The sequence below is a fragment of the Rhinoderma darwinii genome, chromosome 2 (genome assembly GCF_050947455.1).
Source record: "Rhinoderma darwinii isolate aRhiDar2 chromosome 2, aRhiDar2.hap1, whole genome shotgun sequence".
Taxonomy (NCBI): domain Eukaryota; kingdom Metazoa; phylum Chordata; class Amphibia; order Anura; family Rhinodermatidae; genus Rhinoderma; species Rhinoderma darwinii.
In genome coordinates, this window is record NC_134688.1 from 345,736,091 (window position 1) to 345,880,269 (window position 144,179).

The following is a 144,179-nucleotide window of genomic DNA, read 5'->3' on the forward strand; positions in this document are numbered from 1 at the left end:
AGACGCCTTGCTAGTAAACTTTGTGTAGTGTTTACAGTTGAAAAAACCTTATTAACATATTATTTAAAAAAAAAAAATGGTGAGGAAGTGTACTTTGCTCTGTAAGCCGTTTTGCTTACTATGATAATGAACACGTACACTTTGGAAAGTACCTGAAACATTAGTTTGTTTGTGATCGGCTGACAGTACACTATGAGATTTTTCCTTTGTATGAGCAGTTATGAGTTAATAATTGTTAGATATTTGGCAGTGCCAAAAGATAAGTTAAAATCAGCATAAGGCTGGGTTCACACAGACTTTTTTGGGTCAGATTTTGCTCTGCCTGCACGCCGATTTTCGCAGCGTTTTTCGCCCTTGGCCATTGAGCGCCGCGGGCAAAAAACTCAGTGACATACGTTTTCTCTGCCTCCCATTGATGTCAATGGGAGGTCAGAGGCGTAACCACCCGAAGATAGGGCATGTCCCTTCTTTTTCCAGAGAGCCGGTTTTTCCGCTCGTGGGAAAAAAATGCCTCCGCCTCCCATTGAAATCAATGGGAGGCATTTTCGTAAATTTTTTGGCGCGTTTTCTGACACGGTTTCCGTGTCAAAGAACGTGTTAAAAAAACTCTGTGTGAACTGGCCCTAAGACAGATTATTTTACTTTTTTTCAAAGCACAATACAAATAGAGTAATAGTGTAAATAAGTATTTTGCCATTTTGTAATCCGTATACAGTATGTAAACCATAAATGTGCAGGAAAGATGGGTGCGTATAAATAGCACATCAAAGGCATTCTCTTAGCCTACACTCTCGATATAGGGCAACTGTACATGAAATCTCTGCCAAGTCCAAGGGAGTGTACCAATAAAGCTAACTTTATATGATATGGGTAGCGTTTGAAGACACTGTACCTGGACGACTTAAATTCTCTCTATCGAATTTTGCATTATTTTAAGATGGGAAAGGTACAGTGCTTGGGCTTAAAATAAGAATGTAAAATAATACTCAATGGGAGAACGTTAGCCATGTTAATATGCCTGTTTTCTGGCAAAGAAATGTTGCAAACAGATCAAAAGTCGCAAAATTTGCATCTTTTGGGCAGTATCCTCCACTTTCGACCCCTTTTGAAAATGTAGGCGGAGCTTAGTGGAAGGGGCGTGCCCACTTCGGCCCGACATATTTACTATAATTTACACCAGAAACTGGCAACTTGCGAAAATTATAGCAAAGATCTACGACAGCTCCAGGTTGGCATAGATTTTATTTAGTGTCGCATGGACAACTGAAAATGCAAAACATTTATTAAGAGTCATTTGCCTCTTAATAAATTTGTTGCATCTTACTCTAGCTTGTTAGAACTAAAACTGGCACAATCTTGATACATCTTCCCCAATAAGTCTATAGGATTAAGCAATTTACATTTTCCTAGATTACATATTCGTTTTATAAGCGCTGGCAGTAGATTTACTTTAATGACCTTGATCTCCTCATTGGTGGCTGAAAGATTAACCACACTATATGTAAATGTGTACATGTAATCCCTTTTGCTATTTTTTACTGACCAAGAGGGTTCACATGATGGCCCTTTCTGACCTCTCAGACTCTTTCAAAACTGAATAGGACATTGGGGTACACTTTGCTGTGTCTGGTGACAGACGATCTTTAAAGGAAATCTGTCACCAGACAAACCCCTTTAATATAGTGCATCTATGAGATACTCAACGTAATGTGCTTCAGGTGCCATGCAAAAGCGTGCTATACTAATTATGGTGTGTGCTCAGGCCTGATTGGCAAATGAAAATAGTTTTGTCTGCGACTCGACTAAGCACACAAGTGGTATGGCCGCAATCACATGATGCCTCTCGTTGAAAAAATATTGGCATATGGTGCACACTTCTGGATGACTCCCCTAACCGTTGTTTGGGGCACTATTCAGCATGTTCAATAGCTCTTGCTAAAGCAGAAAACCATGGCCATCTTATAGATTCTCTTTGGCAAGCAGATACCGTGGTCATGTTAAAAATAATTCAGTGCAGTCTATGCTGAAGACTAAAAGAAACACAACAAAAAAAGTATTTCTGTGACATTTTTATTCTTTATTTTTATTATTTTTTCCTTATGTTAGCATATAACTGCATATAACACATTCACTGCACATATCCATAATTCAATGGCAATTAACACAAGTTTTCTTAATTATTATCTTCATATGTATACACTTGGCTCTGCTCTCAGTTCATAGGAAATAATAGAAGTTGCATGCAGCACCAGCCATAGGCATCATGCACACAAGCGTATTTGTCATTCATATCACAAGGATATTCAATACGATGTTACTGCATTTCAATGGGGCAGATGTGTCCACCCTTAACTTGTTTCTAAAGCCGACAAATCCCGAAATGTGTGACACAAAATGTTAAACAAGCAGGTAAAAAAACCATAAACCTCCGACAGATGCCATTCTTGAGCCATCCATTGCCCATTGACTCCCATGTTAAAAAAACCATAGCTTTAATGTATTTGTTTTTACTGGATAGCTGTGACGAATGTGTCTGACAGATGACATCCAACAGCCATTTGTTATCCTATGTTAATAGGTTTTTTACTAGAAGGTGCGAGATTGTATTGAAATGGTATCATGACAAATTGTATAACAACGCAATTCAAGAAAAGTTAATGGTGGGCACATCTGTACAATGGTGGAAACACATGCTGAGTCCACATTAAAAAAAAAATTCAGTATGCTCCATCATGTTTTCAGTACATGTTTTCAGTATTTTGGGCTGTATTTGGTCAGTATTTTGCATCAGTATTTGGAAGTATTTGGAAGCCAAATCCTGCAGTGGTACCTAATGAGAAAAAAAGTATAATGGAAAGATTTGTACCTCTTCCATGTTTTGGACCCACTCGTGGTTTTGGCTTCGTAATACTGATGCCAAATACTGACCAAAAACTGCCGTGTGAAAGTATCCTTAGTGAAATATCTCAAGGGGAAACAGCAATGACATATTCATCAGAGTCATATGTGTCTTGCGTTTGCAGTTTCTCCTCTGATGCATGTTTCTCTTTAGGTGACCTCAGAAACCTAAACTAAATAATTGTGGAATTAATCAGCATATAAATACATGTTTTTAATATGCAGAGAAAGCTAATTTTACAATTGAACATTTGTGTCTCGAATATGCAAACTCTTGACTGTATCACAATATTTGGAGGGATATTCTGTTTCATTGTCATTTTTATTTATTCATTTCTAGAATTGGAAACAATACAATTTTGTAATTTATATGTAATTAAAATTCTGCTCACATAATTTATTTTTACTAGTGTAGTCGACTCCAGTCTCTGCACAGTATAATGGATTAGTCCTAAGTAATCCACCCATAGGATGGATTCCTGCCTCTCTGGATTATTTGCCTTAATTGCTTAATTCATCTCACCCTTTTGGCATACTATATAAATCTGGCCAGGCTATTAAGCTTCCTGCCTCAAGTCTAGTTCCTTTCTGACTCTCTCTACAAAATGTTGCTGTCATTTGTGTACCGAACTTGCATTTTTTCCTGACCACGTCTCTGCCTCACGCGGTAACCTGTTGCTGCTCATCTGTGTACCGATCCTGGGCTGTTACTGGGCTACTCTTGCTATTATCACCCTCCTACATGATCTAGAATCTTAATCTGCTATAAACCTTAGCAGACTAGTCTGGCTCACATGTGGAATCCCCTGGAACAAGTCCTTTGACAACTATGAAGCAACAAATTGCTGAACTACAAGCATTTGGAGCTACTTATCAAAAAAAAAAATGTTCTCAGCTGCAAAATCGATTGGGAGAGCAACAAAGAGAGATGATTTAATTACAAAGACAACTTTCGTATGTGCGTGGCTCACTCAGCCACAGTCTCAAGTTTACACGCCATTACCCATTGGCGTAACAAACCCCCTGCAACCCTGACCGGAGGGTTAGGGGACCGAATCCCCCTCACGCTTGCTACATTAGTCCCTGGCAATGGTCTGCACCGTGGCACATACAAGGTCCTGACGCTGGCAGCACACAACGTCCATCTCTAAGGTTCAGCGGTTTTTCATACTGTTGACCTGATCTACAGGATAGGTCATCAGTATATGATCGGTGGGGGTGTAACACCCAGACCCCATACCGATCAGCTTTTGGGGATGCTTCCAGGCCTTGGATGTTATGCAGTGGCTTGTGTCAGAAGCAGAAGGCTTCCGTACACTGTATTGCGGCCGTGCTGGGTTATTGCAGCTCTGCTCCTATTCACTATGAAACACTGCCCTGTGCTCGGACAACCTCTTTAATTATGCTACATATATTTTTCAAATTTACTAGTGAAAAGAAAAATGTATTGCTTACAATTAATCTTCTGACAGATGAAGCTCCAGTGTTGGCTTCTCTTTATGTAGAAAAGGATAGTAATCTTCTGAATGTTTTGGATGACTGTATCACTGCTATGAATCAAGTTTTAGATGATCCTAATTGTTATGCCACAGCTGAAGTTAGACTGCATAATCTGCGGCAAGGAAGGTGCTCAGTTCCGGAATGCACAGAAGAGCTGCTGGGTAACTGATACCACAGGGAAGCTAGCGGCTCAGAAGAGCCAATTTCAGAGAGGGCTTTCAAAGCAAGTGAAGGATGTACTTTCCAAAGTGATAACCCCAGAAAAGTTGGAGAACTTAATGCAATTGTGCATTCAAATTGATCAGAGACTTAATGAAAAACGAAAGACTATACTGTGGGTATTTGGAGATAATCCTGCCTTCTCCTTCGATCAATCAAGTCAGAATACTCAGAAAGATACTGAATCTATATCTGAACCAATTTGACTTTATGTTATTCATAAACAACAGCAGAAAAAGAGAGGCGACCTACAGAAAATATTTGCCTTTATTGAAGTGTACTATGCTGTTTATTGCTCAAATTAGATCCGTAGGACAATCGCTGTCAAAGATGTAATAGAAAATGGAGACGATCTGTTGGATTAAAAAATACTATAGGACGAAGACAAGTTGCTGGCACCAGAGAATCTTATTTTATAGTGCCAATACACATATGCACTAAAACACATGAGATTTCTTGTTCTGATATATTTGACCCCTATCATCATGGCCTTTTTCTCATGAAATTAAGCATCTTCAAGTTCTCATCATGCCTGATCATCAAGAAGTTATTCATTTCCAACTGTTTCTTCTCCAAAGTTTTCAGTGATTTGGGGAATTCCTTGGCTTTTTACTCACAAACTATTCATCAGTTGGGAAACACGTTGTATACATTTTCCATCTGAGTACTGTCAGCTAAATTGTCTGCCTAAACTTTTTCAATACTTGAGAATATCAATATCTGAACTTGCTGTTAACCCCTTAATACCGAAGGTATTTTAAACCTTAATGACCGAGCAATTTTGTAGGTTTTTCCATCGTCACATTCAAAGATCTATAACTTTTTTATTTTTGTGTCGACAGAGCTGTATAAGGACTTTTTTTTTTTTGCGGGACAAGTTGTATTTTATAATAGCACCATTTTGGGATACATATAATTTATTGATTAACTTTTTAATAACTTTTTTAAAAACAGAAATTTCGTCATTTTTTTGCGTCTTAATTTTACGCCGTTTACCGTGTGGTATAAATAACATAATAACTTTATTCAGCGGGTCGTTACAATTGTGGCGATATCAAATTTATATTGATTTTTTTTATGTTTTCCTACTTTTACACAGTAACAACACATTTTTTTCAAAATTATTTGCTTTTGTGTCGCCATATTTTAAGAGCCATAACTTATTTATTTTTTGACCGATGCAGCTGTATGAGGGCTTTTTTTTTTTGCAGGACGATTTGTAGTTTTTATTGGTACCATTTTGGAGTAGATGCGACTGTTTGATCAGTTTTTGTCAAATACTTTTGAAGGCAGGATGAATAGAAAACAGCAATTCTGGCGTTGTTTTTTATTATATTTTTTACGCCGTTCACCGTGCAGGTTAAATAATGTAATTATTTTATGGTTGAGTTCGTTACGGACGCGGCGATACCAAATATGAGTAACTTTTAACTTTTTTTTCATTATAAAGTATTTTGTAAGGGGAAAAAGTGGGTATTTATTTTTTATTCTTTTACTTGGGACATTTATTTATTTCAAACTTTATTTAACTTTTTTTTACTTATTTTAGTCCCACTGGGGGACTTTACAGTGCAAACTTTTTGATCGCTATTATAATACACGCGGGGATGCCAGTGGGATGAGAGAGGGAGACCCCTCCCTCTAAAATCACTCAGATGCGGCGCTCGCTATTGAATGCCGCATCTGAGGGGTTAAATAAGATCGGAGAACACTGCTAGTGGTCTCCAATCGTTGTCCTGAAGCCCGAGGCTGTTAGCAACAGCATGGGCTTCAGGAGATCACCGGATGATGCGGGGAAAAATCTTCTGAAGTGCCGACGTGAAAAGGCGGCGCTTCAGAAGAACTACCCTGAATGGCCGACGTAAAAAAAACTATACGCCGGTCGTTAAGGGGTTAAAGATTAATTACCATCACAATACAAAGAATTTCAGGATGTCTGTGATAAAAAGAATGCAGATAAGCTACCTCCACATGGTTAATGATTGCCCAATAGAACTGTTACCCATAGCTACATAACCCTTTGGTCGAATCTACTTTCTTTCGGAAACAGAACTGAAAGCCCTTAAGGAATATTTGGATGAAAATTTGAATACAGGCTTTATCTTTCCATCTACATGTCCTGCGGGAGCACCCTTGTTCTTTGTTGATAAGAAATATTTAACCTTACGTCCCTGCATTGATTATAGGGAGCAAAAAAACGAACAGTTAAAAACCGATATCCTCTGGGGGCGTGGCTAGCCGGAGAACTGAGCAGACGTGCTTTCATGAGCTCCGCATCTAAAAAAAAGAATCTAATAACATCACAGCCTTTAAATCTATTTTTTGAAAGCTGAACCGGTGTGGTAGTGCAAAGAGATTCTCTGCAGCTGGTCAATCATCGCTGGATTCTTTGCAGACAAGTTTAATACCATTGTGGCCTAGACCATGCTCAGACCACGCGCTACACCAATGGGGACAGCTGCCACGCAGGCTCAGAAACATCATCAAAGGTGAGCGGCGTACCAATCAAGAGATTAAATCTCTCCCCAGTCATATTTCAACAAAAGGTTAAGGCGTAAACTATAACGCAGCCTGTTCGATTTCTACCGCATGTAAGGGCAGACCCGCGCCCCCCCCCTCTTAGATCTCTGAGACACTAACGTTTACAGACGCCCTGTTTATGCGATGGGGAAGCACTGTTGAGGTGTAACACAGAGAGTCACCGACCCCACTGACATACCAAAGGATCAAAGACACCGTCCGAACTGAGTCCTTATTCACTTGGCTAGGAACGGCACTCATACTAACATACCTAAATAACATGCCAAAAGTATGCAAACATTGCACGGAGAGCATCAGTCACCTTCCCCAGATACTAAACGGTAGGACATACCATTGAGAAGACATAAAAGGAAGCGAGGCAGCACATCCAAAAAAGTGGGAATTTATTCACCCAATGCAGAACACTGTGGGTGCGGAAGCCATAATGTAATTCCCATTACAGTCCAATATTGTTCTGTGCAAAGTGATAGGACCGATGGCAATAGACAAAAACAAAAATGTCACAGCACCAGAAAAAATGCTGCAAAGTGTACATGTCACAAAATAGGACTGGGTAAAAAGTCCCTATGAGTACACACAAAAAAAAAGAAGCGTGGCAGCACATCCAAAAAAGTGGGAATTTAATATTGGGCTGTAGTGGGCTTACGCACCCCCAGTGTTCTGCATTGGGTGAATAAATTCCCACTTTTTTTTGGGATGTGCTGCCTCGCTACTTTTTTTGTGTGTACTCATAAGGACTTTGAACCCAGTCCCATTTTGAGGCATCCACTCTTTGCTTCATTTTCATTGAAAATAACTTTGGGAAAGGGAAGAAACCAAACCCTTACTAGGCCTCAAAAAAGGGGACTGAATTTTGTCCTATACTGGAAAATGAACACGGCGTCCAGAACGCTATTTATGCAGTAAATGCTTTCTTTTACAGCAAGATAAAATAACAGCCTTGCAGAGTGCCCTCACCAGAGAAATAAAGGTCTACATTTTACTGTGAAATAAGAGGTAACTCTCCTTTGTAAAAGGAGCCACCTTGTTTTTTCCTCATTATACAAGTGCTTAGTGCTTTTAATTAAATCTCTATGGTCTCAGAACAACTAATTACCTTTCTACAGAACTGTGAATTTAAACAAGAAAGAGCATAGTTCAAAAATTCCTGGACTCTCTGTGGTCTTCTGATTAACTTCTAATCTGAGTATTCAACCTAAAAAGGAAATTTACTACTAGACCTATCAGCACAAAAGGTCCGTCCTACAAATTTAGAGAATATCATTTATACTCAGTAGTAGTTCAGAACATGTATTAACCCCTTCCCGCTCAGCTCAGTACTATTACATTGTGCTGAGCGCATCGTTCGCGCTCAGTTCAGTAATAGTACTGACCTGAGTTAACACGGCGCCATCTTTCCCCGGCACATGTTTGAGCTGTGATACCTGCTGTTTCCGACAGCAGGCTATCACAGCTCAGTGTGCAGGGACCGATCGCGGTGGTCCCCGCCGATTAACCCCTTAGAAGCCGCGTTCAATAGCGATCGCGGCTTCTTAGGGGTTAAGCCACAATCGAAGGCCCGCTACACGATAGCAGCCCGCGATGGCTGCTATGGCAACCAGAGTACTAATAATGGACTCTGGCTACGCCATCAACGGAAGCCTAGTGGGTCCTGACAAAGTCAGGACCCACTATGCTTGCTGTCAGCGAATAGCTGACAGCTCTAATACACTGCACTACGCGTGTAATAGAATAGTGATCAGGGCCTCCTGCCCTCAAGTTCCCTAGTGGGACAAAGTAAAAAAAAGTGTAAAAAAGTTAAAAAAAGTTGTGTAAAAATAAGAAAATAAAAGTTTTAAAAGTGATAAAAGTACAAATCCCCGTTTTTCCCTCATCAGTCCTTTATTATTAATAAAAATATATAAATAAACAAATAAACTATACATAATTGGTATCGCCGCATCCGTAACGGCCTGAACTACAAAGCGATGTAAAAGAAAATAATAATAAACCGTACTAGAATCACAATTGTTTGGTCACTTCATCTGCCAAAAAATTGAATAAAAAGAGATCAAAAAGTGGCATGTACCTAAAAATGGTACTGATCGAAACTACAGTTCGTTACGCAAAAAATAAGTCCTTGCACGGCTTTCCTGATGGAAAAATAAAACAGTTATGGCTCTTAGAATAAGGTAACACAAAAAGTAAATGATTTTTTACAAAATGTATTTTATTGTGCAAACGCCATAAGACATAAAAAAACTATACACATCTGGTATTGCCGTAATCGTATCGCCCACAGAATAAAGTGAATATTTCATTTATAGCGCATGGTGATCGCTGTAAAAAAAAAATAGAATAAGAAACAATAGTAAAATTGCTGTTTTTTAGTCACCACGCCTCTTAAAAATAGAATAAAAACTGATCAAAAAGTCGCGTGCACCCCATGAAAACTACAATGAATTCCTCAAGGGGTCTAGTTTTCAAAATAGGGTCACTTTTGGGGGTTTTCCCACTGTTTTGGCACCACATGGTGTTTTGGCACCACCATGGTGCCTAATAAATTAAATTAATTAAATTTCACCTCTACTTTGCTCTAAATTCCTGTGAAACACCTAAAGGGTTAATACATTTTCTAAATGCTGTTGTGAATACTTTGAGGGGTCTAGTTTCTAAAATGGGGTGTTTGATAGGGGTTTCTAATATATAGGCCCCTCAAAGCAACTTCAGAACTAAACTGGAACCTAAAAAATAAATAAAAATGAGGCAATACTTCACTTCTTACATTATACGGATAATGAGCAGTGCCCACCCCGAGATGACCCCAGTTTTGACCGTTTGTATAAATGGAGACCCCTATTAGTAGACCATTTCAGTGCCCGGTTTTCCCAAGCATACACCCCCGAGAATAGTATTTCTATTGATGAGTGCTTGGTACATTTTAAAGGGAGGCTTCAATTCCGCCAGTACCTGCCGAGTAAGAGGGCAAAGTATGGCGTGAAGATGTATAAGCTGTGCGAGGGGGTATCAGGGTAAACCTACAAATTTAGGATATATGAAGGGAAGGACACCAGTATTCAGCCCCCAGAATGCCCCCCTTTACTGGGAGTTAATACAAAAATTGTGTGGGATTTTGTGCACCCACTGCTGGACCAGGGTTACCACCTCTACCTGGATAATTTTTATACCAGTGTCCCACTCTTCAACTGCCTCGCTTCCAGAAGTCCTGCGGCATGCGGCACTGCTAGAAGAAATCTGAGAAGCCTCCCTAAGACTCTGCTTGGGCAAACAAGAAGTGGTGAGAGCTGGGCACAATCCAGCAGCAATATATTGTGTGTCAAGTACAAGACAAGAGAGATGTCCCACCAGTATCTATGTACCTGTATGAGGTACCAGAACAGAGACCCCCAAACCAGACTGCATCCTGGACTACAGTAGGTACATGGGAGGGGTGGACTTGTCAGATCAAGTCCTGAAGCCCTACAGTACTTCTGGAAGCGAGGCCACACGCATCGTACCAGGGCAACACTTTCCAGGAGAAGTTCCCCAAACTGGCAAGAAGGGAAAAAGTCAAAAGAGCTGCAAAGTCTGCTATAAGAGGGGGATAAGGAAGGACAAAATATACCAATGTGACACATGTCCCGAAAAACCAGAGCTCTGTATGAAAGTGTTTTAAAATTTATCATCCATCCCTTTATTTTTAATTTACCACAGTTTTACTTACCCTGATGCACTCCGCACAGCTTACCCCTCCTCATATTTCCCCTCTGAGCCCTACCTCAGGGGCTTCTGCGTACATGACTTAGCACCAGAAAAGCTCCAGTAGGCCAAATGGTGGTCCTTTCCTTCTGAGCCCTGCCGTGTGCCCAGGCAGCTAATAACAGCCACATGTAGGGTATTGCCATACCCGGGAGAACCCACATTACAGTTTATGGGGTGTATGTCTCCGGTGGCACATGCTGGGCACAATATATCGGAAACTGACATGGCATATATATATATAGAAAAATTGCAACTCTCACTCTGCACCATCTGTTGCGCATTATCTTTTACACAGTACCTGTGGGGTCAAAATGCTCACTACACCTCTAGATGAATTCCTTAAGGGGTGTCGTTTTTAAAACGGGGTTCACTTCTCAGGGGTTTCAACTGTACTGGTACCTCAAGGGCTTCTGCACACATGACTTAGCACCAGAAAATCCCCAGTAGGCCACATGGTGGTCCTTTCCTTCTGAGCCCTCCCATGGGCCAAAACGGCAGTTTATCACCACAAATAGGGTATTGCCGCACTCAGGACAAATTGGGCAACAAATTGGGGTATTTTATTCCTTGTGAAAATAAGAAATTTTGAGCCAAAACAACATCTTATTGGAAAAAAGTTGTTTTTTTTGTAATTCACAGCCCAATTCAAATAAGTTCTGTGAAAAAACTGTGGGGTCTAAATGGTCACAACACCCATAAATGAATTCCTTGAGGGGTGTAGTTTCCAAAATGGGGTCACTTCTGGTGGGTTTCCATTCCTTTGATACCTCTGGGGCTCTGCAAATGCGACATGGCACCCGAAAACCAATCCAGCTAAATCTGGACTCCTAAGAACACATAGCGCTGTTTTATGCGGGTTTCTAATACATAGGCCCCTCAAAGCCCCTTCAGAACTGAACAGGTACCTTAAAAAAAAGGCTTTTGAAATTTTCTTAAAAATATGAGAAATTGCAGTTTATGTTCTTAGCCTTGTATCGTCCAAGAAAAATAAAATAATGCTCAAAAAACTATGCCAATCTAAAGTAGACTTATGTGAAATGTGAACTAGTAACTATTTTGGGTGGTATAACCATCTGTTTTACAAGCAGATGCATTTAAATTCAGAAAAATTTTATTTTTTCAAATTTTTCTCTACATTTTGCAATTTTTCACAAATGAACACTGAATATATCGACCAAATTTTACTACTAACATAAAGCCCAATGCCTCACGAGACAACAGTCTCAGAATCGCTTGCATAGGTTTAAGCATTCCGACGTTATTACCACATAAAGTGAAATATGTCCGATTTAAAAAATGGGCTCTGAGCCTTAAGGCCCAAACTAGGCTGCAACCTTAAGGGGTTAGTATGGGAACCCTAAATGTCCTATTTACATAATACAGTTCTTCCAGCAAGTTATATAAGAAAGGGATCATAATGGGCAAACCCAAAAAAAACTCAATCGATGAACAAGTCAAAAACAGCAAAACCACAAAAAAAGGTAAAGAAAAAAAATGTAAAGAAATGGAAATTACCAGCCTATGGGGAAAATCAAAGCTCGATTTCAAGAGTTGATCCTAAGAAAGATAAATCTAAGGATAATTTTGCAACTTCATGTTGGTCAGACAGTGAAGAAGAAGACCTAGCCAGGGGCGTAGCTAGAGGCTCATGGGCCCCGATGCAAAAATTCTTACTGGGCCCCCCCCTCCCCCGCAAACTTCTCATGGCCGACGGTCCACTTTCAGCTGCATCGCTGGGTCTCCTAAATGACCCAACAATGCAGCACTAGCAGCCGGGGGCGTCACTAAGGCTGGGTTCACACACACTATTTACGGATGTAATTAGGGCGTTTTAGCATTGAATTACGTCCGAAAATGCGGCTCAAAAGCGTCGGCAAACATCTGCCCATTCATTTGAATGGGTCTTACGATGTTCTGTGCCGACGGTCATTTTTTTTTACGCGTCGCTGTCAAAAGGCGGCGCGTAAAAAAGTGCCTGTCACTTCTTCAGACGTAAATGGAGCCGTTTTCCATGGACTCCATGGAAAACCAGCTTCAGTTACTTCCGTAATGGACGCAGCAAAAGACGCCTCCACATGCCATTACGGCTGAAATTACGGTGCTGTTTTCTCCTGAAAACAGCACAGTAATTTCAGCCGTAACGGACGCTGCCGTGTGAACATACCCTCAGGGCTTAAAATGTCCGGGAAATAGCCCCAATACATATGTGTCCGCCCCCAAAAAAAGTGTGTATATGAGACAGCATAGCATATCTATAGCACTACGACCCTATAAACTATGGATAGGATTAGATACAGTGGCTGAGCAGACAGTATCACACATGATAGCATTAGATACAGTGGCTCAGAAGGCAGTATCACACATGATAGGATTAGATACACAGCTCAGCAGACAGTATCACACATGATAGGATTAGATACAGTGGCCCAGCAGACAGTATCACACATGATAGGATTAGATACAGTGGCTCAGCAGACAGTACCACACATGATAGGATTAGATACAGTGGCTCAGCAGACAGTACCACACATGATAGGATTAGATACAGTGGCTCAGCAGACAGTATCACACATGATAGGATTAGATACAGTGGCTCAGCAGACAGTACCACACATGATAGGATTAGATACAGTGGCTCAGCAGACAGTATCACACATGATAGGATTAGATACAGTGGCTCAGCAGACAGTATCACACATGATCGGATTAGATATAGGGCCCAGCAGACAGTATCATACATGATTGGATTAGATACACAGCTCAGCAGACTGTATCACACATGATAGGATTAGATACAGGGCCCAGCTCGCTGACATTGCGGCTCCAGCGCTGGACCCAGGATAGGTAAGAATAATAATTTTGCTTCTTTATGTGTTACTGATTATTTTTGTGTTTGTGTTTTTTTTACAGGTTCGGTTGTTGGACTTCGGATTTGAGGACTTCAATGACGGCGTTTTTTTTATTCTCAATAAAATGGTTAATGAGGGTTGTGTTTTTTTATTTCAATAAAATATTTTTTCTATGTGCTTGTATCTTTTTAAACTTTATTACTACCGCCTTAGTAATGGCCGCTGGCTGATTGACAACCTCCATTACTAGGCTTAATGTCAGCCGGTGCAGAGGCTACACTAACCCCCATTATTACCCCGGTACCCACCGCCACCAGGGGTACTGGGAAGAGCCGGGTACAAACCAGTACCCGACCATCTGTAGTGACGGGCAGGCACCGGGGTGGCCGCAGGCTGGTAGTATTAGGCTGGGGAAGGCCAAAAACAGTGGCCCTCCCACCCTTGTAATGCTGCCTGCTGCTGCTGTGTTGTATCTGGCTGGTTATGAAAATTGGGGGGGACCCGACATCATTCTTTCCAATTATTTTTTTTTAAATGACGTGGGGTCCCCCCCATTTTCATAACCAGCCAGATACAATAAAGCAGCAACAGCCTAGCATTACCAGGATGGGAAGGGCCACTGTTTTCGACCTTTCCCCTCCTGATAATACCAGCCTGCGGCCACCCCAGTGGCCAACCATCACTACAGATGGTCAAGTACTGGATGGTACCCGGCTCTTCCCAGCACCCCTGGTGGTGGTGGGTAACGGGGTAATAATGGGGGTTAGTGTTAGCCTCTGTACCTGCTAACACTAAGCCCCGCCTTAGCAATGGATGCTGTCAATCAGCCGGCGGCCATTACTAAGGCGGTAGTAATATAGTTTAAAAAAAAAACACAAAGACATAGAAAAAATATTTTATTGAAATAAAAAAAAAACCACACAGTCCTCATTAACCATTTTATTAATAAAAAAAAAAGCTGTCATCGAAGTAGTCCTGGAATCCGCCGTAGTCCAACGACCGAACCTGTAAGAAAACACACAAAAAATGATTAGTAACACATGTGTTAGGGTATGTGCACACACACTAATTACGTCCGTAATTGACGGACGTATTTCGGCCGCAAGTACTGGACCAAACACAGTGCAGGGAGCCGGGCTCCTAGCATCATACTTATGTACGACGCTAGGAGTCCCTGCCTCGCTGCCGGACAACTGTCCCGTACTGAAAACATGTTTACAGTATTGGACATTTGTCCTGCAGCGAGCCAGGGACTCTTAGCATCGTACATAACTATAATGCTAGCAGCCCGGCTCCCTGCACTGTGTTCGGTCCGGTACTTGCGGCCGAAATACGTCCGTCAATTACGGACGTAATTAGTGTGTGTGCACATACCCTAAGGCTTAGATACAGGGCCCATGTGTGATACTGTCTGTGGGACCCTGTAACTAAGCCTACCACAAGGTAGGCTTAGATACAGGGTCCAGCAGACAGTAATCTTATACAGTATAAGATTAGTGTGTGCTGGGGCCCTGTATCTAAACCTACAGTGTGGTAGGCTTAGATACAGGGCCCAGCAGACAGGATCACGCATGGGCCATGTATCTAAGCCTACCATGTGATTGGCTTAGATACAGGGCCCAGCAGACAGGATCACACAATCTGTGATCCTGTCTCATGGGCCCCCTAAGCCTGATACATCGTAGGCTTAGGGGTTGTGCAGTCCCTAAACATTGATGGCCTATCCACAGGATAGGCCATCAATAGCTGATGTGTCGCCCGGGACCCGCAAATCAGCTGTTTTGAAGGGGCCGCAGCACTCGTACGAGAGCTGCTTCCCCTTCATTTCACTACTCGCTCACACTGTGAATCGCCGACACCGATTCACAGTGTGACCGGAATGAAGTGACAGGAATGAAGGGGAGCAGCTCTCGTACGAGTGCTGCGGCCCCTTCAAAACAGCTGATTGGCGGGTCCCGGGAGTCAGACCCCGCCAGTCAGGGCTAACCTTACCTTCCTCTTCGGCCGCGGCGGGAGTTCTGTAGTCTCGATGCTGTGCGCGGCGGCATAGCACTGTGACGTCATGCGCTGCGCACAGCGCTTGACGTCAGGACCTCCGCTGCGATCCGGAACCAGGAAGGTAAGTAAAGTATGTTACTATAGTAACAGGGGCCCGCGGCCCGAGTTACTATAGTAACTTTTTATTGATGTGGTGCGGGGGGCCGTGGGCCCCCCTGGCTTCGGGGCCCGGTCGCAATTGCGACCGCTGCGACCCCTATAGCTACGCCAGTGGACCTAGCAATACAAGATTCCTCTGATCTCAAGGACTATATTAAAGAGGCTCTGTCACCACATTATAAGTGCCCTACCTCGTACATAAAGGGATTGTCACTGTAATGAAGATAACAACAGTGTTTTTTATTTTGAAAAACAATAAATTTTGAGCAAGTTATGCACAATTTTAGATTTATGCTAATTTGTTTCTTAATAGAGAACTGGGCGTGTTTTTACTTTTTTACCAACTGGGCGTTGTGGAGAGAAGTGTATGACGCTAACCAATCAGTGACCAATCAGCATCATACACTTCTCTCCATTAATTTTTAGCAGTGCTCACAACACAGCGTGATCTCGCGAGATCACGCTGTGCAGTCACATACTCCCATATTAACTTTACTGAAGTGTCTTGGGAGTGGATAGACATCACCTCCAGCCAGGACGCGATATCTATTCATCACTCCTGACACTTCGGTAAAGTTTCTGTGAATGACAGCACACGTGATCTCGCGAGATCTCATTATGTAGGAGATAGGGCACTTATAATGTGGTGACAGAGCCTCTTTAAAGCTCTTCCTACAACGGCCTGTACCTGGAGCTTATTTAAAGAATTTACCCAGACAGTAAAAGAAGAAATATCAGAAATGAGGAATGATGTTAAACAAGCCTTTACCAGAATCCAATCCCTAGAGTATATCTGCACCCGAGTTATCTCTAATGTTGAAAGAATGTCTGAGATACTCATGGACAAGCAAAACAAAATGTTTTTGGAAAGACTACATATAGATGACCTTGAAAATATATCTAGAAGAAATAACCTGAGAATAAGATGTATACCTGATAAATAAATTCCTAATGTACTCACTCAAATATTCAACTAACTTCTGGGGAAAGAAGAAAGCCATGATATAAGTCTCAAAAGAGCACACAGACTGTTCTTGCCCAAATCTGTCGGCCCAGAAAAACCTAGAGACATTCTATGCTGCACACAAAAATTTAAAATGAAAGAAGAAATACTACTGAAAGCAAGATACGCTAAGAGAATTGAATATGAAGAAATTAAAGCAAAACTCTTATTTATCAAGACCTCTCTAAACTGACTTTGGAACTGAGAGGCCAACTATAAACTTTGAGTAAAACATTGAGAGAGAGGGAGAAGTATCCCCTACAGGTGGATGTTTTCCTTTGGACTTGAAATAACTTGACACAACAAAACAATGACCGTTAAAACGCTAGATGACCTGGACTTTGTCCTTAGCTAATTGGATTTATGTCATCTACAAATTCCAGATTGGACCAGTCCAAAAGAACAACTCAACTTTCCACAACTTCTAAAACATGACAATTGGGAAACAACTAACCCAAAGAAAACTAAAAAGATGAAAAAGACAAAGGCATCAATATTTTCAATAAGAGACTTCAAATACTGCAGTTTTTAGAAAAGGAACGAGTAGACTTTGCATTATTACAGGAAACCCATTTTAAAAAAAGACTACACTATATTAACAACAAATAAGGCTTATAGAAAGTGGTATAATTCATCTACACCTCATAAAAGATCTAAAGGGGTTGCCATTATTATCATCAAAAGGGTTCCTTTCACTTACAAAGATGTAGTTATAGATATTGAAGATAGATAGTTTTTTTTTTGAAGGGAATTATCTTTGGTAGAATATTCACGTTTGCAAATTGCGCCCAACACTAATCAGGAAAAAAATTTCAAGCAAATATTACTAAAACTTGAGAAATTCAATGAGGGCGATTTAATCGCAGGTGGTGACTTTAATACAGCACTTCAACCCTCATTAGACACTCTTTGCAGAGTTTCATTTAGTTGATGTATGGAGAACTCGATACCCTTCTACCAGAGATTATTCATTCTATTCAACCGTTCATAAAAAGTACTCTAGAATAGACTATTTGCTTATTTCTCATCCCCCTTATCAATGCTATAACACAGGTGAAATATGGTTCAATTACACAATCGGACCATGCTCCACTTATGTTAAAACTTTCAATCTCAAAAAAACAGAGCATCAATTATGTATCTACTTGTAAAACAGATAGTAATACCACACAAAATTGTTGCTAATTAACATCCCCCATATGTCTACTTTATATTTGCATCCTTTTTTGAAAATTATTTAATTTTTCTAGGACATTACAAGGCTTAGAACTTTAGCAGCAATTTATGACATTTTCAAGAAAATTTCAAAAGGCTATTTTTCAAGGACCCGTTCCGTTCTGAAGTGGCTTTGAGGGCCTTATGTACTAGATAGACCCCATAAATCACCCCATTTTAAAAACTGCACCCCTCAAAGTATTCAAAACAGCATTCAGAAAGTGCTTTAACCATTTAGGCGTCTCACAGGAATTAAAGCAATGTAGAGGTGAAATTTACAAATTATTTTTTTTTTGCCGCAATTCATTTGTAATAAAAAAAAATCTGTAACACAGAAGGTTTTATCAGAGAAACGCAACACAATATTTATTGCCCAGATTCTGCAGTTTTTAGAAATATCCCACATGTGGCTCTAGTGTGGTAATGGACTGAAGCACAGGTTTCAAAAGTAAAGGATCACCGAGAGTATTTTAGGACATCCTTTTTTTTAAGAATATATTTTAGGCACCATGTCAGGTTTGAAGAGGTCTTGTGGTGCCAAAACAGTGGAAACGCCCCAAAAGTGACATGGTTTTGGAAACTACACACCTCAAGGCATTTATCTAGGGGTATAGTTAGCATCTTTACCCCACAGTTCTTTTGCTATATTTATTGGAGTTTGTCTGTGAAAAGGAAACTTTTTTATTTTTTCTCCACCGGAGCTGTGCGAGGGCTTATTTGTTCCGTTACAATCTGTAGTTTTCATTGGTACAATTTTAGGGTACATCACTTTTTATTTGATTTTTTTGGCAAGCAAAGTAACAAAAAAACAGAGTTCACCATGCGCCATAAATTAGATTTTACTTGATTCTGCGGCTCGATACGATTATGGCGATACCATATGTATATAGGTTTTTTTATGTTTTGTAGCGTTTGCACAATAAAATCACTTTTCTATAAAATAATTTATTATTTGTGTAAGCATATTATGAGAGCCATAACTTTTTTATTTTTCAGTCAAAAAAGCTGTGTAAGGGCTTGTTTTTTGTGGGATGGGTTGTAGTTTTTATTGGTACTGTTTTGGGTTACATGCGACTTTTTGATCACTTTTTATTCTATATTTTGGGAGGGGTGATGATCAAAAAAATAGTGATGCTGGCATTATTTTTTTATTTTTTTTGCGGTGTTCACCGTGCGGGAAAAATAATATTATAGTTTTATAGTTTGGGTCGTTACGAACGCGGTGATACCAAGTATGTGTACTTTCTTTAACATTTTCATTTTTTTCCTATAATAAAAGTCTTATTATAGGAAAAAAATCATTTTTTGTTTTTACACTTTTCTGAAACATTTTTATTAATTTTTTTTTTTACTTTTAGACCTGCAGCACTGATAGCTGCTATAATACAGTACACTACCTAGGTAGTAACTTCTCAATGACCAAACATTGACTAAAAAAACCGAAGCGATTAATAAACTACTAGACAAAATAACACTTCCTTACATCTCAGAAGCTCAGAGTCAAACGCTAACTTTACCCATCTCAAAACAAGAAATAGACAACACTATTAATACTAGCCCAAAAGGCAAGAGCCCGGGACCTGATGGGTTTTGTATGTCATACTATAAAATATTTAGTGAAACTCTATCTTCCTTCCTAACACAATACTTCAACACAATAGACTTACACAACCTTTTCTGTAAAGAGTCCTTAACTGCACACATCACCTTAATTCCTAAAGAAGAGAAAGACCACACTATTTGTGGAAATTACAGACCCATCTCTTTAAGGGTATGTTCACACGCACTAATTACGGACGTAATTCGGGCGTTTTTGCCCCGAATTACGTCCGAAAATAGCGCCTCAATAGCGCTGACAAACATCTGCCCATTGAAAGCATTGACTCCAATGAATAGCAGCGCCAATTACGTCCGTAATGGACGCGGCGTCCAAGCGCCTGCACATGCCGTTACGGCTGAAATTATGGGGATATTTTCAGGCTGAAACATCCCCGTAATTTCAGCCGTTACGGACGCCCTCGTGTGAACATACCCTAATAAATAATCACATCAAACCATTTGCAAAAACAACAGCTAATAGATTTACAAATTTCGTACCAAACATAATTATCCTAGAACAAGTAGGCTTGACACCAGGTAGAGAAGCAAAAGAAATAGTCAGAATTCTGAATGTAATTCAAGTCGCACAGATTATAAAAATATCCCTCTAGCTCTACTCACCGCCGACGCCGAAAAGGCTTTCGATAGATTAGACTGGCTTTTTATCAAACTGACACTACAGAAATTTGGGCTACTACTAATGTTTGTAGATAAAATTATGGCTCTATATAAAAATCCATCTGCAAAAATCAAAATAAATGCTGAGTTTTTTGCATAATTTTGAAATAAAAAATGGTACAAGACAGAGTTATTGTAACGTCTATGGCCATGGTCCGTCGTTCTGCCGTTAACCTCGACGGCCGTGGCCATGGACATCTTACCTCCCTGCAGCGTCGTCCCACTGTGAGGTGTCGACACTCACTTCCGGACTTCGAGTGTCTCCAGCGGGCGCGCCCGCGCGTGCACTGTCTTAAAGGGCCAGTGCGCGCATTTTGCAGGAAGTCTACAAATCTAGCCCAGGATGCCCTGGGCTATAAAAAGGGTTCTGCCCTCTTACCCCTTGCCAGAGCATTGTTTGTTCCCCTTAGTTTGTCGTGCTTATGGTCTCCCAGTGTCTTCCAGATTCCCAGTGTACCTTGTTCCTGTATCCCTTATCCTGTTTCCGTGCTACCCAGATCTAGTGCTGTTTCCGTGCTGTGCTACAGTCTCGCTTGATTTGCTACGCTTCTCCCGACGTCTTCCCGCCGCCTGGTCCTGGATGTGCCTGCCTCGTTACTGCCTACGATTGCCTCAGGTACCCTCGCTGAACTATTTGAACTCTGTACTTACCAGTTTGGCCAACTGCCATCCCGCTACGCGGTACGGCCCAGTGGGTCCACACCCCGCATCGTGACAGTACGCTCTGGCCATGGACTCTGCTGGTCAATTCAAGGGCTTGGCACCCTCCCAAGCCATGCAAGCGGACCTGCTGGATCTCCGAGCTAGGCAGGATCAGCTCCTTGTGGCAGTGGACTCTATGGCGCAGCAGCTAGGGACGCTAGTTGCTTGTCTTCCTGCCTCTATGCAAGTCCTTCAAGCCGATCCTCCTGTTGCTCCTCCTGGCAGTTCCTGTCCGGATCCTCGGTTCTCGCTGCCATTGCCCTCTCAGTTCGATGGAGACGCCAGTGTTTGTCGGGGGTTTCTGAACCAATGCCACATTCATTTTACCCTGCACTCTCAAGCATTTCCGTCGGACGGAGCCAAGATCGCATTCATCATATCCCTCCTGACTGGCAAGGCCCTGGCATGGACTAATCCTATCTGGGAACGTCAGGGACCCGAGACCCAAGATTTCCAGGGGTTCATGCGAATATTTCGAACTGTTTTTGAGGAGTCTGGGCAAGTCTCATCGGCAGCCACTGCCATCTTCAACATTCGCCAAGAGGACACCTCTGTGGGCGAGTATACGATCCAGTTCCGGACTCTGGCAGGAGAGCTATCCTGGAACAATGAAGCCTTGGTGGCATCCTATTGGCATGGCCTGTCGTCCGAGATCAAGGATGAACTGGCCGCTCGAGACCTGCCTCCTGCCTTGGACGACTTGATTCTGCTTGCCACTCGGGTAGACATAAGGCTGAGGGAGAGATATCACGAGATTCGTCAGGAGCGTCGGCGCCCTAGACTGGCGTCCAACTTTCAGCAACCCCTCTTGCCTGCTTTTATTGCTTTGCCGAGGTCCCGATGCAAGTAGACCGCAGGCGCACCTCTAGACTTTGCTTATATTGCGGCCTCGCTGGCCATTTTGTGCATCTGTGTCCTCACAAGCCAAAAAACCCCAGCGCCTAGGTTTGGTTGGAGAGACAACCCTGGGCGTCAACACATTGAATCAAGAACTCTCTTCCAAACTATTCATTCCCGTAACCATCATTGCTGGCGAGAGGTCCCATCCGGTCTCTGTCTATCTGGACTCCGGCTCTGCAGCCAACTTCATCTGCCAGGACCTTGTGGATCTCCTTCTGTTGCCTACTATCCCTCTTGAAAGGCCGTTGATCGTTGCCTCGGTGGATGGACTGCCATTGCCTGACCCAGTTGTGTCCGTAACCAAGCCGTTGAGACTACAAGTAGGAGCCCTTCATGCTGAACTCATCTCCCTGTTCGTCCTGTCCAAGGCCGTCAACCCCGTGCTGCTGGGTTTGCCTTGGCTCCGTCTGCATGCCCCGTCCTGGATTGGAACTCTGGAGAGGTCCTCCAGTGGGGTCCGAAGTGTCTTGACCGCTGTCTGGGCCATATCCAGTCGCCACAGCCTGCCCCTCTTCAGTCTTTGACAGGGTTGCCTTCTTGTTTCTCCATGTTCTCCGATGTCTTCAACAAAAAGGAGGCTGAGACCTTGCCGCTACATCAGGCATATGACTGTCCGATCGACCTGGTTCCTAAATTGTCTCCTCCTCATGGCAGAGTGTACCCTCTCTCCTTGCCAGAGACCCAGTCCATGTCAGCCTACATTAAGGAGAACTTGGAGAAGGGTCCTTCTTTGTTAAAAAAAAAGATGGATCGTTACGACCTTGCATTGACTACCGAGGCCTAAACCAGATAACGGTGAAGAACAGGTACCCTCTGACTTTGATTTTTGAACTGTTTGATCGCATACGGGGGGGGCGAATTTTTTTTCTAAACTGGACCTGCGGGGTGCCTACAATCTGATTCGGATTCGTCGAGCTGATGAATGGAAGACTGCTTTTAATACTCATGATGGGCACTACGAATACTTAGTTATGCCCTTCGGCCTGTGTAACGCCCCGCAGTATTTTAAGAATTTGTCAATGACATTTTTCGTCATCTCCTTTATGTTTGTGTTGTGGTGTATCTCAATGACATTTTGATTTTTTCCCCAGATCCAGTAACTGATCTAAGTCATGTCCGCCAGGTGTTGCTCCGTCTAAGAGAGAATCGCCTTTATGCCAAGTTGGAGAAATATGTATTTGAGAAGAAGTCTCTATCCTTCCTGGGCTATATTATCTCCGATCAGGGCCTCAAGATGGACCCCCAGAAGGTAAAGGCTGTTCTGGAGTGGCAACGCCCCCGAGGCTTAAGAGCCATACAACGCTTCCTAGGATTCGCCAACTTCTACCGACTGTTCATCTCCAACTTCTCATCTTTGACTGCTCCTATCTCCACCCTCACTAAGAAGGGTAGGAATGCCAAGATGTGGACTCCGGAGGCTGAGGCCACATTTGAATCCTTAAAAAAAGCCTTCACGTCTGCCTCCATTCTGCACCATCCTGATGTATCCCTACAGTTTTCATTAGAGGTGGACGCTTCCTCGGTTGGTGCTGGTGCACTGTTGTTCCAGAGAGGATCGAAAGGCAAGGCTGTGGTATGTGGCTACTATTCTAAGCGGTTTTCTTCCGCAGAGCGCAATTACTCGATTGGGGACCGGGAGTTACTGGCCATCAAGTTGGCTATGCTGGAGTGGAGACATCTACTGGAGGGCGCGGTTCATCCTATCAAGATCTTCACGGATCACAAGAATTTGACCTACCTACAGACGGCCCAGCGGTTGAATCCTCGTCAAGCCAGGTGGTCGTTGTTCTTTGCTCGGTTCCGGTTTGAACTCCCCTACCGACCGGCCGACAAGAATGTGAGTGCCGACGCCTTGTCCAGATATTTTGAAACTGAGGACGCCATGGAATCCCCACAGAATATCATTGACCCATCCTGCATCTTTTCTGTGAATCCCCTGCAAGTTAGAGACATTCCTCCGGGTAGGACTTTTGTACGTCTGGCTGACCGGGGAAGAATTCTTAGCTGGGGTCACAGTTCTAAGCTGGCAGGTCACGCGGGTGCTCGTAAGACCCAAGATCTAATCACCCGTCAGTTCTGGTGGCCTACGCTACCCAAAGACGTTATGGACTTTGTCTCCTCATGCACGGTATGCGCAGCAAATAAAATTGCTCACTCCAGACCTGCTGGCCTGCTCCAACCACTGCCTGTGCAACATGTCGCTATGGACTTTGTCACGGATCTTCCTTCTTCTGCGAGTTGCAGTGTGATCTGGGTGGTGGTGGATCGATTTTCCAAGATGGCTCACATCATTCCCTTGACCGCCCTGCCGTCTGCTACGCGATTGGCTGACCTGTTCATACAACACATCTTTCGTCTGCACGGCTTGCCCTGCATATTTTCTTGGACTGAGGTGTCCAGTTCACCTCAAAGTTTTGGAGAGCACCCTGCGGCCTCCTCGGTGTAAAAAAGACGTTATGGACTTTGTCTCCTCATGCACGGTATGCGCAGCAAATAAAGTTGCTCACTCCAGACCTGCTGGTCTGCTCCAACCACTGCCTGTGCCCATTGCCCCCTGGCAACATGTCGCTATGGACTTTGTCACGGATTTTCCTTCTTCTGCGAGTTGCAGTGTGATCTGGGTGGTGGTGGATCGATTTTCCAAGATGGCTCACATCATTCCCTTGACCGCCCTGCCGTCTGCTACGCGATTGGCTGACCTCTTCATACAACACATCTTTCATCTGCACGGCTTGCCCTGCATATTTTCTTGGACTGAGGGGTCCAGTTCACCTCAAAGTTTTGGAGAGCACCCTGCGGCCTCCTCGGTGTACAATTGGACTTCTCTTCGGCCTATCATCCCCAGTCCAATGGGTAAGTCGAGAGAGTTAACCAGATTATGGAGAACTATCTACGTCACTTTGTTTCCAGGCGCCATGATGATTGGGTGCAGTTGCTCCCATGGGCAGAGTTCTCTTATAACAACTACACCAGTGAGTCGACCACTTCCAGTCCATTCTTCATCGTCTACAGTCAGCATCCTCGTATACCTCTTCCTGTGTCTACTATGTCCCAGGTTCCTGCAGCCGACTCGACCTTCAGGGACTTTCTACAGATTTGGCAACAGACCCGACCTTCAATCCTGTTGGCGGTGGGCCGCATGAAGAGAAAGGCAGATACAAGAAGTCGGGCACCTCCGCAGTTCCTTCCAGGGACTAAAGTCTGGTTGTCTTCTAGGAATATCCGGCTGAAAGTGCTGTCGTGCAAATTTGCCCCTAGGTTCCTCGGACCCTTCTAAATCCTGCTACAGATCAACCTACAAGCTGCGGCTCCCCCCTACCCTCAGGATTCCTAACTCCTTCCACGTCTCCCTGCTGAAACCTATGGTCCTGAACCGCTACTCAAGGACTCCTAGTTACACAGTGGTCCCTGGCGGCTTATCGGGGACTTTCGAAGTAACAGAGATTCTAGCTACCAAGAAGGTGGGAGGAAGGACATTTTATTTAGAGGATTGGAGGGGGTTCGGCCCAGAAGAGAGGTCTTGGGAGCCAGAGGAGAACATCGATGCTCCTGTCCTCGTGAGGAAGTTTCTCTCCCGCTCTGGTCCCAAGAAGAGGGGGCGTCTATACTATAACGTCTATGGCGTCTATACTATAACGTCTATGGCCACGGTCTGTCATTCTGCCGTTAACCTCGATGGCCGTGGCCATGGACATCTTACCTCCCTGCAGCGTCGTCCTCCTGTGAGGCGCCAGCACTCACTTCCGGACTTTGAGTGTCTCCGGCGGGCGCGCACGCCCGCGCGTACACGGTCTTAAAGGGCCAGTGCGCGCATTTTGCAGGAAGTCTGCAAATCTAGCCCAGGATGCCCTGGGCTATAAAAAGGGCTCTGCCCTCTTGCCCCTTGCCAGAACATTGTTTGTTACCCTTAGTTTGTCGTGCTTATGGTCTCCCAGTGTCTTCCAGTTTCCCAATGTACCTTGTTCCTGTATCCCGTATCCTGTTTCCTTGCTACCCAGTTCTAGTGCTGTTGCCGTGCTGTGCTACAGTCTCGCTTGACTTGCTATGCCTCTCCTGACGTCTTCCCGCCGCCTGGTCCTTCACGTGCCTGCCTCGTTACTGCCTACGATTGCCTCAGGTACCCTCGCTGAACTATTTGAACTCTGTACTTACCTGTTTGGCCAGCTGCCACCCCGCTACGCGGTACGGCCCAGTGGGTCCACACCCCGCATTATGACAGTTATCCTTTATCTCCAATCCTATTTATAATGACCATGGAAGTTCTAGTCCAAATGATAAGAGAAAACAAGGAAATCACTGGTCTTTCATTTAATAAATTAGAACAAAAGATTGCTGCATTCTCAGACGACATGCTAATAATTCTTTCAAACCAAAGAAAGACAATTAAAGCCTTACTACATGGATATTTAAAATATTTGGACAAATCTCAAACTTTAAACTAAATACAACAAAATTAGAATTATTAAATGTAAACATAGACCCCAAAACGTGGGAGGAATTGACTTAAAAATTTTCCTTTAAAAATAATTGCGTACATTTCACCTTTTTAGGAATAAAGATTAACAATTCTTTTAAAGATATTATCGAGTTGAATTATAAGGCAATACTGACTAAAATAGAAGCAGACTTAGAGAAATTTAATACTTTGCCGATCTCATGGTTTGGGAGAAATAATATCATAAAAATTGTAATATTACCAAAAATACTTTACCTACTGCAAGTTTTACCAATTGTGGTGCCTCTGACATTTGTTAATAAACTCAAAAAGATTATAACTGTCACGGCGCGGGTAGTGGACCCACTGGGCCGTACCGCCATACCGGGAAGGCAGCTGGCCAAACCACAGGAAACCCCAGAAATACAATGTCCCGCACAAGGGTACCTGGATAGTCCGGACGGTGACCGAAGCTCTGGCACAGATGGAGATGGTTGCAGCAGACAGCGCCAAACGTGGCGGATGGCACAGGAGCCGCAAGTTGCGCCAGACGTGGCGGATTCCTCCGGACGAGGCAGATGACACAGGACGTGGTGGATTCCTCCGGACGTGGCAGATAACACAGGACGTGGCAGATTCCTCCGGACGTGGCAGATGACACAGGATGGGGCAGATTCCTCTGGACGTGGCAGATGACACAGGACGTGGCATGACTTGATACTAAGGCAAAGCACGGGAAACAGGAACGGGAACAAGGCACAGGTAACAACAGGTACGAGAAACACTAAGGGACCATTTGCAAGACAGACTGGGAAAACTAACAACGCTCAGGCAAGGATTAGAAGGCCAGGGCCTTCTTATAGACCAGGAAATCGTGGCAGTTGATGATGATGACTTCCTCTAAATTGCGCGCGCTGGCCCTTTAAGACCGGGCACGAGCGCGCGCGCGCACCCTACGGGACACAGCCGAACAGAGCGGTAGTGAGCGCTGGCGTCTCCTAGGAAGGAGATGGGGACCAGCGCTCACAGATCCATGGCTGCGGGCGTCGGGAGGTGAGTAAACCCGACGGCCCGCGGCCATGGACGCTACAGTATCCCCCCTCTTACGCCCCCTCTTCTTGGGGCCAGAGTGAGAGAGGAACTTTTTAATAAGAGCAGGAGCGCTGAGGTTCTCCTCTGGCTCCCAGGACCTCTCCTCAGGACCAAACCATCTCCAGTCCACCAAATAGAAAGTCCTTCCTCCTACCCTTTTGCAGTCTAGGATCTCCTTTACCTCGAATACATCAGAAGGGCCGCTGGTAGCAACTGTGGAACTAGAAGTCTTGCTGTAGTGGTTCAGGACCACTGGTTTCAGGAGGGACACATGGAAGGAGTTAGGGATTCTGAGGGTAGGAGGCAGCCGCAGCTTATAGGAGACAGGGTTGATTTGTTGCAGGATCTCGAAAGGACCAAGGAACCTGGGAGCAAACTTGTATAAAGGCACCCTCAAGCGAATGTTCCGAGAGGACAGCCAGACTTTAGTCCCAGGAAGATACTGAGGTGGCTCTCTTCTCTTAGTATCTGCCTTTCGCTTCATGCGATCTACCGCCAGCAAAATAGAGGACCGGGTCTGTTGCTAGATTTGCAGGAAGTCCCCATATGCAGAGTCAGCAGCGGGTACCTGAGATGAAGTTGATACAGGAAGAGGGACTCTGGGATGTTGACTGTACACGATGTGAAACGGAGTGGAAGTGGTGGACTCACTTGTGTGGTTGTTGTAAGAAAACTCGGCCCATGGAAGAAGCTGTACCCAGTTATCGTGCTGTGAAGAGATGAAGTGGCGGAGATAATTGTCCATGTTCTGGTTGATCCTCTCTACTTGCCCATTGGACTGGGGGTGATAGGCAGAGGAAAAGTCCAAACTCACATCCAGGAGTTTACAGAGGGCTCTCCAGAACTTAGAGGTAAACTGAACACCACGATCTGACACGATGGCGATGCAAGCGGAAGATGTGTAGAATAAAGAGACTCGCCAGACGAGGAGCAGAAGGTAGGCCGGTCAGCGGGATAAAATTAGCCATCTTAGAGAACCGGTCCACCACCACCCAGATGGTGTTGCATCCTGCTGAGGGGGGAAGGTCTGTGATGAAGTCCATCGCAATGTGCTGCCAGGGGGCATTGGGTACAGGCAGAGGTTGAAGCAGGCCGGCAGGCTTGGAGTGAGTCACTTTGTTAGAGGCACACACCGTGCAAGAAGAGACAAAGTCCAGAACATCTTTAGGTAGCGTGGGCCACCAAAAGTGACGAGCAATCAGATCTCGGGTTTTACGGACACCAGCGTGCCCAGCAAGTTTAGAACTATGTCCCCAGTGGAGAATTCTTCTCCTGTCTGCCAACCGAACAAAAGTCCTCCCAGGAGGGATGTCTCTAACCTGCAGAGGATTAGCAGTGACAATGCAGGACGGGTCTATGATGGTCTGAAGGGACTCCACCGTGTCTTCCGTCTCAAACGATCTGGACAGGGCATCGGCCCTCACATTCTTGTCCGCGGGATGGTAGTGGAGCACAAACAGAAAACGGGTGAAGAACAGCGACCACCTGGCTTGACGAGGATTAAGTCTTTGAGCGGACTGAAGGTAAGTAAGGTTCTTGTGGTCGGTGAAGATCAGGATGGCGTGAGCAGTGCCCTCCAGAAGATGTCTCCACTCCTCCAGAGCCAATTTGATGGCCAGCAGCTCCCGATCTCCAATGGAGTAATTGTGCTCAGCAGAAGAAAACAGTCTAGCGTAGTAGCCACATACTACTGCCTTTCCTTTGGAGCTCCTCTGGAACAGAAGTGCACCTGCACCAACAGAGGAAGAACTGCCAAGATATGTCAGGATGATGGAGGATCGAGGCTGAGGTGAAGGCTCTCTTGAGGCTAATAAATGCGGACTCTGCCTCTGGAGTTCACACTTTGGCGTTCACACCCTTCTTGGTAAGGGACGAGATGGGAGACGTCAGAGAAGAGAAATTAGGATTAAACTGGCGGTAGAAATTGGAGAATCCCAGGAACCGCTGTATGGCCCTTAAGCCTTGGGGACGTGGCGACTCCAGGACAGCCTTCACTTTCTTAGGATCCATCTTGAGGCCCTGATCCGAGATGATGTAGCCCAGGAAGGGCAGAGAACTCTTCTCAAAGACGCACTTCTCCAACTTGGCGTATAAATGATTCTCCCTCAATCGTAGTAGAACCTGACGGACATGCCTCCGATGAGTCGTCGGATCTGGGGAGAAAATCAAAATATCATCGAGATAAGCAACAACACAGACATAGAGTAGATCCCGGAAGATATCGTTAACGAACTCCTGAAACACTACGGGAGCGTTACACAGTCCGAAGGGCATCACTAGGTATTCGTAGTGCCCGTCCCGGGTGTTAAATGCCGTCTTCCATTCATCACCCCGGCGAATCCGGACTAGATTGTAAGCCCCACGCAGGTCTAGCTTAGAAAAATTTTTGGCCCCTCGTATGCAATCAAACAGCTCAGAGATGAGTGGCAACGGGTATTTGTTCTTGACTGTGATCAGGTTGATGCCCCGGTAGTCAATGCAGGGACGAAGGGATCCATCCTTCTATTTAACGAAGAAGAATCCAGCCCCGGCCGGGGAGGAAGATTTTCGTATAAAACCCCTCTCCAGATTCTCCTTGATATAGGCCGACATAAATAAAGACTCAGGCAAGGAGAGAGGATATACCCGTCCACGGGGGAGAGAGGCATTAGGAACCAGTTATATGGGGCAGTCATAGGTCTGATGTAGAGGCAGCGTCTCAGCCTCCCTTTTGATGAAAACATCTGCATATTGAGCCAACGACTGAGGCAGAGTAGGCTTGACAGGATGGATCTGCAACAGACAACGACCATGGCACTTGGAGCCCCATTGGAGAACCTCTCCAGAATTCCAGTCCAGGACTGGGGCATGTAGTCGAAGCCAAGGCAGGCCCAGCAGAACAGGATTGATGGCCTTGGGCAAAACAAGGAAATAAATAAATTCAGAATGAAGTACTCCAACCTGGAGCTTCAATGGCTTGGTTTTAGAGATGATGGGATCAGGCAGAGGCAGTCCATTAACTGAGGCAACAGCCAAAGATGTCTCAAGGGGAACTGTGGGCAACTGAAGATGATCCACAAGCTCTTTCTGGATGAAGTTTGCAGCAGAGCCAGAGTCAAGATAGGCAGAAACTTGATGCGTCCTCTCGCCGGATACCAGGGTCACAGGAATAGTCAATTTGGAACCGAATGCTCTGTTAGATTCCGTTCCACCTAGGGTTGTCTCTCCAACCAATCCTAGGCAATGGGGTCTCTCCGGCCTCTGGGGACACAGACGCACAACATGGCCTCCACGGACGCAATACAAACAAAGTCCAGAAGTGCGTCTGCGTTGTTTCTCCTGGGTAGACAATTTGACATAATTACCCTGCATCGGATCCTCTGGTGGGACGACTGAGGGGGATTGCGGGACAGCAGAATCCAGCCCAGGAAGTACTCTCTCCCAGAGAACCTCTTGGGAACGTTCCCGGATCCTCATGTCGACACGGGAGGCGAGTAGGATAAGATCGTCCAGGGTAGATGGCAGATTGCGAGCAGCCAGCTCGTCCTTGATCCCTGAAGACAGTCCCTGCCAGAATGTAGCCACCAAAGCCTCGTTGTTCCAGGTCAATTCAGCAGCCAGGATACGGAACTGGATGGCATACTCGCCCACGGAGAGGTTTCCCTGGTGTAGGGTTATGCAGCAGCCGAAGAAACTCTCCCAGGTTCCTCAAAGATCGAGCGGAAGGTCTGTAAGAAGCACTGCAAGTCCCGGGTCTCTGGTCCCTGATGTTCCCACAGAGGATTAGCCCATGCCAGGGCTTTGCCAGTAAGGAGAGAGATGATGAAGGCGATCCTGACGTTATCCGAACAGAAGGACCTGGCATGAAGTCTGAAATGGATCAGGCACTGATTCAAAAATCCCCTGCAGGACCTCGGATCTTCGTCATAGCGTGGAGGTAGCGGCAAGAAACACAGGGGGTTGGTACCGGTACAGACAGGAAGTGTAGCAGGAGGAACCGCAGGGAGAGGTGCGGGGACGACTGTGGTTGGAGCGAGCAATCGATGGGCTATGGCATTCACCGACAGGAGGAGATGGTCTTGTCGTGACTGGAGATCCTCCATCTCGGCCAGCATGGCTTGTGTCGTCAAAGTCCCAGGTTGACCAGCGGGGTCCATGGCCTGAGCGAACTGTCACGGCGCGGGTAGTGGACCCACTAGGCCGTACCGCCGTAGCGGGAAGGCAGCTGGCCAAACCACAGGAAACCCCAGAAATACAATGTCCCGCACAAGGGTACCTGGATAGTCCGGACAGTGACCGAAGCTCTGGCACAGATGGAGATGGTTGCAGCAGACAGCGCCAAACGTGGCGGATGGCTCAGGAGCCGCAAGTTGCGCCAGACATGGCAGATTCCTCCGGATGAGGCAGATGACACAGGACGTGGCGGATTCCTCCGGACGTGGCAGATGACACAGGACGTAGCAGATTCCTCCGGACGTGGCAGATGACACAGGATGTGGCAGATTCCTCTGGACGTGGCAGATGACACAGGACGTGGCACGACTTGATACTAAGGCAAAGCACGGGAAACAGGAACGGGAACAAGGCACGGGTAACAACAGGAACGGGAAACACTAAGGGACCATTTGCAAGACAGACTGGGAAAACTAACAATGCCCAGGCAAGGATTAGAAGGCCAGGGGCCTTCTTATAGACCAGGAAATCGTGGCAGTTGATGATGATGACTTCCTCTAATTTGCGCGCGCTGGCCCTTTAAGGCCGGGCACGAGCGTGCGCGCGCACCCTACGGGACACAGCCGAACGGAGCGGAAGTGAGCGCTGGCGTCTCCTAGGAAGGAGATGGGGACCAGCGCTCACAGATCCATGGCTGCGGGCGTCGGGAGGTGAGTAAACCTGACAGCCCGCGGCCATGGACGCTACAATAACAAAATTTGTATGGCAATCTAAAGGATAAATATTTAAATTCTCAATGCTCATTAAAAACAAAAAAGCAGGCGGAATAGGCCTACCAGACCTGGAAAACTACAGGGATGCTATACACTTTCTGGATTTATTGAATGAAAAAATTATATTAAACCCTTAATGACCGCTTATACGTGTTTTCACGGCGACCATTAAGGGTACTTATGCCAGAGCGCCGCCTTTTCACGGCGGCACTTTGGCATAAGATAGCGTCCCCGGGAGGTGCTTAAACTCTGTGCACTCAGCTACGGAGGTAGCTGAGGCCTCGGAGCACAGACCGAGGGTCACATGATCGCCGTCATTTCAACGAATAACGGCGATCGCTGTAAGAACAGCGACAGTCCGTTCTCTCTCTTCTCTCACAGAATATATTCTGTGAGAGAAGAGAGAAATGGTCTAAATAAGGGCCAGCACCCCCCTGTTACACCCCCGATCAACCCCCCCCCATCCGCCCCCCTAACCTGATTCGGATCTTCAAGATGGCGCTTGACTGACTGTCCCGTTACAATGACAGAACACATTACACTCCGTAGGACTAGCAGCGATCTGAGCTGCAAGTCTAAATGTCCCCTAGTGGGACAAGTAAAAAAAAGATAATAAAAATGGTTTAAAAAAGTGTAAAAATAAAAGTTATAAGTTACATAAACAAAAAATGCTTTTTTCCCTATAAGTCTTTTATTATAGGAAAAAATTAACACGTTAAAAAAGTACACATATTTGGTATCACCGCGTTCATAATGACCCCAACTATAAAACTATAATATTATTTTTCCCGCACAATTAACACCGCAAAAAAAAAAACAACGCTAGAATCACTATTTTTTGGTCACCACCCTTCCCAAAATATACAATAAAAAGTGATCAAAAAGTCGCATGTACGCCAATATTGTACCAATAAAAACTACAACCCGTCTCGCAAAAAAACAAGCCCTTACACAGCTTTTTTGACTGAAAAATAAAAAAGTTATGACTATTAGAATACGGTGACACAAAAAATTAATTATTTTATAAATAAGTGATTTTATTGCGCAAACGCTGCAAAACATAAAAAAAACTATATACATATGGTATCGCCGTAATCGTACCGACCCGCCGAATAAAGTAAAATGGTAATTTATAGCCCAGGGTGAACATCGTAAAAAAAATTATTAAAAAAAAACATTGTCAGAATTTATCGTTTTTGGTCACTTTGCTTGCCAAAAAATGGAATAAAAAGTGATCAAAAAAATTGCATGTACCAATGAAAACTACAGATTGTCCTACAACAAATAAGCCCTCACACAGCTCTGGCGAAGAAAAAAGAAAAAAGTTCTGGCTCTCAGAATATAGCGATGCAAAATGTGCAGTGTTCCAAAAGCGGAGAAGATTGGGCACCATTTATCAGTGCGACACTGGCCACATATCTGAGGATTATTATTTATTTACCCCAGTATTATACCCTCTTATTATACCCTGATGTACTCCGGACAGCTTAATGCCCCCACATTATAAACTGAAATAGCAGCAAAACGCCAAACAGAAATACTACCAAGCTAAATATGCACTCCAAAAGCCAAATGGCTGTCCCTCCTTTCTGAGCCCTACAGCGTGCCCAAACAGCTGTTTACATCCACAGATATGGCATCGCCATAACCGGGAGAACCCGGTTAATATTTTATGAGGTATTTTTCTTCAGTGGCACAAAGTGGGCATAACATATAGTGTACTAAATGGCATATCGGCGGAAAAATTTAATTTTCACTCCACCCCATTAATTGCGCATTAACCCCTTTGCACACCACGACTTAATAGCATGTCGTGGTGTGGGAGTGATGTATGGAGCAGGCTCCCGTGCTGAGCCCGCGCCATACGCTGCGGGTGTCGGCTGTGTATTACAGCTGACACCCGGGACTAACGGACAGGAAAAGCAATCAAGCTGTTACAGGAGCCTGTAAAAATGACAATATACTGCAATACATTAGTATTGCAGTGTATTGTACAAGTGATCTAATGATTGCTGGTTCGAGTCCCCTAGGGGGACTAATAAAATGTGTAATAACAAAAGTAAATTATTATTATTAGTGAAAAAAATGAAATAAATATTTAAAGTCCAAAAAAAACAAACCTTTTCACATTTTTTCTCTAAAGTAATGTCAAAAAATAATAAATCCACAAAATAGGTATAGCTGTGTCTATAAAAGTCCAAACTATTACAATACAGCTTTTTTAACTCGCACGGTGAACGCCGTGAAAAATAAAGACTTTAAAACGGCAAAATCGCTGCTTTTTGATCACTTTGTCCCTACCAAAAAATGTAATAAAAAGTGCTCAAAATGTTGTATGTGCCAAAAAATGGTACCAATAAAAACTACAGCTTGTTCCGCAAAAAATAATCCCTCACACCACTCTATTGACGGAAATATAAAAAAGTTATGGCTCTTGGAAAGCAGGGAGGGAAAAACAAAAAGAAAAAGCAAAAATGGATCAGTCTGGAAAGGGTTAATTTTTTTGTAATGAAAAAACATTTATGACCACATGTGGGGTATTGCCGTACTCGGGAGAAATTGCTTTACAAATGTTGGGGTGCTTTTTCCTCCTTTATCCTTTGTGAAATTGAAAAAATTCAACATATTTAGTGGAAATAATGTTGATATTCATTTTCACGGCCTAATTCTAATAAATTCTGCAAAAGACCTGTGGGGTCTAAATGCTCACTATACCCCTAGATCGATTTCTTAAGTGGTGTAGTTTCCCAAATAGTGTGGCTTTGCAAATGCTACATGGCACCCCGAAAACCATTTCAGCTAAATTTGAGCTCCAAAAGCCAAATAGAGCTCCTTCCCTTCTAAGCCCCGCTGTGGGTCCAAACAGCAGTTTATTACCACATATAGCATATTTCCATAATCGGGAGAAATTGTTTTACAAATGTTGGGGTGCTTTTTCTCCTTTATTCCTTGTAAAAATTAAAAATGTCTAAGTTTTTTCAGAAATAAAGTAGATTTTTACCTTTACAGACTAATTCCAATGAATTCAGCAAAACAACTGTGGTGTCAAAATGCTAACTTTCCCCTTAGAAAAATTCCTTGAGGGGTGTAGTTTCCCAAATGGGGTCACTTTTGGGGAGTTTCCATTGTTTTGGTCACTCCAGTACATTGCAAACGTGACACAGCACTGAAAACGATTCCAGCAAAATCAGAAATCCAAAATCCAAATGGTGCTCCTTCTCTTCTGAGCCCTGCTGTGGGTCCAAACAGCAGTTTATTACCACATATGGGGTATTACTATAATCGGGAGAAATTGCTTTACATATTTTCGTGTGTTTTTTCACCTTTATTCCTTGTAAAAATTTAAAAAATTAAAGTTTTTCAGACAAAAAAGTAGATTTTCATCTTCACATACTAATTCAAATAAATGTAGCAATAAAACTGTTCGGTCAAAATGCTAACTACAACCCTAGATAAATTCCTTGATGGGTGTAGTTTGCAAAACAGGGTCACTATTGGGAGGTTTCCACTGTTTTGGCACCACAAGACCTCTTCAAACCTAACATGGTACCTAAAATATATTCTAAAAAAAGGAGGCCCTAAAATCCACTAGGTGCTCTTTTGCTTCTGAGGCCTGTGTTTCAATCCAGTAGCATACTAGGGCCACAAGTGGGATATTGCTAAAAACTAGAGAATATGGGCAATAAATATTGAGTTGCATTTCTCGGGTAAAACCTTCTGTGGTACAGAAAAAAAAATGTATTACAAATGAATTATGGCAAAAAAAAAAGAAATTTGTAAATTTCACCTCTACTTTGCTTTAATTCCTGTGAAACGGCTAAAGGATTAAAACACTTTCTGACTGCTGTTTTGAATACTTTGAGGGATGCAGTTTTCAAAATAGGGTGATTTATGGGGACTTTCTAATATATAAGGCCCTCAAAGACACTTCAGAACTGAACTGGTCCCTGAAAAAATAGCCTTTTGAAATTTTCTTGAAAATATGAGAAATTGCTGCTAAAGTTCTAAGCCTTGTAACGTCCTAGAAAAATAAAAGAATATTCAAAAAATGATGCAAACATAAAGTAGACATATGGGAAATGTAAACTAGTAACTATTTTGTGTGGTATTACTATCTGTTTTACAAGATAATACATTTAAATTTAGAAAAATGATAATTTTTTAAAATTTTCTCCAAATCTTGGTGGTTTTTACAAATAAATATTGAATTTATCTACCAATTTTTTTCACTAACATAAAGTACAACATCTCATGAGAAAAAAAAAATTCTCAGAATCGCTTGGATAGGTAAAAGCATTCCAAAGTTATTACCACCAAAAGTGGCACATGTCAGATTTGAAAAATCGGCTTCGTCATTAAGGCCAAAACAGGCTCAGTCTTGAAAGGGTTAAACGGAAACTCTGGGTAGAACTTTAATTATATCTCTTAAAAACGAATATTGAAGAACTTTTATGGCCGACATCTTATGATAAATTTAAATATTCCTCAATCCTTTACCTAAACAAACTGTCAGAATCTGGCACAAACTAAACAAAAGACACCAATTTTTACCTAGTACATGCATTCATACCCCTATTTTTTTCTTGATACCTAACAAATTCAAAAAACTAAAGGGAAGCATTACGGGAAGGAATTATCTAGGAACTTAAGGGAAGCATTACTTCCAGTAAGCAATTTTATTCATAACAAAGCTGTGATTACATTTAACCCCTTAGTGACCGGCCCATAGTCTTTTTACGTCGGTCACTAACGGGTCTTATTCCGATGCCATAGACTTTTTACGTCGCGGCATCAGAATAAGTAAACAGAGCAGGGAGCTGTCAAATCTCCCTGCTCTCAGCTGCCAGAGGTAGCTGAGGGCTGTGAGCGTCCCTGCTCTGCTGGGTGAGATCGATATTCGTATCGATTTCACCCGTTTAACCCCTCAGATGAGGTGCTCAATAGCGAGCACTGCATCCGAGTGGTTTTGGAGAGAGGGTGGGAGCTCCCTCTCATCCCACTGACACCTGGCGATAAGATCGCCGAGTGTCTGTGTCTCCAATGGCAGCCGGGGGCCTAATAAATGCCCCCAGGTCTGCCTGTAGTGAATACCTTCTAGGCTATGTCAGAGGCATGTCCTAGCAGATGCCTGTCCATTTTAAACAGACAGGCAGTAATACACTGCAATACAAAAGTATTGCAGTGTATTATAATGGCGATCGGAGGATCGCATAGTGAAGTCCCCTAGTGGGACTAGTAAAAAAGTAAAAAAAATTGTAAGAAAGTTAATAAAAAAAAATGAAAAACACACTTTTTCCCCTTACAAATTGCTTTAGTAGTAAAAAAACAAAATAAAGTTAAAAAGTTACATATATTTGGTATCACCGCATCCGTAATGACCCCGACTATAAATCTATTACATTACTTAACCCACACGGTGAAAGCCGTAAAAAATTAACTCAAACACGACGGAAAAATTGCTGTTTTCTGTGAATCCTGACTTTAAAAAAATGTGATTAAAAAGTGATCAAAAAGTCGCATCTACTCCAAAATGGTACCAATAAAAACTAAGTCTTCTCGCAAAAAAAAAGCCCTCATACAACTGCATCGGCGAAAAAATAAAACCATTACGGCTCATCAAATATGGGGACACAGAAACAAATAATTTTGAAAAAAAAAAAAGCGTTTTTAATGTGTAAAAGTAGTAAAACATACAAAAACTATACAAATTTGGTATCGTTGCAATCGTAACAACCCGCTGAATAAAGTTATTGTGTTATTTATATCACACGGTAAACGGCGTAGATTTAAGACGCGAAAACGTGTGGCAAAATTTCTGATTTTTTTCTATCTCCCCCCCAAAAAAAGTTAATAAAAGTTAATCAATAAATAATATGTACCTGAAAATGGTGCTATTAAAAAATACAACTTGTACCGCAAAAAACAAAACCTTATACAGCTATGTCGACGCAAAAATAAAAAAGTTCTAGCTTTTGGAATGCGACGATGGAAAAACGTAAAAAATAGCCTGGTCATTAAGGTCTAAAATAGGCTGGTCATTAAGGGGTTAAACAAATGAAAAGTATAATCCCCAACCTCACGTTTAATGTTGGGAAATAGAACATAATTGCTGAGTCTTTTCTCACCTGACATCTTAGACTTAAATACTGTAAATTTATTCACTAATTTTTACTCTTCTAGAATTATACCCAAAAAGACATTTCAAAACTTTACCTACGTCTTATTACTAATTCAGAAACACCCTAATTTATAACAAAATGGGAAAAAAATCTTGGTAAAACGTTCACCAGGGAACAGACTGATCAAATCTAGAAAAATTATCAATCTCCCTCTAGTTCTACAAAAATTCAAGAACTAAACTATAAACTAGTTGCACGTTGGTATAAGACACCAGAGCTCTTGAACAGAATTGATCCCAACCAAAACCCAATATGCTGGAGCTGTAAGAAAGAAACAGGGAATTTGTCACATATTTGGTTTAAAGTGTAGCTCAACTTTTGGCAGACTTCTGACATGTCATAGTGACATGTCAGAAGTTTGGATTGGTGGGGGTCCGAGCACTGAGACCCCTACCAATCGCTAGAATGAAGCAGCTGAAGCGCTTGTGAGCGCTCAGCCGCTTAGTGTCTGTTCGGCTTTTTCCGGAAAGCCGATGTATCGGAGTATGGGCTCATGGACATTCTATTCTGTCCGTACTCCGATACATTAATTTCCAGAAAAAGCCGAACAGACACGAAGCGAAACAAAATGGTCAATAGAACAATCTAGATAAGTATTACACGATTTAGGGCAGATGGATAAAAGCACAAAATTTTGACTAAGTTTTTATGATTGGTGGGGTGTCAGTTTCTTCTCAAACTTAGAATACTTGATGCCAGTTACATATATCATATAATCCTTTAATCTTGTACAGAATTATATAGGTCTGTTTCTAATTCATACTAACAACAGCAGAGACAATTGTTTGTTTTTCTTTCTGTATTTGTATATTTTGTAACCCCCTGCCCTCTTTCCTTCCATTATGTACTCTCTATCTCCTCCCTTAAAAAAGTTAAACAAAGAAATTATAAAAAAAAAAAAAGCAATATCCTCACCTTTTAATTCCAGAATTACTTAAAAGGCTTTGCACAGCTAAAATATTTAATAAGCTTGATCTAAGAGGAGCAAATAACCCTGTTTTAATCTGTCCTTGGGATGAATGGACACTTTGGACAGTTTGGACACTTTGAGTATCTTTTAATGTCTTTTGAACTTTGTAATGCTCCAGTCGCTTTCTAACACTTTATCAATGATCTTTTTAGGAACTTATTTTGGCAACTTGTAATAGCCTACCTGGATGATATCCTCATTTTTTTTTCAGACATTCTTTAGGAGCATCGGAAACATGTCTGCACTGTACTACAAAGACTTTGGGAATATTGCTTACAGTGAAGGAAATAAGTATTTGATCCCTTGCTGATTTTGTAAGTTTGCCCACTGTCAAAGACATGAACAGTCTAGAATTTTTAGGCTAGGTTAATTTTACCAGTGAGAGATAGATTATATAAAAAAACAAACCAGAAAATCACATAGTCAAAATTATATATATTTATTTGCATTGTGCACAGAGAAATAAGTATTTGATCCCCTACCAACCATTAAGAGTTCAGCCTCCTCCAGACCAGTTACACGCTCCAAATCAACTTGGTGCCTGCATTAAAGACAGCTGTCTTAAATGGTCACCTGTATAAAAGACTCCTGTCCACAGACTCAATTAATCAGTCTGACTCTAACCTCTACAACATGGGCAAGACCAAAGAGCTTTCTAAGGATGTCAGGGACAAAATCATAGACCTGCACAAGGCTGGAATGGGCTACAAAACCATAAGTAAGACGCTGGGTGAGAAGGAGACAACTGTTGGTGCAATAGTAAGAAAATGGAAGACATACAAAATTACTGTCAATCGACATCGATCTGGGGCTCCATGCAAAATCTCACCTCGTGGGGTATCCTTGATCCTGAGGAAGGTGAGAGCTCAGCCGAAAACTACACGGGGGGAACTTGTTAATGATCTCAAGGCAGCTGGGACCACAGCTGCCTTGAAAACCATTGGTAACACATTACGCCGTAATGGATTAAAATCCTGCAGTGCCTGCAAGGTCCCCCTGCTCAAGAAGGCACATGTACAGGCCCGTCTGAAGTTTGCAAATGGACATCTGGATGATTCTGAGAGTGATTGGGAGAAGGTGCTGTGGTCAGATGAGACTAAAATTGAGCTCTTTGGCATTAACTCAACTCGCCGTGTTTGGAGGAAGAGAAATGCTGCCTATAACCCAAAGAACACCGTCCCCACTGTCAAGCATGGAGTTGGAAACATTATGTTTTGGGGGTGTTTCTCTGCTAAGGGCACAGGACTACTTCACCGCATCAATGGGAGAATGGATGGAGCCATGTACCGGCAAATCCTGAGTGACAACCTCCTTCCCTCCACCAGGACATTAAAAATGGCTCGTGGCTGGGTCTTCCAGCACGACAATGACCCGAAACATACAGCCAAGGCAACAAAGGAGTGGCTCAAAAAGAAGCACATTAAGGTCATGGAGTGGCCTAGCCAGTCTCCAGACCTTAATCCCATCGAAAACTTATGGAGGGAGCTGAAGATCCGAGTTGCCAAGCAACAGCCTCGAAATCTTAATGATTTACAGATGATCTGCAAAGAGGAGTGGGCCAAAATTCCATCTAACATGTGTGCAACTACAAAAAACGTCTGACTGCTGTGCTTGCCAACAAGGGTTTTGCCACCAAGTATTAAGTCTTGTTTGCCAAAGGGATCAAATACTTATTTCTCTGTGCACAATGCAAATAAATATATATAATTTTAACAATGTGTTTTTCAGTTTTTTTTTAAATATAATCTATCTCTCACTGGTAAAATTAACCTAGCCTAAAAATTCTAGACTGTTCATGTCTTTGACAGTGGGCAAACTTACAAAATCAGCAAGGGATCAAATACTTATTTCCTTCACTGTATATATTAAACTTGAGAAATGTAATTTTGAATAGACTACAATTCAATTTCTTTGGGTACAGTATATCTCCAGCACATCTCAGTATGGACTGGCTGGTGTTGATTGGCCAACCCCAAAAAATGGAAAATTCAGTAATTTATTGGTTTTGCTAATGTCTACAGAAAGTTAGTTCGAAACTTGAATGCTCTCATTAAATTAACAGCTTAGCATACAATCACATACATGCTTCTGATCGCGCGGGCACAGAAGCTGTGCTCGCACGATCACTGCGGGAGCCTGGCTGTTACTGACTGCTGGGCATCCGCTGCAACAGCTAGGATTGGAGAAACCTCCAATCTTGCCATTTGACACCTTAAATGCCGCGGTCAATAGTGATTATATTATAAAGCTGCAGAAGGAGTAAATATAAAACTTAGCTTTTAATAAGCTGTTAAAACGTGGAACATCACACATTTACTTATAAGGACATATACTGACATACATAACATATAAGTGTCAATTAAGTATAGGGTATTGGTTCCTGTGTTAAGATTTTTGTTCAGAGTATAGTCAGAATCTTATACGAGGATCGTATATTGCATCCTTCCCCTCCCCTCTATATGCGTAGTCTAACCCAATCCCTATAGGAAACATGCAAAATTCACATTTTCATTCACACCGTCTGGAGATACCGATCTCATCTTGTATATCCATCTCGACTCTGTCTGTAATAATAATTTATCCCAGTTGCCACCTCTAGGGCTAGGTTCAATATGTTGTATACCCTGGAATCTGATGGATTTTGTGTTTACCCTATGTGCCGAACAAATGTGTCTTGATATTGTAGTGTCTCTTTTGTTTATGATATCATTATAATGATCCCTGATGCGTCTCCTGAACTCTCTTTTAGTCTTCCCCACATAATCATTAGGGCACGTACATTTAGCTAAATATATCACCCCTCTATATTTACAATTAATAAACTGTTTATTCAGGTATCCAATGCCTGTCGTCGCACTAGTAAATGCCCTAGATACCTCAACTGTGTCATGAAGGGTCTGTGGACCCACTGGGCTGTACCATCTTGGCGGTAAGGCAGCTGGCCAACAGTATGCAGGTAAAAGTCTATAGTTCGTATAGGGTACCTGTGGCAGCTCGGAGATGTAGCAGGGCAGGTTTGGCAGGAACTTGGCAGCAGGTGGACGTCAGGTGTGGAGAATCAGAACAGGCGTGGTATCCAACGCAGCACGGCACTAGATCAGGATACAAGTAATAGATTACAGGAACAGGAACACTGGGAGCAGGAAACACTAGGGGGCCATATGCAAGACAGACTAGGAATACAGAACAAAGCTCAGGCATAGAACTAGGGGGCTGGACCCCTCTTATAGTCCAGAGTACTCACGGGTCAAGGTTCATGAATGAGGTCCGGCTGTGGTGAGTAGACGCGAGCGCTGGCTTCTCCTGAGGAGGAGGCTGGGGCCAGCGCTTGCCGACTCGTGGCTGCGGCTGTCAGGCGGAGAACGGAGCTGACAGCCCGCAGCCACGGACATTACAGTATCCCCCCTCTTACGCCCCCTCTTCTTGGGACCAGAGCGAAAGAGAAACTTTTTCAGAAGAGCAGGAGCATTGAGGTTCTCCTCTGGCTCCCAAGACCTCTCTTCAGGACTAAATCCCCTCCAATCCACCAAATAAAAGGTCTTTCCTCTCAATCTTTTGGTGTCTAGGATCTCTTGAACCTCAAAGGTGTCTGAAGGGCCGCTGGCGACAACCACAGGGCTAGGAGTCTTGGTGTAGCGGTTCAGGACCACTGGCTTCAGGAGGGATACATGGAAGGAGTTGGGGACCTTGAGGGTAGTAGGCAGCCAAAGCTTATAGGCTACAGGGTTGATCTGTTGTAGGATCTCGAATGGTCCGAGGAACCTGGGAGCAAACTTGCATGACGGCACCCTTAGTCGAATGTTCCTGGAGGACAGCCAGACCTTTGTGTCTTCTCCTTGTGTCCGCCCTCCGTTTCATACGGTCAACTGCCAGCAGGATGAAGGATCGAGTCTGCCGCTAAATCTGTAGAAAGTCCCTAAAGGCCGTGTCAGCAGCTGGTACCTTGGATGAATCAGGAACCGGGAGAGGTATTCGTGGGTGTTGGCCAAGGACTATGAAGAACGGAGTGTTCCTAGTGGACTTGCTGGTATGATTGTTGTGGGAGAATTCAGCCCACGGAAGCAACTGCACCCAGTCATCATGCTGCCTAGAGACTAAGTGACGCAGGTAGTTCTCCAAGATTTGATTGATCCTCGAGTCCATTGGACTGAGGATGGTAGGCCGAGGAAAAGTCCAACTTCTCACGTAGAAGTCCGCAAAGGGCTCTCCAGAACCTCGAGGTGAACTGAACCCCCCGATCAGACACAATATGCTGCGGCAAGCCGTGCAGGCAGAAGATGTGTTGGATAAACAGCTTGGCCAGTTAAGGAGCAGATGGAAGACCGGTCAGAGGAACGAAGTGGGCCATTTTCGAAAATCGATCCACCACCACCCAGACAGTACTGCATCCGGCAGAGAGAGGCAGGTCAATAACAAAGTCCATAGCTATATGCTGCCAGGGAACATCCGGCACAGGCAATGCCTGGAGCAGACCAGCGGGTCTGGAGTGAGCGACCTTCTTAGCTGCACACACAGAGCAGGAGGAAACAAAGTCCATAACAACTTTGGGCAGAGTGGGCCACCAGAAATGATGGGCAATCAAATCCCGGGTCTTACGGATCCCCGCGTGACCTGCCAGTCTAGAGGCATGTCACCAGCGGAGGACCCTCCTTCGGTCAGCCATGCGCACAAAAGTCCTCCCTGGAGAAATATCCACATACCCTAGACTTGCCCTTGGAGCCTCTCTTGAACAGGAGTGCACCAGCACTGACAGAGGATGCATCCACCTCCAACAAGAACTGTAGAGAGACGTCTGGATGATGGAAGATAGAGGCTGACATGAAGGCACTCTTCAGAGTATTGAATGCGGACTCTGCCTCAGGAGTCCACACCTTGGCGTACATGCCCCTTGGTGAGGTTAAAGATAGGAGATGTCAGTGAAGAGAAGTTTGGGATGAACTGTCTGTAAAAACTGGCGAATCCCAGAAAGCCCTGTATGGCCCTCAAGCCTTGAGGACGTGGCCATTCCAGGACAGACTTTACCTTTTCAGGATCCATCTTGAGATCTCTATTCGAGATGATGTAGCCCAGGAAGGGTAGAGTATCTCTCTCAAATTCGCACTTCCCCAATTTGGCGTACAGATTATTCTCCCTTAACCGCAGCAAGACTTGACGGACATGCTTCTGATGAGTCATAGGATCTGGAGAAAAAAATCAAGATGTCATCAAGATAGACTACTACACAAACATAGAGGAGGTCACGGAAAATGTCATTAATAAACTCCTGGAAGACCGGAGGGGCATTACACAAGCCGAAGGGCATTTCTAGATACTCATAGTGTCCATCACGGGTGTTAAATGCAGTCTTCCATTCATCACCCTGGCGAATGCGGATTAGGTTGTAAGCCCCCCGCAGGTCTACTTGGAAAAAATCTTGGCACCACGTATACAATCAAATATTTCTGAGATCAATGGCAATGGATACTTATTTTTCGCCGTGATCTAGTTGAGACCTCGGTAGTCTATACAGGGACGAAGAGAACCATCCTTCTTTTTGAGGAAGAATAACCCGGCTCCTGCCAGGGAGGAAGACTTGCATATGAAGCCCCGCTCCAAGTTCTCTCTAACATAGGCAGACATAGACAGAGTCTCTGGCAGAGAGAGAGGATATACCCTACCACGGGGAAGGGAAGCACCAGGAACCAGCTCGATAGGACAGTCATATTCCCGATGTGGGGGCAGTGTCTCCGCCTCTTTCTTGCTGAAGACGTCCGCAAATGAAGTAAAATGACTAGGCAATCCTGCCAGTGACTGAGGCACAGGAGGCTGAGCCGAACTAATCTGTCCCAGGCAATGATTGTGACACTCGGTGCCCCGCTGGAGAACCTCTCCAGAGTTCCAGTTGAGGACTGGGGCATGCAATCGGAGCCAAGGCAGGCCCAGCAACACAGGGTCAACGGCTCTGGGTAGGACATAGAATGACAGCAGTTCGGAGTGGAGAGCCCCTACTTGGAGCCTCAGTGGTTTGGTCACAGCAATAACTGGGTCTGGCAGGGGTAGGCCATCCACTGAAGCAATTGTCAACGGGCTCTCCATAGGGGTAGTAGGCAATTGAAGAAGGTCCACCAGGTCTCTACGGATAAAATTTGCAGCGGATCCAGAGTCCAGATACGCAGAGACATGATGCGTTCTCCCGCCAGACACTATGGTCACGGGTAAGGACAATTTGGACGGAAGTCCTTTTTTACCCAGGGTTGCAACTCCTAGCAACCCTAGGCTTTGGGGCTTTTGAGGGCACAGGCGCACAAGATGGCCACCGAAGCCGCAATATAGACAAAGTACCGAAGTGCGTCTACGTTGTCTCTCCTGGGTGGATAGCTTACCTTGGTCCATCATCACAGACTCCTTAGGAGGATCGACATCTGAGGACAGCAGGGGTTGCTGCAAAGTAGGTACCAGACTAGGAGGGTCTCCCTCCCGACTAACCTCTTGGAGGCGTTCTCGGATCCGCATATCAATCCAGGCGGACAGAAGGATGAGGTCATCCAGGGTAGATGGCAGGTCTCGAGCGGCAAGTTCGTCCTTAATTTTAGGAGACAGTCCATGCCAGAATGCAGCTACCAGGGCCTCATTGTTCCATAACAGTTCTCCGGCCCGGGTGCGGAAGTGGATGGCGTACTCGCACACGGAGGTGTCTCCTTGGCGTAGTTTAATCAAGGTAGCCGCTGCAGATGAGACACGTCCAGGCTCCTCAAACACCATTCGAAAAGTCCGGAGAAAGGCTTGGAAGTCACGGGTCTCTGGTCCTTGTCTCTCCCAGATAGGGTTTGCCCATGCAACGGCCTTGCCAGTGAGGAGAGAGATGATGAAAGCGACCCTTGCGCCGTCAGATGAAAATGCCCTAGAATACAGGCTGAAGTGGATCTGGCACTGATTCAAAAATCCACGGCAGGAACCTGCGTCTCCATCATAGCGGCAAAGAAAAGAGGCAAAGAAAAACGCGGATCGACACTGCCAGGAGGTGTAGTCTGAGGATCAACACTACCAGGAGGTGTAGTAGGAGGAACGGCAGCTCGTGCCTCCTGCTGACTTACGAGAATGTTCAAAGCCTGGAGGAGTTGTTCTTGTAGAGACTGGAGGTCCAGCAAATCCGCCCGCATCTCCTGTGACGTCGTCATGGTCTTGGTCGACCAGCGGGGTCCATAGCCTGAGCTTACTGTCACGAAGGGTCTGTGGACCCACTGGGCCGTACCGTCTTGGCGGTAAGGCAGCTGGCCTACAGGACGCAGGTCAAAGTCTATAGTTTGTATAGGGTACCTGTGGCAGCTCGGACAGTAGCAATGCAGGCTTGGCAGGAACTTGGCAGCAGGTGGATGTCAGGTGTGGAGAAGCAGAACATGCGTGGTATCCAACGCAGCAGGGGACTGGATCAGGATACAAGTAATAGGATACAGGAACACTGGGAGCAGGAAACACTAGGGGGCCATATGCAAGACAGACTAGGAATACACAACAAAGCTCAGGCATAGAACTAGGGGGCTGGACCCCTATTATAGTCCAGAGTACTCACCGGTCAAGGTTCATGAACGAGGTCCTGTGCACGCGATGCCCCTTTACGGGATCCGGCTGTGGTGAGTAGACGCGAGCACTGGCTTCTCCTGAGGAGGAGGCTGGGGCCAGCGCTTGCCGACTCGTGGCTGCGGCTGTCAGGGGGAGAACGGAGCTGACAGCCCGCAGCCACGGACATTACAAACTGCTTCACAGGCGAGACATCTAACGCATCTAAAGGTCCCCAGGAGCCAGCATGTTTCAGGGGGTTCATCTACAAAGTGGCTTCACACTAGTTTATCCTTCAGGCTTTTGCTTCTTCTGAATGTGATTTGGGGTCTCCCACCTATAGCTTGTCTAAGGTCTTCATCTTCCATTAATATTCCACAGTGCTTGTTAATTATTTCCCTTATTTCTATGTGAGAACCATCATATGTCCCTATGATGCGCATCATGTTGTCTTTCTGTTCTTTTGCTTTATTGGGTATCAGAAGGTCACATCTTTTCATTCCCACTGCATTGTTAAATGCTTCTTTCAGGATTCTCTTGGGGTATCCCCTCTGTAGAAACCTGTTTCTCAAATCCTCTGCTTGTAGTAAGTCTTCATGTTAGAACAGTTCCTCCTGAAGCGGAGGTATTGTCTCTTAGGTATACCATTTTTTTAGGGCATATGGTTGGGAGCTCTCCCACCTCAGGAGACTGTTTGTTGTGGTAGACTTTCTGAATACATCAGCTATAATCCTACCTTTATCCCCCCTTGAGATTCCCACATCCAAGAAGGCCAGGTTATCTGTATCACTCTCTGAGGTGAATCTAAGTCCTATTTGGTTAGTATTTAAGTCACGAATAAAGTCCCGGAATTCTTCTTGGTTACCTATCCATAGGATGAAAATATCATCAATGAATCTCAGCCATAGGCCTATTGATTCATGCCATTTGCTATTGGTATGTGCAAAGACTATATTTGCCTCCCACCAGCCCAGGAACAGGTTCACATATGAGGGGGCGCATGGGCTTCCCATAGCAGTGCCCCTGAGCTGGTGGAAGTAATGGTCCTTGAACAGAAATACATTTTTGGTCAAGTTGAACTCCAATAATTCCATAACAAATGCATTATGTGCAATAAGATGGTTTCCTCTCATTTTCAAAAAGTGGGAAACAGATTCCAATCCGAACTGGTGCTGAATTGAACTGTATAATGCTACAACATAAATGGAGACAAAAATCATGTTATTCTCCATGACTATGCCCTCTAGTTTTAGAAGTAAATCTGTAGTGTCTCTAATGTATGAAGGGTGACTCAGCACAAATGGGCGCAAGATTCTATCAATGTATATTCCTATGTTCTGGTTTAGGCTGTCAAACCCAGAGATTATAGGTCTCATCTTGAGAGGGTTAGTCCCTTTGTGTATCTTCGGAATTGTATAAAAAGTTGCCACTTTGGGATTTTCTTGGGATAGAAATTGGTGTTCCATTTTACTAACCCCTTCACGCAAAATCACGTAACTGTACGTGATGAGGGTTAAGGGGAAGTATGGAGCGAGCTCACGGGCTGAGCTCGCTCCATACACAGCGGGTGATGGCTGTTACACGCAGCCGACACCTCCCTGCAATGAGTGGAATCAAAGTTCACTTTGATTCCGCCCGTTTAACACCTTAAATGCCACAATCAATCACGACCGTGGCATTTAAAGTGTTAGAATCAGGGGGGCGCCCCCTCAAACTCGCGATCGCACCCCCCCGAGCGGCACGGTTTGCCGGTTACAACGGTTGCTATGGCAGTCTGGGGGCCGAACAAAAGCCCCAAGGTCCGCCATCTTTGTACTCTTTTGAAGCTCCGCCTGCAGGGCTTCAAAGGAGACTGTCAGAATCACGATATACTGCAATACATTAGTATTGCAGTATATCATGCAAGCGATCCAACAATCGCTGCTTCAAGTCTCCTAGGGGGACTAATAAAAAAAGTAAAAAAACAGTTAAATAAAGATTTTTGTTATGTTCTAAAAACAATAAAGTATCAAATGTTAAAAAAAAAACCTTTTCACATTTTTCCACTAAATCAATGTTAAAAAAAATAAAAGTTAACATAACTGGTATTACCGCGTCCGTAAAAGTCTGAACTATGACAGTATAGCGTTGTTTAACCCGCTCGGTGAATGCTGTAAAAATATATATATATAAAACACGCAAATTGATGTTTTTTGGTCACATTAGCGCTCCAAAAAAATGAAATAGAAAATGATCAAAAGGTCACATATTCCCCAAAATGGTATGGGTGAAAACTACAGCTCGCCCCGCAAAACTTAAGCCCTCACATTGCTAAATTGATGGAAAAATAAAAAAGTTATGGCTCTCAGAATACGGCGACACAAAAGTTTTAGTAAATTTAGCAAATGGTTTTATTTTTTAAAAAGTGGTAAATCATAAAACAAAACATATAAATTTGGTATCGCCGTAATCTTATCAACCTGTAGAATAAGGTGAATATGTAGTTTTTAACGCCTGATGGACGCCGTAAAAACAAAACCCCCCAAAATATGACGTAATTACTGCTTTTTGCCCATTTCACCCCTCAAATATTTTTTTTTCAGCTTCCCAGTACATTATGCGGTACAATAAATGGTGCCATGAAAAACTACAACTTGTCCTGCAAAAATCAAGCCCTCGTATAGCTATATAGATGGAAAAATAAAAAAATGATAGCTTTTGAAATGTGGGGAGAAAGAAACAAAAGTGAAAATTTGAAAAAGGGCTACGTCCTGAAGGGGTTAATGATGTCATTCTGTAATGCCCTCTCCAGAATTATCCTCAGTTCTCCCATAAATATTTCCAAAGGGCTGCCTTGCAATCGATGATATGTTGCTGAGTCAAAGAGAATTGTGTTGCACATATCTAGATAGGGGCCCGTGTCCATCACCACTACGTTACCCCCTTTGTCAGAAGGTTTTATTGTTATTTTTTTATTTGCCGATAGATTATTCAGAGTTCTAGATTCCTCCCTTGTCATATTTCTATGTATAGGTTCCTGGCCTTCAAGAGCCCTTAGATCCTCCTCTACTAGTCTCCTGAAAATCTCTATATTTGGGTTATTACATATTGGTGGCATTTTGGTACTTGTCGATCTTAGATTAGTGAAAGGTCCCTTGCTTCTGTCTCTGATATTATCTTCCAAGAGATCTACAACGTCATTTGCTGTGTCTAGATCAACAGGATCCAAATGAAAGTCCTGACAGGTCCTTTTATTTTTCTCACAAAAAAATTTATGCCAGTGCAGTTTTCTGGAGAATAGGGCTATGTCCTTGGTCCAGACGAAGGAGTCAAATTTCTCCGTCAGGACAAAGGACAGGTCCCTCTCCAGGACCTGTATTTGAATTTGAGTGAGGGGATGTGTAGAGAGATTGATCACTTCATTTTTAGTAATGGTGTTAGAATTGTTTGGTGTCACTTAGTGTATTCACAGAGGGAGGGGGCTCCTTCTGTCAACCCATCGGCGGCCTGCGAACACAATCGCTGGCCGCTGATGGGTTGCCATGGCAGTCGGGGGCCTAACAAAGGCCCTCAGACGTGCCCTGGCTACATGCCCATTCGGCCGCGCCAGAGGCATGGCCTAATACACCCTTCAACATTGAAATCGCAACATTAAAGGTAATGTGTCGCTAGAAAAACATTTTTTTTTTTTTAGCTAAACAGTTAGTGTATAGGTGATTAGACATTGTTCTAATTTTTTTATTTTTTTCACGAGTCAGGAAATATTATAAATTAGATTCTAATTTATAATATTTCCCAGCACTGGTCACTAGATGGAGCAATTCCCAAAATTGCAGCATTGCATGTGGTAAAGCAACTACATTGCTTTATGCTGCAAAATTTGAGAAAACTCACTCGCTCTAGTGAGCTCTCAGAACCCCCCTCCTTTATCCTGGCTAGTGCCGGGAGAAACGAGGGGATTGAACGGTCAAACCTCCTACACTGTGTGTCGCCATTTTTTGAGCTAACACACAGTGTAGTAGGTTAACATACAGTAGTAAACACACACTGAAACACGAACATACATAGAAATAACTTACCTGCTCCTGCCGCCGCCGCTCCCTCCGGTCCGTCCGCTCCGTCTGCTACCGCCGCTCCAACTGCACAAGTCCGGAAGCCGCGACCGGAAGTAGTAATCTTACTGTCCGGCCGCGACTTCCGGTCCACAGGAAAATGGCGCCGGACGTCGCACAGTTCAACTTGGACTGTGTGGGAGCGGCGCATGCGCCGTTCCCACACAGACGGCGTACAGCATAGTGGATGGAACGGGCCCCGTTCGCATTCACTATGGGACTGTAGCTGCCGTATTCCATGTCTGTATGTGTCATTAATCGACACATACAGAAATGGTAAAAAAAAATGGCAGCCCCCATAGTGAAGAAAAAGTGAAAAAATAAAAAAAAATAAAACACAAATCGGAGTAAGGGCTCAATAGCAAGTCCATGAACCCGTAATATGCTACATCGGCTTTACGGAAAAAGCTTTTATGTACCCTGTATACATTGAAGCTGTATCTTGCGGTCAAAGATGAATCTGTCAGGTCTCGGTGAACGCTGGTCTTGTGTGTCTCTAACACTCAGGTCCAGCTATTATCAATCACATCTAAGTTCATGAAATTAGATGTAATTGATAATAGCTGGATCTTACAAAAGGTTAAAGAAAAGATTGTTGAGAGTTTGCACGATGCTAAACATGTATTTAAATAGGCTGCTGATAAACACCGGAAAGCTAATTTTCGCTCAAATTGATGAAGTCCTGTTCATTTAAATCTTCCTAAATCTATGAATGTGCATCCTGCTTTTTTGATGCAAAATGTTCATGCTTCTAAACTTACAAAAGAATTTAATCAGAGATAACCTAAAAAAAACAAAAACAAAAGCCCCTAGGGCGTCCAGAGGACATCTTGGAAAAAAGGGAGCATTGATAGAATTTGAACCCAGAAACTTCTGCGTCTCAGGCAGTAGCTCTTCTCTTTCAGCCATCTGAAAGTTTGGACAGCTCCACTGCTGAATCTGTTGTCCAGGTTCTCTTGATTCCTGCCTCTCTGGATTTCTTGCCTTGATTGCTTGATTTGTCTCAGAGGTAAGACTTAATTGGAGCCTATAAAAATCATGATGAACTGCAGTACATTATTACTGCAGTATATCATGCAAGTGATCCAATAATCGCTGGTTCAAGTCCCCTAGGGGAACTAAAATAAAATAGAGTTAAATAAAGATTTTTTGTATAAAAAATAAAAATATTAAAAAAACACCATTCTCATTTTCCCCCAAATGCAAAGTAAAAAAAAAATTAACATAGCTGGTATCGGCGCTTACATAAATGTACGAACTTCTAACATATAACATTATTTAACCAGCACAATGAACACAGTACAACAAAAAAAAATGTAAAGCACCAGAATCGCTGTTTTTTGATCACCTCATCTCCCACAAAAAATGAATTAAAAAGTGATCAAAAAGTCTTATGTACCTCAAAATGGTATGAATAAAAACGAAAGCTCGCTCCGCAAAAAACAAGCCCCATTTCTATTAAATTATATGATAACAACGGCAATTTGTATACATGAGAAGCTGCAATACCAGACGTAACATACCAGATGGACAGGAGTGGAGCTATTTCTGGGAAGCATCTAAGTCTATACAACCCCTTTATGGGGGAAGCTTCTAAGCTGCGCAGCCACACTGCCATGCAGCTTTATGGGGTTTTTCCAAGTTAAAACGTGTATGTGTTAATGCTTTTAACTTATAAATGTAAATACATTTGTAATGTACTTCCAGTTTCCAAATTCGCCCAGTTTCCAAATTCGCCCCGTTTCCAGATGCTGCCGTGGGGCACATGCCTGGTGACGTCACTCTTATCATCAAATAACTTCCGGGTATACGACACGTCACTAGTGACGTGCCGTGTATGGGCTATTTTGAAATACAGCCTGTACCCCGCATGCGCGTTACTGGCTGTATAATAGAACAGCCCATACATGGCACATCGCTAGTGACTAGTTGTATACCCGGAAGGAAATTGATGATCAACACAGCGGCCAGAGAGTGACGTCCCCAGGCATGTGCCCCACGCCAGTATCTGGAAAAGGGGCCAATTTGGAAACAGTAAATACATTACAATTGGATTTGCATTCATAAGTTAAAAGCATTAACACAAACACATTTTAACTCTGGAAACCCCTTTAAGGATAGGGCTACATGGCAACTTTAGCTGCGACACAGGTCGCTGTGTGCCCCTGTGTGAATCGCACGTAATTAAAGTGAATTTGGCTGTGTTGGGACCTACTGGTTAGGGTCAGGGTCGCGGCAACCTGCGGTTTGCAATTCATCCAAATTCATTTAAATTATTTGCAATACAGAGGCACACAGCAATATTTGGCCATGCAACCGGTGTCACTGCCAAAAGTCGCCCTGTAGCCCTAGCTTAGAGGAAAAATTGCTTAGGAATAATACATGGGCTATACCATTCTACTGTGCAGAGACAAGAGTGTACTACACTCATGACTGAACTGATGTTATAGTACAGTGCAGAATTAGTGGTTTATTAAAATAATGACACGTTGTCCAGGTCCAGGGGCAGCAAAGTATCCTCAATAACCTTACCTTTATGCAGTTTAGCCATTGGTATGATGTTGTTACTTATAAACTGCCTTCTTTATCTTCTGCCAGTTATAATGAACCCTGTGTGTTTTGTCTGATAGAACCTTATTCTATATGGCTTGGCATTCATCCAGTTGTTTTTGGCAAATATGAGACGAGCATTAATGCTACTCTAAGTAAGTAGAAGTGTTTCCTTTCTACTCTTCCAAGAATCACATTTTTGGCCAGTCTCTTCCTTGTGAATTCCTGAACACTTGTAAAGGATCTGCCAGGCACAACTTCTGTGGATACGCCCATAGGCAATCAGTCTGCACCTGAGTTTATGTCTCTGAGACTGACTCCAGCTTCCACCACTCAGGCTGGCAGGCTTAGGAGTGGGAGAGCCTATCGCAGCCTGGCGAGACGGAGCTAGCTTTCGCCCTCTGTCTATTTATACCTGCCTTTCCTGTTCCTCCTTGCTTGTGATTCTTCTCTTGTGGTTTCCTGGCCCTGCTACAGCTTCTGACTATTTGATCCTGCTACATACTGACCCTGGCTTACTGACTACTCTCCTGCTCTGCGTTTGGTACCTCGTACACTCCTGGTTTGACTCGGCTCGTTCACCACTCTTGTTGCTCACGGTGTTGCCGTGGGCAACTGCCCCTTTTCCCTTAGCTTTGTTACCCTTGTCTGTTTGTCTCGTTCACTTACTGAGCGTAGGGACCGCCGCCCAGTTGTACCCCGTCGCCTAGGGCGGGTCGTTGCAAGTAGGCAGGGACAGAGTGGCGGGTAGATTAGGGCTCACTTGTCCGTTTCCCTACCCCCATCATTACATAATCACAAGCCTCACTACCTAGTCTACCCTGGTCCCTGACTCTACTATGGACCCCCTTGAGACCCTGGCCCAGCAAATGCAGGGTCTCTCCCTACAGTTCCAGGCCCTGGCTCAGAGGGTCAACCAGCCTGACGCTACCATGGTAGTGCCCCTCACCTCACCTCTTGAACCCCACCTCAAGTTGCCTGACCGGTTCTCAGGGGACCGGAAGACTTTTCTCTCCTTTCGGGAGAGTTGAAGGCTCTACTTTCGCTTAAAACCTCACTCCTCAGGTTCTGAGAGCCAGCGGGTGGGTATAATTATGTCCCGGCTCCAGGAAGGGCCCCAAGAGTGGGCCTTCTCCTTGGCTCCCTCGAGGAAACCTCCTGTTCCCGTTCTCACCCCTGAGGGGGTGGAATTCGAGGTGGCCAAGATTGTGGACAGCAGGATGGTCCAAGGCTCCCTCAAGTACCTGGTCCATTGGAGAGGATACGGGCCTGAGGAGAGGACTTGGGTACCCGCCCGGGATGTTCACGCTGGGGTATTGGTCAGGAAGTTCCACCTCCGTTTCCCCAATAAACCAGGTCCACTTAGAAAGGGTCCGGTGGCCCTCATAAAAGGGGGGGTACTGTAAAGGATCTGCCAGGCACAACTTCTGTGGATACGCCCATAGGCAATCAGTCTGCACCTGAGTCTATGTCTCTGAGACTGACTCCAGCTTCCACCACTCAGGCTGGCAGGCTTAGGAGTGGGAGAGCCTATCGCAGCCTGGCCAGACGGAGCTAGCTTCCGCCCTCTGTCTATTTATACCTGCCTTTCCTGTTCCTCCTTGCTTGTGATTCTTCTCTTGTGGTTTCCCGGCCCAGCTACAGCTTCTGACTATTTGATCCTGCTCCATACTGACCCTGGCTTACTGACTACTCTCCTGCTCTGCGTTTGGTACCTCGTACACTCCTGGTTTGACTCGGCTCGTTCACCACTCTTGTTGCTCACGGTGTTGCCGTGGGCAACTGCCCCTTTTCCATTAGCTTTGTTACCCTTGTCTGTTTGTCTCGTTCACTTACTGAGCGTAGGGACCGCCGCCCAGTTGTACCCCGTCGCCTAGGGCGGGTCGTTGCAAGTAGGCAGGGACAGAGTGGCGGGTAGATTAGGGCTCACTTGTCCATTTCCCTACCCCCATCATTACAACACTTTTGTTCTTTTGATGTCCTTCTTAGAGTGTTTCATAATTAAGTATTGTTATGTCTTGGACTCATGAAGACGCTGCAGTTATAGCAAAACATGTCATGCCTAGGGACACTAATACTATTTTATGTATCTACACATAATGCTCCACTTATTACTAGAGGGAACCCATGTCCCATGAAAAATATGATGTTACTTTGAACTGGCTCGCGTTCTATAAAATTGTATATAAGTTTCAATTAGTAGCTTCTATATTTTGACTTGAATATATTCTAAAGAGAATAAATAACTTGAACTAGGGTGTTTAATGTGCAACATGGTCCCAAGTTATCATATAATAATAAAAATTATCAAGTGCTCTATTATCATACATGAGGATATATTTAATAGAAACCACAGCGTAAAAGGATGAGTCTTTCTATCTTGAAGCAGCGGATAAATAGAACTTAAAGGGACTATTCGGACACGGGGCGGTTTTTCGTACTGATGACCTATCCATAGGATAGGTCATCAGTATATGATCGGTGGATGTCCATGCCGGAAGCAGATGGCTCCGGTCACAATATAGTGGCGAGCTGCGGTTCTGCAGCTCTGCACCTATTCAAATGAATAGGAGCAGTGTTGGAGGACTTCAGTACAGCCACTTTACAGTGTACGGAGCCATCTGCTTCCGCCACTGGCCACTGCATAACATCCGGTGACCGGAGGCAGCGGAGCAACAAATCTGTGCGGGGTCCATGTGTCCATGATCATATACTGATGACCTATCCCGTGGATAGATCATCAGGATGATAAACTGACCCGTGCCCAGACAACCCCTTTAAGATTTCTTCTGGTAAGTTTTCCAAAATATAAATGCTCTATACAGGCTACAAACTCTGAGATTCACACATTAAATGGCAGCTGATCCTGTTTACTACTCAGGGTCAGGAACTAATTATTTCTCCTTTAGTGTGTATTGTCTCTTCCGTTATGAGCGTTTTTCTTTTTTTCCCCTGATTGAACTTGAAGGACATTTATGCGAATGTATTCGCATGCATTATTATTCAGGTGCTACATTATTTTTGTAATAATCATTTTCAGCTCCAATATCAGTGTTCTAAATATCTAAAAGATGTATGCAAATTATTATATGTAGACATTCTGGGAATTATTATATGTTATTGGGTTACAGGGTCCAAAAACTATATTTTTAACCCTTCAATATTGAATGGCCAGTATTATTACTCATTTGACTTAAGGGGGTTTTCCAAGATTGTAACATTGATAGGCCAGTAATATCTACTAGTAATTACTGATAGGCCAGTAATATCTAATTACTAGGGGTCCGACCCCTGGCACCCACATGATCAGCTGAATGATGGGCCACAGTTCAGTTCTATTCAAGTGAATGGGACTGAGCTGTAGAACAAGGCATAGCCATAACCATGTATGGCGGTGTGCCTGGGTAAACAATAAAGGGGACGTGGAACTTAATAGAGAGCAGCGGCCCCATCATTTAGAAGGGGTGCCAAGAGTCGGACTCCCAGCAATCATATATTGATGACCTATCCTAGGAATAGGCCATCAATATTACTGTACAGGAAAACCCCTTTAACACCAAGGGAAGAATCCTTATGGTTTCAACAAGAATTTACCTGAAGGTTAGCCTCTGTCCAAATTCTTTTTTTAAAAGGTTTATTTTGTAGTATTGTCGCAGGGCTCTTGACATCTTCTCATAGGTCATGTTTGGTCGATTCTGCAGGAAATAAGTAAAATTATTTATTCTCACTATGTTTATGGGCTATTTTTTTCAACTTGTGATAATATTCTGCTGCAAGAAGTGGCCTTTTTTTAAATCATATAAATAAAATGTATCATAACCAATGTGGCACTGATAATGTCAAACATCTTGTGATTTACTAAGAGACAGTAAAACACAAAGAGCTGTCTAGTTGCTGTTAAAACATGTATAAAAGACTAAAATTGGGACAACTTTTCATTGCTTGTTCTTTATTATAACTACTAATTTAATTATTAAAATCCCTACAAATTTTAGGCTTAGGAATCCAGTGGATGGTCCTTAGTGCCTGCTAGCTATCTCTCTATGCATGTCATAAAGGTTGTCAATCATTGAGTCACTGCACCCGTTGAACTCCTAAGCCGAGAATGATAAACTGCAAGTTATAATTAATCTTATCCCACAAGAATATATATCAATCTACTCAACTCCTCCTGCTCTATAACATGATGCACTCAGATCAAACAGCATATATAATATGTATAGCATGATCGTTTCACTTTAATATATTGACTTTCCTGTAATAGGTTGCTGTGCGATTATCTAGGTACAATAGATACAATCACTGGTCAAGATCACAGGAACAGACGCAGAGGTCAGCGATACAAGTCGTAACACCGGAAGTCAGATCAGGTATAGTACAATGCTGGATCTAGGCAGAAATGACCTGATACTCTGGCACCTGTTGGTGCTCAGAGTGAAGCTTATATGGGCTGTCCTATAGTTAGGCATCATGTAACGTCAGGGGGGAGTTTATCAGAATTTAGGTAATGCCATGTACTAGCCACTAGAGGGAGTTCCAGATTGTATTTTGCATTCCAGCCACTAGAGGGAGCTCCGGCATGTATCCTCGCATTCCAGTCAGTAGAGGGAGCTCCTGCCCCGTCTCTGAAACCGTCTGCCCAGGTAAGTACGGACTGAGCATCATTTTGTGACAATACCCCCCTCCTTAGGGGTGGGCTCTGAACACGCCAAAACCGGTTTGTCGGGAAATTTCTTATAAAACTTCTTTAAAAGTTGAGGGACATGCACGTTCGAATTCTTGATCCAACAGCGCTCCTCAGGACCGTAGCCTTTCCAATTAATGAGGAAGTGCAAGATCCCCTTGGATAACTTGGAGTCCAAGATTTCATCCACTTCATATTCCTTATGCTGATCAACAGGGATGGAACTGGGAGGTGCCCGAGAGGACAAGAATCTATTGAGGACTACAGGCTTAAGGAGAGAGGCATGGAAGACATTTGGGATGCGTAGGAACAGAGGCAAGGACAAGCGGTAGGCTACTGGGTTTATTACTTGGGATATAATATACGGCCCGATGTAACGTGGGGCAAATTTCATAGTTTGCACTCTGAGTATGATAAAACGAGTGGACAACTAGACTCTGTTCCCTGGTCCTCATCTTGGAACTTTGTGTCTTTCATCCGCCTGGGATTTGTACCTGGCAGATGCTTTCTGAAGATTAGTCTTTACCTGAGACCAGATGTCCGAGAATTCTCGGATGCAGGAATCCGCAGCTGGGACATCAGAGATGGGAAGAGCTGGAAAAGTGGGAAGGCGTGGATGCTTCTGATAGTTGATGAAGAATGGGGACTCAGATGACGATTCGTGGAACAGATTGTTATGTGCGAAATCTGCCCACGGTAGGAGGTCTACCCAGTTGTCTTAAGCTGGAGAGAGGTAGAGTCTTATAAATTTCTCAAGGTCTTGGTTTACCCTCTCTGTCTGTCTGTTGGACTGTGGGAGGTTGGCTGAGGAGAAATTGAGCTTAGCTCCCATTATTTTACAGATAGCTTGCCAGAACCGTGATGTAAATTGAAACCCTGGGTCAGACACAATCTCTTGAGGGCAGCTATGAAGACAGAAAATGTCTCTGATAAAAATAGAAGCCAGGACAGCCGCTGAGGGTAAGCCTTTCAAAGGGGTGAAATGCGCCATTTTGGAAGATTCGGTCTACCACGACCTAGATGGTATTGTACCCTTTAGATGGTGGGAGATAGGTAACAAAATCCATTGAGATGTGGGTCCATGGTTCTTAATAGTTGGCAAACCCCACGAAGCTCTGAACGGCCTTTAGCCCAGTGGGTTGAGGCCAGTCTTGAATAGCCTGGACCTTGACTGGATCCATCTTGAGTCTGGTGCCCGACAGAATGTATCCCAGAAACGGAACGGAGGATTGTTCGAAGTGACACTTCTCCAGTTTACAATAAAGTTGATAGTCTCTCAGTCGGGTTAGGACATGGCGCACGTGGTTGCGGTGATCCGAAAGGGAACGGGAAAAGATCATGTTGTCCAGATAAATGACAACGAAGTGGTACAGCATGTCCCGGAAAATCTCATTTATGAAACTCTGGAACACTGCGGGCGAATTACTCAGGCCGAAGGGCATGACTAAGTACTCGTAATGGCCATCCCTGGTGTTAAAGGCTGTCTTCCATTCAACGCCAGACGATGCGGATGAGATTGTAAGCGCCTCACAGATCGAGCTTAGTGAACACTGTTGCACCATGTATCCGGTCAAATAACTTGGAGAGCAAAGGGAGTGGATACTTATTCTTGACAGTGATCTCGCTCAATTCTCGATAGTCAATACATGGGCGAAGACCACCGTCTTTTTTTTTCCACGAAGAAAGACACTGCGCCAGCTGGAGAAGAGGAATGTCAGATAAACCCCCATTCAAGATACTCCTGGATATATTCAGACATAGCTTGAGTTTCGGTTAGCGAGAGAGGGTAGGTCTGCCCACGAGGAGGAGTTCTATTGGGGAGCAAGTCAATAGTGCAGTCCCAGGGACGATGGGGAGGAAGTTTCTCTGCTTGAGACTTTCTGAAGTCATCTGTGAAGGAAGAGTACTGCGGGGGATGATACCCTCAAGCTTTCAGGTGCACAGAGGAATCAGTTGTCTAAGAGGGGTCACCTTCTTCAAACAGGACGAGTGACACTTAGAACTCCAAGATACAATTTCCCGTGTCTGCCAATCGATATGTGGGGCGTGAATTTGCAACCATAGTATCCCAAGATAACTGGACTGATGGTTTTAGGGACCACAAGAAAGTCAATAAATTCCTGATGCAGGACTCCCACATTCATGAAGAGTGATTTGGTACGGGCCTGGATAGCCTCATCTGGCAGCCGATTTCCATCGATGCCCGCCAGAGAAAAGGGACCAGAAAGTAATTTAATCTGAATTTTCCTCACAGATACAAGAGCTGAGGTGATAAAGCTCCAGAGCCTAGGAAGGCAGAGATGTGTTTAATCCCTACGGGTGTGTGCAGGAGCACTGGGATAGTGAAGCACGATGTCTCTTTTTTCTGTACAGGAGAGAAGCACAGAGGACTTAGAACAAGCTCTCCTTCCTTGTCTAGATTCTGGAGTTTCCTGACCTATTGGGACAGGAAGCTAATAGGTGCCTGGGTGCAGTGCAATACAGGCACATTCATTCTGTTCTCACGTTCCTCCGGGGACAATTTTGCACGCCCAAACTGCATTGGTTCTTCTGGGGGAACCTCAGGTGCTTGGAACTTTGGAGCCAACTTGAAATTGAAACATCTGGATCTCCGCTGCTCAATAGCTCACTCTCGGAAACGGATATCTACTTTGTTACATAGTGAAATCAACTCGTCCAATGAAGGAGGTAGTTCACGAGAGAACAATTCATCCTTAATCGGATTGGACAACCCCTGCCAGAAAACTGCCATCAGAGCCTCGTTGTTCCACTTCAGTTCAGAGGCTAAAGTCCGAAACCGGACCACATACTGGACAATGGTCATGGATTCCTGACGGAGACGTAGCAAGGAGGCTGCGGCAGATGACACTCTTCCCGGTTCAGCAAAAATCTTCTGGAAGGTGTCAAGATAGGCCTGACAGTTGTATAATACAGGGTCATTTTGTTCCCACAAAGGAGAGGCTCATGCCAAGGCCTGTCCGGAAAGCAGGGAGATAATGAAGGCCACTTCGGCTTTGTCAGAGGAAAAATTTCCCGGAAGTAACCCAAAATGGATAGAACACTGGTTCAGGAACTTTTTAGGAGGAAGGATGGGATTCCTTTTTGCCAGTTTCTAGAAGCGCTTAAAATCACTGAGGCGTCGATACAAAAAAAACCCCGATTTTCACCAGGGATCGCCGCAAGGTTGTTTGGACTTTGGTGCCGGGAATCTGCAGATCGCTCCCTTTAAAATAAGTGGCCTTGAACAGTGCAGATGTTACCACGGATGCAGCCTAGGATCAGGATACAATAGTGTGGTTAGGATCACAGGCACAGATGCAGAGGTCAGAGATACATGCAGAGTCGTAACACAGGAAGTCAGTTCAGGTATAGTACAATGCTGGAGCTAGGTAGAAATTACCTGGTACTCTGGCACCTGTTGGTGCTCAGAGAGAGGCTTATATGGGCTGTCCTATAGTTAGGCGTCATGTGATGTCCGGGGGGAGTTTACCAGAGTTGAGGTAATGCCATGTAATGGAGGTGAACAATGAAAGATGTATCCAGCACTCGGTATAAAAGTTAAATGGTTTATTCGGTCATCTTAAAACAGAAGGTTTAAAACAAAGATCCCGGGACCACGCTTACGCGTTTCAGACCGCTAGGGTCCTTAGTCAAAGCTACAATGCCATGTACTAAACCAGAACAAGAAACAAGTCACGACCAGGTGTTTGAAAAAATACAAAAAATCTTTATTAAAGTAAATTAGACACATGAAGAAAACGTATAACACTTAGACATACTAAAATGCCATGGACCCTTGAACACAAACGGAATCCGAACGTAAAAGCAGCATGGCCCCCCAGATGTAAAAATGGTCTGACACAACCTATAAATGGCTAAAGTGCATAAATATATATTAATGAGCAGGTACTAGGCATGGTACGCTTTTGCACAGATGAACACATAAGTAAGTGTAGAGAATATATATAAGGTACAATCTTAAGTAAAAATGACATGTAAAGTAATATACCTACACCTGCGTATAAGAGGATAAATAGGAGATCAAGACCAGGAGGGCGACCTCTGCTTAACCCAACGCGCGTTTCGCTGGTGCTTCGTCAGGGGTTGATGTCCAAATGCCCCAATTGCCCCTAGATATACCTTCCACAATAATGTTTTACCGGTAAAATCACAGCTGTTTCCTATCGGGTGGTTAGGTGTTCAGCGTCGGTCATCAGTGACAGACGGCGATACATCCCGCCCACCCACGATAGCGTCCTATCGTGTAGTCATATCTCAAAGCAGTCCTCCTCCCAGAACCTCCTCCATCGGCATAACCACACCAGGCGGGCGGGGGAATGAAATCAGCCCGCCCGCTCGATGCGGAGCCGCCGAAGGTCAGAAGCAGGGATAAAGGGAAGAATGAAATTAAAAAATTAGTAGCAATCCAGTTTTGGCCCAAGGTAGAACTATCTATCCTGATCGTTAAGGTGACAAAAATGAGTTAAAAGAGGCCAGCCGATCTCATTGAACAGCAGCAGCGGGACAAAGCGTCCCGTTGCTAGGTGACAGTCCAGCGTGAGAGCAGCAGTTGCTGTTAAACACGCTGGAGAGCATAGTAGAGCATTAAGAGCCGAGGTCGCTGTCCAACGTGCTGAAATGCTCAGCACAGCCGTCAAAGCTAAATAACCGAGAGAGTTAGAGCAGTCACTGTCCAAGGTGCTGATGCTGACTATCCAAGTCCATATCACACTTCAGAACTGAAACACAGTACCGGAAATAAACAGTAATGCTGTGAAAAGTGAAAAATAAATATAAATATAAAATAAACATAAAAAAAAGGAAAAAAAGTTTATTATTACTGACATCAATTATTGTGAGGCAACTATAGCCTTAGCATTTACTTGTGCACTTTGCTCATATTCTTGCACTATTGGATTAAAATTAATTAGATTTATGTATATTTATATGTATATTAATTTTGGATATAAATAATTTTTTTTTGGGGCTATTGTTAAAGAGTGTCATTCGATTCACCTTTGGTTTTATTTACCGCATATTCACGACTTTCGGGGCAGATGTATAAATTGCTGTGATGCATTAATACTAACTATACTGTTCCTTTTCAGTATTAATCAATATATATTTGTTGTGTCATTCCATTTTTTAATTATTTTTGTTGACATTTTTTCACGTTCCCTCACTTCTCTCACTTTCACAACCGCTCACTTTTGTGTATGTGTGTTGGTATATGTATGTATATCCTCGGTTACTTTCACTTTTTTTCCTTTTTTTTATGTTTATTTTATATTTATATTTATTTTTCACTTTTCACAGCATTACTGTTTATTTCCGGTACTGTGTTTCAGTTCTGAAGTGTGATATGGACTTGGATAGTCAGCATCAGCACCTTGGACAGTGACTGCTCTAACTCTCTCGGTTATTTAGCTTTGACGGCTGTGCTGAGCATTTCAGCACGTTGGACAGCGACCTCGGCTCTTAATGCTCTACTATGCTCTCCAGCGTGTTTAACAGCAACTGCTGCTCTCACGCTGGACTGTCACCTAGCAACGGGACGCTTTGTCCCGCTGCTGCTGTTCAATGAGATCGGCTGGCCTCTTTTAACTCATTTTTGTCACCTTAACGATCAGGATAGATAGTTCTACCTTGGGCCAAAACTGGATTGCTACTAATTTTTTAATTTCATTCTTCCCTTTATCCCTGCTTCTGACCTTCGGCGGCTCCGCATCGAGCGGGCGGGCTGATTTCATTCCCCCGCCCGCCTGGTGTGGTTATGCCGATGGAGGAGGTTCTGGGAGGAGGACTGCTTTGAGATATGACTACACGATAGGACGCTATCGTGGGTGGGCGGGATGTATCGCCGTCTGTCACTGATGACCGACGCTGAACACCTAACCACCCGATAGGAAACAGCTGTGATTTTACCGGTAAAACATTATTGTGGAAGGTATATCTAGGGGCAATTGGGGCATTTGGACATCAACCCCTGACGAAGCACCAGCGAAACGCGCGTTGGGTTAAGCAGAGGTCGCCCTCCTGGTCTTGATCTCCTATTTATCCTCTTATACGCAGGTGTAGGTATATTACTTTACATGTCATTTTTACTTAAGATTGTACCTTATATATATTCTCTACACTTACTTATGTGTTCATCTGTGCAAAAGCGTACCATGCCTAGTACCTGCTCATTAATATATATTTATGCACTTTAGCCATTTATAGGTTGTGTCAGACCATTTTTACATCTGGGGGGCCATGCTGCTTTTACGTTCGGATTCCGTTTGTGTTCAAGGGTCCATGGCATTTTAGTATGTCTAAGTGTTATACGTTTTCTTCATGTGTCTAATTTACTTTAATAAAGATTTTTTGTATTTTTTCAAACACCTGGTCGTGACTTGTTTCTTGTTCTGGTTTAGTTGTAATTAGTCACTAGGACCACTAGTATTATTCGGGTTTTTATTCGGTTTGCTAAAATGCCATGTACTAGCCACTAGAGGGAGTTCTAGATTGTATTTTGCATTCCAGCCACTAGAGGGAGCTCCGGCATGTATCCTCGCATTCCAGCCACTAGAGGGAGCTCCTGCCCCGTCTCTGAAACCATCTTCCCAGGTAAGTACGGACTGAGCGTTGTTTTGTGACATGCAGCAAGCTGGAATATGGAATAGCCATAATTGGGTTAGGATTCCCAGGGCCCAGTCCCCAGGATAGTCTCCAAATGACGGCTAGGCTACAGATGAAGTAGTCAGTGGCGTAGCTATAGGGGTCGCAGCGGTCACAGTTGCGATCGGGCCCCTAAGCCTGGGGGGCCCACGGGCCTCCGTTGCCATACAGCATGCTTGTTAAATTAATTTTCTGTGCCGTGAAGCCGGTACTTCCTGGTTACGGTCACATGGTACACTTAATGTACCATGTGACCGTGTTGTCACGTGACACGTCTTCCAGCCAGTGCAGTGGAAGAGCCGGTGCGGAGGCCTCCAGGTGAGCTGCAGAGTCTGTATTGTAACGTATTGTGTTGTGTTGTATTGTGTTAGCTTGTAATGTATTGTAATGTAATGTATTGTAATGTATTGTGTTGCCTTGTAATGTATTGTGTTGTATTGTGCTGTTTGCGTGGAGAGGGGGGCCCATTAAATGACAGCCCCCCTCCTCTCTCCACCGCAAACTGCACAATACAACATAATACATTACACACTGTGAGTCGCGTCCCCTTTGGGATTCGTGTGAAGACCTCCGGGGGGTCGCGAGTCACTCACCGAGGTCCTGGTTCCATTCAATGCTGGAGCAAGGAGCTGACGTCTCCTTGATCCAGCACTTACTGTCCCCTGAGCTGCTCGACGCAGGCTGGCGAGATGTAGCGACATTATCGCGCCTGTCTGCACTGAGTCACTCATAGCACACACCGGAGGAGGCGAAGGATGCGGGGGGGCTGATATTGCAGGGGGGAGCATTATACTGCATGGGGGCTGATATGGCATGGGTGCTGATAAGATGGGGGGGCATTATACTGCATGGGAGCTGATATGGGGGAATTATACTGTGTGGGGGCTGATATGGGGGGTATTATACTGCATGGGGGCTGATATGGGGGAATTATACTGTATGGGGGGCTGATATGGGGGGCATTATACTGTATGGGTAGCTCATATGGCGGCATTATACTGTATGGGGAGCTTATATGGGGGGCATTATAATGTATGGGAAGCTCATATGGGGGCATTATACTGTATGGGGAGCTCATGTGGGGGACATTTTACTGTATGGGGAGCAGATATGGGGGCATTATACTGTATGGGGAGCTCATATGGGGGGCATTATACTGTATGGGAAGCTCATATGGGGGAATTATACTGTATGGGGAGCTCATATGGGGGCATTTTACTGTATGGGGGCTGATATGGGGGGCATTATACTGTATGGGGAGCTGATATGAGAGGCATTATACTGTATGGGAGCAGATATAGAGGAGCATTATACTGTATGGGGAGCTCATATGGGGGGCATTATACTGTATGGGGAGTTCATATGGGGGGGCATTATACTGTATGGGAAGCTCATATGGGGGGCATTGTACTGTATGGAGAGCTGGTATGGGGGCATTTTACTGTATGGGGAGCTGATATGTGGGGCATTATACTTTATGGGGAGCTGACATGGGGGTCATTATACTGCATGGGGGCTGATATGGGCGGCACTATAATGTATCGGGGCAGCTATGTGGGGCATTATACTGTGAGGGCTGATATGGGGAGCATTATACAGTATGGGGCTGTTATGGGGGGGCATTATACGTTATGGGACATTATATTGTGTGGGGGTAGCTATGAGAGCATTATATTGTGTGGGGGTAGCTATGGGAGCATTATACTATGGGGGCTGTTGGGCAAGGCGTTTGGGCACAGGCACGCGCAGGGGTCTGATGATGGTGGTGTTGGGGAGGGGTAGGGGGGCCCAAGCTGAATTTTTGCACCCGGGCCCATGAGCCTTTAGCTACGCCCCTGGAAGTAGTACAATCGACAGAGGGATAAGCCACGGTCATTTGTACGCAGAGTTCGGTACACAGGGGCGAGAGATCAGCTGTAGCTAAACGTATGCAGAGTTCAGTACACAGGAAAACAATGGACGTTAAACGCACAGTAGCTGGATTACTGGCAAGCCAAAATAATCAGGCACAGGAAGTACAAAGTTGTGGGTAAATATAGGGCAGCAAATACTGTGATTGGCCACATAGCAGGTGCAATCCATAACAAATCACCAAGATCAGCAAACACATGGCTGGAACAAGGATAGAACAAGCAAGGATCTCTGTAGCAGACCGGTGGATGCTGTAAAGCAAGAATGGAGAGTCCAGAGTTCAAATCCAGGAAGTTCAGTTCCTGACGTTAGGTGATGTTCTGACTTCTATACCACAATTAATATCACATGAAGAGTACATTCTTGTATCTAAGTCTCTGAATGCTTTTCGGCATACAGATTTTACATAGAGGGGAATGTTTTTATAAACTGCACATTTTTTAGGCAGATTGCAATTTTTTTAAACTGCCGGTCCTATTTCATGCATTTTATGGCTTTGATGAATGCAGTCTTTGTACTGCTGCAGTGTTGTTGCTATGTACTATGCAACTATTGTTAGGTAGAGATAAGCGAATGGATACACTTAGGCTAGATTCACACGAGCACATTACGTCCGTAATGGACGGAACGTATTTCGTCCGCAAGTCCCGGACTGAACACAGTGCAGGGAGCCGGGCTCCTAGCATCATAGTTATGTACGATGTAAGGAGTCCCTGTCTCACTGAAGGACAACTGTCCTGTACTGAAAACATGATTACAGTACGGGACAGTTGTCCTGCAGCGGGGCAGGGACTCCTAGCGTCGTACATAACTATGATGCTAGGAGCCCGGCTCCCTGCACTGTGTTCGGTCCGGGACTTCCGGCCAAAATACGTTCCGTCCATTATGGACGTAACATGGTCGTGTGAATCCAGCCTAAATGCGAGATTCTAAGCAAAATTAAGCAGTTTAAGAGGTTCACCAAACAATCTCTGTATTACTGGCAGCAAATTGCAAATGAAAGTAGCGATATCAGCAAAAAAAAATTCACAGCATGTGATGGCATGTGCCCAGAACACTATTTAAGACCCTGTATTGTGTTTCGGGTGTCATTTCTAACCTCTATAGTGTACAGACTGCCTGTAACGGTTAGTCAGTATGGCTCTGTTCACATATGCGTTCCGTGTTCCGTTGTTCAGCTCGATTAAAGGAGCAGAACAATAAGAATACAGGAAGCGCCTAATCTGTTGCCTGATGGAAACCAACAGCGCCAGACTGGACCCATTGACTTAATGAGTGCCGTCGGGTTTCCATCTACATTTTGTCTATATACCAGACAATAATTTTTGTAGTAAGCAGCTGACGCCAGTGGTTGCCCTGACTTTGTGTACACGCACAATTGCAGTAAGTGTTATTGGAGTCCCCTTGAGGCAATACATAAAATCAGATTTAGAAGCCAGCCAATGCAAATGATTGTCTGCACTTCAGACATTGTCAGGAGGATTCCTAAATTTCGTACCCTCACTGTCCCAAATATCACAGTTGCCAGGAATTTATTGTACTTTAGAATTCTCCACATAATTCACGCACCATAACAGTTCAAATGCTGAAAACTCCCTTTGTTTCCATCTTGTTAAACAACTTAACCTACCAGTAAACATTATTAAGTAATTATTGCCTGGTTGTGTTTACATTTATTTTTATGTTGGTAATACATTATATGGAAACTACCTTATGATTTCCCCAGAATGCGGCGAGCTTGTTTGGATCCACTATCCTAAAGATTTTCAGTTCTTTATCTTCCCACCGTATGGATGATTCATAGCGCTTGTCCTCAAGGAGCTTGTGCAAATAATCCCACAAGATCCTGCAACCTGGATTCACAATTACAGACTATTACTTTAATCAGTTTACTACAGACACCATAATATATTTTACTGACAATGGTCTATATGTGGTTAATAATGTATTTTTGTAATTGAAAACCACAAATTAGGAATTAAATTTGAATTGATGTTTAACAGATACATGCCATAAATATCTGATAGGTGCAAGTCCCACCTCTGGGACCCCCACCTATATTGATAATAGGGGTTCCTCGACACACATACTGCCTGGTGAGACGGCTACCAAGTTTGCTAAGTGGAGAGAGCCACGCATTTGCAGTGCCACTCCATTCATTCTTTACATGTTCTTAAGATAAGTGGGGTTTGCTGGGGTGAAACTTATACCTATTAGATCATCATGGCATATCCTGGGGATATGCCATAATTGTCTATGGTCCAGAGATTATAAAGTAAGGCTTAGAAAATAATAATATTATAATTCAAAAATATACATATAAAGAAAATGTATCATGACAAAATGACCTATTGTTTAAATCAAGTTTTTGTGTCAAACATGGTGGTGTGTAAACAGTGTTTTCGAATGAATCACAAATTGTTGCAGATCAATAGATTTATAAAATTCTCGCAGTATGACTTGAGAATACGGGCACTTCAAGCAATTTGATTTTCTTCAGTGCCGTCCTTACCGAGGCCGGTGAACCTAACAAGTATGCCTGATGTCCCACCAAATTGAGTTGCGCCAAAGTAACTGTTGTCTCTTAGCCTGTTCTGCCGTGCCACTGTCGTTCTCTGTGAGGTCACTCTTTGCCACAGCCTATCTCGCCTATGCACCAGCATGCGGTTGTACCAGTTATGTAGTATTGAGAACGCCATGCAACTCAGTAGGTTCTCATAGCCGTTACGACACTACCTATAAGGTGATTCCAACTGCCCACATTTCTCCGGACAATACATGAGTACAGTTCCCACGTCATGAAGTGGCACACACAGTCTTTAGTCCAAGTCTGAGGCTTTAAGGAATCACTCTGAACAGTTACAATCAACAGTTGGCCAGTCTCTCACTCTAGGTTCAGCATGCTTTTGGGCACAGCCACGGCTGGTCAAATAGCAATGGCTCTCACTGAATTTCTCCAGCCTACCGGCAAATCTCACGCTAGCTGGGTGTGGCCTGCTGTCGTAAAATAAGCTCAGCAGTTCCTCTAACCCTCCACGAGCTCTCAGTCACACACACACACACACACACACACACACACACACCGACTCTACTTCCTGCAACCAGTTCCCTTATCTCACTTCCTCCTGGTGTCTGCTATGACATGTAGTGGCGATAGTTAATGTTAGAGTTTAACCTCTAAACACTAGGCTACACGCACACAATAACAAGGGTGGAAATAACAGGAACAGTCTCAATAATAAGGGTAAAAAAGCTAATCCCTTACATTTTTGTTTTATCATTTTCCATAAAACAATCTATTACTATCAGTATCGAAAAAAAATATTGATCTTGCAGTTCTCACGCTGACCACTGAGCCTCACAATAGGCTAACACTTCTTGTTCTGCAGAGATCACTTTTCACAGGCAGGATTACAATCCTCCTAACCTTTTTCCCTCCCTGCACATGAACTCTGCACACAGAGCATGCCCACAACACTCTTCCATAGAAGTCAATGAGTGGTTTTCTGACTGGGTTTTCTATGTGGCTGCTGTAAAGCAAATCTCTAAAATGCTGTTCACAGCTCAGAGCAGGAACTCACCCCCATAATCATGTACAGAAAATAAAAATATAAACAATCAGAAAATAAAAACAGATTAGAAAAAAGGAATTTGTGTCAGTATACAGTTATGACTAGTAAAAAATAAAGTGATTAAATGTTTCTGGAGATTATCAGAACTGGACATATGTAAGATAAAGTATCATAGGAAGACTTGTTTTGAGACTTCCTGACATTAATTTCAGTAATGACCTACTTGAAGCCTCTCCACATCTTCCATTGACTGCTTTGAGCTATTTTAAAACGTTTTTGACATTCTCTATTTTCAGATTTACCCTTTATTTTTCTATCCATATAGTCAATGTGTTCTGCAGAGCTTTCATTATTTTGTGTTCCTTGTGTCCTTCAGAAAAGATTGAGAGGTACATCTTGGACATTATCCTCTGTAGCTGGTTTTGCAGATAATTGAGAATTCTCTGTTTCTAAACACACAAGTCAATATATGATTAGGTTGTTTTTATGCAATATTTATTCATATTTGTATATTGGAGTTCAAGCAATAATCATGTATCACCCATAGCTTTTAATTACTCTTTTTTATTTTCCTCTTTAATAATACTTATATGGAAGTTGAGACTCATATCACAGACACCTTCATTGCCTAAAATAACTATAGAGATTTTATTTGCATACTTGCTAAATGTCCTTATTTTTGTGGGACTGTCCTGCAAACCGGACCATAAAGGGGACAAGGTTTATTCTAATCTGCATTTAAAGGGGTTTTCCTGAAGATTTTTTGGGGCGGTTAACGATTTTGGTAGTGTTCCCAGGCAGGATGGGTAGAGCTTTAAGTGCCCTGTAATTTGCGATTTAAATGTTGATAAGAATGTACTTTCAGTGAAAACATCATATTTTACATTTGGTTGTCTAACTTCAACTAGACACATAAGACTTACCAATGTTTTTATTGTATTTGATACTAACTTCAGATATCTATCAATTGGTCTAAATATTGAATTACAATTAATAGTAGCAGCAGAATATTAAAAGGTAATACTAACAGGTAACACATATCCAGAAGTATATATTGTAACCAGGGTCACCAACCCCTTTTTTTTTTATTTTCTAAACAACTTGGACACTCTGGAAAAACAAAATAATTTCTAAAGATTGCATCATCTGTACTCCTGGCTTGACATTTATAACATACAAAACGTTACACTGATGAAATCCTGGAATGAAAATGTCTAAGGCCCTGTTCACACGTATTGTTTTTACAGGCAGAAAAATCTGCCTCAAAATTCCTGATTTTGACCTGTCTGTAATTTCTTGCCGCAATCTTCGTGGCGTGTTACGCTGCGTTTTTCGCCACGGCCATTGAGCGCTGATGGCAAAAAATGCAGTGAAAAACGCTTTCTCTGCCTCCTATTGATTTCAATGTGAGGTGAGAGGCGTAACCGCGGCAAGAAAGAGCATGCTGTTTTTTTCCCATGTGACCGCCGCTACAGCCTGTGATTTGCTGCACCGGTCATATGGGTTGAAACGGCATCACACGAGGCTGGCCTGGAGGAAGAAACACAGACTTCTGGGTAAGTATAAGATTTTTTTTTAAAATCGTGAGTTGAGTTCTTTGCAGCGGAATCTCTGTGATTCCGACGCAAAAAAACGCAACTGCTATTTGTTGCGGGTTTTACCTCCGAATTCCTTTGCGGAAAAACTGCAGTATTTACGCAACGTGTGAACTGACCCTATATGTGCTCAGATATTCTGAACTATGCAAATACTCAAGCAAGATGCTAATCAGAGACAAATGGGTACAGAAGTGGGTAATTTCTCTAAGGGGGGATTCACACGAGCGTGTATTGGGTCCGTGCGGGACGCGTGGTTTTCACGCGCCACGCACAGACCAATAGAAGTCTATGGGGCAGTACAGAGAGTCCGTGCTTTTTGCGCAGCGTTTGTCAGCTGCGCAAAAAGCGCGACATGCTCAATATCTCCGCGTATTTCGCGCATCACGCACCCCATGAAGTCAATGGGTGCGTGAAAACCACGCAGGTCGCACGGAAGCACTTCCGTGCGAACCGACTGAAACAGCGCACCAGCTGTCAAAAGGATGAATGTAAACAGAAAAGCACCACGTGCTTTTCTGTTTCCAAACATCCAAACGGAGTGTCTTTGAGATGAGCGAACCGAACTTCACCGGGTTCGGCCGAACTCGTTTTGGCCGAACCCGGCAAAAAAAATTCCAGTACGCGACGTCAGGAGACAGTCACTGTCCAGGGTGCTGAAAGAGTTAAACTGTTTCAGCACCATGGACAGTGATTTCCGATCCCAATATACATGAACCTGTAAAAAAAAAACGAACTTCTGACTTACCGATAACTCCCGGCTTCTTCCTCCAGTCTGACCTCCCGGGATGACAATTCAGTCCAAGTGACAGCTCCAGCCAATCACAGGCCAAGCACAGGCTGCAGCGGTCACATGGACTGCCGCGCCATCCAGGGAGGTGGGGCCCGATGTCAAGAGAGGCAACGGCCAGAAGGGAAGTTCTCGGTAAGTACGAACTTTTTCTTTTTTTTTAACAGGTTTCTCGATATTGTGTTCGGCATTCACTGTCGAGGGTGCTGAAAGAGTTACTGCCGATCAGTTAGCTCTTTCAGCACCTTGGACAGTGACGGGCGTCGACTAGCCTCATCTCTATGATGGCGGCTGCGCGAAAATCACGCAGCCGCGCATCATACACGGATGACACACGCAGCTGTCAAGTGGTTTTTGCGCGCGCAAAACGCCGCGTTTTTGGCGCGCGCATAAACGCAACGTTCGTCTGAATCTGCCCTAACTGGGATGCCAGAAGATAAATAAACAATGAAATCCATTTAACTGATGTAATTTATTTAGTTAAAATGCATGTGATCTGCTGAAAATGGCCAGCTTAAACGAGTTGTCCAAAATTAGAAAAAAGGGTCTGCCTATTTTCCAGAAACAGCGACACTCTAAGAATTGACACAAATTAATTTATGAATATAAATATAATAAGTACAATATAATAAGTACATATGAGCATACAGCCAGTACACAGATACAGTGTACAATGAATATCTCACTTGTATTTATGCAGCTCTGTAGATGCGGATGGTGACTTTTTCTTATACACTGGCTGAAAAAAGAATACCTTACTAACCCCTGTCTGTGATTCTTAATGCATTGTAGTAATTCAAACAAAACATCACCTGTAAAAAAGAAGAAAGGTATTAGCTTGTGTTACTGTCTTTTTTACAGTCCAAAGTACATGATTAAATATGTGATACAGAAACGTAGCATGAAAGAGGTTTTCCAACATTTATCCTTGTTATTCCCAACTACTCCAATGTTTATGTCCTAGCACATTGACATGTCGTCCATAATGACGTCACCATGGTTAAAATGTCATCAAACAATTTTAGTCTGCTTTAGGGAGTCTTTCGATTGTTGGAAAACCCTGTTGAGCCCAGATGCAAAATCTGGCACTTCCAAATATCACGTAATTGATATAATTCTGTAGAAGTATCTTACGTAGATATAGCACCATTGCTTGGCTGCAACTGCAACCTCTGCACCCACAGCTACATTACTCCTGTTATGTCAACGTCTCTTATAGTTCGAGATCAGACCTACTCAGCCAGATGTAGCCCTCTGACCTCCAATCCTCTTTGTGTCACAACTTTAAATGTTTTAAATCTTAAGGTGGACCACCTATATATGTGTTGTGCCACCATACCAGACATTACTTAATAAATCTTGACATGCTTTGTAATTTCTAAGCCATTTAGACACTTTAGGCCTTATTCACATGAACGTTGAATAAGTCAGTGTGGCGGCCGTCTAAACAAACCTATGTAATTCAATGGGGCCGTTCACACGACCGTTGTTTCAACAGAGCTTGTGAAGGGTCCATGAAAAATAGGACATGTCCAATTTTTTTGTGCTTCACGAATCCCTCCATAGGCTCTAGTCTATGGGGGATGCGTGATAACGCGTCCCACAGGGGTGCAGCACAGATGCACCCCGGTCGTGAAAAATGGCAGTTTTTCACGTTCGAGATATCCTACTCTCGTGTGAATCTAGCGTTATAGTCATAGCTCCGAATATTTCCATGATGGCGGTAGAGAAATTTGAGGCCATGCTCTTATTATACCTTCCTGCCTATGAGAACCGCTTACAAAGTTTTTGAGGTTCACCAAATTAAAGCTATTAAATCACTGGTAGTTATGCAATGCACAGAGAATATACAAGCTAAATATAAGGATCTGCCCTGTTCTGTTAAGGCTTTAAACAGTCTTAGAATTTTGTCATCTACCTTTTCCTGCTATCTCAATGGATTTTAAATGTTTGGACATAAGTAGTCAGAAGCCAGTCATAATGTAATGGCATACCTGACTAATGTCACCCATTTAGTTTATTGGTAGATATACTGCTGTTTTGTGAGTGTATCTTCACAACTCAACATACCTCTGACAGAAGACAATGAGAATGTAGGAAGAAGTAAAACGAGCTATAAATTGAATTATTTTCCGATACGATAAGTATTCCAAATGCTTTTGTGAGTATGTTAATTGGAAAAGGAACATACACAAATATATATTTACCAGGAATATCTTTTTGTATCATGGGAGACATTATGCCTTTTTTAAAACATTGTTTTTATTACATTTCTAAATAAACAACATTAATACAAGCAAATACAAAGTGGCATCTCTTTTGTTACAGAAGATCGTAACTGCATTGCATATACGTAGAAGACAAAAGACAATTGCTACACAAGTGGAGACATAGTAAAACTGGAACTGGTGGCCCACAGATAACAAGAAAGCGGAACAAGGACAGACAGGGCTAGGGGAGGGTATCGGTGGGCAAGTTATCAAAATATGCTCGGTCTAAAGGAGAGTCATGATCCGGTAGGGTGATTAATGGGACTCCTAGGGGTGAGAGATAATTTAGGCCTCTCAAGGAGGGGACATGTAGGCTATTTATGGGTCCTATATCTTCAGGAAGGACTGTAGTAGGGTGACTGAGTGGTTTTGAAGAGAGGGAGGGAGGGAGCTCTCATCCCACCGGCACCCTGAGTGTGATCGCAGAGTGCTGGTGTCTTCTATGGCAGCCGAGGGGCCTAATAAGGGCCCCCAGGTCTGCATGTAGTATATGCCTGTTAGGTCATGCCAGAGGCACGGCCTAGCAGATGCCTGTCCGTTTTACACGGACAGGCATAATACACTGCAATACAGAAGTATTGCAGTGTATTATAAATGTGATCGAAGGATCGCATAGTGAAGTCCCCTAGTGGGACTAGTAAAAAAGTAAAAAAAAGTTTAATAAAAAGTAAAAACAAAAAAGTGAAGAAAAAAATTAAAAACCCACTTATTCCCCTTACAAAATGCTTTATTATTAAAAAACAAAATAAAGTAAAAAAAGTTACACATATTTGGTATCGCCCCGTCCGTAACAACCCCAACTATAAAGTTATTACATCATTTAACCCGCACAGTGAACCTCCCAAAAAATTAAATAAAAAAACAATGCAAAAATTGCTGTTTTCTTTGAATCCTGCCTTAAATTCTATGTACCCCAAAAAGGTGCTATTAAAAATTACTATTTGTCCCGCAAAAAACAAGGCCTTAGACCTTAGACAGCTATGCAAAAATAAAAAAAGTTATAGCTCTTTGAATGAGACGATGTAAAAACTTAAAAAATAGTTTGGTCATTAAGGTCTAAAATAGGCCGGTCAATAAGGAGTTAATCATGTAATATTGCATTCGAGAACAAATCTCTCATAAGAAGAGGACAGGTTGCTTTCAGGAGCTTGCTATCATCTGCTTTGTGGCTACAAATAGGATGCCGGCAAGCTTCTGCTTAGCATAGGAATCCCCTTTAATATTTTTATTGAGAAGGACTTCCCAAAGGGAATTTTTCTCAAATATTAGCCTGTCACAGTACAAATGAGGTAGTATATCTTGGTACTAAAATTTGCTACTGTGGTGCAAGTCCTCCTAGTCCTCCAAGTCCTCCAGGTATACAGAACATCACAAGTGGAAGTACAGCCTCTAAAACAGGTAGGGGAATAGCCAGGTACTGCATGGACTATATGGTTAGGCGCGAGAGGATGTGGAGAAATGAGTCTCTTGTAAGCAAACCACATCAACATGGATAATATGGTAATAATGGAATCTTTTGGATTTCTTGTGCGGTGAGTTTTAGCCTTGCACGCTGTGCAATACTAAAGTTAAGGGCGTGAGGAGAGCAGCATTAAACTATCGATCAGTAAAGGATCATCAGCGACCCATGTGTAGGGTTTCCGTGAAAGATAAGTGTGGTGAAAGAGGGACGACATTGCACTGCAGTGGTGAGGAATAGAGAACTCTCTGCAATTGTAGAATTGAAGGGCGCAATATAAAGTTTATCTGGTGTGACCAACGGAGGGGGTAAAGGAACAGGGGGACAGAAGCCTAAAGAAACATCATGATGTAGAATGACTGTGAACACATTGAAAACATTATACAGGTATTAGCCTACATATCAATATGCAAGTATAAGCAAAAAGATAACAATAAGAATAAATTACTAAAAAAAAAAAAAAAAAGAGGGGGTTGGGGAGGAAAAAACTGAAAATCAATAAAAATTACTCGTAATGTCAATCAGCAACAGCATAAGAGGCGTATGTTGCAAATGAGAAGCAAAAAACTGTATGTGATACTAATCTAGAGTAGCTGATTACATTTAGCTGCACAATGTGGAAAGTCCAGCAAGAAGTCAAGGCACATGCTGGGATGAGGTTGAGCATTTATAGCTGCGTGCTGGGCTGGTCTGCTCTGGGATAGGTACTGGAATGTAAGCTGTGAGGTACTGGGTCTGCTCTGGGATAGGTCATCTGGAGGAGGTGATAGGCTGGATGTGGTGCCTTCCAAACAAAGCTGTGATAAGCATTTTTTCACCCCTTTAAGGTAAAGGACAGTGCGAACCTTGTCATTGGAGATAAATGTAAATTTAAAGGGGAAAATCCATTGGTACATGATGTTCTTCCTCTGCAGAATTTCTAAGTAGGGCTTTAAAGCACGTTTCTTGGCTATGATAAAAGGTGCCAGGTCAGAAATTAGTTGGTACGTGTGACCTTGAAAAGTCAGGGAAGTGGCAGTATGGGCTGCCAACATCAATTCCTACCTGGTGCAGTAGAAATGTAACTTTGTGATGATGTCACGGAGGGTCCCTGAACTTACTTAGCCATCAAGACTTGAAGAACCCTATCCATTTCAAGGCGCTCTGCTGAGATTTTAAGGGAAAGTTCCTGCAATAGCGCCGTAATTGTGGCTTGCAGGTCAACGATGTGCTCGGATAGTTCACTTATACAAACATTGTCCCGGCAGGCTATATTCTCAAAATCCTCTAGCTTGTTCTGGAGTTGCAAGTTGTCATCCCGGTCTTCCAGCAGGTCATACTGGAGTGAGGAGTGGGACACACCATTTCATCCATGCACTGTTTTAGGAGATCTGTTCGGGTGCCCAGCTCCCTAATTTCTTTAATGAGGTCATGAGTAATTTTAGCTGAGGTCTTGTTCAGCTCCATCTCAAGTAGGGCATGGGATTGCTGTAGCAGATTTGTAAAGTCAGAGGCTCTTAATTTCTGCCTGTGTCTAACAGAAGAGCCCTCTAGGAATGAGTGGCTGGGCTCCGAAGAGTCTTGAAGGGTGGACCGTATGGTCTCTTCCAGGCAGTTGAGCTGGCACCATCTTGAATGGGGCCTGTAGACTTTGTTCTAAAGGTATGACAGCGGCCAGACAGTATTGCCAGAAAGACTCCGGCTGGGTTCACACACCCTATTTACGGACGTAATTCGGGCATTTTAGCCTCGAATTACGTCCGAAAATGCGTCTCAAAAGCGTCGACAAACATCTGCCCATTCATTTGAATGGGTTTTACGATGTTCTGTGCCGACGGTCATTTTTTTTACGCTGTCAAAAGGCGGCGCGTAAAAAAGACGCCCGCGTCAAAGAAGTGCCTGTCACTTCTTGAGACGTAATTGGACCCGTCTTCCATTGACTCCATGGAAAAACAGCTTCAATTTCGTCCGTAATGGGCGCAGCGAAAGACGCCTGCACATGCCATTATGGCTGAAATTACGGTGCTGTTTTCTCCTGAAAACAGTACCGTAATTTCTGCCGTAACGGACGCCGCTTTGCCACTGCTCGCCAGGAGTGTAGGGAGAGGTGAGTTGCCTGATATGTGCCCTGTAGAAAGTATACTAAACTACTGCGGCTCAGAGTGTCGTAACTGTGCCGCTATCCAGCTTGAACGCGCACTTTCCCACAAGGCCATATAAATTTTTGACAGATGCAGATGATGGTAACATAAATTATATGATCAAATAATTTTAAAGCACGAACAATTACTGGTGGGGGGAATTTACATTGGTCAGAGCCGATTGTTTTTAGTAGAATATACATAACGATTATCATTAACATTCATAATAATTTTTTGTATCGTTGAAGATTATCATTAAAACTTTGACCAGCTTGAGCTATGAAGGGTTCTGGTAGGCGGACATGTTTCACACTATGAAGTGTACTTTTAGTCTTGGTAACATAATTACTTTAGATTGTGTATAAAGTGCACATACATAGTGCCTGCACGAGCATAGGGTGACTAATTTGGAGATTTTTTTTGTATTTCTTAACTACTTTCTCTTGCTTAAGTGGAATAAATTAAAATTATTCCATAACAGCTTATTTGATTTCTAGATAAAAATGTGAATCTCACATTAATACATAAAGGAAATTAATTATATATTGTCAAAAGCATATCTCTATTAATATTACGAATATTACGAATGTAAACAGTGAAAAGTTCTGTACCTGAACTAGGAGAACGGGCTTTAAAATCAAACTTTGTAAGAATACACAGCGCTCTTCCATTCATTACAAACTTGCTGTCATCTGTTTTCTTTAGTGAATACTCTTCCTCTGCCCATCGTAACCACTGAATAATATCATCCCTGCTCCACAGAGATGGATGTATTCCTGAAATAAAATTAGAATGGTGAGTTGTCTAGAGTTACAAAAACAGAAGGGCATACAAAGGAGGGTGGGTACAATAAAAATATGTCCACTTTCCTAGTGTAGACCCTTATTCACTATACAAACACTCTCCGGCCATGCTAAATGTCCTACATGCTGTCATCTAGAGCCTAGCTTCTCAACTCCTGGTACATGTACCCCAGAGGGTACACGCCATGTCCTCTTACTGGGGTTTTAATAGCTGCAGCACAGTGTATGATCATAGCCTTGGGAATACTTTGATGTAATTTATTTAATATTTTAAGCTTTGCTTAGTAAGATTGAGAGACCACTAGAGAATGCAGAAATGCATCTGAGATCACACTTATGCTACATGGTTCTCACAGAGCTGCAGCTCTAGAAACAGAGAAGCCAAGTCTGGCACTAAAACCACTCCCAATACTGTAACTGTGTGTCTTTACCTTTCTCTTAGGCCTCATGCACACGACCATAAAAACTGCCGTAATTACGGGCCCATAGACTTTTATTGGCCACGGGTACCTCCCCGTATGCTTAAGGGAAGGTGCCCGTGTCTTTGAAAAAGATAGAACATGTCCTATTTCAGGCCGTAATTACGGCACGGGCAGCCCATAGAAGTCTATGGGGCTCCCGTAATTACGGGTGACTACGTGTGTGCACCCGTAATTATGGGAGTGTTGCTAGGCGACCTCAGTAAATGGTCACTGTCCAGGGTGCTGAAAGAGTTAAACGATCGGCAGTAACTGTTTCAGCACCCTGGACAGTGGCTACCGATCAGAATATAGATAAAGCTGTAAAAATAAAAATAAAAGAGACGTTCATACTTACCCAGAACTCCCTGCTTCTTCCTCCAGTCCGGCCTCGTGGGATGACGTTACAGTCCATGTGACCGCTGCAGCCAATCACAGGCCAATCACTGGCTGCAGCAGTCACATAGACTGCTGCGTCATCCAGGGAGGTCGGACTGGATGTCAGGAGAGGGACACGTCACCAAGACAACGGCCGGGTAAGTATGAATTTCTTTTACTTTTATTACGGAAAGGGCTGTCCCTTCTCTTTATCCTGCACTGATAGAGAGAAGGGCTGCCGATTAGTGCAGTGCAATTTTGCAGCCAAAAACGTGCCCGTAAATACGGGTGGAGTACGGGTGACACCGGACCCGTATTTACGGGCACGGGTCCGTAAATACTGGTGCAATGCGGGTCGAATACGTGTGACCAAGGACCCGTATTTACGCCAGTATTTACGGGTGGACAAAAATATGGTCGTGTGCATGAGGCCTTACTCAGGCTCTCCTGTTAGGCACAGGCTGAGATTAAGAACCTATGGCCCTCCTCCACCCCCTCTCCTCTTCTTAGACTTCTATGGGCAGAAGTTGTAGCCTGATCCCCCAGTGAAGCCGAAAATCGACGGATATTAGCAGTGGATTAAAAGTGAGAGATTGGTTTTAAGAGGCTGGACGAAGAGAAAAGTTGGTGTAGGTGGAGAAAGAGGCATTTTGCTATAAAAGATATCTAAGGCTATGTTCACATCTGCATTGTGACATTCTGTAATGCCAGAAGCAATGTTTCCGTTGCAAAACGGAAACCGCCAGCGGCCGACAGAACCCATTGACTTTAATGGGTTCCGCCGGCTTTCCGTCAGTGTGTCTGTGGTTTTACCAGAGACAATAGCGCAGCATGCTGATCTCCGGTGATCTCAGCCGGATCTACGACGGAGACCCCTAACAAAGCCTCCGACGCAGATGTGAACGAGGCCTTACAAAATGTATCATCACTTGTACTTGATTTATGGAAAATTTGGTGAAACATGATGGACTCTAAGTAATGGAAAACATACTAAATAAGTTTCATCCCACGAGACTGCTGCAGCCTGTAATTAGCTCACATGGGTTGAAGCGTCATCCCAGGAGGCCGACCCTCTGACGTCATCCAGGCCGGCCTCCTGTGATGACGTTTCATCCATGTGTCCGCTGCTACAGCCTGTGATTGGCTGCAGCAGCGGTCATATAGGATAAAGCGTCATCCCAGGAGAAAATACGGAGCGATTATGCAAAAACAATTGACATGCTCTGGAATAAAATTCTGCACCACAGGTCCATTTCTGAGCGTTTTTTCCGCTCATTATTTGTTAAATCTCATCCACTTTGCTGCTACTGTATTCTGCTGCGTTTTTTCATTCCTCAATTCTGGACGAGAAAAAAGCAGCAATTCCGCTACGTTCGGACAAGCCCTTAGGCTGAGTTCACATGCAGTGGAAAAATTCACCCTCATATCCTGCCACAAATCCGCAGCTGAAATCACAGTGATTTTGCAGCAAAACTTTCACTTCTTAAATGGATTGTACAGTGGAATTCACCTGATACATTAAATGGACGATATCTGCGGTCATAATCCATAACGTAGGAATGTTGTGGATTTGAAAATCAACAGCATACTTGTTTTTCAGTGTTGATTTTTTTTCCAGTACATGTAAATGAGGTTTTGAACCCCTTCCCGACATCTGCCATATATATATACTGTGGAGGCCGAGAGGGAAAGTATAGAGCGGGCTCACGAGCCCGCAAATAACTTGCGTGTGTCAGCTGTATGAAACAGCCGACACTTCACTGCAACAAGAAGGATCCTGCTTCCCCCCCGTGATGCGATTGCAGGGTGTCAATGGTTGTCATGGCAGCCTGTTGGCCTAATGAAGGTCCCCAGGTCTGCCACCTTTGTGATCCTATTAAACCCTGCCTCAGGCGATATACTGAGATATACAATAGTATGGAAGTTTATCATTCAAGCGATACAACGATCGCTGGTTGAAGTCCCCTAGAGGGACTAATAATAAAAGTTAAATACATTTTTCCATATATTAATTATATTAAAAATATTAACAGTTCAAAGAAAAAAAACTTTTTCCCTTTTCCCCCAAAACATTGTAGAAAAAAATAAAATCCCATCTACACAAATTGTACAGTAAATTGAAGCGGATGCAGAGGCGTAGCTATAGGGGTCACAGCAGTCGCACTTGCGACCGGTCCCCTAAACCAGGGGGGCCCATAGTGCGCTAATGCTAATTCTATATGTGCCGTGACGCCGGAACTTCCTGGTTACTGGCAGGGCTCCTTTAGACGTGTACCATGTGACCATGACGTCACGTGAGGGGCGTTCCAACCAGTGTGGAAGAGCCGGTGTGGAAGAGCACGGAAGACTGCAGGTGAGCTGCAGAGGGGGCCGTAATGTATGTGTGTTTTATTGTGCTGTCTGTGTTTGCGGTGGAGAGAGGAGAGGGTGGGGCTTTAAATTACAGGGCCCCCCTCTCCTCTCCCCACCGCAAACTGCATGATACAAAACATTGCAACCGGGGGGTTGTGACCTACTCACCGAGGTCCCAGTTCCAACTGTATATGCGTCCTCAGATACAGTTAAATTTAATGAGAAAGCAAGGAGTTGACGGCTCCTTGCTCCAGCATTAACTGTGCCGTGAGCCACTTGCGGCTCAGCGCAGACAGGCACGATTTAGTGATGTCATCGTGCCTGTCTGGGCCGAGTCACTCATGGGGCAGCTATGGGGGCATTATAATGTGTGGGGGGCAGCTATGGGGGGCATTATACTGTATTGGGCAGTTATGAGGGGCATTATACTGTATGGCGGCATTATACTGTATGGGGGAAACTATGGGGAGCATAAATAATGTGTGGGGTCTGCAATCGGGGTATTATACTGTGTGGAGCAGCTATGAGGGCATTATACTGTGTTGGGCAGTTATGAGGGAAATTATACTTTATGGGGTCTGCAATGGGGGCATTATACTACGTAGGCAGTTATGGGGGCATTATACTGTATGGAGGCAACTATCGGGGGCATTATATTGTATGGGGGCAACTATGGGAAGCCTTATACTGTGTGGGGGCAGCTATCGGGGCTTTATACTGTGTGTGGGGCAGCTATGGGGGGCATTATACTGTATGAGGGCAGCTATGGGGGTATTATACTGTATGGGGGTAGCTATGGGGGTATTATACTGTATGGGGGCAGCTACAGGGAGCATTATACTGTATGGGGGCAGCTATGGGGAGCATTATACTGTGTGGGCCGGCTATTGGGGGCATTATATTGTGTGGGTATCGATGGGGGCTGTTGGGCAAGGCAGCTGGGCATAAGTGCATGCAGAGGTCTTGGGGTGTTGGGTAGGGTAAGGGGGCCCAAGCTGACTGTAACGTCTATGGCTGCAGACCATTTTCCTGAGAACATCAATGCTCCTGCCCTCGTGAAGAAGTTTCTCTCCGTCTCTGGCCCCAAGAAGAGGGGGCGTAAGAGGGGGGATACTGTAAGATCTATGGCCGCGGACCGTCATCCTGACAACCTCTGACGGCCGCGGCAATGGACGAGCGAGTTCCCGGCAGCAACTCCCTCCTGGGAGACGCCGGCTATTCATTCCCAACTTCTCCTCACTGACAGCTCCAATCCCTACCCTCACCAAAAAGGGCATGAATGCCAAGGTGTGGACTCCAAAAGCAGAGACCGCATTCAAGAGCTTAAAGAAGGCCTTCACGTCAGCATCAATCCTTCATCGTCCTGATGAGACCTAATTGCCACGTCAGTTCTGGTGGCCCACGCTGCCCAAAGACGTCGCAGATTTTGTCTCTTCCTGCACGGCATGTGCAGCAAATAAAGTTGCCCACTCCAGACCAGCTGGTCTGCTCCAGCCACTTCCTGTGCCCGATGCCCCCTGGCAACAAATTGCAATGGACTTTGTCACAGATCTGCCTCTCTCTGCTGGATGTAGTGTGGTCTGGGTGGTGGTGGATCGATTCTCCAAAATGGCTCAATTTGTTCCACTGACTGGTCTGCCTTCTGCTTCCCGACTGGCCGGCCTCTTCTTCCAACACATCTTCCGTCTGCACGGCATGCCTCTGCATATTGTCTCGGATCGAGAGGTTCAGTTCAACTCAAAGTTCTGGAGAGCACTCTGCGGTCTCCTCGGTGTACAGTTGGACTTCTCCTCGGCCTACCATCCCCAGTCCAATGGTCAAGTCGAGAGGGTTAATCAGATTATGGAGAACTATCTACGGCACTTTATCTCCAGGCAGCATGATGACTGGGTGCAGCTACTTCCTTGGGCTGAGTTCTCTTAATAAAAACCATACTAGTGTGTCCACCACCTCCAGCCCATTCTTCATTGTCTATGGCCAACACCCACGAATACCTCTTCCTGTTTCCACTATGTCCCAGGTGCCTGCAGCTGACTCTACTTTCAGGGACCCTCTGCAGATATGGCATCAGACCCGATCTTCTATTCTGCTGGCGGTCGACCGCATGAAGAGAAAGGCAGACACTAGAAGATGAGAACCTCCCCAGTTTCTTCCAGGTACCAAGGTCTGGCTGTCTTCCAAGAATATCCGACTAAAAGGGTGCCATCTTGCAAGTTTGCTCCCAGGTTCCTCGGACCCCTCGAGATTCTGCTGCAAATAAATCCTGTCTCTTACAAGCTTCGTCTGCCTCCCACCCTCAAGATCCCAAACTCCTTCCACATCTCCTTGCTGAAGCCTGTGGTCCTGAACCGCTACTACAGGACTCCTAGTTCCGCAGTGGCTCTTGGCGACTCGTCAGGGACATTCGCGGTGAGGGAGATCTTGGACACCAAGAGAGTAGGAGGAGGAAGAACGTTTTATTTGGTGGATTGGAGAGGATTTGATCCAGAGGAGAGGTCCTGGGAGCCAGAGGAGAACATCAATGCTCCTCCTCCCTGAAGAAGTTTCTCTCCCGCTCTGGCCCCAAGAAGAGGGGGCGTAAGAGGAGGTGTAAGAGGGGGGATACTGTAACATCTATGGCTGCGGACCATCATCCTGACTCACCCTCTGATGTCCGCGGTCATGGACGAGCGAGTAGTCCGGACACTGTCTCCCGAAGGGCGCGCACGCCCGCGCGTTCACGGCCTTAAAGGGCCAGTACGCGCACAGTTGCAGAATACTGCAATTAGCCCAGAATGCTTTGGGACTATAAAAGGGGCTCTGCCCTCTCGACCCTTGCCTGAGCATTGTTGTGTTACCTTAACCCCTTCCTGACATCCGCCGTATATATACTGTGCACGCCTGGTGGGGCTATATGGAGCGGGCTCACGGGCTTAGACCACTCCATAGAGCGAGTGTGTCGGCTGTGTGTTACACTTGCGGGTAACGAGCGGGATCCCGTTCAAGCGTGATCGCACTTGTTTAACCAGTTAAATGCCATGTTCAATAGCGAATGTGGAATTTAAATTACTAAAAAACAGTGGGGTGACCCCCTGTAACGTCCCTACGCCCCCCCCCCCGTTGGTTGGCACGGCACGGCTGCCTGGGAGTCTGACGAAGTCGCCCCGGGTCCGCGATCTTTGTACTCTTATAAGGGCTTCATAGGAGACTGTCAGAATCGCTAAATACTGCAATACATTAGTATTGCAGTATATCGTGCAAGTAATCTAACGATCGCTGGTTAAAGTCCCCTAGGGGGACAAGTAAAAAAAGTAAGAAACAGTCAAATAAAGTTTTTTTTAACAAATACAAAAAAAGAAATAAATTAAAAGCTCAAAAAAAAAACCCTTTTCCAATTTTCCCTTGAAGCAAAATGTAAAAAAAATAAAAAGTTAACATAACTGGTATCGACGCGTCTGTAAAAGTCTGAACTATTACAATATATCATTATTTAGTCCGCATGGTGAACCGCGTAAAAAAAATAAAAATGTAAAACCTCATATATGCTGTTTTTTGGTCACTTCTTCTCCCACAAAAAATTACATAAAAAGTGATTAAAAATTCTCACGTACCTAAACTGCAGCTCGCCCCGCAAAAAATAAGCCCTCACACGGGTAAATCGACAGAAAAATAAAAAACGTTATGGCTCTCAGAATGTGGCGAGAAAACTAAAATTTTATTTTTAACAATCAGTTTTTTCCTTGTAAAAGTAGTAAAACATAAAGAAAACTATATATATTTGGTATCACTGTAATTGTATTGACCCGCAGAATAAAGTTAACATGCCATTTTTTCCGTACGGAAAACGCCGTAAAAATAAAACCACCCAAAAGGTTGAGGAACCGCTATATTTTTCCTATTCCACCCCACAAATATTTTTTTTCTCATTTCCCACTACATTATATGGTAAAAAAAATGATGCTGTGAAAATCTACAACTCGTCCTGCAAAAAAGAAGCCCTTATACGGCAATATTGATGAAAAAATAAAACAGTTATGGCTTTTGGAAGGTCGGGAGGAAAAAACAAAAGTGAAAATCCGAAAAATGGCTGCGGAGGGAAGGGGTTAAGTTTGTCCTTGAAAATGGTCTCCTAGTGTTTTCCAGTTCCCAGTGTTACCCGTTCCTGCTGCCTGTACCCTGTGTCCTGTGCTATGGTGCCTTCAAGAGTTGGAGTCTCTATTGTGTCGCACCCCGCAGGGTGTGTGTCTACTGTCGGAACTTCATCTTAGCCTGACTCCACCGCTACTGTCTACATTGCCTCAGGTACCCTTTCTGAACTATAGACATTGCATTATGGGTCCCACACCCTGAGCCTTTAGCTACGCCGCTGGGCGGATACACATCAAATCTGCAGCGTATGAACATACCCTTATGCCTCAACTTCCTTCATCAACCGAGTATACTAGATAACAATAATGTCAGTGATGTTTTTGCCTAGGTTTTTGCTTTATTTTGCATTAACATGTGTTTTTTTGGGGGAAAAATTATAAACAAATTTTCTTGTAATTTTAATCAAAGAACGCCAAAAATACCATAGAAATTTTGATCGGTGGGTGTCCAAACACTAAGACCCCCACGATCGCTAAAATTAAGTGACAGAAGCACTCAGGTGGGTGCTCTGCCGCTTTGTTTTTAATCGGCTTTCCTCGGAAAGCTGAGCGAGTATTGCACAAACTCATAGACTTTCTATTGAGCCTGTACACCACTCCGAGGAAAGCCGAGAAAAGACAATCAGAGACGAATTGGCACAGCACTTACCCGAGTGTTTCTGCCACTTCGTTTTAGCAATCTGTGAGTCATAGTGCTCAGACCCCCACCGATCAAAACTTCTGACAAGTCTAAAAGTTTAGTTACTGTTTAAGGTAGTTTTGGTGTTCTTTGATTAAAATTACAGGAAAATATGTTTAGTATTTTTGCCCAAAAAACACATGCAAAAAAAATAATGAAGCAAAAACCATGACAAATACATCGGCTAATTGAATCGTTTCTGCAGCACAAAATATTATCGTTGTCAGCAGCACAACTTGTAAACATGGAGATGCACTGCCAATATGATGGAAATTCAAGGGGGAGAGCGATCATAGTAACTTTTTGTCAATCATTGTCCATTATTGTGATATGTGTGGCACAAACCAACACTTCCCATTACCACAAGAACATGGTGATGGCCGCATCAAGCTGTGGGGATGCTGTTCATTGGCTGGGACTGGAAAACTGGTCAGGATTGAAGTAAAGATGGATGGCAGTAAATACAGGTAAATTCTTAGGGAAAACCTGTTTGTCTGCCAGAGATTTGAGATTGGGACGAGGTTCACCTTCCAGTAGGACAAGGACCATAAACATACTGATAAAGTACACTGGAGTGGTTTAAGGGTAAACATTTAAATGTCTTAGGCCCCATTCACACGACAGTGTTTCCCGGCCGTGTGTCGGCCGTTGAAAAAACGTCTGTCACACTCCTACAGTAGGAACATTAGACCCCAAATGGGGCTATTCACACGACCGATTTTTTGACGGGCTGGGAAAGTCTATGGGGCCGGATAATACACGGCCATCACTGGAATGTGTTCCGAGTGACGGCCGTGTCTTACGTCGCTCGCTCTCTCCTCCTCCTCCTCCTCACAGTGCGAAGCACATGTGAGGAGGAGGAGGGTATTTTTTTGCTCCCTGTAGGAGCGGAATCCCCAATCCCACGGCCACAGCTTCGGCAACGCTCCAGGAGAAGTCCCTGACTTCACTGTCCATATATGGACATAGTGATGTCAGGGACTTCTGAAGTGGAATCCCCGGAGCTGTGGCCAGTGTTTCCGCTCCAGGAGAAGTCCCTGACTTCACTGTCCATATATGGACACAGTGACATCAGGGACATCTGAAACGGAATCCCCGCCGCTGTGGCCGTTGTTTCCGCTCCAGGAGAACTCCCTGACTTCACCGTCCATATATGGACACAGTGACGTTAGGGACTTCTGAAGCGGAATCCCCGGCGCTGTGGCAGGTGTTTCCACTACAGGAGAAGTCCCTGACTTCTGTTCATATATGGACACAGTGACGTCAGGGACCTCTGAAGCGGGATCCCCGGCGCTGTGGCCAGTGTTTCCACTCCAGGAGAAGTCCCTGACTTCACTGTCCATATATGGACACAGTGACGTCAGGGACTTCTGAAGCGGAATCCCCGGCGCTTTGGCCGGTGTTTCCGCTCCAGGAGATGTCCCTGACTTTACTGTCCATATATGGACACAGTGACGTCAGGGACTTATGAAGCGAGATTCCCGGCGCTGTGGCCGGCGTTTCCGCTACAGGAGAAGTCCCTGACTTTACTGTCCATATATGGACATTGAAGTCATGGACTTCTCCTGGAACGGTGGCTCTATCTACAGAAAGGTAGGGGGTGCCATTACCAGCCAGGGGGCTGTGTGGCATTACCTACCAGGGGGCTGTGTGGCATTACCTGCAGAGGGCTGTGTGGCATTACCTACAGGGGGCTGTGTGGCATTACCTACCAGGGGGCTGTGTGGCATTACCTGCAGAGGACTGTGGGGCATTACCTACAGGGGACTGTGCGGCATTACCTACAGGGGGCTGTGTGGCATTACCTACAGGGGGCTGTGTGGCACTACCTAGAGGGGCTGTGTGGCATTACCTACAGGGGGCTGTGTGGCATTACCTACAAGGGGCTGTGTGGCATTACCTACAGGGGCAGGGGGCATTACCGACAGAGGGCAGTGTGTGGTATTATCTACAGAGGGAATTGTGTGGCAAAAAATTTACACATGAAATTCATTCGTTTTTAAAACAGACAGGGAAAAAAGTGGATGCAAAACGGGTCAAAATCTGCTGTTAAAAACAGAAACACGGCCTGGAACAAAAACAAAACGGATGAAAAACGGCTGAGAAAAACGGACCAAAACGGCCGTTTTTATCACCCGACACTCGGACCCTGTCGCGTGAATAGAGCCTTAGAATGGCCTAGTGAAAGCCCAGACCTCAATCCTATTGTGAATGTGTGGCTGAAGTAGTTGGTGAAATTTTGCCTAGAAGAATGGGCAAAAGTCCCGGTGTCTAGACGTGCTAAGCTAATAGAGACATAATCCAAGTGACTTGCATCTGTATTTGCAGCAAAATGTGGCTCCACTAAGTGTTGACTTTCATTGGATGAATACTTATGCACTTAAAAGTTCTCTATTTTTTGTCTTAATTATTGTGTCACAGTAAAAAATATTTTGCACAGTGGTAGGCATGTTGTGTAAGCCAAATGTTAAAAACCCCCCAGAAATCCCTTTTAATTCAAGGTTGTAATGAAACAAAACCAAAAAAACACCAAAAGGGTGAATACTTTCGCAGGGCACGATCAATAAAACTATATAGAAAGGCATTGGTGTGTTTATCAGTATTGACAAGTAAAGTTAACACCAATGTTCAGACAACAGTCACATTTTGGTCTTAAGGCCCTATTACACCGGCCAATATTGGCAGGTGCAACGAGCGCCGATCAACGAGACAGCTCGTTGATCGGCGCTTGTTTGCTCCTGTCGTAAGATGCTACATATGGGGATGAGCGCTCGTTACTACGATCGCTCATCCTCATACATTATTATCATGTCGGCAGCGCGTCTCCCTGTTTAAAATGATAATATTTCAGTTTTTAAAACTATACGATCAGTAGATGAACGAGTGTTTGAGCTATAAACGCTTGTCTGCCCGATATTTGCCCAGTGTAAAAGGGCCTTTACTTTGAGAATACATAACTTACTGATAAAAGACAATGACTCTGAATTCACATGTAGTGGAAATGCTGCAGATTTTCTGTGCGGTTTGGTGCATGGAAAATCTGCAATAGATAACAGATTACAGTACCAGCCATGTGGATGAAATTTTAACAAGTATCATCTACATGCTGGGCTATTATTCTGTCGGAAATTGAATTGGTGCGGATTTTAAAATCTGCAGCATGTTAATATCAGAAGCGGAATGAGCACGGATTTGTTGTGGATTTTCCCAATTGAATTCAATGGGGAAAAATAAATCCACAATTAAATCCTATTGTGGATTTTTGTGTGGAGAAACAATATTCACTGAATCCTATTAGGCAAAGTTAACCAAAAATCTTGGTTACGTACTGTAGCTAAGAAGTCGCTACAACGAAAACCCATGCCACCACTATATACACCGTTATTATAATCTATCGTATGATCCACGGCTCTTTGTATCTCATTCCACTTTTTAAGTTACATACTGTTAGGGTATGTGCACACGATGAGAGGCTTTTACGGCTGAAATGACAGGAGAAAACAGCTGCCTCGTTTCAGCCGTAAAAGCTCCTCCTCGTATTATGCGAGGCATCTGTGACGCTCGTAAATCTTGAGCTGCTCTTCATTGACTTCAATGAAGAACGGCTCAAATTACGTTGCAAAGAAGTGCCCTGCACTTCTTTGCCAAGGCAGTCAATTTACGCGTCGTCGTTTGACAGCTGTCAAACGACGACGCGTAAATTACAGGTTGTCTGCACAATACGTCGGCAAACCCATTCAAATGAATGGGCAGATGTTTGCAAACGTATTGCAGCCCTATTTTCAGGCGTAAAACGAGGCATAATACGCCTCGTTTACGTCTGAAAATAGGTTGTGTGAACCCAGCCTTAAACTTACTTAGACTTCCAGGAACTTGGCATATCACCTCTTCAGGAAAGGAACAATAGTCATGTGGATCCTGGTTGAGCTGAGGAGACAATGTAATGGTTTGTGGAATGATTGTTTTTATCTTCTCCTGCAATAATAAGACATAAATATTAACATACATACATACATACATTGCATACATAACATACATTGCAAGAAGGACTTTTTCTGTAATAAGATATTTTACCAAGTTTCTTATCTTCGCTTGTACTATCGATTTATGCAAAATCTGTGAAAATGACAGTGACCATAAAAATAACAGACAACATACTAAGTACTAGTATTAGGGCTAGCTCTAGGTTTACGTGAGCCCTTGGGCGATAAAGTCACAGTCGGCCCCCTTAGGCTGAGTCCACATGCAGGGGAAAAATTCACAGCAATCCGCAGTGAATCTACAACGATTCTGCAGCAAAATCTGCACGTATTATGTGCAGATTTTGCCATGGATTGTGCTGTGGATTTGCAGCGGATTTCACCCATTACATTAAATGGGCGAAATATGCGGCACTACATTTAGCAGCAATGTTTAAACAGGTACACTGAACATAGTGCTCTAACATGGTATGAACAGAGCATATTTGTAACCAAGAGCTGAATTTTCATATTTGGCCTGTAGTTTAAAGGGCTGTCCAGTTTAGAAAACCCATTTTCATACACCCTATTAGAAAATTCTGAGTTAATACAGGCGGTCCCCTGTTCAAGATCCTCATTTTTTAGGCGGAGTGTGAGAGCCGTTACAAAGAACGTTTCTCTTAGAGAGTATATACAAGGTTAAACAAAGAGGCGAAAGTCAAATCTGTTTTTTCAGTTCTAAAGGTCGTACTAACTCATTCACGGGTAGTCTAGTGAATTTGGCACTTGCGTAGCTTGTTTATTAAATTTGCCTTGCATCTACCAATTCTATACAGTTCTATTCTCTGACCGTACCAATTTTGTGTCTTATCTAAGATCCTGTTTGATCACACACAACTCTTTGCGCACCAATTTTCAACCTATGAATCTTTTTTTTACATCAGTCTTCTCTCCTCCCCTTGGTGGAAGTTTGACCTGCTCTATTATCTGATAGCGAAAATAAGGTAATAAAGTAGATCACAAAATTGCTATAATTTTTTCATATTGTTTTTCCATTGTCACATTTCAAAAGGAATAACTTTTTTAATTTTTCCGCTGATCGAGCTGTATGAGGACTTACTTTTTGCAGAACAAGTTTTATTTTTCACATATAATACATACAGTGGAGGAAATAAGTATTTGATCCCTTGCTGATTTTGTAAGTTTGCCCACTGTCAAAGTCATGAACAGTCTAGAATTTTTAGGCTAGGTTAATTTTACCAGTGAGAGATAGATTATATTAAAAAAAAATAAGAAAATCACATAGTCAAAATGATATATATTTATTTGCATTGTGCACAGAGAAATAAGTATTTGATCCCCTACCAACCATTAAGAGTTCAGCCTCCTCCAGACCAGTTACACGCTCCAAATCAACTTGGTGCCTGCATTAAAGACAGCTGTCTTAAATGGTCACCTGTATAAAAGACTCCTGTCCACAGACTCCATTAATCAGTCTGACTCTAACATCTACAACATGGGCAAGACCAAAGAGCTTTCTAAGGATGTCAGGGACAAGATCATAGACCTGCACAAGGCTGGAATGGGCTACAAAACCATAAGTAAGACGCTGGGTGAGAAGGAGACAACTGTTGGTGCAATAGTAAGAAAATGGAAGACATACAAAATGACTGTCAATCGACATCGATATGGGTCTCCATGCAAAATCTCACCTCATGGGGTATCCTTGATCCTGAGGAAGGTGAGAGCTCAGCAGAAAACTATACGGGGGGAACTTGTTAATGATCTCAAGGCAGCTGGGACCACAGTCACCAAGAAAACCATTGGTAACACATTACGCCGTAATGGATTAAAATCCTGCAGTGCCCGCAAGGTCCCCCTGCTCAAGAAGGCACATGTACAGGCCCGTCTGAAGTTTGCAAATGAACATCTGGATGATTCTGAGAGTGATTGGGAGAAGGTGCTGTGGTCAGATGAGACTAAAATTGAGCTCTTTGGCATTAACTCAACTCGCCATTTTTGGAGGAAGAGAAATTCTGCCTATGACCCAAAGAACACCGTACCCACTGTCAAGCATGGAGGTGGAAACATTATGTTTTGGGGGTGTTTCTCTGCTAAGGGCACAGGGCTACTTCACCGCATCAATGGGAGAATGGATGGAGCCATGTACTGTCAAATCCTGAGTGACAACCTCCTTCCCTCCACCAGGACATTAAAAATGGCTCGTGGCTGGGTCTTCCAGCACGACAATTACCCAAAACATACAGCCAAGGCAACAAAGGAGTGGCTCAAAAAGAAGCACATTAAGGTCATGGAGTGGCCTAGCCAGTCTCCAGACCTTAATCCCATCGAAAACTTATGGAGGGAGCTGAAGATCCGAGTTGCCAAGCGACAGCCTCGAAATCGTAATGATTTACAGATGATCTGCAAAGAGGAGTGGGCCAAAATTCCATCTAACATGTGTGCAAACCTCATCATCAACTACTAAAAATGTCTGACTGCTGTGCGTGCCAACAAGGGTTTTGCCACCAAGTATTAAGTCTTGTTTGCCAAAGGGATCAAATACTTATTTCTCTGTGCACAATGCAAATAAATATATATAATTTTGACAATGTGATTTTTTTTGGATTTTTTTTTTATATAATCTATCTCTCACTGGTAAAATTAACCTATCCTAAAAATTCTAGACTGTTCATGTCTTTGACAGTGGGCAAACTTACAAAATCAGCAAGGGATCAAATACTTATTTCCTCCACTGTATGTATTATTTATTGATTTTGGGGAAAATGCAAAAAAAAACAAAAATTTAATTTCTGCAATTGTGTTTCAAGTTTGTTCCCCCAGTTTTTATACCATGCAGCAAAAAAAAACAAAAAACAACTATTTATTTTATTCTAAAGGTCGGTATGAATACAGTGATACCGATAATGTATATTTTTTTAGGTTTTAATACTTTTGCCCAATAAAAACACGTAATTTTTGTTTTGCCGCATTGATTTTATGCTAACAGAATTAGCATAATAAGCAATATTGTCAGCAGAGTACCCCTTATAAACAGTGCTAGCATAGTGCTTCCCCTAACATAGTCATTGTGGGGAACATACCCAATGTAGGAGACTTGCCAGGAGAGTAGGTAAGTATTATAAGAACAGATGAAGACAAAAGTGTTAATAATGCCTATAGAATTTTTTCTTTTTCTCCTAAAAAAAGAAAGCTGGAATTCAATTGGTTTTCTATGGTCACGCTGCCCTATTTTCTTCATCGGTTTTTATACATGATGCAAGGACCAGGAGGTCAAACTCTTTTGGTACCCAAGACAAATATAGCAAAAAGCATCCCAATCCATATAATACTACAGCCACATTAGTGTCAGTACAAATGTACCCAAATATATAAATAGTGCTATGATAGTACCAGCTTTACCAGTTTCCATATTATAGTGAAATATCAGTGATTGTTCAAAACAAAAGTGTCAGTGTTGCCTAGAGTCTAGGGTTTTAACTTGTCTAACATATACTTCAAAGGGGTAGATGACTTTTCTCTAGGAGGTACTTACACCATACCTCCCAACTATCTTGTTTTTCACAGGATTGCAAAATTGTGGAATAGGGTAAGGTTTATGCAGAAACTGTATGTCCCATAAGGAGTGTTTCTGGGAGGATTTGTGGACATTTCTGTGCGGATGGCGGGACTTTAGAATGTTCCCAAAATGAGAATTCAATTGTTGGTAGGTAGCTAGGGGGGCTGACAGGACATGTGCTGCGGACTCAGTTAGGATTTAGGGGCACTCACTGTCAGTTTAAGGGCGGATTTACACGAGCGTGTGCGTTTTTGCGCACGCAAAAAACGCGGCATTTTGCGAGCGCAAAAGGCACTTAACAGCTCCGTGAGTCATCACATAGGATGTGCGGCTGCGTGATTTTCGCGCAGCCGCCATCATTATGACACTCTGTTTGGATGTTTGTACACAGAAAAGCACGTGGTGCTTTTCTGTTTGCAAACATACTTTTGACTGCTGTTGCGCGAATCACGCGCGTCCCACGGAAGTGCTTCCGTGTGGTGCGCGTGATTTTCACTCACCCATTGACTTCAATGGGTGCGTGATGCGCGAAAAACAAAGAAATATAGGACCTGTCGTGAGTTTTACGCAGTGGACTCACGCTGCGCAAAAATCACTGACAGTCTGCACTGCCCCATAGACTAGCATAGGTCCGTGCGACGCACGTGAAAAACACGCGCGTTGCATGGACGTATTACACGTTCGTGTAAATCCGCCCTTAGTCTTGATATCCGCTAATTAGGCAGCCGCCCAGCTCCCTTATAGGTGAGGTTCATAATCACTAGCCTAGAGTACTCATATTCTAATTCTAATTTTTCCAGACCAGGACTGAAAGTGAAAGGCGTGATCTGTTGGTTGCTATGGTCATATTAAAAAACTCCTTACATTTTTAACTTGGTAAAGGAACACTAAACATACAAAATGGAGCAGATCAGTAGGAAATTAACCCCTGTGTTCTCTGCAGGATTTCTACAAGACTGTTTTGAAAATATGCAGAAAATAATGCAGACTGGCACAGTATGTGACAAAGTTAATCTCCGGTTTACTTTCACCATTAAAGGGTAACTAAACGTTCAACAAACTTTTGACATGTCACTCACTATAACATGTCAAAAGTTTTGATTGGTGGGGGTCCATTTGCTAAAATGAAGCGGCAGAAGCGCTCGTGTGAGCGCGGAGCTGCTTAGTTTCTGGTCGGCTTTTTCCAGAAATCAATGTATCCAAGTACTGGCTCAATAGAAAGTCTATGAGCCCGTACACCGCTACATCGGCTTTCCGTAAAAACCCAAACAGAAACAAAGCGGCTCAGAGCTCACACGAGTGCTTCAGCTGCTTCATTTTAGCGATTGGTGGGGGTCACAGTGCTCGGACCCAGACCAATCAAAACTTTTGACACTATTTATCACTATGAAGTTTGTTGAACGTTTAGTTACCATTTAATTTCTAGGTTTAGTGTTTAATTATTAATTCATTCTGGAAATACCATAAATGTCTGATAGATATGAGTCCCAGTTCTGGCACCTGCACTCCTCTCTAGAATGTGGATCACTCGACCCCCAACCCACCAGTTGCCATATCCAGGCGGAGAATAGATGGAGAGGTCTTCATGCATGTGTGGCATCCTCCATTCATTTATATAGGAGTTATGTAAACAGTTTTAGATGAGAATACCCCTTTTTAGGACCACTTCCGTAAATTTACGGTAGGCAGTCCTGGTCTTTAAACCCGCACCATTACAAATTTATAGAGCGAGTTTAAGCGGGCTAACCAATGCACACACTAAGGATAGGCCATCAATATCATGGTCCTGGAGAACAACTCTAAAGGGATATTTCCATCTAAAACATTTTGGCAAATCCACAGAATATGCCATCAAAGTCCGACAGATGCGTGTCCCACCTCTAGCCATCGAGTTATTTGGTTGCAGGGAGCTACGCTTTGTCCTAGAACTCTGGAGCTATGGAATCAGCGTAGCTCGCCTTGCTATGCTGTTTCTGTAACTCCCATTAACTTCTACTGGAGTTACGCAAACCAAGTAGCTCAGAAAGCTTTGCTGGTGCCATACATCTAACTCAGTGGCTGAAGTCCAGCAATAGAGGGAGAAGGCAGGATGGAGGTCAGGGGGCCTGTGGATATGCCATAAATGTCTGAGATAGGAATGTCCCTTTAAGTTTTTATATATGAGACCCAGTCATTCTAGAAATTTTGATTGTACAATTATCTTTAAAGATCATACTATAAAAATATACATGGTTACAAATACTACGTAAACACCATAAGCCACTGCTTTGAGTCAATGCCTCTGCTTTCTTTAGAAGGTAGTAACCCCCTGAAACCTCTGAAAACTTATTTCACCAAAGAGTCTAATTGCAAATGGAATATAACATAAGGAGATTCAGTATACTTGTCTCCATTTTAGAAAGGATTTAAAGGTCACTGACTGAACTACCACCATGCTAAGAGTCCAGTTCTATAATGGGTCCTTATCCATGCATTAGGCATGTAAGATATTCACCCATACGCTATGTACCCTTTCTGTTCACACATTCCATATCATGAAATATTTCCCCTTAACGCTTAAATGAGATGTCCTTTCAATTTCACTTTTAGCATTACAAGTCTCGGTTTATTTCTCTAAATATAGCGGATATTCTCATGAAAACTTGAAGCGATTTAAGAAAAACACACATAATTTTTAAACGTTCAGAATAATTGTCTGCGTCCTCTATAATCCATCACCATCAAAACTAAAGTTGTGACAGAATTATATGCTTCAATTAAAGTACAGTTTTAGTATTAACATTGAAGGAATATGTTATATAAACTCACAATTTGTGTACAATGTCCTTGTTTTATAAGAATGTAACCCTGTTGTGCTATGGAATGTGGAAAATGTTTGCATTCACCAATTTCCACAAATAAAACTTATTGTACAACAAACATGAAACATGAATAGAGATATAGATTGACATTTTCTAAGTTATTAAAAATGTGTTCCATAAAGGAGATGTCTTCTTTAGAAAACCTATTATCAAATACCCTAGTAGACAATTCTGGGTTAATTGAGAGGGGTCCTCCCTTCAGGACTCTTGTTTATTAACCAGTGGAGTGGAGAGTGACTGCAATAAATGTCTTCCACTTAAAGTGTCCTATTACACGGCACAATTTGGGCTGTAAAAACGAGCTCTGATCGACAAGACAGCTCGTTGATCGGCGATTGTTTGCTCTTTTCACAAGGAGCAATGATTGCTTATATATGGGGATGAGCGATCATTACTACAATCATTTGTCCCCATACATTTCGATTACACAGGGAGATGTGCTGCCGACTACTGACCATTTTATTGGCCACGTAAACAAGCAGATTAGCCGAGGAGCAAGTGGCCAGGCTATTAACTACAATGGGCACCATGTAATGCTTAATTTCCCCTGTGGTGGCGCTGAACACATGCTGCTTGACTCCCCCCACAGATTACAGCTAATTGCTGGTGGTCCTCGGAGGCCACGGCAGGACACTCTATGATCCGCTTATCATTGGTGGACACTGCTAACAAAAAGTAATTGCTCAAAGCGAAGTAATGTTTCAAACACTCTGTAAAAAAGCAGAACATTCCTGTCCACTCATAAATTAGTGTTTTATTTAAGTGGTGAAGTTCTTGATTTTAGTAAGAAAATGAATGTGGAAAGCATTTTAGTAAATAAAAACTGTCTATTACAAAATGAATGTCTCCTGCTCTCACAATGTCAGTGGCATACATAGAAGAGAGGGGCTCGCACAGCAAATATAAAAAAAGAGCCCCCCATTATGGTGTTAGGATTCACCACCAAGGACAGAAGGGACTAGTGTTTGTTTTACCCTCCACATCCCATTACTTGCTAACAATAAGATTCTTCTGGAGGGGGAGTCTTCCACAGGTTCTCGCTATCCAGTAGCAAAGGAGATGGGACCAGCCTCCCCCAGCGCCCTATAATAATTGCATGGTCTGCCTCACTAATACGTACGCCCTTGATTGATGTGCAGAACACACCTGTCAATCAGTCACCAACACTATGTCTAAGGGTGGCCATAAGATAGAGCATCTGTTAACAGGGTAAGAGCTACATTATATTTTCTTCACTCACTACTTATATACATGTGATGTTTCCCAGTGGTGTAAACGCCAATAGATGAATATTTATTTGTACTCCACTCAACGCTCTGTGGCAAAAGTTCTCATATCGATGGAGTGCTGTCCATGGTCTGTTATAATTACACTGGCTCAATAAAACTTTACCAGAGGACATTTTGTGCATATAGGCTCCTGAGATTAATCTGGTATTGCTATTATTAGAATATTATTACAAATATTGTGATCCAGCAACTACCAACAGGGCTTAGAAAGGAATAAAAAAAATAAAAAAACAGGAACTCTGTGAAGAATATAGGAAAGGTTATCTGGTCCGAAGTATATAACCAGAAAAAAATACCTGAGTGAGAGAGAAGACTTTAGCAGAGAAAAAAAGAAAGTAGTAAAAGAAGAAGCCAAAGAGAGAAGTAGCAAAAAATAGAAGTTGAGAAGGAAGCAGAGTGATGCTAATGGCCAGCAAAAGTAGGCAAAGTAATATACTGGAAGAAGAAAAGAAATAGAGAATGGCTTAAATATGCTTTACGTGGGATTGCCTTAATTTAATATGTACATTTGGATTCTTTATCTTTGCAGAAGTTGACCATGAACCAAGTAAAAGAGGTTGAGTAAAAGCCCTTTTACACTGGCTAATGATTGGGCAAATGAACGTTTATACTCGATCCTGATCATTTCCCTGTGTAAACAGGCCAACAAACAGCCGATGAACGAGCAAACGATCGTTTATCGGCTGATTGGATCTTCATCTGTTAAGTTGCTTTTACACAAGCCGATTCTGTCCCCTCGCCGCTCATGTGCACACAGTTATATGGCCTATGTTGACAACCAACAGTTTAGCAAATATTTTATCTGCTGGTGTTGTGACATAGATGGTGTGTTTTGCATCAAGGGGAGACCTCAAATGACGTGAAGAATAGATGATCTTATAGAGTCCTCTCACTGGTCTAGTCTATGCCAAACATGTTAGAAACCCAGTGTGTCCACCTCCTGTCTGTTGGCCTTACATGAAATGTATGGCGTCATCAGCTGCTGTTAAACCTACCATGGAGTGGAACCTTGTTAGTCCCACTTTGGGCTCCATGTTAATAGAATTGGTTGTAATTAGTTAAGAGAGGGGAGCGGCAACCTTTCTTATGGACTCATTAGACAGCACATCAGGGTAAAGGCTTGGCTTTTGCAGGCCCATTTGAAGCCTGAGCAGGGGAGAGCATCCAAATGGTGAATTTGTGGAGCTGTTTTCTCTGATAACCAGGAATAATTAGATAACAGGCATAATTAAAGGAGGGATTAAAAATAAGGTGGAAGAGGAAAGAAACCAGAAATACTGCAAAATTCTGAAAACCTTTGAGAATATCTTGAATTTTGTATGTGGTGATTATGATTTAAGACAAGTCTCGAAGTGATGCTGTGGTTGTGTGAGCTTTATGCTAGGAATCCAGCGACTTTAGGTTATTTCTAACAAGAAATTGAGTGGGGTCGTAGTCAGGCCTTGGATCTTGGAAGGTAGTCTGCCAAAAATATTTGTGTTGGATGGTGTGCACCTAACAGAAATAGGATTGGACATTTCCAATGTTGGATTGCAGGACAGAGTTTAAAAAAAGGCATTAGTGTTGCTGGTGTGTGTGTGTGTGTGTGTGTGTGTGTGTGTGTGTGTGTGTGTGTGTTGGGGGTGTGGGGGTGCAGCTGGCGTTAAATGTCTTGCAGTTGGCTCTTGGTATGTGGTTTGGTAGCTTAATAACGTTAGAAAGGATATATATTGTAATGAACAGGAGTCTGGCTGATAAGTCAAGTGGGGCATGAAGAGAATCTCATTTTGCAGTACAGGTTGAGTAGATATTTACATTGTTTGTCACTTGAGTGAATTGCCATAAATCCCATGAAAGATCATTCGTATTGTGAGAAATATTGTATGTTTACATTGCCAACCTGCTGAAAATAGAGAGTTTACTGCTAACAACCGAGAAAAATTCTTTAGAATGGACAATATATGTTCCAACCGAGAAGTTGTTTCTAGTACCATAGACATAGCTTTAAAGGGGTTGTCCGGTCCCTAAAAATTGATGGTCTATCCTCAGCAGCTGATCGGTCATGGTCCGACTCCCGAGACCCCCGCCGATCAGTTGTTTTGAAGGGGCCGCAGTGCACGTATGAGCGCTGCTTCCCCTTTTTTCTTATCTGCTCGTACTGTGAATCGTGGACACACATGTAGCGGCGGTTCACAGTACTAGAGCCTTCTGCCATTGAAGTGAATGTAAGTAATACTGTGAATCGCTGCTAAAAGCGTGTCGGCTATTCACAGTACGAGCAGATAAGGAATGAAGGGGAAGCAGGGCTTGTACGAGCACTGCGGCCCCTTCAAAACAGCTGATCGGCGGGGGTGCCAGTAGTCGGACCCCGAACCATCAGATATTGATGGCCTTTTCTGAGGATAGGCCATCAATTTTTAGGAACTGTACAACCCCTCTTATTATTATTAATCTTTACGTTTTTGGCCAGCTATAATACAAAGAGATTTGCAACATATCTTTACTAAGAAAACACATTGAAGACTGCCTTAATTTATCATATAAACTTAATATAAACCAACCAACAGAAAAAAACATTAGATGAATCATTCTGATATACATGCAGATTATAGCTTGAAAGTCTCACATAGTACATAAGTTATGACATTCTGTATTAAGGTAAACGAGCATAACTTGCAGTGAAATTGTTATAAATGTAATTGTTTTTATTATTCGTCATATTTCCTATTATTATGTATCTTATATGCTACCAAATCGTACAATCCAATTGAATACAATGCCTTGATCCCTGCCCCAGTGGAGCATTCAATTTATTTCTTCTAACCAACATACCTGATAGTCAGATGTGGTTTGGTCGGTGCCCAACATTGACATATCCACAATACAGGAAATGAAACTTATCAAAAAATGTTTCTTAAGTTTTCTTCCAATGTTAAATTTGGTAGTAAGAAAAAAATCACTGTAACTTCTTGGACGTCCGTTTTAAGTCTACAATGAATCTTCACTGCAGTGATCAGATATTAAAATCCTGTTCATACAAGGCTGTGTTATTCATGTACGGAGTTCACAAAATGAAAGTAAAGGTTCCCTTACTCTGATATACAGGACTGTTCAGAAGAAAGTGAAAGTGACATTGAATATGCTGAGGAAGGAAATAAGAAAATAGTTAAGGCTTCGTTCACATCTGCGAAGGGGTTTATTTATTATTTATTTATTTCAGTTACTTATATAGCACCAACATATTACGCAGTGCTGTACAGAGGTCCTCTTTTTTACTGTCCCCATTGGGGCTCACAATCTAAATTCCCTATTGGTATGTTTTTGGGGTGTGGGCGGAAACCAGCGTGGCAAGGCAATAGTGCTAACCACTGAGCCACCGTGCTGCAGTCCTTTTGGTCAGGGGAAACCATGAATGGAAACCAAACGGAAACCAGAGGTTTCCGTTTGCATTACCATTGATTTCAATGGTAATGCTTCTGTTGCTAATTCCGTTTATCTCTTCCGTACTCTACTGCGCTATTGATTCCGCTCAAAAAAACAGAAACCTTACAGAATGGACACAAACGGAAACAATTAGCAATGGAAGCATTACCATTGAAATCAATGGTAATGCAAACGGAAAGCTATGGTTTCCGTTTGATTTCCATTCATGGGTTCGCCTGACGGAAAGGTCTGACGGAACCCATGAACAGAACCCGACGCAGATGTGAACGAAGCCTAATACATTAACATAAAAATGATGATCATGTCCAGATAGATATGGGATCGATAGATAAAGAGGGAGATAGATAGACAGACAGACAGATAGATAGATAGATAGATAGATAGATAGATAGATAGATAGATAGATAGATAGATAGATAGATAGATAGATAGATAGATAGATAGATAGATAGATAGATAGATAGATGATAGATAGATAGGCGAGGTGAGCCTGCTGCCTCAGGGAGCGCCACTTAGTTAGAAGGGGGGGGGGCGAATTTTGTGTTTTAATCTCAGTCAGCCAGGAGCCATGGAAGGGACGGACTGAGATGGGCTGGGCTAGGGGTGGAGCACAGGGGGCTGGAGCGCAGGGGGGTGCAGCGTAACTTAATTAGCAGATGTGCGCACGTCTGCTGGAGAACACTCCTCCTCTTTGACACTGCACGAAGCATGCACTGCCAGAGAGGTGGAGCAGAGTGGTGATCTGTAAGGTGAGCAATGTTAAGACTAGAGCGGCAGACCGCTGCTTGCTGTGTTCAGACTCAGCCTCTTGCTTCCACTCTTTAAAAGTGACCAGGCCGACGCTAGGGGCAAGGGGGGTTACTGAGCATCTTGCTGACAGCAAAGGGCACTGAGGGGGGAAAAAATCCCCCATAGAGCCGTCAGTAGTTGCTATACTGAAGGGGCGGGGGGGGGGGGGTCTGAGCATCTGACTGACTGCAGAGAGCTCTGTGGGGGGATAATTGAGCGCAGAATTATCCTTCCCCATAGAGCACTCAGCAGTCAATAAGTTGCTCAGCCCCCCCCCCCCCCGCAGTATAATCCCCACTCTAAAGCCCTCAATAGTTATTATTCTACAAGGGAGGGTGTCAGAGCATCTGACTGAATCACTAGTTTATTAATGCCCTATCTCCTAACTAATCTAATATGTGCTATGATGCCGATAACTACAGTATAAATTGTGTTTAAAACGTATATTATTTGCAAAGTTATGTGCTTTTTTTCAATTTTCGCCTCAGGCAGCAGAAAAGCTAGGATCGGACCTGATAGGCAGTGTATAATAAATCATTGATTGGTTTGTCTATAGATGCTACACTGTTTCACAGCTATAAGTGTATATCTTTATTTTTTTTTATTTTTATTATCTAAGGATAAACTATTTGAGGCAGATTTACTATTGTGTTTGGATCTAGAAGTGATAAAAAATGAGCAAAATTTGGATGCAAAATAGTCGCAGTTTGGCGCAATATTGATGTTTGCATCTCACTAGACATTTTTTAGTACTGAAAAGGGGCATACTTAGCAGCTAAAGAGTTGTGACTTGTCAGAAAAGCACGTGGCTTAAAATGCTGGTGCAAAATTAGCCAAATCTAAAGTGGTGTGAGGAACAAACAAGTGCCTAAGAGGTTATGCAAGATGTGCCAAAATTATCATTCAGGTTGTATAACTGTGATAAATATGGCACATTTTGTGCTTGTCTGGTCTAAGTTTAAGCTGTCTAGCTATAAGGACACTGTCACACGGCAGTCAGAAGCGGGCTGAGCCAGGGGGAAGGGAGGTGTGTGCCCCCGGGGCCGGTTGTCTAGTAGATGATTAGGGCCACGGGGAGTTAAGGGTAGCGCAGGGGAGCATTGGAGAGAATGCCTGTGATTCTCCTGCACAGAACATCTGACGTCCGGTGGCTGCATTATATGACGTCACATCTGATGTATAATGCAGCTACCCGTGGCCACACACTCTGTGCAGGAGAATCACAGCTCTTCTCTCCGACCAGGTTGTAATAACATATGGGGCCCTGCCGTTTGCTGCACTGCACGGCCCCATCACAAAGAAGCAGGGAGGATGGAGGAAGAAGAAAGAAGAAGAAAGGGCTGAAGAGAAGCAGTAACACACAGCTCTCCTACCCTCCTGCCTGCAACATGTAACAGCTGATGAAGATGAAACTGTAAATGTTATGTGTGGGGGAGGGGATTCTTTACAAATCGCTCTTGAGGGGGACGGGGGACTTAACTGTAAGGCTCTGTTCACACTGAGTTTTTTTTGCAGGCAGATTTTGACCTGCCTGAAAATTCTTGCCACGATTTTCACAGTGTTTTTCGACCGCAGCCATTGAGTGCTGCTGACAAAAAACGCAGTGCAAGACGCTTTCTCTGCCCCCATTGATTTCAGTGGGAGGTCAGAGGTGGAACCGCGGCAAGGAAGATCATAACGCTTTTTTTTGCCACGAGCGGCTAAAAACTGTCACAGAAAAATAACACCTCCGTCTCCCATTAAAGTCAATGGGAGGTGGTTTTGGACATTTTTGCTGCTGATTCTGATGCAGTTTCCGCATCAAAATCAGCGTAAAAAAAACTCTGTGTGAATTGTGCCAATATGTTTGGTGTGGGGTAGGGGATTATGTGTAAAACTTTTTGTGGGGGAGGGGGGATATGGCTATGAATGCTATGTGGGGGAGGGGGAGCTTGACTGTGAATGTTATGTGTGGGGTGAGGGGATTCTGTTTAAAGACTATGTACACCTTTGAAAACATTTATATACATATATATATACAGTATATATATATATATATATATATATATATTTTTTTTTTTATTTATAAATATATATACACTACCGTTCACAAGATTAGGGTCACTTAGAAATTTCCTTATTTTTGAAAGAAAAGCACAGTTTTTTTCAATGAAGATAACATGAAATTAATCAGAAATACACTCTATACATTGTTAATGTGCTAAATGACTATTCTAGCTGCAAACGTCTGTTTTTTAATGCAATATCTACATAGGTGTATAGAGGCCCATTTCCAGCAACCATCACTCCAGTGTTCTAATAGTACATTCTGTTTGCTAACTGTGTTAGAAGGCTAATGGATGATTAGAAAACACTTGAAAACCCTTGTGCAGTTATGTTAGCACCGCTGTAAACCGTTTTGCTGTTTAGAGGAGCTATAAAACTGACCTTCCTTTGAGCTAGTTGAGAATCTGGAGCATTACATTTGTGGGTTTGATTAAACTCTCAAAATGGCTAGAAAAAGAGAGCTTTCATGTGAAACTCGACAGTCTATTCTTGTTCTTAGAAATGAAGGCTATTCCATGCGAGAAATTGCCAAGAAACTGAAGATTTCCTACAACGGTGTGTACTACTCCCTTCAGAGGACAGCACACACAGGCTCTAACCAGAGTAGAAAGAGAAGTGGGAGACCCCGCTGCACAACTGAGCAACAAGACAAGTACATTAGAGTCTCTAGTTTGAGAAATAGACGCCTCACAGGTCCTAAACTGGCAGCTTCATTAAATAGTACCCGCAAAACGCCAGTGTCAACGTCTACAGTGAAGAGGCGACTCCGGGATGCTGGCCTTCAGGGCAGAGTGGCAAAGAAAAAGCCATATCTGAGACTGGCTAATAAAAGGAAAAGATTAATATTGGCAAAAGCACACAGACATTGGACAGAGGAAGATTGAAAAAAAGTGTTATGGACAGACGAATCGAAGTTTGAGGTGTTTGGATCACACAGAAGAACATTTGTGAGACGCAGAACAACTGAAAAGATGCTGGAAGAGTGCCTGACGCCATCTGTCAAGCATGGTGGAGGTAATGTGATGGTCTGGGGTTGCTTTGGTGCTGGTAAAGTGGGAGATTTGTACAAAGTAAAAGGGATTTTGAATAAGGAAGGCTATCACTCCATTTTGCAACGCCATGCCATACCCTGTGGACAGCGCTTCATTGTAGCTAATTTCATCCTACAACAGGACAATGACACAAAGCACACCTCCAAATGATGCAAGAACTATTTAGGGAAGAAGCAGGCAGCTGGTATTCTATCTGTAATGCAGTGGCCAGCGCAGTCACCAGATCTCAACCCCATAGAGCTGTTGTGGGAGCATCTTGACCGTATGGTACGCAAGAAGTGCCCATCAAGGCAATCCAACTTGTGGGAGGGGCTTCTGGAAGCATGGGGTGAGATTTCTCCCGATTACCTCAGCAAATGAACAGCTAGAATGGCAAAGGTCTGCAATGCTGTAATTGCTGCAAATGGAGCATTCTTTGACGAAAGCAAAGTTTGAAGGAGAAAATTATTATTTCAAATAAAAATCATTATTTCTAACTTTGTCAATGTCTTGACTATATTTTCTAGTCATTTTGCAACTCATTTGATAAATATAAGTGTGAGTTTTCATGGAAAACACAAAATTGTCTGGGTGACCCCAAACTTTTGAACGGTAGTGTATACCAGATATGTATACAGAAATATCTTCATTTGATTACGACAGTGATACATTTCGCGTCCTAGTGTTAGGGGAAGAGGCAGACCCCAATACCCCAACACAAATTTTCTCAAAGAGTACGATCTAAAGGGGAAATTTGTGTGTTAAAGAGAGGACTCTCATTTGTCCCTACCCCGACTTTTGACTTGTTTTCATGGGTCAAAGACCTACAACTGTTTAGGCGGAAGCTAAAATTAAAAAAAAAAAATAAATTAATGACAGACGTAGGTGTCAGGAGTTGGGTTTAGAGGAGGCATATATGCCCCTTCTTAGGACTATGGGGGATTTACTCAAGTAAGGTGGTAGCCAACAGGAGAAGGTCCATTTACGGACTTGGCCTTGCCCTCAAATAAGAATCCACCTATGAGTGAAAATAGATTTACTGCCTGATTAGAACGATTAAAATACATTTTATTGATAGATACTAAAATAAGCTCTTGAAGCCCAATTACATATAACAACAGGCTCAGACAGGTGGTCAGCAGCAGAGAAGGTCTATTAGTAGTGGTAATATTATTCCACCATTAGTTTTCTTATCAATATTACCACTACTAATAGACCTTCTCTGCTGCTGACCACCTGTCTGAGCCTGTTGTTATATGTAATTGGGCTTCAAGAGCTTATTTTAGTATCTATCAATAAAATGTATTTTTAGGGTATGTGCACACGATGAGAGGCTTTTACGTCTGAAAAGACAGACTGTTTTCAGGAGAAAACAGCTGCGTCGTTTCAGACGTAAATGCTGCTCCTCGTATTATGCGAGGCGTCTTTGACGCCTGTAATCTTGAGCTGCTCTTCATTGACTTCAATGAAGAACGGCTCAAATTACGTTGCAAAGAAGTGTCCTGCACTTCTTTGCCGAGGCAGTCAATTTACGCGTCGTCGCTTGACAGCAGTCAAACGACGACGCGTAAATGACAGGACGTCTGCACAGTACGTCGGCAAACCCATTCAAATGAATGGGCAGATGTTTGCCGACGTATTGTAGCCCTATTTTCAGACGTAAAACAAGGCATAATACGTCTCGTTTATGTCTGAAAATAGGTCGTGTGAACCCAGCCTAATCGTTCTAATCAGGCAGTAAATCTAGAAATTAACGGAACGTAAGATTCTTATCAATGTGCATAGTCTATGAGTGAAAATACACCAATTGATATGTTCTTGAAGGTGGTGACTGACCAGTTATCCCGTATTTGTCGTAAAGGGGGGTGTAGCAATATTACCCCTGATGAACTTGAGAGTTTACGACTCCTTGAAAACGATGAGTCTATTATTATCAAGTCATCCCACAAGGGGGGCAATGTGGTCGTCATGGATCGCCAGGCATTTCTATGTGCCTCGGGATCCTTGACAACCGCAATTGCTATGAAATTATCCCCTCTAACCCTACAAACGCCTAGAAGAAGGCACTTAAAAACATTCTCCTAACAGCATAGGCTGATCACCTGATCGCCGGTCACTGAGTATCACTATGTCTCCTCCTGAAATACATGCCATGTGAACCTGTCAACTGAAAAATCATTCACTTCACTTTCATCATTCTAAGGGTATGTTCACACGCAGTGTTTTCAGCCATTTTTCGGGCCATAAACGTCCTGAAAAAAGGCTGAAAAATTGGAAGCAGAACACCTACAAACATCTGGTCATTGTTTCCAATGGGAAATACGGCGTTCAGTTCCGACGGTGCATTTTTTTACGTGACCGTTTTCCAAAATTGGCACGTAAAAAGATGGCCGCCAAAAAGAAGTGCATGTCACTTCTTGGGAGGTTTTTGGAGCAGTTTTTCATTGACTCTATAGAAAAACAGCTACAAAAACGGCTGTAAAAAACGCTGCCAAAAATGCGAGTTTGATAAAAAAAATTGCTGAAAATCAGGAGCTGTTTTCCCTTTGTTTAGTAAGTGTGTGAACATACCCTTAGCCTTTTGGTGTGTCCTATAGCTTCTGCCAGCTGCCATTTATACAATCACTCCGAAAATGGCAGCCGGACACTGCTTAGCAATTTCAAGACACCTTTTCCTGGCTTGTAGGAGGGGTGCTGAGATTCCCTCCCACATTTATGGCAGCTGTGAGTCAGGTTGCTTTGCCTTGCTGTAATTCTGGGAAGTGCTCCCTCTGGTGGCCAACATAGGAAAACATGTAAAATTATTATTTCATTTTTAATACTTTCCACAATGTGGAAGGAAAAAAAATACAGCAAAAAAACGTTAAAAATATAATAGAAATAAGTAACTTACTTTAAAAAAAAAAGTTTAATTTGCGACACATTCCCTTTAAAGGCTATGTAAGCTTTAGAAGACATTTTTTTTTAACTAAAACAACAGTGTTTAATGCAACTTTGTAATTGGTTTTTATTAAAAAATAATATAGTTGTTGAGATACAGCTTCTGACATCAGGTTCGGCCATTTTGGCTTCCTTTGATGTATGGTTGTACACATCAATTGTACAAGATAGAGGTTTGGAAGCAGTGCAGTGTGTGCTCACCGGCTCGGATATGTCTCCTTGGTGTACACGATTTGTCCTTGAGCTGCTGTACTGAATACACATAATTGTTTTATGTTTGGAGATGATTTTTACCGACAGCGCAGAGGGACAAGCTAAGTGGAGGAACTATTATTGTTCCAGGAGGAACCTAATAATATATATATAGAGTTAAAATTCACACTTACCCACTCAGATAGGGAAATTCAAGAGACACTATGGTCTCCAAGAATGGTGACTATTTAGTATCAGATATTTCTAAAAAATACAACAGATAGGAACAACATGTTGAATTACCAGAGCCATAATCCCAAGAATATGGTTAATTCACTACCGTTAAGCCAGTTACTAAGGCCCCATGCACACGACCGTGCCCGCAATCACGGCACGTGATTGCGGGCACGGCCGGCCGCTGACTGACAGCCGCATTTTCGGGCCGTGCTCCCATACAAAGTATGGGAGCACGGCCCGCAAAATGCGAAAAAACGGACATGTTCCATAATTCCCGGAACATTTCCACGGCACTTACACCCTTCCGTAGTGCTACGGAAAGGTGTCAGTGTTCAGTGAAAGTGAATGGCTCCGTTTTTGCGGACCGCAATTGTGGTCCGCAAAAACGGAGGTTTTTTACGGTCGTGTGCATTGGGCCTGAGTTAGGAGGATTGTGAGGAGTGAGGACAATGTAAATAATCGGCTAGAAGAAATGTGCCAAAGATTTATATCTAGAGGGTATCCATTAAATGTGGTTCAACAACAGAAAGGGAAGGCCGTATGGTGGACAAAGAGTCACTCTTGGGTAGAAAGTGTAGAACGGACAACTTGCAATGAATCCCATTTGTCTCCATCTACCGCCCTCTTAGTAATGGGATTGGGGACAACCTGAGACAAAACAGGTCAATATTGGAAAGGGGTTGCTTAGGAATACCTGAATTTAAATCGCCTCCTCTGTTACCATACAGACGGAGTCCTAATTTAAGAGATCGGCTTGTCTGATCAGACGTTGTAACAAATAAATGTCCCCAACAGACGTATTTGAGCATGGCCGGCCTTAGCTATGTGCGACACGTGCGGTCGCACAGGGCGCCGGCCGCCATGCTGCAAGGGGGGCGCCAGTGGGTACGAGCAGAAGAGAGGAGAAATGTTCCTCCCTCTGCACTGCTGCGTGAAGTGAGCGCTGATTGGAGGAGCAGCAGGTGCCTCTGTCTGCTCCACCAATCGGCACAGCCTGTACTGCAGTGTCACACACACTCAGAGCCTCAAGCAGCTCCTTCCTGCTGTGCTGCTGCCCCAGTGAAGACTCCTCCACGGAGCTCCAGAGTCAGGTAAGTGCAGCAGCTTTAGATTAATCTATGTCTATTTATGTGCAGTGTGAGGGAGGGGGAGAGAGGGGGCTTTATTTGATGTGTAACAGGATGTTTTGTTTTTTTTAAAAGATCGATTTTGTGGGGGAGGGGAGGCTAGGTTAGAGGTACTTTGTGTGTGTGTGTGTGTTTTTTTACAGATCGATTTTGTGGGGGAGGGGAGGCTAGGTTAGAGGTACTTTGAGTGTGTATTTTTTACAGATCGATTTTGTGGGGGAGGGGACATTGCCCTAAATGCTATAGGAGTGGGGGGATTCTTTATACATGTATTTTGTGGGGAGGGGGACTTCTGTATAGTTTATTTTGTGGTGTAGGAGCTTATTATGAATCATGGGGGAGGGGAACTTAGCGTTATGTATGGGGAGAAAGGATTCTTTAGGGTACGGCCACACGGAGCGGCCCTCACACTGTCGCAACGCGGCCAACAACCGCGCTTGGCACTATGTAGGAGCGGCTGTCCAATACCTCGTTAAGGGGTATTCCGGTTACACGCGCACTGCCGCTCCATTCATTCTCTATGGGAGCGCCGGAGATAGCCGAGTGCAGTGTTCTGCTTTTTCCGCCGCTCCCATAGAGAATGAATAGGGGGTAAGTTGTTGTAATTTGCAAAATCGTGCGGCCATAAAGGGTGTATTAATTCATGGCCGCACGTTAACGCTGGTAAACCGTCCCTTTATCTGCAAAATCGTGCGGCCATGAATTAATACACCCTTTATGGCCGCACGATTTTGCAAATTACAACAACTTACCCCCTATTCATTCTCTATGGGAGCGGCAGAAAAAGCAGAACACTGCACTCGGCTATCTCCGGCGCTCCCATAGAGAATGAATGGAGCGGCAGTGCGCGTGTAACCGGAATACGTGCGGCCACTAACAGGCTGTTTGACAGCCGCACTGAACATGGTGGCGGCGTGGTTGTTAGCTGCGTTGCGACCGTGTCAGGGCTGCTCCGTGTGGCCTTACCCTTAGGCTGGATTCACACGAGCGCGTGCCTTTTGCGCACGCAAAAAACACGGCGTTTTGCCTGCGCAAAATGCATTTGACAGCTCCGTGCGGCAGCAGCATATGATGCGCGGCTGTGTGCTTTTCGCGCAGCCGCCATCATTATGACACTCCATTTGGATGTTTGTAAACAAAAAAGCAGGTGGTGCTTTTCTGTTTTCATTCATCCTTTTGACAGTTGTTGCGCGAATCACGCTGTTCGCATGGAAGTGCTTCCGTGTGCCATGCGTGGTTTTCACGCACCCATTGACTTCAATGGGTGCGTGATGCGCAAAAAACGCTCAAAGAACGGACATGTCATGACTTTTATGCAGCGGACTCACGCAGCATAAAAATCACGCACATGTCTGCACGGCCCCATAGACTAATATAGGTCCGTGCCACGCGTGTGAAAATCACGCGCGTTGCACGGACGTATATCCCGTTCGTCTGAATAAGCCCTTAGAGATAATATTTGTGGGGAGAGCAACTTGATTATAAGGGTAGGAACACACAGGGTGGATACGTAAAACGACACAGTGTATACGTCCTGAGAACCGCAGGGAATTTCACCTGAAAAACAGCACCAAATTTTGGTGCAGTTTTTTTGGCAGAAAGACTTCAGAAATAAATTTAAAAAAAACTTCTTTCACTTATTATTATGGGGCACGAGGTGTGATGATTTTAACCTCCATGTGCCTCACATTAATAGTAATTAACCCCATCATGTACCTCACACATTAACCCATTATGACTGAGAAACATGATGGGGTTAATTACTATTAATGTGAGGCAAATGGAGGTTAAATTCATCATCACACCTCGCGCCTCACATCAGAAAATGGAAGAACTTTTTTTTATTACTGTTGGCAAAATATCGTTTTGGTATCGAAATTGCAATACTACACGAAGTATCGGTATTGAAGTCCAAATTCAGGTGTCGTGACATCCCTACTACCTACAAAGGGGCTATGTGGCATGACCTACAAGGGGGCTGTGTGGCATGACCTACAAGGGGACTGTGTGGCATGACCTACAAGGGGGCTGTGTGGCACGAAACTACAAGGGGGCTGTGTGGCACGAAACTACAAGGGGGCTGTGTGGCACGAACCACAAGGGGGCTGTGTGGCACTACCTACAAGGGGGCTGTGTGGCACTACCTACAAGGGGGCTGTGTGGCACTACCTACAAGGGGGCTGTGTGGCACTACCTACAAAGGGGCTGTGTGGCACTACCTACAAGAGGGCTGTGTGGCACTACCTACAAGGGGGCTGTGTGGCACTACCTACAAGGGGGCTGTGTGGCACTACCTACAAGAGGGCTGTGTGGCACTACCTACAAGGGGGCTGTGTGGCACTACCTACAAGGGGGCTGTGTGGCACGACCTACAAGGGGGCTGTGTGGCACTACCTACAAGAGGGCTGTGTGGCACTACCTACAAGAGGGCTGTGTGGCACGAACTACAAAAGGGCTGTGTGGCACTACCTACAAGAGGGCTGTGTGGCACTACCTACAAGGGGGCTGTGTGGCACGACCTACAAGGGGCTGTGTGGTACTATACAGGGGGCATCTGTGAGTGGGGGGCTGATGGTCATTTTACTGTGAGTGGACGGGCTGATGGTCATTTTACTGTGAGTGGGGGGCTGATGGTAGTTTTACTGTGAGTGGGGGGCTGATGGTCGTTTTACTGTGAGTGGGGGGCTGATGGTCGTTTTACTGTGAGTGGGGGGCTGATGGTCATTTTACTGTGAGTGGGGGGCTGATGGTCATTTTACTGTGAGTGGGGGGCTGATGGTCGTTTTACTGTGAGTGGGGGCTGATGGTAGTTTTACTGTGAGTGGACGGGCTGATGGTAGTTTTACTGTGAGTGGGGGGCTGATGCTCATTTTAGGGTATGTTCACACGGCAGCGTCCATTACGGCTGAAATTACGGAGCTGTTTTCAGGAGAAAACGGCTCCGGAATTTCAGACGTAATGGCATGTGCAGGCGCTATTCGCTGCGTCCATTACGGATGTAATTGGAGCTGTTTTTCTATGGAGTCAAGGGAAAATTACGTCTCAAGAAGTGACAGGCTTTTCTTTGACGCGGGCGTCTCTTTTACGCGCCGTCTTTTGACAGCGGCGCGTAAAAAAAATGACCGTCGGCACAGAATATCGTAAGACGCATTCAAATGAATGGGCAGATCTTTGCCGACGCTTAAACACCCGAATTACGTCCGTAAATAGTGTGTGTGAACCCAGCCTTACTGTGAGTGGGGGGCTGATGGTCATTTTACTGTGAGTGGGGGGGGGGGGGGGGCTGATGGTCTTCAAGTGGTTTCCACCTCTGACCTCCAATTGAAATTAATAGTAGGAAGAAAATAGCTTTGGCGCTCTTTTGGAGCTTTTTTTGCTGCGTCTTTTGCATTCGCTTCAACGGCTTAAAAAAAACCGCTAAAAGAACCCCATCAAATAACGCTGTCAATTCAAAAGCAGATTTTTTCTGCCTTACAAAAAAACGCTGTGTGAACATACCCTAAGAATGTAGTGCTTATTTTTAGCTATTTTCTGTCTTTCTCTAAACAATTTTTGGTAGGGGGGCCCTGAGGATTTTTTTTTTTTCCAGGGGTGGCTCAAGTCCGAAAAGGTTGGGAAACTCTGTAACAGGCTACAGAGGCGCCTGCAGCCTATGAGGCGCAGGGACAGGATCCCTGCGCAGTCGGCGTGATGACATCTCTGGATCAAGCCGGCCTACGCAAGGATCCTGTCAGGTGGAGGTGGGGGGCAGTATGGCACTGTCTACAAGGGGGAGGTGGGGGCTGTATGTCACTTTCTACAATGGGGAGGTAGGTGCTGTATGACACTGTTTACAAGGGGGCGGTGGGGGGCACTGTGTACAAGAGGGAGGTGGGGCTGTATGACACTACAAGGGGCAGATGGGGGCTGTATGGCACTACAAGGGGCAGATGGGGGCTGTATGAGACTACAAGGGGCAGATGGGGGCTGTATGGCACTGTCTACAAGGAGGAGGTGGGGGATTATGACACTATCTACAGGGAGGCTGTACGGCACAATCTACAGGGGGCACTTTCTACTAGGGGGGCTGTGGGGGCATTATACTCTGGAGGACATCATACTGTGTAGGGGCACTACAGGGGACAATATAATGTGTGTGGCACTTAGGGGGCATAACACTGTGTGGGCACAATTAGAGGACAAAATACTGTGTCCTTGAAGGCGTTATAATATATTACATTATTAAATATTATACTGTGTGTGGGGCACTAAAGGGGCATTACACTGTGTGGGGGCACTATATAGGGCATTATACTGTGGGGAGGAATTATGCTTTTTTATGGGGCATTTTTTATAATGGGTGGGGCGCCGAAAGATAATTTCGCACGGGGCACCATCTACCCTAAGGCCAGCCCTGTATTTGAGCATCCCGATACAGGGAGATTTCTCATGTTTATGATGATAATGTTGTAGTAATACGGTTAAAGGGGAATTCCTTGCACAGCCGTACACTGGAAAGGCATATAGGAATCTACTTTAATATTCATGCACCTCCAGTTATGTGGTCTATATGATAACCTGCAGGTAAGTGCCACGCAATTGGCTCAGATGATCGGAGGACGCCGACACATACCCAGCGAGCTATCCATAAGTGCGCATGGATTCCCTCAGTTTATGTTAAATGCGAGATTGTAATAGATTGGATTACACACCTAAGTCTCTGTTTAGAATGGATCATAGGGATTCATCTAGTTTCCCCCAATGCGGCCTGATATGGCGATGCCTGAAAATATTTCTGTACTGGATAGGGATTGTAGATTATTTAATAGCTATATTTGATATGGGACAGGAAGCAAGCATGTAGGAACACCTCGTATCTCGCCCCCTGACCATGTGCATACGACGCTGAAGCCATAGAGTGGATCCCTTCTGCCTCTCCTCCCTGTTTCTCTGACTCTCCAGCTCCCTGTGCTTTGCTAGCTCTGATATCAATACTGAGCGATTTCTTCATAGAACGGCCTTGCATTGCATGGTCTCTGGCGCCCTCTGCTGCTTGTTTCCAGTTACTGAAGTGGCATAGCATAGCTGAGGCCACTAACACAGATTGGTGCACTATGTTTCTCCTGCTGGCTGAATACTGAATTGGTGAAACACCGAACATTGCACATGGATTACTGAAGTCAGCTAAGTACTGTTACATACTTTGTTATATGCTATGCTCTGTAGATCATATGGCTTTGTCTGTATTGGCAATATAGATCATTTTCAGGTATACATTACTGGATTTCTCAATGCTTTTGTTATAAGAAATAACCTGCATGTGTATTCTGATGCCAGCCAGAGTAAATGCTAAATATGATCAGTCTCTGTTGTTTCCAGGAGATGTTTGCATTATATATAACATCATGAGAGACTGGGCTCAGTCCAGAGCACTTACATACTCTCCTTAGAGAACTTTGAGAAGATTGTTTGACTGTTGGCCATTAAAGCTAGGAGGCTGAAACCTTCCTCGGAGCCTTTTTGATTTTTTTTTTTTTAAATAGAAGTTAAGGGCCTGTCAGAAGGTAATAAATCTCTTAAAAATAAAATCATTGATATGGAGGATAGGTCAAGAAGATGCAATATAAGATTATTGGGCTTCCCGGAACGGATTGAAAAACTGATTCTGAGGCTTTTGTTCAGAACTGGATAAAAGATCAAGTTGGGGCAAATCATTTGTCTCTAGGATTTGGAATAGATAAAGCACATATAATACCTGCTAAGCCATTATCCTATGGCACTAAGCTGAGGGCAATAATTGCAAGAATCCAGAGTTCAAAAGACAGGGACATCATCCTAAAGAAAGCTAGCGTATCATCGAATTTATTATTTAATAACATAAAAATATCTATATACCCAGATTATTCTTATGAAACAACTAAAAAGATAGGCGTTTACTCCAGTTAGGCCTCATTCCCACGACAGGGTTTCCCGGCCGGGTGCCGGCCGTTCATAAATCGGCCGGCACCCGGCTGCATTAGGAATAATAGACCCCTAATGGGGCTATTCACACGACCGATTTTTTGACGGCCGTGGAAACCGGCCGTCAAAAAATAGGACATGCTCTATCTTCGGCCGGGTAACCGGCCGCCCGGCTCCCATAGAAGTCTATGGGGCTGGGTAATACACGGCCATCAGCGGGATGTGTCCCGAGTGATGGCCGGGTTTTCCGGCGCTTGCGCTCTATCTCCTCCTCCTCACAGCGCAGAGTGCATGTGAGGAGGAGGAGTTGATGCCATTCTGACGAATGGCATCGCTGTACACTGTGTGGCAGGGCCGGGGTGTACAGCAGGTGGAAGGGAGCGCTGCGCTGGCTCCCTTCCCCTGCTTGTTTTAAAAGCGCCCTGGCCCGGCGACACCTTCGATGGCGCCGCTAGCAGCTGCTGCTGCTGCGGCTGCTACTACTGCAGCGACGCCACTATAGCAGAGCAGGGAGGTATCTCCCCGCTCTGCTATGTGCTAGCCGCACTTTAGCTCCTTGAAGGAGCGGAATCCTTTTGTTTTCGGGGATTCCGCTCCTGGACAGAGCGCTTGATGTCTCTGTCCATATCTGGGCAGTGACATCAGGGGAAACTCCTGAAGCGGAATCCCCGAACACATGGGGATTCCCCTTCAGGAGTTGCCGCTGATGTCACTGTCCAGATCTGCCCGGCCGATTTTACCGGCCGGCACTCGGGCTCGGGCGCGACCCGGTCGTGTGAATCCCGCCTTAGGAAAAAATTACATTTGTCAGGAATCAAATAATCCCTAATCTACCCAGCAAAGTTGAGGCTTGTACATCAGGACAAAGTAAATTGTTATTCCTACCAGAAAGAGGTTGAAAAATGGTGAGACTTAGAGGGTTTAAAATAATTATGTATTTATTCACAGGGAAAACGGGGTACATGTTTAGTGGAGAGGCCTGTTAGAAAAGACAAGTCAACACGGGGAGAGGAGAGGGGAGGGGGTAAAACAGGTATGGATGAAAAAAACTAAAATTGTTTTTCAGCTAATAGAATTAAGTTGTATAATTTTGGGGCCATTATTAAGGAATCCCCACAGGACTATCAATTTATACATATTGAATCCTACGGATGAGCATGAAAATAGTGGTTTGGGGTATAGGTGAGAAATGAAAGAGGTTCACAATTATGGGATATATAAAATCTCACTTTCCTTCAAATGCTTGTTTATTGGAAACGCACTAAACAAAAGAGACGATTAGTAGATTAGAGAATAGATGGTGGGCACAACAATTCTATTCTACACACTCCTCGTATTCTAGGGGTGTTACTGTACTTATTCACATGGGCACACAATGCAAAATCTTTGATAAGTATATAGATGAGGAAGGAAGGTTTGTCTTCCTTCACTGTATATTAAAAGAAACACTAGCTATTTTAGCATTTGTATATGTACCACCTCCGTTCTCATCCGTGGTGTTTAAGAAATTATGTTTATGTTGGGGAGAAACGACTGTCCTCTAATGTTTATCGGAGATATGAACTGTGTAATGGATGAGGCCATAGATACGTTTAACCCTGAAAGAGGCCCTAGAATTTTGGTAATAACGCCTTTGGCCAGAATAAGCGAAGAGTTGGGCCTGTTGGCTATCTGGCGCCTTAAGAACCCACAAAATCAATGCTTTTCTTGTTATAATGCCTCACATCACACAGTGACACGTATTGATATGGTGCTGTGCAGCGATTCCTTCATCACGTTAATTGGGAAAATTACATATGACACCAGAAGTATATCGGATCATCACGGGTTGTAGTGTTCTTTAAATCATTCATGTTTCCCAAAAAAGTATTAGAATTAATCCGTACTGGTTCACTTTGATACAAAACTTAGATTTAATAAAAGCTCAGCTTAAAAGTATAATAGACATTAATTGGGGCTCAACTCCTGATTTAACCCCTTCACGCCGCAGCCCTTTTTCAGATTTTCATTTTAGTTTTTTCCTCCCCATCTTCCAAAAGGCAGAACTTCTTAATTTTTCCGTCGATATAGACCTATGAGGGCTTGATTTTTGTGGGACGGGTTGTAGTTTTTCGTAGCACCATTTATTTTACAATATAATGTACTAGGAAATGGGTAAAAAATTATTTGTTTACTTATTTATTTTTTTACTATGCTCTAAGGGGAAAATGGAAAAAGGGGGATTGTTTGAACTTTTAATTTTTTTTTTACATAAAAAAAACTGGATTTAACTCATTTTTACAATTCACTGAAGTGATAAATGAGTAAAACTTATAATTTTTATTGAATAACTCTCTAAAAACAGGGGTTCAATCACCACTGTGAAAACAGCCCACCGTGATTTATAAAAAGTGTATTAAACATATACTGCAATTGCTGGTTCGTTTGTGAACCCTCCTCAGATTGAGTATGCTTAAAAGTGTGGGATCAGCGTTTTAGCATTGGTGTATCAGTGAATGGGACCCTACAACACAACAGAGCCAGAAGTTTCCGCTTCTAAATACCCCAGTGCTGGGGTTACCCAAAGATACCACTGTCACCTACGCTATAATCCCTATCTCCTCTGACCCTACGCGTTTCTATGCATTATTTCATCAGGGGTCTATGTCTTTGTCATTCTGGCTAAGACGCCAGTGATATCAAACTGTAACAGATATTCTGCTACACACACACACGGAAGCGTGCTCGCATGGCCCTAGGTGACAGTGGTATCTTTGGGTAACCCCAGCACTGGGGTATTTAGAAGCGGAAACTGCTGGCTCTGTTATGTTGTAGGGTCCCATTCACTGATACACCAATGCTCAAACGCTGATCCCACACTTTTAAGCATACTCAATCTGAGGAGGGTTCACAAACGAACCAGCAATTGCAGTATATGTTTAATACACTTTTTATTAATCACGGTGGGCTGTTTTCACAGTGGTGATTGTACCCCTGTTTTTAGAGAGTTATTCAATAAAAATTATAAGTTTTACTCATTTATCACTTCAGTGAATTGCAATCTTTAGTACTTTGTGGGAGCACAAGTTAACTATCATAAAATACAGTGAATTATTTAACTCATTTTTACTTTTTTTATTAGTCCCCCTAGGGGACATCAACCAGCGATCGTTAGATCGCTTGCACGATATACTGCAATACTAATGTATTGCAGTATATCGTGATTCTGACAGGTAACTGTTAAGCCCCATTTAAGCCCAGCATTTAATGAGTTAAACGAGCGGGATCGCGCTCGAGCGCGATGCCGCTAGTTACTCTGAAGTGTCGGCCGTAACAAACAGCCGACACCGGCATCGTATGGAGCGGGTTCACTCCGTGAGCCCGTTCCATACTTCCCCTACCCGACTTTGGTGTATGGATACGTCAAATGTCGGGAAGGGGTTAATAGTGTGGGACACAATAAAGGTGTTTATTAGAGGTATACTCTTTGGGAATGTTGTCAAATTAAAACGTGAATATAATAAAGTTGTAAGGGGAAAGAAATGTGAAAAAATTTACACTAAAAACTCAACGGAAGCCCTCTTGAGCGAGTGGAAAATATCACAGAAGGAGTACAAAGAATGTTTACTAAACAAAGCTTAAAATAAAATTTTCTTTTTAAGGAAAAAAGTTTCTGTGAAGCAGGTAGCCCGAATAAGATGTTAATAAACATTATTAAAGAGGCTCTGTCACCAGATTTTGCAACCCCTATCTGCTATTGCAGCAGATCGGCGCTGCAATGTAGATAAGAGTAACGTTTTTATTTTTAAAAAACGAGCATTTTTGGCCAAGTTATGACCATTTTTGTATTTATGCAAATGAGGCTTGCTAAAGTCCAACTGGGCGTGTTTAAAGTAAAAGTCCAACTGGGCGTGTATTATGTGTGTTACATCTGGGCGTGTTTACTTATTTTACTAGCTGGGCGTTCTGACGAGAAGTATCATCCACTTCTCTTCAGAACGCCCAGCTTCTGGCAGTGCAGACACAGCGTGTTCTCGAGAGATCACGCTGTGTCGTCACTCACTTCCTGCCCCAGGTCCTGCATCGTGTCGGACGAGCGGGGACACATCGGCACCAGAGGCTACAGTTGATTCTGCAGCAGCATCGGCGTTTGCAACTAAGTCGATGTAGCTACTTACCTGCAAATGCTGATGCTGCTGCAGAATCAACTGTAGCCTCTGGTGCCCATGTGGCCGACACGATGCAGGACCTGGGGCAGGAAGTGAGTGACGTCACAGCGTGATCTCTCGAGAACACGCTGTGTGTCTGCACTGCCAGAAGCTGGGTGTTAACGAACAGAAGTGGATGATGCTGATTCGTCAGCATCATACACTCCCATTCCTAACGCCCAGCTAGTAAAAGAAGTAAAAACGCCCAGATGTACACACATAATACACGCCCAGTTGTACTTTTACTGTAAACACGCCCAGTTGTACTTTTACAAGCCTCATTTGCATAAATACAAAAATGGTCATAACTTGGCCAAAAATGCACGTTTTTTAAAAATAAAAACGTTACTGTAATCTACATTGCAGCGCCTATCTGCTGCAATAGCAGATAGGGGTTGCAAAATCTGGTGACAGAGCCTCTTTAAAGAGACTCTGTCACCAGATTTTCAAATCCCTATCTCCTATTGCAGCTGATCGGCGCTGCAATGTAGATAACAGGAACGTTTTTCTTTTTCAAAAGCGATCCTTTTTGGCCAAGTTATGATCATTTTTATATTTATGCAAATGAGCCTTTCTTATGGACAACTGGGCGTTTTTAATCTTATTTCCAACTGGGCGTGTATTGTGTTCGTTACATCTGGGTGTGTTTACTTGTTTTACTAGCTGAGCGTTGTGAATAGAAGTGTATGATGCTGACGAATCAGCATCATCCACTTCTCTTCGTTACCACCCAGCTTCTGGCAGTGCGCAGACACACAGCGTGTCCTCGCTCGTTCCTCCTGTGGGAGGAAGTGAGTGACGTCACAGCGTCTCAATCGTTGCCTGGTACAGATTAGTTCGATTCAGCCTCCTCTGCCTCAGTCCTTGTCAGGATTGCCTGGTCATTATTTTGCATTTTCGGACGTCTTCAGCAAGAAAGGGGCTGAGATGCTGCCCCCACACCGCGCGTATGACTTTCCTATCGACCTAGTTCCTGGTGCTTCCCTTCCCCATGGTATGGTATATCCTCTCTTTTTGCCAGAGACTCTGTCCATGTCCGCCTATGTTAAAGAGAACTTGGATAGGGGCTTCATACGGAAGTCTTCCACCCCGGCAGAAGCCGGGTTCTTCTTCGTCAAGAAAAAGGATGGTTCTCTGCGTCCTTGCATCGACTACCAGGGTCTCAACCAGATCACGGTGAAAAATAGGTATTCGTTGCCATTGATCTCTGAACTGTTTGATCGTATACGTGCTGCCAAGATTTTTTCTAAACTAGACCTGGGTGGGTCTTACAACCTAATTCGGATTCGCCGGGGTGAGGAATGGAAGACTGCATTTAACACCCGTGACCGACACTATGAATATCTAGTAATGCCCTTCAGCCTGTGTAGTGCTCCTGCGGTCTTCCACGAGTTCGTTAATGACGTCTTCCGCGACCTCCTCCAATGTTTGTGTTGTGGTCTATCTTGATGACATCTTGATTTTTTTTTCCAGATCCAATGACTCATCAGAGGCATGTCCGTCAAGTTGTGCTGCGGTTGAGGGAGAATCGCCTGTACACCAAGTTGAAGTTCATGTTTGAGAAAGATGCTCTACCCTTCCTGGGCTACATCATCTCGAATCAAGGTCTCAAGATGAATCTTGAAAAGGTAAAGTCTGTCCTGGAATGGCCACGCCCTCAAGGCTTGAGGGCCATACAGCGCTTCGCCAATTTCTACAGACTGTTCATTCCAAACTTCTCCTCACTGACATCTCCTATCTCTAACCTCACCAAGAAAGGCATGAACGCCAAGTTGTGGACTACAGAAGCAGAGTTCGCATTTAATAGCCTGAAGAGTGACTTCACGTCAGCCTGTATCATCCATCATCCAAATGTTTCTCGACAGTTCTCGTTGAAGGTGGACGCCTCCTCTGTTGGTGCTGGAGCACTCCTGTTCCAAAAAGGTTCCAAGGGCAAGTCAATGGTATGTGGCTATTACTATAAGCTCTTCTCTTCCGCAGAACGCAACTACTCGATTGGGGATCGGGAGTTACTGGCCATTAAATTGGCTCTGGAGGAGTGGAGACATCTATTAGAGGGTGCAGTTCATCCTATCTTGATATTTACGGACCACAAGAACCTCACTTATCACCAGACGGCCCAACGACTGAATCCTGGTCAGGCCAGGTGGTTGCTGTTCTTTGCCCGGTTCCAGTTTGAGCTCCACTACCGTCCAGCCAATGCCTTGTCCAGGTCATTCAAGACAGAGGACACTATGGAGTCTCCACAGAGTATCATTAACCCATCCTGCATCATCCCTGTCAACCCTAGGCGAGTTAGATACATTCCCCCAGGGAGGACTTTTGTGCGTCTGGCGGACAGAAGAAGAATCCTCCACTGGGAACACCGTTCCAAATTTGCAGGTCATGCGGGCGCACGTAAGACCCGAGACCTGATTGCTCATCAGTTCTGGTGGCCCACCTTGCCCAAAGACATCATGGCCTTTGTCTCCTGCACGGTGTGAGCAGCAAATAAGGTTGCCCACTCCAAACTGGCGGGCCTGCTCCAGCCGTTGCCTGTGCCCGATGCCCCCTGGCAACATATTGCTATGGACTTTGTCACGGACCTGCCTCTCTCTGCTGGTTGCAGTACGGTCTGGGTGGTGGTTGTCCGATTCTCCAAAATGGCTAATTTCATTCCACTGACCGGCCTACCGTCCGCTTCCCAACTGGCCAATCTCTTTGTCCAACACATCTTCCGTCTGCACGGCTTGCCTCTACATATTGTGTCAGGGGGTTCAGTTCACCTCTAAGTTCTGGAGAGCCCTCTGCCTACCATCCACAGTCCAATGGTCAATTCGAGAGAATAAACCAGATTATGGAGAACTATCTACGCCACTTTATCTTCGGGCAGCATGAATACTGGGTGCAACACCCTCGTATACCTCTTCCTGTTTCCACTACGTCCCAGGTGCCTGCAGCTGACTCTTGATTCAGAGACTTTCTACAAATCTGGCAGCAGACTCGATCTTCTATTCTTCTGGCAGTCAACCGCATGAAGAGAAAGGCAGACACAAGAAGACGAGAGCCTCCCCAGTTCCTTCCAGGTACTAAGATCTGGCTGTCCTCTAGGAATATCCGGCTGAGGATGCCATCGTACAAGTTTTCTCCCAGGTTCCTTGGACCCTTCGAGATTTTGCAACAAATCAACCCTGTTTCCTACAAGCTTCGGCTGCCTCATACCCTCAAGATCCCCAACTCCTTACATATCTCCCTGCTGAAGCCGGTGATCTTGAACCGCTACTCCGAGACTTCCACTCCTGCAGTGGCTCCCAGCGGTACATCAGAGACTTTTGAGGTTAAGGAGATCCTGGACACTAAAAAAGTTGATTGGGAGGTGTTTGGTCTTGAAGAGAGGTCCTGGGAGCCAGAAGAGAATCTCAATTCTCCTACCCTCTTTAAGAGGTTTCTCTCTCGCTCTGGCCACAAGAGGAGGGGGCGTAAGAGGGGGGGATACTGTATCATCTGTGGTCACTGACCACGATCTCCTTCCATACAGTCGACGCCCTTCTCTCCAGAGATGTCTGGACATGCGGCCGTCCTGTTCCACAGTGATCACCAGGGTATGCTCGCAAGCTCAGTCCTGACTTAAGGAGCCAAAGCGCACACAGGTGGGAGATTGAGCTGATGTTTCCCAGACCACCCTGGGCTATAAGAAGGGCTGTGCCCTGCCCTGCAACCCACTAGGTTGAGCTGAAGTTGTGCTGTGCTGTGTATCACGCCTGTCCTGCTACACCACGCCTGGAGCCTGCCTGCTGCCTAGTCCCAGCCGAACCTGCCTTCCTACTGTCTGAGCTACCACAGGTACACTATAAGAACTATAGACTGTGACCCGTGTCCTGTTGGCCAGCTGCCATACCGTCAAGGTGGTACGGTCCAGAGGGTCCACATACCCAACGTGACAAAAGGCATGTAAACTGCCAACTACCATGACAGAAGCAAAAATTATTTTGATATTAAAAAAAGATAAATGCCTAGTAAAGGTGGACTCATTAAGACCAATCTCACTGTTAAATACAAGCGTTAAACTTTTTGCAAAAGTCTTGGCAATTAGATTGGCAAAAATAATCACAACGGTAATTCATGAGGATCAAAACTGTTTTATTCCAGGCAGAACAGTGTGGCAAAGTGTCTGACGAGTCTTTGGTAATATTCAAGTGACATCTGGGTGGGATCCCCGCTCCATCCGGTCTTTGGACGCAGTTAAAGCGTTCAACAGGGTGGAGTGGGGATACCTTTGGGCAGTGTTGAGGAAAATAGGATTTGGCAATTTTTTTATTGGATTGGTTAGATTACTATATACCGCTCCCAGAGCTAATATCCGGGTCAATGGGAAGAATTCAGAGTTTTTATCTTAAAGCGGGGTATGAGGCAAGGCTGTCCTCTACCTCTACCTGTTATTTACCTTGGCGGTTGAACCCTTGGCCAATCTAGTCAGGACAGGCCAGTACATTGAGGGATTTGGTGCTGGGGTGAGAGAGGACAAAATTGGCCTCTACACGGATAACTTACTCCTGTTTGTGAAAGATCCAGAGTGTAAATTGCAGTATGTAATAGCCAAAATTCAGAAGTTTTTTTTTTCTCTGGTCTTAAAATTAATTGGGCGAAAGCCACGTTGTTGTCCCTTCATTAAAGAAATGTAATACTACAAAATAAAATAAGTGATTTTACCCGGGTCAAACATTTTAATACCTAGGAATTTAAATCTACAATAAGATAGAATATTTTGGGGCTCTTAACCTTACCTGTATGATAAAAGAACTGGGGGAAAAAACAAAAATTTGGGGTAAACTACTTATATCAAAAGCTGACAGAATTATTCTGATAATGTAAAGGATCTGCCAGGCACAACTTCTGTGTATACTCCCATAGGTAATCAGTCTGCACCTGAGTCTATGTCTCTGAGACTGACTCCATCTTCCACCACTCAGGATGCAGGATGGCAGGCTTAGGAGTGGGAGAGCCTATCGCAGCCTGGCCAGACTGAGCTAGCTCCCGCCCTCTGTCTATTTATACATGCCTTTCCTGTTCCTCCTTTGCTTGTGATTCTTCTCGTGTGGTTTCCTGGCCCAGCTGCAGCTTCTAACTATTTGATCCTGCTCCTTACTGACCCTGGCTTACTGACTACTCTCCTGCTCTGCGTTTGGTACCTCGTGCACTCCTGGTTTGACTCGACTCGTTCACGACTCTTGTTGCTCACGGTGTTGCCGTGGGCAACTGCCCCTTTCCCTTTGCTTTGTGTTCCCTTGTCTGTTTGTCTCGTGCACTTACTGAGCGTAGGGACCGCCGCCCAGTTGTACCCCGTCGCCTAGGTCGGGTCGTTTCAAGTAGGCAGGGACAGAGTGGCGGGTAGATTAGGGCTCACTTGTCCGTTTCCCTACCCCCGTCATTACATAATCACAAGCCCATATACCTAGTCTACCCTGCTCCCTGACACTACTATGGACACCCTTGAGACCCTGGCCCAGCAAATGCAGGGTCTCTCCCTACAGGTCCAGGCCCTGGCTCAGAGGGTCAACCAGCCTGACGCTACCATGGTAGTGCCCCTCACCTCACCTCTTGAACCCCACCTCAAGTTGCCTGACCGGTTCTCAGGGGACCGGAGGACTTTTCTCTCCTTTCGGGAGAGTTGTAGGCTCTACTTTCGCTTAAAGCCTCATTCCTCAGGTTCTGAGAGCCAGCGGGTAGGTATAATTATGTCCCGGCTCCAGGAAGGGCCCCAAGAGTGGGCCTTCTCCTTGGCTCCTGACGCCCCTGAACTTTCCTCCGTTGATCGTTTCTTTTCTGCTCTCTGACTCATTTATGACGAGACTGACCGGGCTGCCTTTGCCGAGAGTCAGCTGGTGACCTTACGTCAGGGTAAGAGACCTGTTGAGGAGTATTGTTCTGACTTTAGGAAGTGGTGCGTAGCTTCTCGGTGGAATGACCCTGCCTTAAGGTGCCAGTTTAGGTTGGGTCTGTCGAACGCCCTGAAAGACCTGCTAGTTAGCTATCCCTCTTCTGACTCCCTAGACCAGGTTATGGCTTTAGCGGTACGACTTGACCGACGTCTCAGGGAACGACAGCTTGAACGTTTTTGTGTCTTCCCCTCTGACTCCCCCATGATGCCTCCCGAGGTCCCGTTGCTTCGCTCTTCCACGGAAGACTCGGAGGTACCTATGCAACTCGGGGCCTCCGTGTCCCCCCAACAAGTTCCACAGGAAGAATGGTCTCTGCTTCTATTGTGGGGATGACAAGCATCAAGTGAACACCTGTCCTAGGCGTAAGAATAAGCAGCCGGAAAACTTCCGCGCCTAAGTGATCATCGGGGAGGTCACTTGGGCGCACAGGTATTTCCCGTAAATATGAAACTTAATAAAATCTTGCTTCCCTTTCAGGTCTCTTTTGGTGGTAGGTCTGCTACCGGCAGTGCCTTCGTGGATTCAGGGTCTTCTGCTAATATCATGTCTGTGGAATTTGCTATGTCTCTAGCTATGCCTTTGATTGATTTGCCTAAACCTGTCCCGGTAGTGGGTATCGACTCCACTCCTCTTGCTAATGGTTATTTTACACAGCATACCCCTGTTTTCGAACTCCTTGTTGGCTCCATGCATTTGGAGTAGTGCTCTGTACTGTTGATGCAGGGATTATCGTCCGATTTGGTTTTAGGCCTTCCCTGGTTGCAGTTGCATAGTCCCACGTTTGACTCAAATACTGGGGAGCTTACCAAATGGGGTAATGAATGCTTGACGTCATGTTTTTCTGTTAATTCTATTTCTCCCCCTGAGGAGGTGAACACGCTACCTGAGTTTGTTCAGGACTTCGCTGATGTTTTCTCTAAGGAGGCCTCCGAAGTGTTACCTCCTCATAGAGAATACGATTGCGCTATCGAATTGGTACCAGGAGCTAAGCTTCCTAAGGGTAGGATATTTAATCTTTCTTGTCACGAACGTGAAGCCATGAGAGAGTATATCCAGGAATGCCTGGCCAAGGGTTACATTCGCTCCTCTACTTCTCCGGTAGGTGCTGGCTTCTTCTTCGTAGGGAAGAAGGATGGTGGTCTTAGGCCATGCATTGACTACCGTAACTTGAATAAGGTCACTGTAAGGAACCAGTATCCCCTTCCTTTGATTCCTGATCTCTTTAATCACGTTCAGGGGGCCCAATGGTTCTCTAAGTTTGATCTACGGGGGGCGTATAACCTTATCCGCATCAAAGAGGGGGATGAGTGGAAGACTGCGTTTAACACGCCCGAAGGTCATTTCGAATACCTTGTCATGCCCTTTGGGTTGTGTAATGCTCCTGCGGTCTTCCAGAATTTCATAAATGAGATTTTAAGAGATTACCTGGGGGTATTTCTTGTAGTGTACCTTGATGACATACTGTTTTTTTCCAAGGACTGGTCCTCCCACATTGAGCAGGTCAGGAAGGTGCTCCAGGTCCTTCGGGAAAACAAACTGTTTGCGAAAACCGAAAAATGTGTGTTTGGGGTACAGGAGATACCATTTTATGGGTCAAATGCTCACTCCTCATGAATTCTGCATGGACCCCGCCAAGGTCCAGGCTGTGGCGGAATGGGTCCAACCTGCCTCCCTGAAGGCGTTACAGTGTTTTTTGGGGTTCGCTAATTATTACAGGAGATTTATTGCTAACTTCTCGGTCATCGCTAAGCCTCTTACGGACCTCACTCGCAAAGGTGCTGATCTCCTCCACTGGCCTCCTGAGGCTGTCCAGGCTTTTGAGGTCCTTAAGAAGTGCTTTATCTCGGCCCCGGTGCTGGTTCAGCCCAACCAAATGGAGCCATTTATCGTGGAAGTTGACGCATCCGAGGTGGGAGTGGGGGCTGTCTTGTCCCAGGGTACCAGGTCCCTCACCCATCTCCGCCCCTGTGCCTACTTCTCCAGGAAGTTTTCGCCCACTGAGAGTAACTATGATATTGGCAACCGCAAACTCTTAGCCATTAAATGGGCATTTGAAGAATGGCGCCACTTCCTGGAGGGGGCTAGGCACCAGGTAACGGTCCTTACGACCACAAGAATCTGGTTTTCCTAGAATCTGCCCGGAGGCAAAACCCGAGACAAGCTCGATGGGCACTATTTTTTACCAGATTCAACTTTTTGGTTACCTATAGGGCTGGGTCTAAAAATATTAAGGCCGATGCACTGTCGCGTAGCTTCATGGCCAGCCCTCCTTCGGAGGAAGATCCTGCTTGTATTTTGCCTCCTGGTATAATCATTTCTTCTATTGATTCTGATTTAGTCTCTGAAATTGCGGCTGATCAAGGTTCAGCTCCCGGGAACCTTCCTGAGGACAAGCTGTTTGTTCCCCTGCAATACCGGCTAAGGGTACTTAGGGAAAATCATGACTCCGCACTATCTGGTCATCCAGGCATCCTGGGTACCAAACACCTCATTGCCAGAAACTATTGGTGGCCTGGGTTGCCTAAAGACGTTAAGGCCTACGTCGCCGCTTGTGAGGTTTGTGCTAGGTCCAAGACTCCCAGGTCCCGACCAGCGGGCTTACTACATTCTTTGCCCATTCCCCAGAGACCTTGGACCCATATCTCCATGGATTTTATCACCGATTTGCCTCCATCTCAAGGCAAGTCGGTGGTGTGGGTGGTAGTAGACCGCTTCAGTAAGATGTGCCACTTTGTGCCCCTCAAGAAACTACCCAACGCCAAGACGTTAGCTACCTTGTTTGTCAAACACATCCTGCGTCTCCATGGGGTCCCTGTCAATATTGTTTCGGACAGAGGGGTACAATTTGTTTCATTGTTTTGGAGAGCCTTCTGTAAAAAGTTGGAGATTGATCTGTCTTTCTCCTCTGCCTTCCATCCTGAAACTAATGGCCAAACTGAGAGGACTAATCAATCTCTAGAACAATATTTAAGGTGTTTTATCTCTGACTGTCAGTATGATTGGGTCTCATTCATTCCCCTCGCCGAATTTTCCCTTAATAACCGGGTCAGTAACTCGTCAGGGGTCTCCCCCTTTTTCTGTAATTTTGGGTTTAATCCACGGTTCTCCTCCGTTTCACCTGGTAGTTCCAACAATCCCGAGGTAGAGGTCGTTCATCTGCAACTGTGCACAGTCTGGGCCCAGGTTCAGAAGAACCTAGAGGCGTCCCAGAGCGTACAAAAAACTCAGGCTGATAGAAGACGTTCTGCTAACCCCTTGTTTATGGTCGGGGATCTGGTGTGGTTATCGTCTAGGAACTTGCGCCTTAAGGTCCCTTCCAAGAAGTTTGCTCCCCGGTTTATTGGGCCGTATAAGGTCATTGAAGTCCTCAATCCTGTCTCCTTCCGACTGGAGTTGCCCCCATCTTTTCGAATACATGACGTGTTTCATGCCTCCCTCCTTAAATGCTGCTCCCCGTCCTTGGCTCCCTCGAGGAAACCTCCTGTTCCCGTTCTCACCCCTGAGGGGGTGGAATTCGAGGTGGCCAAGATTGTGGACAGCAAGATGGTCCAAGGCTCCCTCCAGTACCTGGTCCATTGGAGAGGATACGGGCCTGAGGAGAGGACTTGGGTACCCGCCCGGGATGTTCACGCTGGGGTATTGGTCAGGAAGTTCCACCTTCGTTTCCCCAATAAACCAGGTCCACTTAGAAAGGGTCCGGTGGCCCCTCATAAAAGGGGGGGTACTGTAAAGGATCTGCCAGGCACAACTTCTGTGTATACTCCCATAGGTAATCAGTCTGCACCTGAGTCTATGTCTCTGAGACTGACTCCATCTTCCACCACTCAGGATGGCAGGCTTAGGAGTGGGAGAGCCTATCGCAGCCTGGCCAGACTGAGCTAGCTCCCGCCCTCTTTCTATTTATACCTGCCTTTCCTGTTCCTCCTTTCCTTGTGATTCTTCTCGTGTGGTTTCCTGGCCCAGCTACAGCTTCTAACTATTTGATCCTGCTCCATACTGACCCTGGCTTACTGACTACTCTCCTGCTCTGCGTTTGGTACCTCGTGCACTCCTGGTTTGACTCGGCTCGTTCACCACTCTTGTTGCTCACGGTGTTGCCGTGGGCAACTGCCCCTTTCCCTTTGCTTTTTGTTCCCTTGTCTGTTTGTCTCGTGCACTTACTGAGCGTAGGGACCGCCGCCCAGTTGTACCCCGTCGCCTAGGGCGGGTCGTTGCAATTAGGCAGGGACAGAGTGGCGGGTAGATTAGGGCTCACTTGTCCGTTTCCCTACCCCCGTCATTACAGATAAAAGCAGTTTTATTACCTAAATTATTGTTTATTTTTGGAGTATGCCCAGTCGGGATCCATCACTTCAAAATAATTATTATTATGTCCAATGAACTTATATGGGGGAGGAAAAGGGTTCGGATAAAACTAGACTTTTTATGCCTTCCAAAGACAAGTGGAGGTTTGGCATTCGCTGAGATCCGCTTGTATTTTTTAGCAGCCCAACTACTTTACATTAAGGAATGGAACAAGGATTTGCTGTGGGTTATGTCTAAGACCAAAGGTCAATACTCCAATTTTTTTTAAGTGTTAGAGTCAGGCCAATTACTATCCGGTGTACTAGCAATTGTGCCAACAGCCCGTCATCTACATGACTGTTGTACTCTCATGGGTAAAATTATAGGAAGGAAAAGTTCAATAGAATTCTCGCCTTTATGGCATAATTCATGGTTCAAGCAGCTCAAGGATATCTCAGAGCATCCTCTCCTAAGACAAAAAGAAATAAGGCGTATACTAGAGGGGAGGAGGGAAAAATTAAATCATAGGAGCAACTTTATGCAGTTTTTGGTCTATCCTCAAAGGAAAGGTTCTCCTTTGCGCAATTAAAACCCGCCCTTGATCACTTGGACAATAAATTGCTTCTTTACAAGGATGTTACGAATGGCTTCTATTCAAGATTTTTCATCCAAGAAGTAGGGGTCAAGGCTCTAATATCTATAAAACATTGTTAGAAGTTAAAGAGGCTCTGTCACCAGATTCTCAAACCCCTATCTCCTATTGCATGTGATCGGCGCTGCAATGTAGATAACAGCAACGTGGTTTTTTTTAAAAAACTTTCATTTTTGGCCAAGTTATGAGCTATATTATATATATGCAAATGAGCTTTGAAATGGACAAGTGGGCGTTTTTTTTCTGTGAATATTCGGAGAACGTGATTGGTTTATGTGCAGGGTAATGAACATACAGACAAGCAGTAGAAGACTGACTAAGGGCTGAGCATTTCATTGAATTCAGTCTTCTACTGCTTGTCTGTATATTCATTACCCTGCACATAAACCAATCATGTTCTCCGAATATTCACAGCGCAACCAATCTGAAAGTTTACAGTGCTTGGGAATAAGTGACTGGGGCAGAAGAGGATGGAGGCGCAGCCTTATATAGTGGATCGAGCGGGTTCCCCAGCAGAATTTAAAAAAAACAGGATCCTGACCTGTCCACAGAGTTTAAGGCAGCACAGAGTATTTCAGGAGATGAGCGTGCGGATCTTGTGCGGGGTGGTGACTTGCCAATCATGTGAAGGTGTTATTGAGGACAGGAGTGGAGGAGAGGTAACAGACTGAGAGCTACGTAATGGTAAGAGCAGAGTTCACAGCAGCACAGAATATTTCAGGAGAGGAGCGTGCAGATGTTGAGGAGTGTATGACGCTGACTGGTCACTGATTGGTCAGCGTCATACACGTAAAAACGCCCAGTTAAAAACACAATACACGTCCAGTTGGACATAATTGAAAAAAAAACGCCCAGTTGTCCATTTCAAACCTCATTTGCATAAATATAAAATAGCTCATAACTTGGCCAAGTTATGGAAGTCTTCATTTCTTGCCATGACTAAGAGCACGGTCGGTGCTTGAAACGCGTAGGCTCGGGCACACGCCCGCACCATCAACCATCCTGGGACTGCGTCTCGTTCTACATTTTATATCTTCTATTGTCAATAAAAGTGGGATCCACGTATCCTTTTTATCCCGACATAGCGCTGGATCATTTCTCCTTTTTTTTTTGCAATGTTTTTATATATAATATCTCATTTTAACTTGCCTACACATTTCAAATAATTTTCCCATTTTTCAATATTCCTAAATTGAAATTTATCTGAATTAAAGAGGCTCCGTCACCAGATTCTCAAACCCCTATCTCCTATTGCATGTGATCGGCACTGCAATGTAGATATATTCTATTGTCAATAAAAGTGGGATCCACGTATCCTTTTTATCCCGACACAGCGCTGGATCATTTCTCCTTTTTTCTTGCAACTTCCACCGTGGGCCGTCGCGGAGATCCGTGCGAGGTGTCAGGCTGGGACGCAGGATTTGGTGAGCTGGAGGTTTCTCCCCATTTTTTCTATATAAAAACATTAGTAGAGCCTCATTAAACAGGAATCACCAATTGATACAATTCAATATAGTTCAAAGACTTTATTACACTCCGGTGTTCCTGAACAGAATCTATAAAAAAAAGTCATCTAACTGTCCCAGATGTATGGTAGTGAAGGCCGACTATTTGCACATCCTATGGAGCTGTCCGACAGTTATAACATTTTTGGTAGCAATTTCTAAAGAAATTTTGGACCGTCAGGAGGTGGATATTCTTTTCTCTCCCCAATTAGTATTACAGGGAGATGATTCTGCTTTAAATGTACCTAGACACTGGAAAAATGGTGTAATAAAGTTATTGTTTATCGCCAAACTTCAGATCATTAGAAAATGGATCTCTAACACTCCTAAGGCTGTAAAAGCATGGATCCATAATGTGAAAACAATCATAAGTAATGAAAAAATAAACAACAATAGTACCTCCTGGAGTAACCTTAAAAATTGCTACTGGGGTCAATGGTAGTGATCCTATTCCTGTGTAATTTCTAGTAATTTTCAAGTAGTCTGATTCTATGCCTTTCTAAAGGTGGATAAGGGCGGAGGGGCATTATGGGGGGTTGTCAAGGGTTATGGTAAAAGTTTTAAAAGTAATTTTGTATTATAAAGTGTGTATTGCAATATTCTGTTAAAAGTTATTCTATTCCTGTCAAATTTTGACACTGTGAATAAAAATGTTCATTTAAAAAAAATAAAAAGTTATATTAATCATGAATTGTGTATCATTAAACATGTATTATGAATAATTAATAATGTATTATGTATCATGAATCTTGAATCATAAATCGTGTATCCTTAATCATTAATCACGAGTTATTGATCATGAATTATTAATCATGAATAATGTGTCATGAATCACTAATATTGTATTATGAATCATGTATCATGAATCAATAATCGTGAAATGTGAATCATGTATTATGAATCATGAATCATGAAACATTAATCATTAATTATGAATAATATATAATGAATCATTAAACATGAATCATTTAATCATGAATAATTAATCATGAATCATGTAACATGATTCATAATACATGATTCATGATAAATGATTAAAGATTTATAATTCATAATACATGTTTAATGATTGATGATACATTATTCATAATTAATGATGATTCATGATTCATAATACATTATTCATGATTTCCGATTAATGATAGATAATAAATGATTTATTATTAATTATTCATAATACATGATTCATGATACATTATTCATGATGAATAATTCATGATTAATAATTCATGATTTATGATTTAAGATGTATAATTCATGATTAATGATACATGATTTATGATTCATGATTTGATTTATGATTCATGATTCATGATAAATGATTCCAGTGGCGTAACTACCGCTATAGCAGCCCTAACGGCTGCTACGGGGCCCGCGGCATGAGGGGGCCCGTGTCGCCCGCCGGCACGGGCCCCCTCCATCTCCGGAGGCTCCGCTAGCTGGCGCTATGGCTGCTACAGCGCGACGCCACTATACACTATGGCAGAGCAGGGAGGTTTCTCCCCGCTCTGCCATTAAAGGGGTTGTTCCTACATAAGACATGTATCCCCTATCCACAGGATAGGGGATACATGTGTGATCGCTGGCAGTGACAGGGAGAACGGGGGACCGAAAGTCCCCTGAAGTTCTCCATCACAAACCTCGGACTTCCGGGGTCTGTGTCAGCAGCTCCGTAGAAATGAATGGAGCGCCGGTCGCGTTTGTGCGCATGCGTGACCAGCGCTCCTTTCATTTTTATTAAGCTGCGCAGACTCCGGAAGTCAGAGGTTAGTCATGGAGAATTTCGGGGGACTTTCGGTCCCCCGTTCTCCTTATCAGTGCCAGCGATCACACATGTATCCCCTATTTTGTGGATAACCAGTAATCATGAATCATGCATCATAATTCATTAATCGTTTATCATGAATCATGTATCATGAGTTATTAATTTTTTTAATCATGAATCATTAACCCAATCCCGACATTTGCCTAATGGATACGTCATGGAAAGCTAGTGCTTCCCGCATTTTTCCGTATCCATACGACGAATGCATGGTGCCGTCTCAGAAGCTGAGTCCATGCCATCATCGCCGGATGTCAGTGGTGTATTACAGCTGACATCCGGCTGTAATGGCGGGGACCGAAATGAGCTTCGATCCCCGCCATTAACCCCTTAAATGCAGCTGTCAAAAGCTAATTAAATTGCAGGGGTTCCAGTGATTGCAATAGCATAGCTTAGCACAGAAATCTTCCAGGCCCCGCCCAGAGGCGGAGCCTGAAAGGCTTTCGTAGCCGACGGCAAGTTGGCGCCGGCTCAGGAGCTGAGCCGGCGTCATCAGCGGTGGATGTCAGCTGTATGTTACAGCTGACAATCCACCTGTAATGGCAGGAACCGGAGCTAGCTCCGATCCCTGCCATTAACCCCTTAGATGCAGCGATCGAAAGCGATCGCTGCATCTTAGAGGTTGCTAGCAGATTGGCTTGCTGTCAGTGAATGACTGACAGATCTAGTACAAAAAAACATACATATTTGGTTTCGCCGCGACCGTAACAGCCTGAACTATAAAAATATAATGTTATTTATTTCACGCGGTGAACGGCGTAAAAAAAACCCTTGAAAAAACTATACCAGAATTTCTGTTTTTTGGTTACTTTGCCCTACAAATATTGGAATAAAAAGTGATCAAAAAGTCGCATGTACCCAAAAATGGTACCAATAAAAACTAGAGCTTGTCCCCCAAGAAAATAGCCCTCATACCACTACGTCTATGAAAAAACTACATTAGTTAAAGCTCCAATAAGCAAGGAATTTAAAAATATGCAGTTGTGCAGGCCCGATGGGAACATTTCTTCTGTTTCAAGCGGCAAATTATCAAGGCCCTAAAATTAGGGAACCAGGAAGGGGAGGGCTCAAACATATCTGCTGGAAGTGAGGGCGCCCGTATTATACCAGGACAACACTTCCTAGCAAAATTCCCCAAACTGCAAAGGTGCGGAGTGTGGACCAAAAGGGGGATAAGGAAGGACATTTATCAGTGTGACACCGGCCTGTGCAGATAGGATTGTGTTACAGCGTAACACACATCTATGGATTATTTTACCGTTTTTTTAACCCAGTTATTATACCTGACTATGCCCCTGATGTACTCTGCCCAGCTTACATATGCCCCACATTAGAAAACGGAATCACCAGCAATACTCAAACAAAACTACTACCAAGCAAGTCCACGCTCCGAAAGCCAAATCGTGCTCCCTTCGCTCTGAACCCTACAGCGTGCCCAAACAGCAGTTTACTTCCACATATATGGCATCGCCATACCCGGGAGAGCCCTTTTAACAATTTTTGGGGTGTGTGTCTCCAGTGGCATAAGCTGGGCACGACATATTTGCCACTGAAACAGCATATCTAGCGAAAAAAATTTAATTTTTACTTTGCACCATCCGCAGCGCAATCATTTATGGAAAAGTCCTGTAGGGTGAAAATGCTCACTACACCCCTTAATAAATGCCTTGAGGAGTGCAGTTTCCAAAATGGGGTCACTTCTCAGGGGTTTCACATCAGAGCCTCTACAATTGTGAACCAATACTTTGTAAATCACCAAATTAGGCCTCAATTTTACATGGTACTCTTTCACTCCTGAGCCCTGTTAAATGTCGAGGCAAAATATAAAGGCCACATGTAGGGTGATTCTAAAACCAGGAAACACAGCATAATAATTAGAGAGCAGTCTTGTTATGGTGGCACAAGCTGGGCACCACATATTGGCATATCTATGGAAAAAAATCCAATTTTCACTCTGCAACATCGAGTGCTCACTGATTTCTGCAAAACCCCTGTGGGATTAACATTCTCACTACACCCCTAGGTGAATATCCTAAGGGGTGTAGTTTCCAAAATATGGTCACTTCTGGGGGGTTTCCACTGTTTTGGTTCCATAGGGGCTTTGCAAATGCTACATAGCGACCTGAAACCAATCTAGCAAAATCTGCACTCCAAAAGTCAAATGCCACTCCTTCCCTTCTGAGCTCTGCCGTGCGCCCTAACAGCAGTTTATGACCACATATGGGATATTGCTGTACTTTGTTGAGAAAATGAAAAATGCTGAGCTAAAACTACGTCTTATTGAAGAAAAGAGATTGTTTTTATTTTCACTTCCCAATTCTATAAAAAAAAACCTGTGGGGTCAAAATGCTCACTACACCCCTAGATGAATTCCTCAAGGGGTGTAGTTTCCTAAATGGAGTCACTTTTTGGTTGTTTTCATTGTTTTGTCCCGTCAGGGGCTCTGCAAATGTGACATGGCCTCCGCAAACCATTCCTGCTAAATGTGATCTCCAAAAGCCAAATAGTACTTTTTCCCTTCTAAGCCCTGCCGTGTGTCCAAACAGCCATTTATGTCCATATTTGGGGTATTGTTTTACTTGGAAGAAATTGCTTTACAAATTTTGTGGTGCTTTTTCCCCTTTAGTCCTTGTGGAAATGAAAAAAAATTAGCTAAACCTACGTTTTCTTGAAAAAAATGTAGATTTTAATTTTCACAGCCTAATTTCAATACTTTCTGCATAAAAAACTTTGCGGTCAAAATGCTCACTATACCCCCTAGGTAATTTCCTCAGTGGGTGTAATTTCCAAAATGGGGGCACTTGTGGGAGGTTTCCACAGTTTTCTCCCCTCAGGGGCTCTGCAAATGTGACATGGCCTCCGCAAACCATTCCTGCTAAACCTACATTTTCTTTGGAAAAATTTAGATTTACATTTTTACGGCCTAATTCCAATAATTTCTCCAATAAACCTGTGGCGTCAAAATGCTCACTATACCCCTAGATAATTTCCTTGAGGTGTGTCGTTTCCTAAATGGGGTCACTTTTGGGGTATTTCCACTGTTTTGGCACCGCAAGAGTCCTTCAAACCTGACATGATGCTTAAAATATATTCTAATAAAAAGAAGGCCCCAAAAATCCTCTAGGTGCTCCTTTGCTTCTGAGGCCTGTGCTTCAGTACATTACCACACTAGGGCCACATGTGGGATATTTCCTAAATCTGCAGAACATGGGCAATAAATATTGAGTTGCATTTCTCTGGTAAAACTTTCTGTGTTACAAATTTTTTTTATTAAAAATTAATTTCTGCAAAAACAAAATGAAATTTGTAAATTTCACCTGTACTTTGCTTTAATTCATGTGAAACGTCTAAAGGGTTAAGAAACTTTCTAAGAAACACTGCACGAGTTTGAAAATGAATAGCACAAAAACTGAGGTTTTATTGCTGGATAAACAGATGAATGTGGGATGGAATCAAGAGATTGGATTGAAAATTGTAAAAGACTGGATCAAATATCTGGGGATCTATATTGGGAGAGACATACATGATATTTACAGGAGGAATTTTGTGCCGGTACTGGATGATGCCAAAAGGAAACTAATATTTTGGAAGGATTGGTCATTATCATTATATGATAGGAAGAACCTAATAAAAATGGGGATCTTCCCTAGACTATTGTATAAGCTCCAAATGATTCCACTCCTATTGAAACATAATGACATAAATAATATCAATAAAGCCTTTCAGAAATTTACGTGGAGACACAAAAAATCCTGTATGTCGATGAAGAATCTACAAAAAGATATTAGAGTAGGAGGGATATCCTTCCCGGACATCAGGGCATATAATATTGCTGGTATTGCAAGATATGTTATAGAGTGGATTAATGATAATAATACCTTTGTTATTTGTAAAATCGAAAAACAATAAACAGTTTCAAACTTCTTTCCATTCATATCTCCATCAATCACCGGGTGGGGGTCCCTTGAGGACAGGATCTTCGGTTTTGTTGAGAGACTCTAAAATAATATGGAGAATGCTAAGAAAAAGCTTTGATTTATCCTATAGCTTGTCAGGGTTTCTGACCATTAGGGAATATTTACAATCTAAAGGCTATCAGAATTATATAGAATGGAAAAAAAATGGGCTAAAAAAGGTATATGCAGAATCTCGGATTTGATGGATGAACAAAATAGAAAACTTAAAACCTTTGGCCAAATAAAAGAAAAATGTGATCTTGAGCAAGGGTTTTTCTTGCAACACATTCAAATATGCCACATAATTAGAGATGAGCGAACTTATCAAAAGTTCGGTTCGGCTAGTTCGCCGAATTTCACAAAAAAGTTCGGTTCGGACCGAACTAGTTCTGACCGAACCTGTCACTTACGTGCGCCGAGCATGCTACTGTCCGGGGTGCTGATAGAGTTAATGGGCTGCACTAACTCTTTCAGCAACCTTGACAGTACATGCTCGGCGCGCGGAAAATACAATTTTAATAAATGTAATAAAAAAATAAAAATTATACGTTCGTACTTACTTTCCTCCTGTCCGGCTTCCAGCGATGACGTTTCATCCCTTTCGCCGCTGCAGCCAATCACAGGCTGTAGTGGCGGTCACGCACGCCAGGATGACGCTTCATCCCACGTGACCGCCTCTGCAGCCAATCACAGGCTGCAGCGGCGACATGGATGAAACGTCATCGCTGGAGGCCGGACAGGAGGAAAGTAAGTATGAACGTATTATTATTTTTTTTGGCATGTATGTATGTATGTATGTTGTCATGTATGTATATCTGTGCATGTATGTTGGCATGTATGTATATATGTGCATGTTTGTATGTATATTTGCATGTATATATTTGCATGTATGTATGTATGTTTGCATGTATGTATGTTTGCATGTTTGCATGTATGTATTTTTGCATGTATGTTGTCATTATGTATGTTGTCATGTATGTATGTATATATGTGCATGTGTGTATGTATATTTGTATGTATGTATGTTTGCATGAATGTATGTATGTTTGCATGTATGTATGTATGCATGTTTGTATGTATATTTGCATGTGTGTATATATATATGTATGTTGTCATGTATGTATGTATGTATGTATGTATGTATGTATGTATGTTGTCATGTATGTATATATGTGCATGTATGTGGGCATGTATGTATATATCTGCATGTGTGTATGTATGTATATTTGCATGTATATATTTGCATGTATGTATGTTGTCATGTATGTATGTATATATGTGCATGTATGTTTGCATGTATGTTGGCATGTATGTATACATGTGCATGTTTGTATGTATATTTGCATGTATATATGTTTGCATGTGTGTATGTATGTTTGCATGTATGTTTGCATGTATGTATGTTGTCATGTATGTTTGTATGTATGTTGTCATGTATGTATGTATGTATATATGTGCATGTATGTATGTTTGCATGTTTTTATTTTTGCATGTATGTTTGCATGTATGTTTATATATATGTGCATGTATGTAATTATGTTTGCATGTATTTATGTTTGCATGTATATTTGTGCATGCTTGTATATATGTATGTATGTATCTTTGCATGTTTGTTTGTATGTATGTATGTTTTCATGTGTGTGTGTGTATGCATGTATGTATGATAGTTTGCATGTATATATGTGTGTATGTTTGCATGTATGTATATTTGCATGTATATATGTGCATGCTTGTATGTATGTTTGTATATATGTATGTATGGCCATGTATGATACTGTCTGCTGGCGCCCTGTATCTAAGTCAACTTCACGGCAGGCTTCTATACATGGTATAAAAGTCAGTATCACACATTAAACTGAATCTAAGCCTACGACATGTTTTATTTCATTTTTTTTTTCACAGGTTTGGTGTTTGGACTACGTCGGTTTCGAGGACTACTTAGATGACGTTTTTTTTTTCTACAATAAAATGGTTAATGAGGGTTGTGTTGGGGGTGCTTTATTTCAATAAAATATTTTATCTATATCTTTGTCTTTTTCTTTTCAAATTTTATTACTACCACTTTAGTAATGGCCGCTGTCTGAGTGACAACATCCATTACTAAGGCGAGGCTTAGTGTTAGCCGGTGCAGAGGCTAACACTAACCACCATTATTACCCCGGTACCCACCACCACCAGGGGTGCCGGGAAGAGCCAGGTACGATCCAGTACCCGACCATCTGTTGTGATGGTCGGGCCCTGGGGCGGCCGCAGGCTGGTATTATGAGGCTGGGAAGGGCCAAAAAAGTGGACCTTCCCACCCTTGTAATGCTAGGCTGCTGCTGCTGTGTTGTATCTGGCTGGTTATAAAAGTGGGGGGACCCCACGTCATTTTTTTAAATTATTTATTTACATTTTTTTTTTTTAAAAGACATGGGGTTCCACCCAATTTATCATAACCAGCCACATACAACACAGTGTTATTAGCCTGGGAATAGACAAAACCAGTGGCCCTTCCCACCAATGTAATGCCAGACTGCTGCGGCCTTGTATATGGCTGGTTATTAAAAATGTGGGGGACCCGTCTATTGCTAAATTTGTTAAATTCAAAAAAAAAACGACGTGGGGGTCCCCCCCATTTTTATAACCAGCCCGATACAACACAGCAGCAGCAGCCTAGCATTACAAGGGTGGGAAGGTCCACTGATTTTGGCCCTTCCCAGCCTCATAATACCAGCCTACGGCCGCCCCAGTGCCCGACCATCACAACAGATGGTCGGGTACTGGATCGTACCAAGCTCTTCCCGGCACCCCTGGTGGTGGTGGGTACCGGGGTAATAATGGGTGGTTAGTGCTAGCCTCTGCACCGGCTAACACTAAGTACCGCCTTAATAATGGACGCTGTCAATCAGCCAACTTCCATTATCTAGGCACTAATAAAGTAAAAAAAAAAACACAAAGACAATTCTTTTTTATTGAAATAAGAAATCCCCAACAAAACCCTCGTTAACCATTTTATTAAAATTTGAAAAAACGTAGATCTACGCAGTAGTCCAACGAATCGAAGATGTAGTCCAATCGGTACATCAAAATCTGCAACAACATAAAAAAACAGTTAGGGTATGTTCACACGGCCTATTTACGGACGTAATTCGGGCGTTTTTGCCCCGAATTACGTCTGAAAATAGCGCCTCAATAGCGCTGACAAACATCTGCCCATTGAAAGCAATGGGCAGACGTTTGTCTGTTCACACGAGGCGTATATTTACGCGCCGCTGTCAAATGACGGCGCGTAAATAGACGCCCGCGTAGAAGAAGTGACCTGTCACTTCTTTGGCCGTAATTGGAGCCGCTATTCATTGACTCCAATGAATAGCAGCGCTAATTACGGCCGTAATTGACGCGGCGTTCAAGCGCCTGCACATGCCGGTACGGCTGAAATTACAGGGATGTTTTCAGGCTGAAACATCCCCGTAATTTCAGCCGTTACGGACCCCCGCCGTGTGAACATACCCTTATCAATGTGAACAATAACAATACTTCTACTCACCTACACACATATATACACGCACACACAAACAAACAACCATACACAGACACACACATATATACACAAACACAACAAGATATAAACACACACACACACACACATAAACAGACAAACACACACATATACACGAACTCACACATATACAAACAAAAACACATCCAAACACACACACACACACAGTTATACACACACATACACGAACACATATACAAACACACCCATATATACACACAAACACACACCCATATACACACATATACACAAACACACACATACAAAAACACACACAAACATCTACACACAAACATATACACAAATACACCCATATATACACAAACGCATATACACAAACACACCCATATATACACACACACACATATACACAAACATACATATAAAAACAAAAACAGACAAAGTCACATACCCAAACACACATATATACACAAACACACACATACACAAACACGGTTTCTTTTAAATGCTGCTGGGGAACCCGCTCGATCCACTATATAAGGCTGCGCTACAGTGCAGCATTTAAAAGAAACAGGATCCTGACCTGTCCATAGAGTTTAAGGCAGCACAGAGTATTTCAGGAGATGAGCATGCAGATTCAGTGCTGCTGTGAACTCTGCTCTTACCATTACATAGCTCTCAGTCTGTTACCTCTCCTCCACTCCTGTCCTCCAGAACACCTTCACATGATTGGCAAGTCACCACGTAATGGTAAGAGCAGAGTTCACAGCAGCACAGAGTATTTCAGGAGATGAGCATGCAGATCTTGTGCGGGGTGGTGACTTGCCAATCATGTGAAGGTGTTATTGAGGACAGGAGTGGAGGAGAGGTAACAGACTGAGCTACGTAATGGTAAAAGCAGAGTTCACAGTAGCACTGAATCTGCAAGCTCCTCTCCTGAAATACTCTGTGCTGCTGTGAACTCTGTTCTTACCATTATGTAGCTCAGTCTGTTACATCTCCTCCACTCCTGTCCTCTATAACACGTTCACATGATTGGCAAGTCACCACCACGCACAAGATCCGCATGCTCATCTCCTGAAATACTCTGTGCTGCTGTGAACTCTGCTCTTACCATTACGTGGTGACTTGCCAATCATGTGAAGGTGTTCTTGAGGACAGGAGTGGAGGAGAGGTAACAGACTGAGAGCTACGTAATGGTAAGAGCAGAGTTCACAGCAGCACTGAATCTGCACGCTCATCTCCTGAAATACTCTGTGCTGCCTTAAACTCTGTGGACAGGTCAGGATCCTGTTTCTTTT

At 43.8% G+C, this 144,179-nt stretch overlaps 1 protein-coding gene across 2 annotated transcripts; it reads right to left on the bottom strand.

Moving 5' to 3' along the window:
- Window positions 1-2,098: 2,098 nt before the first annotated feature.
- On the bottom strand, window positions 2,099-110,889 carry LOC142741302 (transcription factor ETV7-like). Of its 2 annotated transcripts, XM_075850684.1 has the most exons (8): window positions 110,680-110,889; window positions 91,496-91,613; window positions 79,453-79,617; window positions 73,679-73,804; window positions 70,910-71,056; window positions 68,746-68,888; window positions 57,375-57,475; window positions 2,099-3,066 (listed from the first exon to the last, which is right to left on the bottom strand). In XM_075850684.1, exons 5-8 carry the CDS (start codon window positions 70,926-70,928, stop codon window positions 2,967-2,969), a joined length of 363 nt encoding a protein of 120 aa, XP_075706799.1. In that variant the 5' UTR covers window positions 70,929-71,056; window positions 73,679-73,804; window positions 79,453-79,617; window positions 91,496-91,613; window positions 110,680-110,889; the 3' UTR covers window positions 2,099-2,966. The 2 variants fall into 2 exon arrangements, with proteins under 2 accessions (XP_075706799.1, XP_075706800.1); XM_075850685.1 differs by lacking the exon at window positions 73,679-73,804.
- Window positions 110,890-144,179: the final 33,290 nt, after the last annotated feature.

Bases quoted from the DNA above. Each gene is read 5' to 3' on its own strand.
- LOC142741302 (XM_075850685.1), bottom strand. The intron at 57,476-68,745 runs GTAGTTTCCATA...TATTTCCTGCAG, and splicing joins CATTCTGGGGAAATCATAAG to AATCGACCAAACATGACCTA. The intron at 3,067-57,374 runs GTAAATTCTTGT...TATTTAGTTTAG, and splicing joins GGACAGAGGCTAACCTTCAG to GTTTCTGAGGTCACCTAAAG.